This window comes from Peromyscus maniculatus, chromosome 7, assembly GCF_049852395.1.
Source record: "Peromyscus maniculatus bairdii isolate BWxNUB_F1_BW_parent chromosome 7, HU_Pman_BW_mat_3.1, whole genome shotgun sequence".
Taxonomy (NCBI): Eukaryota; Metazoa; Chordata; class Mammalia; order Rodentia; family Cricetidae; genus Peromyscus; species Peromyscus maniculatus.
The window spans coordinates 58,069,873-58,214,051 of record NC_134858.1 but is presented as its reverse complement, the minus strand read 5'-3'; the positions used below and the strand labels follow the sequence as shown (position 1 = coordinate 58,214,051).

The following is a 144,179-nucleotide window of genomic DNA, read 5'->3' as shown; positions in this document are numbered from 1 at the left end:
TGCTCAGCCTGCTTTCTTATAGAGTCCAGAGAGGCACCTAAGACCACTGGAAAACACAGATATTGGCATAACAATTCATAACAGTAGCAAAATTACAGTTATGAAGTAGTAATGAAAATAATTTTATGGCCGGGGATCACCACAACATGAGGAACTGTATTAAAGGGTCGCAGCATTAGGAGGTTGAGAACCCCTGTACCAGAAGCTGGAGCCGTTGCTCAATGGGTAGGACACTTGCCTAGTATTCATGAAGCCCTAAGTTCCGTCCCCAGGACCACATAAAAGGGGCAAGGTGCGCACACCTGTAAGCCCAGCACTTGAGAATAGGGGCAGGGGGATCAGGAGTTCAAAGCCACCCTTGACTATGTAGCCAGCTGAGATACATGGGACTCTATCTTTAAAATGAAACAATAACATAGAAAAGAAATGTAAGTTTCAGTGTTTTCTGAAAATCATTTTTTTAAATGTGCATAACTATCTCAAGTGCTGGATCATGGGTTGTCTGACCCCACAAGAACATACTTTAGACCATCCTATGCCGCCAACACGGATCCCATCCTAAGTATTAAGCATTAGCTTTTATTTGGTTCCCAGGGAACAACATGGCAGGAGTCAATCTCTAGCCAAAGATTCAAACATGCAACCAATTCTATTTGCAAATATAATTGCATTTATTTTCCTCAACTCAAAGGAATCCCAGGCCTCTCAGTTCTGGAATCTCCCATCGAATTCCCCTCTCTCCGATGTCCCAGGTCCCTCCATCTAGGTTCTTGCTGAAGTTCTGGCTTCCTGTTCTAACCAGGATTATTGGGTAGGAAGTAAATCCCAATGGGTAGGTATCCGCCTTGTTTGCCTGTTTCAGAAAGCAAGCTCGTGATCTCACATCCTCCCTCCGGTAAGTGTTTCAATTGGGTTTCTGTTGGTGTGGTAAACACCATGACCAGAAGCAACATGGGGAAGAAAGGGTTTCTTTCAGCTTGCACTTCCAGGTCAGTCCATCACCAAGCCAGGGCAGGAACCTGGAGCAGAAACCATGGAGGAATGTTGCTTACCACCATGCTCTCTGGATTGCTCTTATACAGCCCATGCCTACCTGCCTAGGGATGGTGCTGCCCATGGTGGACAGCACCCTGCCCCATCAATCATCAGTCAAGTCAATCTCACAGACACAGCAACAGAATAATGCAATCCAGGAGATTCCTCAGTTGAGGCTCCCTCCTTCCAGGAACCATAGATTGTATCAAGTTGACAATAAAACTAACCAGAACAGCAAGCGATTTTACAGTGGTCATCTTAGGACTCGCGTCTCTCTGAGGCTCTTTGGTATTCAAGAGAGGTTGGCTAGGCCCTACTCTGATAGCCCCATGGCTTTCTGTGACAATGGACTGGTACCAACCCGTCAGCATCATCCAAGCCTAGCAAATGAACCTTCCCAAAGTGTGTCACCCTACTGGGTGATACAGGCCTCTCATTTTTGTTGTGCCCAGATCGTGACCCCCAGAGAGACCACCAAAGACGAGCATGCCGGAATGCAAAAGCAAGGTTTAATTCTGGATATCCAAAAGCAATACAAGCCTAGGCAGGGACTTCGTCCAATACATCCAACGCAGTGGAGGCTGGAGGAAGCACCCACCTGTCTGCAAGCTCAGTTTTTAAAGGGAAAAGTCACAAGGTTACATCATTTAGGGGTGCTAGTACAGGTACAATTCTGATTGGCTCGCTTCTAGGGACTTCTAGAAATTACTTCTAAGGGAGTGGTTGCCCGCCACCATTTCTCATTGGCTGCCCTCAGGTGGAGGCATTTCTGTGATCAGTTACCCTGGGAACCAGGGAGAGGACATTCCATAGTCTGGCAGGCATTACCTTGTGACTATCTTGTGGCTCTGTACTTTTACACTTCCTGGTTTCTGGAATCTGAACTGACTGGTCTCAGTAACTTCTGGCCTGTTCCAGTAACTTATGGCCTGTAGCTAAAAGGAGCAGTCTTAGGCCTTTAGTTTTGGGGTGAGAGCATTTTGGTCTTATTTTGGTTCCACATTTCCCCCTTCTCATGTGCCTAATGGAACCCAATCATGGGTTTTGGACAGTTAGCTCCTAAGTATCCCTCTCTAATAATGGCCATGTATAGTTAGCCATCTTGTCTCTATGCCAGGGAGTTTTCTTTTGACCCAGCATTTCAGCCTTTTCTGAACAGGGAATATGGGTGATGTTCTCTTCTGGAACTGCTTCGAGCTGGCATTGGGGCGCCGATATCAGGGGGCCCCAAAAGGCTGAAAAGCTAGTCAAAGACTGGGCAAGGGGGCATTTGTCAGAAGCATGTAGCTGCCTGACCCCATAGGGACAGACAGGGAAGAACCATGTTAGCTGGGCTGGTCCACGTCAGCTTTTAGCAAGTTTGGAGCTCACAGTCATCTGGAGCAGTGGAGTCAGCAACTGAAACCTGGAGGTGACTGCCAGCCAAACGGAAATCTGTTGAGACAAATTTAAACTAGGAACAGAAGTTAAAATTTATGAACTTATTTGGAACCCTTAGGTCCATACCCTTAGTAATGGGAAAAGTAGTAGTTCCAAGACCAGGAAAGAGGAAAAATACCATCTTTAGGAATACTTATCTGGGGTCCTTTTGACCTCTGTGAAGTGGGTCTAGGTTTTTATGACTCTTTTGATCCTTTGAGGCCTACTTACAAAATGACATAAAAGTTTTAGATACATTAGTACTGAAATCCATATTGTAGACAAAGCAGATAATGGATATCTTATAAAACAGCAGAAGTGGACTCATGCCTTTGAGTCCCAACAAGAACTACAGATTTGGGTTAAAAGCTTGTGCATTTTCCTTCTGTCCAGAAAGCCAGGTATAAATTGGACAGAGATTTTTGGCCTGGTGAGAGGCACTTTTAGGTTTACATTTATACATATTTAGATGACATCTAAAACAAATCCAAAATATTGAGCTTGTGACTGAACAGTAAGTAGTCATTGCTCTACCAGCTCATCAGGACTCCTAAATGTTAAGCTCTGAACCATAGAACAGGAGAGTAATCTGAAACTTATCTCATTTTGGACTCATATCTGAACCTTTATGACTTACTTAAACTTTTATATCTTAGAACATTTTCCTAAAAGTGAGCTAACAAGAAAGCTATAGCCTTGCATGAGGATCTGGTTGATGCTGCCATGCTGACAAAGTTAGAGCTAGCCTGGCCATCAGTACTGTCAGAGATCTGAGAAGGATAAACTATATCTGAGTGCAGACCAAGAAGCTTCCAATCCTATAAATTACAGGGATCAATCCCTACCCAGGTCTCCATATGTTGGAGGCACCAGTCAGAACAGCATCAATCTTCTTCCGCCATCAGGTCCATAAGGCAGAGTATTTTTCCTGTGGAATTGGGACATGGAAGACTGACCTTGATCATGCAAAAGGGTGCAATCAATTCCAGTGTCCTACTGCTTGTCCACAGTCTGGGCTGGGTCCTGGCGGCAGGCGTTGCATTGGGGCATCTTGCCCTGTGGTCAGCGTTGTCATATTTCAGGCAGAGACGTTGTGGTGCCTCGTACGTAATCTTCTTTGGAGACCTTGGGTCACTGCTAGGATCTGGAAGCCTGTCTGATATAGTAAGCTTTTAGATCAACATTTAAATGCCATATTCTGCAGGTCTCTGAAGTATGAGGGCTGTCCAGGCATATCTGAATAGACAAACTTTGTTTCTAATTACTTGTTTCAAGCTCAACCCTAAAAATATATGCAAGAGACTGAGTAAATGAGTAAACTTACATCAGTACTTACTTACCCTGACTACAATAAAAAAACTTGATTACTTATGACTGACTATTTATGTTCTCTAACAGTCTACAAAAGTAGCCTAAAAACAATGCTTTTAAGTTGAAGCTCTTCTAGCATCAAATACAGGTTCAGTAAAGAAACCAAAACAAAATATCATTATACAACATTTTTAAGCCTGAACGTACCTTGGGTAAGAAGAAACATTTTTTAATCCATTGGTTTTTAACTATAAAAACTGTTCTTAAAAGACTGATATCTTTCAAATGTCTTCCACCACTGCAACTAGACTCTTTTTGGAACTCTAGTCCTGCCATACATTTGCAAACCTCAGCTGTTTCCTATGATTCCTTTATGTTGCAAAGTTTGGCTGCCAGAGCAAGGTATATTCCTGTGAATAAAAGCATTGATGTACAGCTTTAATATTAATCAAATACCTTATTTATTAAACATATGTTGTCATCTATTTAAATTCTCTAGAAACTTGCTGTTGAACACTTGATAAAGACATAAGTATTAGGTGTTAACCTGAGTAGATCTTTATAACCTTAGTAAAAGATGGCTACCAGCCACATGGCTGCCCATGAGGTCACCAGCCAAGATGGAGGGAGCCACGTGGTTGCTGTTTAAAGCTCGTTTTTCTAAACAATAATTACTTGCACACATACACACAGTTGGATCCAAGTTACACACATACATACATACAGTTAAAGCTTGCTTACATTTTCAAGTCACATGCCTGTATACATACACACATAAGCAGTTTGCAGAATCATTAGCCATTCTTAAGATGAAAACCAACCAGAATCAACTTTTAAATTCAGTATTTGCAGGTATAAGAAACCATAACAGTTTACATCACATCCTCTCTGACTTTCTACAACCTTCCATGTACCTTCAGTCCATAACTTTGATCCCTCAGACATTTACTCTAGACAAATTCCACCTTTTCTTTTCCTTCAAAACAGAAACTCTTACCAAAGTCTTTCTTGTGATTTCCCTCAGTACTCTAGAATATATTGTAAAGTTACAATATTTTAAACAAGAACAGAAATACATGCATACACCATAACAAGAAAACTCAATTTGCATCAGCACTGTACCACAGACAAACTGTTGGTGACATTCCATTCTTGGAGCCAGACCTTGATCAGGTTTTAGCCTCAGGGCAGATCTTGGGAGCCCCACCCAACAGCATGGAAGAGAACAGGGAAGGCATGCACCATGGAGACAAAAGATTGCTGTTAACCTCAGATTTTCAAGAACACGAGAATGACAGACTGAAAGTGACTCCACGCCCTGGCTAGGCCCACAGACCGGTCACAAAGCCATGCCTAGTTCCCATGCAGCCAAGCCTCTACTCCACAGCTTTTTGAGCGAGCTGGGGCCGGAACCCGCTGCATCTAGGCCCCATGATGCTCACAGGCGGCCTAGCCCTCTCAGCGGCGCCCTGGGTCCCCGAAGTAGCAGCTGTGCAGCCGCAAGCTTTGTGCTGCCTGCTGCCTGTGCTCTGGTCAGAGAGAGCAAGGAAGCAATGTTAGGTTAGTCTGTGCCAGTTCAACCACCGAAGAGGTCTCCATCTTTTCGGCTCGCAATCCGGCCCACAAGTCCCAATGCACACACAAGCTCAGGCATAAAACACTCACACATGTGGCCACAGTTCTCACACATTTAACAAATCACACTGACAAACAAGATAGGCAGACAAAAAGGAAGAACAAGGGCCCTACAGATGGTCCAGGCAGATGAGAGTCCGGAGAGGGAGCCTCGATAATGCCAAAGACCTACAGATGGGACAGGGACAATTCTCCCGATCCCCAGATGGATCCAAACAGACGGACCCCTCATGGGCATCTCCCGATCCCCAGACGGATCCAAACAGACGGACCCCTCACGGGCATCCTAACAGACGGACCCCTCTCGGGCGTCCTATGACGGGGGGACCTGTGGGGACCCCCGCGTCCTGATGAGGGGTTGGAACGTCTTCCAACTCCTCCAGCGTCACCTTACAGGCGCGTCCGCCAAGGTGAGCCTGTCAGATTCAACCGCCGGCTTCGGATAAGAGAATGAAAGTAACAGAAAAACAAAGACAAGAAAATGGAGCGCTCTTACCGATCGGTGCAGATGAACCTCCGGAGCTCTTAGGGGTCCCGGCGGGGGGTCTCTGGGGATCCCGGACGAGCCCCCAAATGTTGTGCCCTGATCGTGACCCCCAGAGAGACCACCAAAGACGAGCATGCCGGAATGCAAAAGCAAGGTTTAATTCTGGATATCCAAAAGCAATACAAGCCTAGGCAGGGACTTCGTCCAATACATCCAACGCAGTGGAGGCTGGAGGAAGCACCCACCTGTCTGCAAGCTCAGTTTTTAAAGGGAAAAGTCACAAGGTTACATCATTTAGGGGTGCTAGTACAGGTACAATTCTGATTGGCTCGCTTCTAGGGACTTCTAGAAATTACTTCTAAGGGAGTGGTTGCCCGCCACCATTTCTCATTGGCTGCCCTCAGGTGGAGGCATTTCTGTGATCAGTTACCCTGGGAACCAGGGAGAGGACATTCCATAGTCTGGCAGGCATTACCTTGTGACTATCTTGTGGCTCTGTACTTTTACACTTCCTGGTTTCTGGAATCTGAACTGACTGGTCTCAGTAACTTCTGGCCTGTTCCAGTAACTTATGGCCTGTAGCTAAAAGGAGCAGTCTTAGGCCTTTAGTTTTGGGGTGAGAGCATTTTGGTCTTATTTTGGTTCCACAATTTTGGCTTTGGTTTTCCCTTCCTATGATTTTTAGTAATGTGAACCATCTCTTTGTGTATGTCCTATCCACACTCCCAGTTCTGTGAACTGCCTGTTCATATATTTTGCTCATTTTTCTATTATTCATCATCTTTCTGTTATCAGTTTTCCAGAGTCCCTTATATATTCTGTATGTTACTTTATTGCTCTCATCTTAAATCTTTTGTTTCAAAGAATTCCAAGCAAGGTAAAAGTTATATGAGTACTATTGCATGATAAATTTGCCAATCATTTTTCCATGTGTTTCACTGTAGATCGATAAAAGACAGATGATAGCCCAGGCCTTAGTTGATTATAACCCTATGCACTGATTGGTCAGTTATTTTGGCTTTGTTTTCTTGTCTGGGTAAAAATAAAATATGTAACAAAATTTACCAGCTTCACCATATTTAAGTATGCCATTCAGTGGTGTTAAGTATATTTATATTGTTGTAAAAGTATACAAATACATGATGTCAACACATCCCAAAGCAAGATGCAGACTTTGTATTTCGTGTAATTCTCATAAGAACAAAGGCTTTTCCCCACACATACAACACTAATTTCTAATTTGAGTTCACAGTCAGCATCCCTCATTTATCTCAATATTTTTTGACATTTAAAAAAACATGTCTCAATCTGTTACCTCCTTAATTTCATCCTTGAAGACCTTCATGCAACAAAATCTTTAATTTTTGTCATCAAATGTGTTCATTTGTTTTTCTCCCTGGGGATAAAGGTTTTGAGAGCCATGAGTTGTTGGCCATTTCCAAATGGCAAAGGTATTTTTCAACAATTTCTCCTGTTCAGCTTTACAGTTTCACCTTTCAATTTTAGACCTTAAATCTAAATGGCTTCACCTTTGTGCAGGGTAAGAAGTGAGCCCTAGCTTATTCTTTATAGTGGATGCATTTCTGCCAATGCCATGTGTTTTCCCAAGTTACTTGTGTGGTTCTTTCTTAGACTTCAGGTTCCATGGGTGTGTCTGTTTTCCAACTCCTCCCTCCAGTGCTCCAACTGTCTTGAGACCAGTGCTCCACCTGCCTTGAGACCAGTGCTCCACCTGCCTTGAAACCAGTGCTCTACCTGCCTTGAAACCAGTGCTCCACCTGCCTCAAGACTGGTGCTCCACCTGGCCTGGGACTCATGACCTTCACTTCCACGGCTTTGTCTCCTGCCTGTGTACCCTCCTGTCCCATACATCAGCTTCCCTCTTTGGACTCTCCATTTTTTCAGACTTGATAGCTTTCTTGGGTGGGTTATGGGGGGCTTCTATTATTCTGGACAAAATTTAGGTAATGTTTCCTCAGTTCTTCAAACCGTGTCCATAGTCAGTCTCCACAGTAACCTTGAGCCACACTAGTCCAGCCGCCTCTGCTCTTTCTGCCTGACAGATTCCTGGTCACTAAGTTAAATATGAACATTCTGTTCTTGAGAATTAATGTCATGCCATATCACTAAAACTTGTTGAAATTTATTTTGAAAAGTTCATAGGTTGGAAGTGGTTGTGAGTCCCAATGTACAAGGTCAGATGTATGAAGAATGCTTCTAGCCTGCAATTGGGAGGTGGAGGCAGAAGAATCAGTTCAAGGCCAACACAGGTTGCATGAGACTCCCATCTCAAAACAACAACAACAACAACAACAACAAAATGCCTCCATTAACATCCCCAAATGCATTGAATTTCTTTAGGGTCCCCTCTCTAGCTGTGATGGCAGCATGAAGATTTGTTTTTTGGGGGTGGGGGTGGGGGGAATGAGCTTTCCACTTCCCTGGGATGATATCTGAAGAACACACAGAGAACCCTGGTTTCCAGGCAGAGGGAAGATCCACAGAGCCCCGAGTACCATAGAGACAGGTGATGTCACAGAGATACCCTGTCTCATATGCCCTTTGCCAACAATCCCCCAAGTCTTCTCTGATCCTTGCACCCCACCCCTCAGACTGATGCAGTTATCCTGTGCTTGTACAAAGTGACCTGAGAAAGGCAAGGAGACTCCACCCACATAGACACCTCACCAAACCATTCACTCTCTGGCTCTCGTGACTTAAAGCTTTGCCAGGAAAAACAGACACAGGTACCCCCAGACCTCATCCATATGTCTTCAGCAGGGTCATTCCTTCCTTGGGGACTGGGGACACAAAGGGAAAAAGTGGAAGTCGCTGGAACCCAGGACATTGAAGGATAGCCTCACAGAACTGGACCCTGACATCTCAGAGAGGACGTCAGCCTGCTGGTATGAGGAGATTAGGGATTCCGGGAAGGGGTGTTTTACAGACTCGGAATCCGGATATGAGGAGCTGGCAAGACTCAGTGCTGACTGCCAGCAGGAGCTGAGAGGGAGTCTCTCTGTGGTAGGGCTCTGGCCTGTTAGGAGGTTGCTAGTGATTGCTGCTGCTTGGGCCTCGGTGGGGTGTGGCGAGCCCATTGTGGGAACAGGGAGATAAGGGCTAAAGTGGCCCTCATCTTGCTCTTCCTTGTGTTTGCTGATGAGTAATTGATTTCTGTTGCAGTTACTTCCACTGCAGATCTCTTCCCCGTCTACGTGCCTGATTGCATGATTCTAGAGATAGCTCGGTGACTAACTGTGTTCTAGCCCATGGCTGTGCTAGGCTGAGTCAGGTGTGGAAACCGGGCTGATCCGGCTTGGAGGGCAGGGACGACAGTGGTGTGAGAGCACTCTTCTGCGTAAGTGGACTGGATCACACTGCAGCCCCGGGCTTTTGTCCTAGTCCTCAGCCTGTCGAGGGACACCTGGCGCATGTGAGGAGCCCTGGGTACGTCATCTCACTGACCCACTACAGGACTGCTCATAGTTTAAACCTGAAAGGATGTGTCTTGATGAAGTAATGACACTCATTCCAGGGCAGGACTGCATTTGCCTTTGGCATCTAAGCTGGCGTGGATGGGGGCTTCACTGCCGAGCCTCCTAAAGGTCTGAGGAGACCCTGGCTAAGACTTTGACTTTGGTGTGCACAAGTGTGGGGCATTCTGCTGCCTGCCTCAGATAATGTTGCTCTTCTCTCTGTCCCAATCCTCACTCTAACTTCCTCTGTGTGCCCTAGGTAAGTGAATACTGTTTGATTCACCCAAGTGATGTCTGCATGGGGGTTTTCCTTCACGCAAGCCCACTGTTGACATTTATACACACACTACAGCACTTGTCCAACACACGTAAACATGGGTGGTGTCGGGGATACTTCTCATTGTCTCTTTGCTGCCGTCTCCTTCCCAGAAGGAATCGGCAGGGAATGGCCTGGTTGCTTCTTCCAAAATAGAATGCAGAGTAAAAGTGCTCGGGAGATGGACCAGAGGGTAAAGCGCTTGCTGGGTAAGCATCAGGACCCAAGTTTAATTTCCCAGAATTCATGTGAAAAGCTGGGTGTGGCAGCAGATACCCTGATTCCAGAGCTGGAGACTCCCAGAGAGGCAGGACCTTTGAGTTCATTGGCCAACCAGCTACCCTAATCTGGTGAGCTTCTGAGTCAGTGAGGGGCCCTGCCTCAAAACATAAGGTGGAGAGAAATACAGGAGGACCCCGGGCATCTACCTCTGGCCTCCACACGTGCATGCGCAGTCCCACTCATCCCGACCCCTCTTTCTCTCCCTCAACAAGAAGATAAAGGCAGAGTGAGGAAAAGTTATGTTACACATGTGTGCTTTGGGTTTTGTTTGGTTTTAAAATGTGGCCTTGAAATATTACTTCATCCCCATGACCGTATAGTGGTTGGTACGCTGCATCGTGTAGTATTACATATACCCAATGCACAGAATAAAGACAGGCAGCTGCAGAGTGAATATCCTCGCAGCCACTGTGCAGGGCAGGAACTGTCAGAAACTACCAGAAATCTCCAGAGGGTCCGCAGTATTGGTAGCATCATATTTCCCCACGTGTTTATCCCCCCTGCCTCCTGAGGCTTTAGACTCAGTATCAACCTTCTAAGCTGTCCTTGGACTTCGAGAATCCCCAAATTACCTGGATAATAACTCTCTTACCCCATCCCTGTCTCTGTCTATTTTTTCCTTTAACAAAGACTATTGGGGTCCAGCCCCCTAAATAGCCTTTTCCCAGGGTTCCAGAAGAGATGCTACCAGCATCGAGGATTGATCTGTGGGATGTTGAGTGACTCTAAGTACACCTGTTCGAATTCCTAGCCACTCCCCCAGCTACATGACTGTGTGTGCGCTGGCAAGATGCTTGGTCACCCCAGGGCCTTACCTCCTAAGTAATCCGTGCTCTGCGTGATCACATAATCTATGCACATGTGCCGGCAGAACCTATAAAAAAGCAGGTCCCACTTATCCTTCCTCCCTTTTTCCTGCATGATCTTTCCCATAGGCCTCTGCACATCCTTTCTGTTCTCTTCCCTTAATGAAGTCTTACAGTGGATTTTGTCGTACCTGTGGCTTTTCTCGCATGGTAAACAGCACCACTTAATGAATAACATTGTACCGCTTAATAAATAACATCGAGCTCTTTAGTCCATTCACTTTATTCTTCTAAGTCAAAACTTCTCTACACAGCTTCAATTCCATTCTTCTACTTAGCTCCTCTCTGTCCCTTCCTCTCCTGTCTTCTCATTGTTCTATCAAGTTCCTTCCATTTTTTTAAATTTAACTTAATTTTATTTTATTTTTGGGTTTTTGAGACAGGCTTTCTCTGTGTAGTTTTGGTGCCTATTCTGGATCTCACTCTCTAGACTAGGATGGCCTTGAACTCAAGGAGATCCACCTGCTTCTGCCTCCCAAGTGCTGGGATTAAAGACAAGTGCTACCACTGCCCAGTTTTGAAAGCCCTTTTGTTCTGAGCTAATTGTTAAAGGGGAAGTCTAGAGATACCACCAGGTCTATGGAAGAAAGACGGGTGTAAGCTTAATTTGCACAAGAAACAAAGCTATGTACCTAATATCCTCCTGGCCTTGGTGGTTGTCTCTGTATAGATATTTACCTTAATTCAAGAGACTAGCAGGTGGTCTGAAATGTTTATCTGTCTGCCGTCTGTCCTTGGATGTTTGAGAAGAATCTCAGACAAAATGCTTTTGTCCGGAGATGACCCTGGCCCTGGATACTTGCTAAAGGAGATAATTACAGAAGGCGGATATCTGATTCTAATGCTAAAAATGGGGGGACAAAATCCTGGAAAAAAGAAGTCTTGCCTGTGTGACTGTTGTCGGCACAGTTGGGGAAAGTTACCCAAATACCTTAATTGTATAGGGAAAAACTGTGCCCAATGAATGATCAATCACACTGTTAGAAATTCTTATAATCAAGTGAGAAAGCTATAATAACACACATGAAATTCATAGCAGGAAACAGCCTAATATTCAAAAGCCAGTATCACCAAGACTCCTTAAGTCTTGGCTTTATCCTCTGGAAAGGCTCTTGGCTTCTTTCAGGTATAGCTTGTCACCATCAGATGAATTTATACTACATATTTCTGCAGCCTGCAGCATCCCTTTTTTGAGCAATCTTTGGAAAACAGAAGTGAAATAACTGGTATAAGTGAAATATATATTAGAGAGAGAGAGAGAGAGAGAGAGAGAGAGAGAGAGAGAGAGAGAGAGAGAGAGACTATTGTGTAGCTATTTCTCTGGAATGGAAATGGTCCCTCCCAAGCAGAAGAGGGTGGGAATGTCAGCAAATAAATAAAACTTACCAGTCTCAGGAAGCACCAGAAACTTACAAGATTTATAAGGCCTTTCCCTGAGGATTTGTAAGCAGTAAGACTCTCTGGCCAAGCATATTGGTGGCAAGTTGTCAAGAAAGTCTCAAGGATGAAGCTTTTCTTAGTCATCTCCCATGCTGGGATGGGCTTCCCCATGATGCAGCTGTCTTTGACCCACCCATGTTCCTTGGGGTTAGCCCTCACCCTGTTCCTATAAGCAACCTCAGTAAATGTGTTGGCTCATAGAACTAGATGTGGGTTGCATCATTTCTCTGGTCTGCTGTCAGTGCCCTGTCTCTGGTGAATAGATGTTTGTCCATGTCTCCCTTGGAAGTCACACAGCAGAAACTGGCACCTGAACCGGGACAGACAGAACCAAAGATGAAATGGGAGGAGAGGTTACTTGGTCCCTGTGACAAGACATGTTACTGAGGCCGATAATCTCCAAGGGTGGATTATCTGCAGGGATAATCCTGATATACTGTCCTGGTTGGTTTTTTGCCAAGTTGACACAAGATGGAGTTACCTGGGAAGAGGAACCTGAATTGAGAAAGCACCTCCCCTAAATTGCCTGTAAGCAAATCTTTCTGGCATTTTCTTCATTGATGATTGATGTGGGAGGATCCAGTCCAATGTGGATGGTGTTACCTCTGGTGTGTATAAGAAAAGCTGAACAATCCATGAGGAGGAACCCAGTAGACAACATTTCTCCATGGCCTCTGCTGGAATTTCTGCCTTGAATTCATGCCCTAACTTCCCTCGGTGATGGACTGTGACCTGGAAGTATATACTGAAATAAACCCTTACCTCCCCAAGCTGCTTTTGGTCATGATGTTTTAATCATGGCAGTAGAAAGGAAACGAAGACTACTACCTTTCCCCATGTGGTCTGGGGTGGAGTGCCTCCTACTGTGGTGATAGGTGGCATGTTCCCTGCAGTAGATGATACATGTAACCAAGGCCAAGCCATCTGATGGTGCATCCTTGGGGGGGAAATCCAGGATTTTATGTCTTCTCTAAATAGTATGGGGTGATGTGCCCCCATAATAAATGGAGTCCACCTCACAAGTATGGGTGTACCTGGAAGTGGCTGGTAGACATAGACTATATGGCCATTCCTAATAGTGAGTATTTGGGGCTGTATCATGAGGCTCTGGCAGCTGCTGCATACATACCCTTTGCTGTGGGCAATGAGACATGAGGTAGACACTGAGTTGACCACCCAGAAAGAGCTTCCCTGTGTTGGGGAGGGAGTCAATGCATGCAGTTACTATCTTCCGCATTAGCCTCTGATTTGACAGGTAATGTGGAAGATGGAGGATGGGTTGGCGGGGTTGGCTTGCTGCTTTATACAGATGGCTGGTTGCAAGGGAGAATTCAGATCAGTCCTTCCTGGGGTCTTGAAACTTGAATCCCCTGGGAAGAATGAGATGGTGAAGAAGGAGAGAGAGAGATAGAAGGCACAGAAGATGCCCTTTAGCCCCAGCCTTTGACACTGAGGAAGGGAAAAATCCATGATTCCTCAGTCAGGGGCCTTAATGATGGCCCAGTTCAGGAAACTATGATAATCAGAGCTCACTACGCATCCTAACTGCTTGAGCTAGGAAAACATGCAAACAAGCAGCCAAAGAGCCTCTCACAGCCTGGCTCAGGAGGCCATGTGGCATGGGTGTGGATGGGATCAGCCTGAGTGCCAGAGAGCAGAGAAACTGAGTAATATAGCTACCCATGCCTCCTCGAGACAAAGGCTGCATGATCCAAGACAACACCAGGGCAGCCAGTCCCCGACGTGGACAAGAGCTTCAGGAGGGAAGGTTTTATTTGGTTCACAGTTTAAAAAAAAGATACAGTCCATCTTGCGGTGGGGGGGGGGGGGGGGGAGTGTGGCGGCAGCAGCATGAGGCAGCTGATCACCTGCGCTCAGGAGCAGATAGGAAGTGATACCAAGGCGTAAAGCTTCAAGGCCCATCACTGGTCACCCACTTTTTCCAGCAGGGGCGCCACTTCCAAAAGGTCCCACACCCTTTCAAAAACAGTACTCCCAGCTGGGGACCAAGTGTTTAAATACACGAGCTTATAGGAGACATCTCAACACCTCTGTACCCAACATTGCTTTTTTCGATAAAACAGTCGATACGTCTGATAGGCTTGTTCCACGCTGTGCGGGCCTTGCTAATGTTTCTATTTTAGTATTCTCTTAGTCTCCCAAGGCTAACAGGTGCTTGGAATGAATGGCAGTGGCCTTTCAGGGATCCTGCTTACCCTTTGTAAAATGTTTTTATTATACAATGCTGACCCTTAGTTGTCTTACAGATATAGAAAACCATCTGGAAGGACAATAAAAACAGCAATTAAGGAATTTGGATGAGTCACCCTGAGTGAGGGGGAAAGGACCCTCCCAGGATCCATAAGGTAGTTGGGTAAAAATCCCAGTGCCAGGATGTCCCACTTCTCCCTGAGTTTTTGGCTAGGGTCATATGGACAAGTCTACTGCCAATGCTGTTGGCTGAAGCCAGAACTAGATGGTAAGACTCTGTGTCTCAAGACACTGCACACTTTGCCATAGGACATGGAGAAATCGGTCTGGGACTCAGCTGAAAGCTCCCTCCCATATGGTTGGCATGCATGGTTAGAAAGAGATATGTGTGCTGTTAGGGGAAAATTATCACTGATAGTTCAGCTCTGCTATGGACTCTGAGTGCTGCAGTACCAACATGCCAGGTAAGATGTGTCCTATGGTGAGACAGTGGTATGACTGTTACAGGTGTAACCAGCTACTCTCTGATTATATCTAAGGCTCATTCAATGGACAGTAACTCACGTCTAACATTAAGCTAGGACAGAAGCCCATGACTTTGAAGTCATAGGCCCCAGGAAAGAAGCAATGCTATTATTTTGTTAAATGGATGTGATATGCCTGTCAAATTGCCTTCTAAACATTTTCACTGATGTCTTTAGATTACTGTTGCTGTTGACTTTAGTCAGTCATGGAGGAAAACTTCTTTACTGTAGCATGGTGGGGGTTACTGCTGAGATGCATAAATGGTCAAGCCTGGGCTGTGGCATAGAACCCAATGCTTTGCCATAGATAGTAGAAAATAATCAGACATCTGGTATATTCCCATGCCAAAGCTCAGGGAAACAAACAACATCTATAACATCATAGAAAGGGGGCAGGATTTAAGAGCCAGAGGAAGGTGTGGAGCATTGTATAACTATTTCCTGTCAATTAAAATATTCTCACCTGGAGGAAAGAGGAAGGCTTTTAAGACTCATGAAGGAGACACAACTGAAAGATCCCAGGAGGCTCCTGAAGCATACAAGATTCACAAACCCAAGCCCCAAGACCACTGAAGTAGTAATAATGATAGGGAGAGGAGACTGGCTGGATACAGTTTTCATGAGTCATCATCCATGCTAGGGTGGGCTTTCCAGTGATACAGCTCACCCAGGCTGTGCTTCTGTAACTAAGTAAAGTAAACTCATTGTTTTGCCAGAGTAGACTTGGGTAGGATGGTTTCCTTGGTCTAACTTGGTGCCCTAACTGGGATTGATAAACACTCATTCATGTCTCCCCAGAGAAAGTCATATAACACAGATAGACCCTGGGTTGGAGGACTGGTCCTTGTCCTCCTATGTTTTACACTCAGTTCTTCCTTCTAATATGCTGCCTACTGGACCAACAGTGACCACAGCTCACAAGTGGACATTCGGCTACAGTCATTTGTGGTAGCTATGTAGAGGCATATCCTTCTACTGACTTCCTGCCTCCTGCATGATGGTTTGAATGAAAAAAAAAAATACCCCTGTAGTCTTAGGTATTTGAATGCCTGGTTGATGGTGCTGTTTGGACAGGCTTAGGAGGTGTGGCCTTGTTGGAGGAAGTATGTCACTTAGAGGCAGGTTCTCTCTCTGTGTTTGTGCTTATGGTTGAAGATGTAAGCCTCAGCTTCTGCCTGAGATCACCCCTGTCACCTGCTGCCTCTGCTCCATTATCATGGACTCTAACCTTCTGGAACCATAAGATCAAATAAGCTCTTTCTTCTATAAGTTGCTTTGGCCATGGCATTTCAACACAGCCACAGAGAAGTTACTAATAGACTCCCATGCATCTTTCCATGCTCCTATACAGCAGCTTCAGTGCGTGGGTACAAGTTCTCCCAGGAGGCTCTAAAGGGTCCGCTCCATCCTAACTGTCTTGCAGGATGTTTCTGCAAAGCTTTTCTCTATATTTTGAAATGTTTTCCCAAATTTATCCTTTTCCAGCCTCCCGCATGACTGCAGGTCTCAGTCCTCTACTTGGCCCTTCATCCATCAGGCTCCACCTCCCTGGTAGAACATGGATTTTCACGGCTACCACTCTCTTGCTTTCCCTACAGTGTTGTTATCAACCAGACACGCGTCCGTAAACACAGCAGTTTAGTTGTGTCTACTGCCTTTGAACCGAGTAAAATTGGTTTGTTTTATTTTATGTCTAGCTTTGTTTACTCAACATTATGTTTGCAAGCTTCATCCACATTGTTATGGGAAGCTGTGGCTTACTCATTTTCTCTGCTGAGAATGTCTTTGTATGACTAGCTCACACTTAATTTTTTTTTTTTTTTTTTACATTCTGTTGTTGATGAACATTTGGGCTGTCCATTGGGACCATTTGAATAATGCTGCTGCAAGCATTCTTGCGTCTGTTTCTTAGTGCACCTGCGTACTTTTGTTGAATGCATAGATAAGGAGAATGCTGAGTCATGGAATGTGGGTCTTCCAGCTTAGGAGACACAAATCAAAACTGGTGGTTTTACCATTTTACATTTCCGTCTTTGGAACTGGCATTATCAATCTTGGCATTTCAGGCATTCTGATGGATGGACAGGGAAGACTCATTTGTATTTAAAATTGCTTTCCCCTGACAATGAGCTTGGACATATCTGCAATTATTTATTAGTCTTCTTTTATGTGTATAGTCTGCTCATTTCTTCCATTAGGTGCTTATTTGGCTTATTTTTCCTTACTGACTTTAAGATATCATTATATATTTTAATACCATTGAATATATTTTGAATTTAAGAACCCACTTTCATCTGAAGTGTCTGGTTCAAAGGCTACCCTTTCTCTATTGAATTCTCTTGGTTGATTTAACAAAAGACCAATCACTCATCTATGTGTGGGTCTACTTCTGGATTCCCCATCTGGTCCTCGGCTCTAGGTATCCACGCACCTCACTGCCACTATCACCGTAACTCCGCAGTGTGCCTCAAGCCGAGAGTAGAGGGATCCTAATGGAGAAAATGCTCCCATAAGATTATTCTGCAGGCAAGTCTGTGGAGCATTTTCTTGATTAATATTTGATGTGGGAGGGCCCAGCCTACTGTGGATGGTGTCACTGCCTGGGCAGGTGGTCCTGGGTTCTATAAGAAATCAGGCTGATTTGACAAAATCCAACACCCCTTCATGATAAAGGTCTTAGAAAGATCAGGAATACAAGGAACATTTCTAAACATAATAAAAGCAATTTATAGCAAGCCAACAGCAAACATCAAATTAAATGGAGAGAAACTCAAAGCGATACCACTAAATTCAGGAACAAGACAAGGCTGTCCACTCTCCCCATATTTATTCAATATAGTACTAGAAGTTCTAGCTAGAGCAATAAGACAACAAAAGGAGATCAAAGGGATACAAATTGGCTAAAAAGAAGTCAAACTTTCACTATTTGCAGATGATATGATAGTATACATAAGTGACCCCAAAAACTCTACCAGGGAACTCCTACAGCTGATAAACTCCTTCAGTAAAGTGGCAGGATACAAGATCAACTCAAAAAAATCAGTAGCCCTCCTATACACAAATGATAAAAGGGCTGAGAAAGAAGTCAGAGAAACATCACCCTTTACAATAGCCACAAATAATATAAAATACCTTGGGATAACACTAACTAAACAAGTGAAGGACCTTTTTGATAAGAACTTTAAATCTCTAAAGAAAGAAATTGAAGAAGATATCAGAAAATGGAAGGATCTCCCATGCTCATGGATAGGTAGGATTAACATAGTAAAAATGGCAATCTTACCAAAAGCAATCTACAGATTCAATGCAATCCCCATCAAAATCCCAACACAATACTTCACAGACTTGGAAAGAAAAATACTCAACTTTATATGGAAAAACAAAAGACCCAGGATAGCTAAAAGAATCCTATATGATAAAGCAACCTTTGGAGGCATCACCATCCCTGACCTCAAACTCTACTATAGAACTATAATAATAAAAACAGCTTGGTACTGGTATAAAAACCGACATACGGACCAATGGAATCAAATTGAAGACCCTGACATTAATCCATGCACATATGAACACCTGGTTTTTGACAAAGGAGCCAAAACTATACAATGGAAAAAAGAAAGTATCTTCAACAAATGGTGCTGGCATAACTGAATGTCAATATGTAAAAGATTACAAATAGAGCCATATCTGTCACCATGCACAAAACTCAAGTCCAAGTGGATCAAAGACCTGAACATAAATCCAGTTACACTAAACTTAACAGAAAAGAAAGTAGGAAGCACTCTTGAACACATTGGCACCGGAGACCATTTCCTAAATAAAACACCAACAGCACAGGCCCTGAGCACAACAATTAATAAATGGGACCTCTTGAAACTGAGAAGCTTTTGCAGGGCAAAAGACACAGTCAATAAGACAAAAAGACAGCCTACAGAATGGGAAAAGATCTTCACCAACCCCACATCTGACAGAGGATTGATCTCCACAGTATATAAAGAACTCAAGAAACTAGACATCAAAATACTGAACAGTCCAATTAAAAAATGGGCTAAAGAGCTAAACAGAGAATTCACAAAACAAGAACTACAAATGGCTGAAAGACATTTAAAGAAATGCTCAACATCCTTAATCATCAGAGAAATGCAAATCAAAATGACTCTGAGATACCACCTTACACCTGTCAGAATGGCTAAGATCAAAAACACCAATGACAGCCAATGTTGGAGAGGATGTGGAGCAAAGGGAACACTCCTCCACTGTTGGTGGGAATGTAAACTTGTACCACTACTGTGGAAATCAGTATGGTGGTTTCTCAGAAAATTAGGAATTGAACTACCTCAAGACCCAGCCATCCCACTCTTGGGCATATACCCAAGGAATGATGATTCATACCATAAAGATACATGCTCAGCTATGTTCATAGCAGTACTATTTGTAATAGCCAGAACCTGGAAACAACCTAGACGCCCGTCAACGGAAGAATGGATGGAAAAAATGTGGTACATATACACAATGGAGTACTACTCAGCAGAGAAAAACAATGAAAGCATGAAATTTGCAGGCAAATGGATGGAACTAGAAAAAATCATCCTGAGTGAGGTAACCCAAACCCAGAAAGACAGTCATGGTATGTACTCACTCATAAGTGGATTCTAGATATAAAATAAGGAACAATCAGACCACACACACAAAAAAAAAAAGAAAGAAAGAAATCAGGCTGAGCAAGCCATGAGGAGCACGCCAGTGAGCAGTCTTCCTCCGTGCCCTCTGCTTCAGTTCCTGCCTCCAGGTTCCTGCCCTGAGTTCCTGCTCTGACTTCCCTCAGTGATGGATGGTGACATGAGGGCTATGAGCTGAAGTAAGCCCTTTCCTCCTGGAGACGCTTTTAGCCATAGTGTTTTCTCACAGCAACAGACCTCTACTCTTTTCCTTTTTCTCTTTTTTCCCCTCAACATTTTATTTGTTCTTTCTGATTCTTTTTTTGTAATTTCAATTTTTTACAAATCAGCTTGTAATTTCTAGTTTTTAAAAGTCTGCTAGGATTTGTATTGATTCATAGATTCATCCACCCTACTTGGAAAGAACTGCCATGTGACGTGATGTGCAAATATGATCTACATGTGTATGCATTTACCTTTAGCTTCTGTCAACAGTGTTCTGTGTCTGTCTTTTACTACATTTAGTCTAAGTTCCTGAGTTTTCTGACATTGTGTAAAATGAATCTTTTAATTTCATCTTCCAATTGTTTGGTTCTAATATGCAAGTTTACAATCAACTTATATACTGGTGTCCCAGATTGCCTGAGTGGTTTGTGTTAGGAACTCTTTAGATTCAGTGTTTTGGTTGACCCGAGTATCTGTTTCCTCTATCGTGTCTCCAACGCCTGAGATTCCCTCTTCCATCTCTTGCATTCTGTTGGTGAAACTTGCCTCTGCAGTTCCTGTTCACTTACCTAGATTTCTCTCAATTTCCTTTTTCTTCTATTTCCATTTTCAGGGATTGAACAGTTTTATTCGTTTTCTTCTATGGTTTTTTCCCTCTCTTTCTTGGCTTTCTTTAAGGGATGTATTCATTTCCTCCAATTTTTTGTTTCTCTTTTCCTCAATTCCTTTAAGGGACTTATTCATTCCCTCTTTAAGGACCTCTATCATCTTCATAAAGTTGGTTTTAAGGTCTTTTTCTTGTGCTTCAGCTGTTTTGGAATACTCAGGGCTTGCTGTAGTAGGACAGCTGGGCTCTGGTGGTGACATGTGGCCTTTGCTATTGTTGATTGCCTTCTTATGCTGGTGTCTAGGCATCTGGGTGTGGGGTGATTATAGGTCTAGGTGCCCATTTCTGAGTATGACTTGGTTGGATGGGTGTTTTCTTCCTTCGCTTCTGTTTCCTCTCTGGCTTCTGGCCACTGTGGCCTGTGGGTTGAGCAGGAGTCTCCACCCAAGTTAGGGGCTAAACTTCTGGCAGCCAAGGTGGTCTTTGGTTGAGAAGGTGGTCTTCACCCAAGTTGGGTGCTGGTACACAGCAATGAGGAAGGGTGGAGGAATTAGGAATAGTGGCGTGGGGAACACCCAGAGAGTTGGGGAGGTTCGCAGGTGGGCAGCCTACCTGGAGTTCTGGGCAGCAGGGTTGGCCTCTGGTTGAGCAAGGCTCTTCCCAGCTTCCACATTTTCTAAAGGATTTTGCATAAGATTGGTGCAATGGTTAATCTTCATTGTCAATTTGTCAACAAGAATTTAGAATCTCCTAGGAGACGTGCCACTGGACACGCCCTAAAGGATATTTCCAGAAAAGATCACTGAGCAGTGAGGGCCCATCCTAGACATGAGTTACACCATCAGTGGGCTTGAGTCCATCCTAGACATGAGTTACACCATCAGTGGGCTTGAGTCCATCCTAGACATGAGTTACACCATCAGTGGGCTTGAGTCCATCCTAGACATGAGTTACACCATCAGTGGGCTTGAGTCCATCCTAGACATGAGTTACACCATCAGTGGGCTTGAGTCCATCCTAGACATGAGTTACACCATCAGTAGGCTTGAGTCCAGGACTACAGAGACAGGACAGGAGAACATGAGCACTGGCTGCCACCACTCTCTGCTTCCTGACTGCAGACACAGTCGCCAGGTGCACCAAACTCCCACAGCCATGCCTTCCCTGCCATGACCACTGTGTCACCATAGCCACAAGCCAGAATAACACCCCCCCTCCCGCCGCTTTAAGGGGCTCTCTTATTTGGTCCCAATAATGAGAAGAGTAACAAGTATAGTCGGTGTCAGTTTATTTCATCCTTGGGATTTGCCAACAGACTTTACCAATAAAGCTATTTGATCTTGGCGTTTCCTCTGTGGAAATTTTCTCTGAATATAACAAACGAGGGTCTGGGGAGACGGCTCAGCTGGTAAAGCACTTGCTGTACAAGAGTGAGGATTTGAGTTTAGAGCCCCACGATTCACATGAAAGCCAGGCATGAACCCTGGCACTAGGGATGGGGCAGGGCAGAGCTAGGAAGATTCCAGAGCTCACTGGCCAGCCAGTCCAGACAATTGGCGAGCTCCACAGTGGAACAGACCCCTTCTTAATAAGAAAGAAAGAAAGGAAGGAAGAGAGAGAGGGAGGGAGGGAGGGAGGGAGGGAGGGAGGGAGGGAGGAAGGAAGGAAGGAAAAAGTGGCAGGTGTGCTGGCTAATCTTGATTGTCAACTTGACACACCTAGGAAGTAGGACTCCCAGCTGAAGAATTGCCTCCATCAGATTAGCCTGTGGGGCATTTTCTTAATTGTTAATATATGTAGGGAGGGCACAGACCACTGTCAGTAGTGCCACCCCTGGGCAGGAAGGCCTGGACTATATAAGGAAGCAGGCTGAACAAGCCACTAACCAGCACTCCTCCATGGTCTCTGCTTCAGTTCCTGCCTCCAGGTTCCTGCCTTGAGTCCTTTCTCTGGCTTCCCACATTGGATGGCTGTAAGTCATAGGTGAAATAAGTCCTTTCTCTTCAGCTGCTCTTGGTCACTGTTTTATCACAGCAACAGAAAGCAAAGTAGGGCAGAGGGATAGAGGAAGGCGCACTGACCTCTACCTCTGGTCTACACACACACACACACACACACACACACACACACACACACATACACACACAAGAACAGATGAAATGTATTTAATAGACGGGCTGTTCTGAGTTTGTGTTTCCTTGTTACCAGCTTGAATGTTCGATGCTTTCAATGGTTATGAGTTTGCTGTTATAAACTTATTAATTTTAACCCCCCCTTTATTCTATCTTTTTAAGGCCTGCAGTATCTACCGCAGTAGCCTTCATTTATTCCTGGTCCTGATCATTTGTCTGCTCTGTATTTTGAGGCTCAGTCTCACTAGGTAGGAGTTTATCAGCTTTGTCCATCCTTTCAAGGATGGCCTTATGTGTTCATCTTTATTTATCACATCTCTTCTAAGTGGGTTTTCACTTTCATCTTTGTTAGGTTTTTATACATAGTCTAGATTTGCCTCGCTCTTTCTCTTGGTGTTATTTTTAGACTTGAAAGGTGACTTTGGACCTCTCGTCATTTCTAGTAGATGAGTTTAAAGTATCTCTCTCTAAACACTGCTTTAGTCGAGTCTCTCACATTTAGATGGATTCCCAGGTTGCAGTTCGAAATAGTTTTTTATTTTCTTGGGATTTCTCCTTTGATGTGTAGGTTACAAAGAACTGTCTAAACCTGCACAAACGTTGGTTTTAGATGCTTTATTTTCATTTAATTAAATTTTTTGTCAGCGAACACGTCTTAAAAGTTCCCAATTATGGCCGGGCGGTGGTGGCGCACGCCTTTAATCCCAGCACTCGGGAGGCAGAGGCAGGCGGATCTCTATGAGTTCGAGGCCAGCCTGGGCTACCAAGTGAGTTCCAGGAAAGGCGCAAAGCTACACAGAGAAACCCTGTCTCGAAAAACCAAAAAAAAAAAAAAAAAAAAAAGTTCCCAATTATGAATTTGCCCATATTGCTTATTTTTCCTGTTGGTGTAATAAATCACCTCAAATAAATCCATTTAAGGGACAAATAGATTGTATAAGGGACCAATAGATTATTTTGGATCAGTTTGAGGGTACAGCCCATCCTGATGGGAAGTCCTGTGACAGGAGTGAGGCTGCTGGCAAAGGCAATCAGGAAACAGAGAGGGATGAAAGTACACTTACGCTCTTCCCTTTCTTTTTGTTCAGGACCCCATTCATGAAACCCAGGACCCCATTCATAAAACGGTGCTGCTCACATTTCGGGTATTTGTTCCTATTTCAATTGACCTGATCAAGACAGGCATGCGCAATAGCTAACCCATTCTAGCTAAATCTCTCACGGGCATGCCCAGATCCTCTTTTCCTAGGTGATTCTGCAACTTATCTGTTGACAATCAATAGGGACCATCATATTCCCCCTCTGGAATTCTGCTGTACCATGTCCCATCAGCCCACTATGATATGTATTTTGTCTGGTTTTTCTTATTGTTCCAAGGAGGGCAGTTAAGCCAAATCACCTAGTGCCACATTGCATTTGCTTTCATACTCACATAGCATTCAGCAAAGTCAATCTTTTAACATAAAAGCTATGTTATAAGTGACCTTGGTGATCTTTGCCAAATTCGATGAACTGACTCTGCTCCTGAGATATGAGGTAGTTTGGGCCCCAGGATTTTGTTGTTGTTGTTGTTGTTGTTGTTGTTGTTGTCTTTCCCTCTTCTGGCACAAAATTCAGAATCAAACATATTTTCATGAGAATTTCCAAGACGTGATCAAAAGTGGGGTCTTCCCTCCCAGCTGGCCTTCATTTTCTGTTTAGTTTACAAGACCGTCTTACTGAAGAAAAGCCCATTTCATTTCTTCCTCTCTTTCTTATATTATTTGGTCCCTGTTCTATCAATCTAAACATCTCATTTGGGACTATATTCCTCTTCGACAATTAAAAATATTTTCTGGAAAATTCTCTATACTTTATCTAGGTAGCCCTATAGCTTTCCTAAACCTTGATGTCATTAGCTCATTCCCCAGCCAGGCATGTCATTCTTTGAAGAGGAGACATCGTTCTTTGTAACACGTCCAGTCTCACTCAGATTGGTGAGTTAGAAAAACAAAGCTGGTCATATGCCGTTCTGTCTCTCCCTCAGAACATTCTGCCTTAAGGAAACATCTCTGTTAGGCTCCTCCAAGAGTTTCAGTTCTCAAACCCTTGTTCTAGGTCTGTGCGATCCACCGGCATCTGAGATTCGGGATAAGAAAGCCCAAACATCAGATGCATCGTTAGTAAGTAGCTATTCTCTCGTATGTGACAGATTTTTTTAAAATTTATCACTATATTCATAACTTAGGTGAGGTCAGAGAGTGCTACTTATTGTACTCCTGGAATCCAACAGCTAGACCACCTTCTTCCTGAAGTGAGCCATCTGCCCATTGTCTTCAAAGAAAATAGTCACATGCTCTCAAGCATGCCATAAAAAGATCACAGATCTACCGAAGAGGGTCTTTGGTTCAGGGGCACATAAATATAGTAATACATCCTCCATTAAATGTTCATTGAATAAAAACCTATAATTTTTCCACTTCATGAATCAGCTCATCATTTTATTTTATTTTATTTAGTCTCCACCGATTGCCTGGACCAGCAGCAACTTCACATGATTCTGGAATCCACAAATGAGTTTTAGTTACAGGAATCTTAATTACCATAAGAAAAGCCCCAAACAAGGAGTGGTAAAAAGATCAAAATTGGGATAAGTTGATTGGACATTTATAATGAAAAACAAAACCAAACAGAGGTCTCAGGGGTTCCATGTGAGGTGACAGGACAGAGCACAGCTTAAACTCCCACTCTGTGGTTTACAGCAGATATGTCTGGCTTCACAGAGGCCATGTTCCCTCCCCTGTGAAAACAGGGTCAAGTGAAGACCACCTAGAAGGGGCTGGTGAATGAGGAATGTACTGGAAGGCCTGTGACACAGTGAATATTCAAAGATGATATTTCTTTCTGTTTAAAAAAATCATAACCCCTGACCCCAAAGTCCTAGAGAAGTAGAGCAGGCTTTCTTAGACCATCAACCCCCAAATCCTGACACGGGACTTATTATTAGTTAGGAATGCTCAACCTTAGTTTAGACTTGTCCCACTAGCTCTTATACCTTATATTAACCTGTTTCTCTCCATCTACATTTTGCCTCAGGGATTTTTACCTTTCATTCTGTATGTCCCACTCTCCTTGCTTCCTCCATGTCTGTCTGTCTGGCAGCTGCCTGGCTGGCTAGCCCTGGATGTCTCCCTCTTTCTCCCTCCTAGATTCTTCCTCCTACTTATTCTCTCTGCCTGCCAGCCCTGCCTATCCCTCTCCTGCCTAGCTACTGGCTGTTCAGCTTTTTATTAGACCAATCAGGTGCCTTAGGCAGGCAAGGTGAAACAAATAGAACACATCTTTACATAGTTAAACAAATGCAACATAAACAAACGTAACACATCTTTACATCGTTAAAGAAATGAAACACATCTTTACATAGTTAAACAAATACAACATAAACAAATGTAACATCTTTACATCATTAAACAAATGCAGCATAAACAAATGTAACACATTTGTACATAGTTAAACAAATGCAATCCATCTTTACATAGTTAAAGTAATATTGCACAACAGAAAAGCCTCTCAATAATGCTGGAAACCAAGGAAACAGGGATATTGGCAAACAACATTGGCCAAAGAAAAGCATGAGCTTGGAGGAGTGGCAATTCGGTAACTAGCGCCCTGTGAGATCTTTGCTAAAGGGCTCCCCTAACTGTGCTTTGATTCCAGCTTTACAATCCTGCCGTGAAGCTGACGGGCCAGACACCACTGAGCCGATCTGAAACACAAGGGAACTAAGTTAGGCTCACATGTGCTATGTATGGCAAGCAACAGTTCTCCATCCGGTCCTGCTCACTCTCCCCATAGTGCCCTTGACATGATCTGGTCACTCTGAAAAAAATGGCCGTCGTGATCTGCCACACATACAAAGGGGCTTAACGGTATATAGACCTTCCATTTACTCTCTCATTTAGTTCCCACAACAAAAATGTCTCACCATTTCACAGATGAGAAGCCTCGGGGAGGCCAAAAGCCCAAACAAGACACACCTAACGCAGGGGCTGAACTCAGGGAGCTGACAATCCAAGGGCTTCTGTTCCCCCGGGTCATGATCACAGCACAGCAAAGGAGGGCGGGAGGGTACACTGTCCAGAGAGCACATTCTCCAGCCCTCGGGGAGCACCGTCTATGATTGGCTCTGGGCCTTGTGGTCATAGCGACTGGCACATCCAGTACTCTGCCCAGGTCATTTAGCATAATCCTCAGCAATGTGGTGATTTATTGATGGCTCTGAGTCCCCACTGGGCCGGCTGAGAATAATCAGATGAATAATGAGCCTGTGAAGATGGATGCACTCTGAGCCAGCTCCCACAGAAGGGAATTATGCGCTGGGATGCTGCCTGGAGCAGCGGCAGGCGATGGATGTTTCTGGGGAAGGATGGGCGCCATTTGCTCTTTTGGCTGCAAGTTGCTTCTCTCAACACAGGGAGCTTAAGAGATAACAGCACTGGCACCTCCCTGTTCCAAGAGAGGAGATGGGAAGAACGTCGATGGTCCCAGGGACAAGGGACAGAACCCCACTCAGTGGGTGTGGAAAAGAACTGCACAGAAGGACGGCATTCCCGGGGTTTGCCGATATGTGGGCAGCCTGCGAGGTCACAAGCCATTGGCCCCTTCATTGTGCAGCTCCGCTGTGTTAGTTATCGATGAATCCCAAACGCTCCAAAGACATTGGAGCTTCAAACAGCCATGCTGTATTAGCTACAACTCTACGGGTCATAATTCACAAGGCTAGGGAGATGAGTCCGTCCATAAAGTACTTGCTGGAGGGGCATAAGGACCCAAGGACTTCCAGACACAGTGGCACATGTCTGTAACCCTGAGCACAGTGGGGTGACAAGGGAGCAGGGAGAGACAGGTTCTCAGAGCTTGCTGATCGGCCAGATGAATTGGTGATAGAGGAGGTCCTTTCTCAAAAATACACAGTGGGAAGCAGCTGAGGGAGACGCCCAATGTCGAACCCCAGCATCCACACACATCCACACACAATAAATGAATAAATGAATGAATGAATAAATAAATAAATATTAGGGTGGCTCATTGGGAATAGCTGAGCAGACATCAAATGGTGCTGGCTATCGGCTGAGTGCCTCAGTTCCCCAACACAGGTTCTCTCCAAAGAGACAGTCTGAGGAGTTTGTTTACATCCCAGAGGGAGGGCATTCAGGGACCATAAGCTGAAAACCACTAAGACTAGGACTCAGAAGCCAGCATGATACACTGCCTTGGTCAAAGCAAGTCAAGAAGCCCGATTGGCTTACAGAGGCTCAGACAGACCCTCCAGCTGTGGCTTGGAAGGGCTGCAGTCACAGTAAAAAAGAAGGAACAACGGGGATGAGCATTACTGAAGCTGACCCTGCGCTAGAATTTAGTAGGCAGGATGCCTGTTCAAGAATACTGTTGGGAAGCCACCTGTGGAGCAAGCAGAGGAGACAGGAGACAAGGAGAGAGAGAGAGAGAGAGAGAGAGAGAGAGAGAGAGAGAGAGAGAGAGAGAGAGAGAGAGAGAGAGAAATGGTAGGTCAGAGGTCAATCTCAGGTATCATTCATCAGGACCCATACATCTTAATTTTGAGACAGGATCTCTCATTGACCTGGAGCTTACCCAGGAAGCTAGGCTGGTTGGACAGCAGGCCCCAGATGTCCCTTAGCTCACTGTGGGGATTACTGTGTACAGCATCCTATCTGGCTCACACGGGCTCTGGGATCAGACTCCGGTCCCCATGCTTCCATAGCAACCACCATATTGATCGCGTCATCTCTCCACCGCAGCCCTTCTCGTGCTCAGAGTCTTCTCTTGGGATCTATGTCTGCTGAGAGTCACACAACGGCATGTGTCATTTGCCTTGAAAGCAAATTCTAGAAACCCTGAGACACAGCAGTAGACCAGTGTACAGGAAGATACTCCAAGCCAAACTGCCATCTTTATGAGGTCATCTGTGCCCACTTGCAAAAGGTCATCCCAGCTGGGCCTGTCAATGGTTGACCTTCCCTCACAGGAGGAGGGCCAGAGAGGGGCTAGCCCTTCTAACGGGTTATACACAGTTCTGCCCTAACTGCACGTGACCTCAGGAAGGGGCTAGAAGCGTGCAGGCTGGGAAGGACTAGGGACAGGCTCCGTCTATGCCGCCTTGTGGGCGTTCTCATCCCTGTGGGTGCAGACTTCCCAGTGTGGCAGCTTTCAGGCCTCCCGTGCTGCCCATGACCCCTCACCCACTGATCTGCTAATAATGTTAGTAAACACACGGGTTCCTCAGAGTAAACTTTCGCTGAATTATACCTGTTTGTCATTAGGGCCTTTTGGAAAGGGGAAGTAGATGCGATGTGTTGCCTAGTCCCCTCCCACTCCCGACCCCCACAAGGAAATTCTCATAACACATAGCCATGCAATTCCCCCCAGGCTGGGGAGCCAGACAGTCTGTGTTTGAATCTGCCTCACTAGTACACAAATATTTAATGCTAACACGACTGCTATTTATAGACTCTAGAAAGAGGTTCAAGAGAAGCAGAGCTGGGAACTTTAGAAAAGGAAGAGAGTTCCAGAAGGATGGCTGACATCTTCCAATTATGAGAAGACAGAAATAAGTCATTTTTACAGAAGCAACTGCAGAAGTCCTGTGTTTTCCCATGATGCTTCAGGAGAGCCAGGGTTTTTTTTACAGGACAAAGGGCAAGAGACGCAGCCATAGGAGACAGAGAAGAAAGTTCCCCACCCTCAGCCTGTAAGATGAGTGATGCGGAGGGCGAAGCCCAGAATGTGCTGTGGCTTGCGATTCCCTGAGAACAATAGAGAGGGTTTTGCTAAAGTAGGTTCCACCAAAGCCAAGGAGGAGGAAAGGGCGAGCTGGGGCTGGGGCCGAGCGTGCCCCGCTGTAGGGTGGCAGAGCCCTGCCCCTCCCGCCTGTCTGACTCCTGTCCCCCTTGTCCGGTGAACGGCTGAGAGCACAAAAGGTGAGGACAGGCAGAGTTAGGACGAAATCAACACCCGCTTAGGGGCCCCACCGGCTTCCTGGCTGAGCAGGGTCACCAGGCAGGAACAGCGGCAGCCAGCAAGGCCTTGGGTTCCTAGGCTGACAAGCTCGCTCTTGAACAGTAACTAGGAGCCACTTCAGGGCTTTGTCCTTAATCCCCACAGGTTTCCTGAACAGCTGAATGAAGATCAGCACAGAACTCAGTACAGAAAAGGCCTGATGCCAGCGGGTGTCAACCTGGGACAATGTTAGGCCCTCCTTCCCTACTACTTTGGACAACGTCTGGAGACCACTTTGGGCTATCACAGCAGAAATGTAGGGGCACTGTTGGTGTCAGGGGCTAGAAACCAGGCATGCTACATTACTTCCCACCATGCTAAACGAAGACCCACCACCACCACAGAAAAGACTGACTTAGCCCAGCACACCAGTCATGACAAGACTTGAGAATCATGGGTCTAAACAAATGATTGTAGGATGAGAGAATGAATGAATGAATGAATGAATGAATGAATGAATGAATGAATGAATGGACTCAGCATTGTTGTAAGTCCTGGGAATGTGGAAGGGTAAGGTAGTCTCTCCTTCAAGAGCTCCTAATCCAGAGCAGAGGGGTGGAATTCTGGCCAGGAAATGAAGCAGAGATGGAGGGTAAATGGGGGCACAGTGTGTTCTTGGCAAGTTGGGAAGTTGCAACCCAGTATGCCTGGAGTGCAACCAGGAAGAGCGACTGAGACGGGCCTTGGGTGGCACTGGGCGCTTCAGGAAGACCCTAGGTGCTGTCTTCCAGTCACAAGGCTCAGGAAAGTTCCTGAGCGTGGTAACACGGTCAGACCTTGTTCACAGTAAATACTTAGTAGCTCTGGTTGAAAAATCCTTCCCTCCAGCCAAGAATTAATACACTAGTCTCATCCATAAATCTGCCCGTGATGACCTCATGCACCAAACAGTAGAACATGCTGGAACCCTGGAGAATGCACTGGAACACTCTGCCCATGCAGATGTGTCACATCCTTTTTAAGGACAATTCAGTAATTTTTAATAAATCTGCAGAATTGTGCAATGATCACTGTAATCCAGTTTTAGAATATTTCTGTCACCCCAAGGGGTCCCTCGTGTGCATTTGTACTCAATCACCATTCCTAACCCCCAGCCCCAGGCAGTCACCAATCTGCTGCCTGTCTCTTCATGGCTGCCATTTCAAGACTATTCAAACAAATGGAATTATCCAGTACCTGCTCTGGCACCCGCAGCTTCTCTCGCTTAGCTGGATCATGCTGGTAAGACCCAGTGTTGTTCTGGATACTTGTCTGTCTTTCAGGGTGTAGTGTTTACAAGACGCAGGAAAAAACAAAAACAAAAACATATGAAGACTGCCCATGCTTCTGCTCTGGGTTATAAGAGTCAGCTCTGGTCGGTTTCCTGTGGAATGCAGGGCTTCTTCACTCCAGGAGGAGGAGCTGTGCCTATCCAAACCCCAGAATCCTCCAGTACACAGGCACAGTCTGCTAGGCCCACTCTTCCAGGGACTGTCTCTATCAGACAAGGCCAACAGATGAGCCAGTCTCTGGCAGGCCTCCCCACGGGATGCTGAAATGAGAGGACTTCCTGTTTCCTTGTGCAAACTGTATTAGTTCATTCCGTGCTGCCGCAACAGAATGACTAGGTCTGGGATCCTTACAACGTAATGAAATTTTTGAAGCTTATGATTTGGGGGCAGAGATCTTCCATCAGCATGGTGTTGGCATCTTGCCGAGGGCTTCCGGGCTGTGTCACGCACAACATGGCAGAGAAGCAGAGAGCAGACTGGCGGTATGTAGAAGGGGTTACATGGAAAAGTAGGAAACCAGTAAGATTGGAGAGCTGGGCTGGTTCTTTCTTATATCGGTCCTGTGGTAGAACAAACCAGGGTCCCAGAAGAACTATGTTAATCTCCTCCAAAGGTGATGCCCTCCCACAACAGCCTAATTATCATTCACTAAGCTTTACCCCTGAAGGTGCAGCACCACCCCAAATTGCCTCACTGAAGACCCACCTCCTGGCATTTGAAGCGCAGCGCTGACCTTTGCTTTGTCGTCCTCCGGTGACACCTGCTGCCTGACCCTTCCTGTGTCCTGAGCAGATGTTTTATCCCAGTCTCTGATAACTGAGGTAGTAGGAAGAACAGAGCCCAGTGGGGAGTCCATCTTTGTGTCCATCTCCATTAGCAGGGTGCCAGACCGACCGTGCTCAGTGTGAGAGAAGTAACTCAGAGGCCACGGAATGCCCAGACCACAGGGATAATGGACACATTTCCATCAAGTCTGTCCAGATACCTGGGTATTAAGCAAGGACCTTAGCCTTCTGTTCATTGTGACCCAATCCAACCAAGTTGAACACCCGAGAACTATCTACTGTGTTTTCTAATTACACAATTAGCATGCGCTCTGGGGGCCAGATTTAGAAGACATAAGCATTGTTAACTTCTGATTATTTTCTTTTCCTCTCCATATAGAATGTATGGTCTGAATATTCATTCATTCATACATACATACACATAAACACACATATCCCACAGATTTTCTTACCGGATAATTGGGATCAGCAGTATAATTTTCAGCTTAAAATTAAAAATAACTCTTTGCCATTAAGAGCTGGCTCAGTTGGTACAATGTGCGCTGCACAGGCACAAGACTCAGCACCCAGACGCCAGGGGCAGTGGTTCAATCCCAGGGCTGGGGAGATGGCTACGGGAGGTTCACTGCAGCTCCCTGGCCAGCCAACTGAGTCAGCGAGCTCCGGGCTCAGTGAGAGACCCTGGCCCAAAAATAAAGGTGGGAAGCAACAGAGGAAGACACACATCATTGACCTCTTGATTCCACTGGCCTCCACATGCATGCATGCATGCGCACACACACAAATGCAATGGAGTCTTTGATGATGCCCTGTATGATCAGGGTATAATATCCCATCACCCCCAGGTTCCACGGCTGGTCTACCCATTAGCCTTTCACTACCCCTGTAGTGTCTCAGGACCCGGGTCTGGGTCTGGCTTTGGTGACAGCCAAGTCTGGGGCTGCATTGCTATGTGGGGCTCATGAGTCTTTCCCCAGATACCTCATGCAGCACCCCTTTCCCCACCGTCTCACGGCACCTGCACACTCCTTTCTGGTGGCCTTATTGGGGTGACTGCGCCCTCTCTTCTCTCCCTGCTGCTCACATCAAGGGTGAGATCGGCCCTGGCTCCCTGTTATCTCTACCACCTGGTTCCTGTGACTCCCGATCTTCACAGGCCTGCTGAGGCCACCATGGCTCTCTCCTGCCCCCTCCTGCTCACTTGCAGTATCTATGATACTGATATAACCCTTCCAAAGCTGGGGAGACGTGGGAGAAGACAGGCTTACATTGGCACGAAGACATTTAAGGGAGTGAGGAGGGAAGTTCCCCGTACAGTTTCTTTGCAGCAATCTGAACGTTTCACCATGACAGAGCTGCCTTCACCGTGCCAACACAGAGCTAGGGGCCTTTGTCTAGCAGAACTCAAGATGGAATGAGTCTGTCTGAATAAACAGGAGGAAAGGGAGAAAGGAGAGAGGGGGAGAGAGGAGGGGGAGAGGGAGGAGGGGAAGAAGGGAAGAGAGACTGGGAAATGGAAGGAGGGAGAGGAGAGGGAGAGAGCTGATAAAGACACTTTGTGTACTGTTGTCAGGCTCGGGACTCATCGGGACAAACGCCTCAGGAAGACAGGGCCCAGGTCAGAGTGAGGAAAGGGCTTTGTAAAAGGAGGTGTCCTCTGAGGAAACACCTGGCAGGAAGTCACCAGATATGGTGAGGTTCAAGAAGAGGCGGTAACACTGTGGCCGATGGAGGAGTATTCCCCACTCCTTAAGAGGGGATTGGAGAAATGGCACTCTGGGGGCCCTCTTACTGGGGCCACTTTAAGGTACAGAGGCCTTGAAGGCTGTAGAGAGATGTATGGTTGCTTCCGAAGGTGAGTCTTCGAACAGGGTCCGTGGCTGGTTTTCAACAGCTCTTTGTTCTTGATAGAGAGAAGCAGTGCTTGGAGTCCGGGACAGTCACAGTGTGCTCCGTGCTCTCTAAGCCCTGGGCAAGCCAAGGCCAAAGGCCTGAGCTCCCATGAGTCTTTGCCAGCACCCCTGTCTGCGCCCCTACACACCACGGCCACTGCCATAGACACTTGTGTGGAACTCATTCATTTCCTTCTTCTAGCTTAGTGCAGAGAATCATCAGCAGAGGAAGCATGTGAATACCTAAAGGGACAGCTTCATTTGTATTTGGGAGAGGTATGAAGAAAACAAATTCTTAAAGGGCCTAGGCAGGGGACGTGTGGAAAGGCATAAAGGCATGAGAAAGGAGGAGATTGGGACAGGAGTTGGAGGGGACAGCATTTAATGCAGCTGGTGGCCTTGTGTTGGTCCACAAGGGCTGAGCAAGGTAGGATGCAAACCCAAAGAAGCAGACAGTGTTCAGAATTTGTATTCTATACATTAAAGAACTCGGGTCTCAACACAAAGTCCTCAGGGGTAGGGAGACAATGGTGGGAACCTGGAGAAGAGAATGATGGTGGCAGATTCTTGGTTACAAAAGGCAATTTGGTAAGACTCATGGTGGAGTAGAGACAGACACTCATGGGTGAATCCCACCCAGCACCTTCACCATGGTGTGTGACTCAGGAGGAGGAGAGGTGTCCACCTAAAGATGGTCAGCATGGATACCTTCGTAACTAGGAGCTGGGTGGCTTCTGGTCAGGCCCGTGGTTTCAGACTCAGACAGTTTCACAGATGGGAGAGCCATCCTTCTAGAATAGCCCATTAGTCTTTACTAGTCCGCTTTCACAGGCTGATCCGAAAGAAGCCAAGCACACCGCTGACACGGCAATTCAATACAGGAAAGGACTTTAGGGGCTAATGTCCCTTCTCAATAAAGGCCAGGGTCATTTTTCCTGGTTAAAGAATCCAGTTGTGGATCTAGCTGAATGCAAAGCGAGTCCTGAGCGGTGTGGGCGAGAAAGGTTGTAAGTGCAGCCTTGAGCCTGCTTGCAAGCATTACAACTGGACTGATTGCCCATTATACTCATGAATATTAACTAATTTTCCTCATTGTTCCTGTCACTGTATCTCCCCCTTAGTGTCGCTGACTTTACAATCAAAGTCTCCAGACCAGAACATAGAATTCTGAGAAAGAATTTGACAGAACTGGAGAAGGGCTGGTCAGTCCCAGAGAACCAGCACAGACACTTGGACCTGGCCACAGCTTTTAGGAGACATTGGGTTGTCTCTCTTGAGGATAGAGCTAAATCTCTTTCTCGTCCTGTGAGGGGGACGTGGGTGGGGTTGTGGTTTTGCACGTTTTGAAGTGGAGATGTGGACAGCGGGGACACTGTTGGCTGAGGAAAATCTCCTAACAAGCACCACCTCTCCGTGGAAATTTGGATATGGCACAAGGAGTGACGACCATAACCCTCTCATGACCTTCTCGTGACCCTTAGTCCATGTTCTACAGCAAGGCCAGGGAGGCGGGGCGAGAATCAAGCAAAGAGGGAAATGGCCCGGTGACCCCGCATGAGAAAAGGGAGAGACAGGGAGCATGACCCACATTCCCGCTGTTCTCCCCAGAGCTGGACAAAGACATGGGGAACAGCCTAGTTGAACAGTTTTAGAATCACTGTACTGTCTCAGAGTCCTTCTCACTGAGCTACCTGGAACCATTCTCCTGACATTTAAACTGGGACCAACAGCTCCCTCAAACAGCAACACACAGCCCTCAGAACTTGGATACAACTAAATCCCGTGGTGGGGCTCTCAGGACCTGCATCAGCTTCCCAGGCGGCTCCAGTTAAGTCTATTCTCAGCAACACAGCCCACATTTCACAACTGTTTATACAGAAAAGGCTTTCCAAGATAAGTGGGTTTATTTCATTTTGGCTTTCCAGACTTGAGCTGATTTCTCTAATTGGCAGTTCCCATCTTATAGGACCCTGCTAATCATGTCCAGTACCCACTGTCCTGGACTCCTCTGTAACTAGTGTCTTAGCCACATAGCCCAGAGCCATCAGAACGGCAAGCCTTTCCTGATTCTGGCATCCAGTAGTAACTGTGGGCTGTGGACTGACCTACTCCTAAGGTTTGGCTGTAGGGATCTTAAAGCCAGTCCTGTGTCTTTCCAGGTATCCCATTCACTGTTTAATAATCATTTCCAACAAATACTTCTCTTCTTTCATAAATGTTCGTGGATCTGAAATTCATAGTCCACTACTAAATAGACTCTGAGGGGGAAGTAGGGCAGTGGGCAGAAGTGAGAAGAGCCACGTGGAGTGAATTAGGACCCTTTGCTCAGAAGCCTGCTTCTAGCGTGCATCTGCCCCCCTGTGCCTTCAGTCTCCCCTCTCACAGGGCACCTCTGCCCAGTACTGTCATGGAGGCAGCGTAGGGCTCTGACCCCCAGAGCTGCTGGACTCTGCTCTGTACCTCCCCCTCTGCGGACGCTCGAGGGTTCAAGATGCATGTGTGTGATCATTCGTACATCTCAGCCAGGCTCAGTGGCAGAAACAGCAGCTCCAAGGTTCGCAATTCAGAGAAAAGGATGAGAATATTATTAGTTCAATATTGTGGCGAATGGATAATCACAGCAAGATTAGAATCTCATAACATGAGTGTTCTAAGGCGTGTTTTTGTGATATTAAAGCATCTCTCTTTTTATTCAGGTCCAGACACTGGGTTAAGTTAGCTATTCAAGGTCATGCCAATAACCAGTCTACCTCAGGGACAGAACCAAATCTTGCTGACGCCTTGCCTTTCACAAAGCTTTATAAATTCCCATCATTAACTACGTCCTGGGGTGGGGGGAATTTGCTTCCTGGCTTTTGGGATAAGGTCAAGTCTACTGATATTATCTAATCCACACTCACACTCACAGGGTGTGCATGCTGTGGGAATTGAGCTAACAGACCTGGCATGTACTGAGCAGGGGTCTACCTCTGAGCTTCATTCAGAGCCCCATTATTTTTATCTTGAGACAGTATCTCACCAAGTTGTTCAGGCTGGCCTCGAACTCACTGTGTAGTGCAAGGAGGCATCAGCTTGCAATCCTCCTGCTGAAGCCTCTAATAGCTAGGATACACCACCAGGCCTGCCTATGAGGAAGGAACATGCTGTACAGAGCCCAGCGAGGCCCTGGGTTTCAATCCTCTGCCTCACAAAAAAAGGAGGGCCAACCCCAAATTTCAGGTGAGCCCACTGAACCAGAAAATACACCTCTCACTTGTTTCAAAGTGAATTCTTCCCCCACAATACATATAGGTCTTCTCTAATGCAGTGCTATTCTAGAAGGTTCTCAGCAAGATTTTCTCTTTGGAAATTCTTCTGCTTTTGTTCTTCCAGCCTGGGCCTTGGCTTCTCTAAGCAAAGGAAGATAGAGTCCGTGATACATCCGAATGGAGCGCAAGAGATTAAGGGTGGTCTGTGGGCACCAGTGCTCAGCATTCCCAATGAACCCATAGAAAAGCTCCTCTAGTCCCCACAGTTCTAAAGATGTTGTCTTCTGGATTAAAGGTTCCTCAAGGTGAGGACATAAAAAACTCTAACGATCTCGTGTTTCCCTGGGGTCCTTGGAAAGTTCAAGGCTGATCTCTCAAACCAAGATCAGTTACTGAGTGTGACCGTCAAGACAGAGACCGGAAGGACAGAGCCACAAGCCAAGGAATGCTGGAAGCTTCCAGAAACTGAGAGAAGTCAGTACTGGAAGCTACCCTAGGGCCACTGGAGGAAGCTGCTGCAACCTTGTGGACATTTTAGGTTTGACCTAGGATACTGGTTTCTAATTTTCGACTTCCAGACAGAACTGTGAGAGGATAAATTTCTGTTATTTCAGGTCACCAAATAACGTATTTCAGGGTAACGTATTAAGTCTGACCATAGGAAATTAATACACTCTGTAGTCATGAAGTTCAGACTAAAAGGGAAAATTCTCTCACCAGGGACCTCCTGGGAGGCTTCCAGAAGTACAGCCTGAGTTGTTCCTTCTAGGGAGTTAGAGTAGAAATGAGTGGGACAGCCAATACTCCAACTGGTGGGAATGAGATGGGCAAAGCAGGAAGCAGGAGAGCCCGGATGACGTGATGATGACTGGGGACAGTGGGGAGCCATGCTGCATCCACACCATGACTTAGTCCACACACCAGCTTCCGCAGGCTTCCCTCGAACACACCTAACCATGTCAGTGGTGGACATGTTACAGCTTGTTCTTCTGTGGCCTGCCAACAAGCCACAACGTTCTGATGTGTTGTAGAAAAGCCCTACTTAGTTAGTCCATTTGGCTCCTTTGCGAGGGTTTTAAGAGTGAGTGACTGACTGTTTGTCGTTCTCTTAATTACCCTGTGGGACAGTTCTGAATCACGCAGATCATCTATCTACTTGATATGGACATAGTGGCCGGCATGGCAATCAGGTGGGGTCAGCTTCTGTGAGGAGTATGTCTCTCTATAGTTCAGTGACAGCCAGTGTAGTGATGTCACTGGATGGTCCCAGCTAAGCTGATGGGTTCTCAGAGACAAGGCAAATCTCTTCAAGACCTTTGCTGATGCACCACAATCCAGAGATGGTCTGGACATGCTTTCTCCTCTCATGTTAAAACTAGTTTTAAAGGAAGACAGAGCTCTGCGGGGCGAGGCTTGCCTCCTGTGTGTGCATGTACTGAGGCCTGTGTTCTGTCCCCAGAGTCTCAGAGCAGGGTGTGGTGGTCACACCTTCAATCCTAGCACTCAGAGAATGGAAGCAGCAGGACCGGAAGTTCATAGTTATCCGTGGATACATAGTGAAGTACAGGCCAGCCTCGGCACATGAGACCTTAGCTCACAAACAAAAGGGCAATCCTCAACTCACAGGTTCCTCTAGATCCCTATCATTGGCTCAAGGTTGTCATTTACCATTTTCAGACACAATTGTGGAAATATTTGAGAGAAAACAACAGAAAGTAAAATACTCCTAGAAATGATGAAGGAAACAAATAAACAAACCAGCCCCAGACATCAGAGGTGATCCGCTCACTGCTCCAGGTGGTGTAAGTCAGCAAATCCAATGAAGATTATTGAGTCGAATTTCTTTTAAATGTCAGATTAGCCAAACTGTATAGCAATTTAGATACCAGACTATGAAACAAATTTCAAATAATGGTTTAAATACCAATAATAATTTATAAGCACTAGGTAAACTGTAGCTGGGGGGGGGCGCTGTGGAGACAGCTGGGGATAAACACTCTCTGTGCAAGTGCAGAGACTGGACTTCGGCTCTCCAGAACCCACGTGAAAGGCTGGACGGGTGGGGTAGACCCTGCATTCCCAGCACTTGGGAGGCAGAGACTGGGCTCCCTGGGGCAAGCTGGGTAGCTAAACCAGCCGACTGGGGAGTGCCCAGTTCAGGGAGAGACGCTGCCTCCCTCCGTGAATAAAGTGGAGCGCGTCATAGTTGGCTTCAGCTGTCAGCTTGACACACCTGAGAAGAGGGAACCTAACTGAGGGACTGCCTCCCACAGGCGCCCTGTGGACATGTCTGCGGGGCATTTTCTTGACTGATGGTTGACGTGGGAGGGTAAGCCAGTAAGCAGTGTTCCTCCTCGGTTCCTGCCTCTGCTACTGCTTGAGTTCCTGCCCTGACTTCCTTCAGAGATGGACAGTGATTGGAACATATAAGCCAAATAAACCCTTTTGGTCCGTGTTTTATCAACGCAACAGTGGGCAAACTAAGACAGAAATCAAGTAAGGCAGACACCCAGTGCCAACCTCTGGCCTTTACACACGTGCACACATGCGTACATGCACGCACACACCACACACAGATAAGATGTGGTACAAAGCCGGGTGGTAGTGGCACATGCCTTTTAATCCCAGCACTCGGGGAGGCAGAGCCAGTCGAGGCAGACCTCTGTGAGTTCAAGGCCAGCCTGGTCTACAGAGCGAGCTCCAGGACAGGCACCAAAACTACACAGAGAAACCCCCCTCTCAGAAAAAAAAAAAAAAAAAGATGTACAAATGTATGGAGTGTTGAAAATGTGGCACCAATGCCAGATACAATGAAAGACTCACAGATTTGACTGTAAACTATTTTTAAACCTCTGAGTGAAAGAAAAATCTAAAAGAAAAAAAAACAAAATGGGGAAAAGATTGCAACTATGTAACACAAAGTTGGCAGCCATTTGTAGATGGCTCTTAAATTAGATGCACAGGTCAAGGCAGTCTCCTTCATTTCTTTCTTCTTATCCACAATGACAAATTCAACTAGATGGAACAGCCCATGCTTTGAAGACAGGGAAATAAGCCAAGTTCTTGGGTAGCTGCAACAGAGCTGATTCTGGCTATCCCACCCAGGCGAGTGATCCAGGCTGATCCCAGAAGCGCAGAGAAGGAGAGGAAGCAAGCTTGGGCCAGAGCAACAGAGACCAGCTTCCGGATGATGCTGAACGTGTGTCTGGTGAGAACGCAACAGTTGTCTCATCGTACGTGAGATGCTCTTGGGGCCACATCCATCTCTGCACCAGAAGCTGGACTTGGGTATGACCCGCAACCATCCCTCCATCAGGAAAGTGGATTCTTGTCTCTGCAGCGGTGGCTGCTTTGCCTCTCTCTCTCTCTCTCTCTCTCTCTCTCTCTCTCTCTCTCTCTCTCTCTCTCTCTCTCTCTCTCTCTGTGTGTGTGTGTGTGTGTGTCTACGGTCTTCTACACATGCCCTGTGCAGTGCGCACCTCTACGCGTCTATTTTTTGTTCTTTGCATGCGTACAGCAGGCTAGCTGGCCTGTGAGCGCCCAAGGAGTCTCCTGTCCCTGCCTCCCCTCCCACCATAGGAACACTGCAGTTATAGATGCGACCCACTGCACCCAGGTCTATGTGGGTGCTAAGGGGTTGGACAAAGCACCTCACACTTGTGCACCCAGCTCTTCACCCGCAGAGCCATCTCCCCGGCCCCGCCTCTGCTTCTTCCTGTTCCTTACTCCTCCTTACTCCTCCTTACTCCTTACTCCTTACTCCTCCTTACTCCTCCTTACTCCTCCTTACTCCTCCTTACTCCTCCTTACTCCTCCTTACTCCTCCTTACTCCCACTGGTAATACTAAGGGAGTGGGTGACAGAATGCGATGGCCTGCCCCAGGAGCAACTAAGTCGAGGAAAAGCAACACTGGACGTTTTCAGTCTCTATAGTGGGCAGGCGGCTCTTTATCTTCTCCAGAATCACAAGGCAGAGAGTTTTCTAACCACCTATTACTGATGGCTAGACATGTTTAAAAATTTTTTTTGTTTGTTTACAATTGCTAACGTTAGTGATAATTTAGACCTGTGTGGATTAATTTGGACACACAGCATTTTAATCCCCGCCTCAGAAAGTGGTATGGATTTCTATCTCCGAATAGAGAGAAACTAGAGTACATGGCATTTAGGACCTTGGCATTGTGGCACAAAAAAACCAAAACAAAACAAAACAAAACAAAACAGGGAATTTAAGGTGGGCCTAAGAACAATAAAGAAAAAACTGTCAGTGATACTCACAAAAGCAAGGGAAGGTTCTGTGCAGAACCACTGGGTCTGGAAAGGATATGGGATTCAACCTGAATAGCCTGCACCAGTGGGAATTTACAGCGAAGAATCAGGGTAGCTGAGAAATACCAACAAGAGACATCCGGGTCAAGTGGGATTCCAGGCAACTAGGCTAAACCAGATTCTCCTGAATTATCAGACCTCACCTGGGAAATGAAGGAGCGGGATCTGAGCATATAGCTAAGGTGAGAGGTTCCTCCAGACTGACCTAGCAGCTTCGTTGGTTAAAATGGAAGTTATCAGGACATGTCCAGGGAGTGGCCTGGAGAAGCTTGTGGAGCCAGCTCAGTTTGGCTGAGCAAAAAATGTTTTTAAGCACAGATGAGTCTGGAAGAGGGGGGTGGTGTGTCTGGTCATGGAAAACACAGAAAGGAAGGTTAAAAAAATACCCACGACATTGGACTTTAGGAATTTCTTTGTTTGAAACATCTGTGGGCCAGCAGTAAAATGAGAAACAGAATAATGTTTCCTTGTGGGCCCAAGTAGACTCGGGGTGTAGACACCTACCTACTCCTTAACAAACCGCACACTCAAGCATGGGAGACCGCACGGGGTCCTGAGTTCAATCCTCAGAAGCCAGGAGTGTGCAACCGTGCACGCTGTTCCAAAGGCACTGTCCACCTGCTTCGTTTTTCTGTATTGATTTTTATTCATGGTTCCCTGTTTGTCATATGCGTGCAGGTGCCCAAAGAAGCCAGAAGAGGGCGCCAGACCCTGGCGCTACTTACATTCAGTTGTGAGCCACAAACAGGGGTACTGAGACCTGAATTAGCATCATTTGGAAGAGCAACAAGAGCTCTTCCCTGCTGGGCCAGTGGAAGAGCTTTGGCAAGCTGTGCCATCCATAGCATGTGCCCTCAGAAGTACGTACTCCAGCTTGAGAAGATGCCAACTGACATGCTGGACCCACTGGGCCAGAAGCTAGGAACAGGAGCAAGCAAGCGTTCCTAGTTCTTAATGGATGCTGCTTGTGATACGCGCACGCACGCACGCACGCACGCACGCACGCACGTGTTCTCATCCTCCTGTTTGGTACAAGGAAGTTCAAACTGAGGTCAGTTCCAGAAAAGCAAGCAAGGCAGGATGTGTTTAACCAAGTGTTTTCTGGGTTAAAGTCACTGCTTGCTTCCCGACCCTTTACAGTATGGACTATCCCCGCCTTTTCCTCTCTCATATTGAGAAAAAAAATTGCAAGCCACCTTAACCTAATAAAATAGGCACACTGGCATTTGTTTGGGGACCTAGAATACACACAAAAAGGCACTAGAGCTTTATTCTGGTTCGACATCAAATCACAATTAAACCTTCCTCAAAGTCTCTGTTGTCCTGGTAACTGCTCGCTACTGAGAACGTGGGAGGGTGCGAGTGCCCAAAGGGGCTGGAAGGAGCGCGCAGGAGAGCTTATTAAGGAATTCTTCCGGGTGCTCACAGCCGCCACAGCCCTGTCAGACAGAGGAGCAGGGCTGGAGGGAAGCCCTCCTCAGGTCCCCCCAACGCTGGGATGGATTTGGGGCTCTGCTGCTGCTGTGAAGTGGCTTCCGCATATTACAATAACAAGGCTGACGCCGGTACACCAAAAATATTGACAACAAATAGTATTTTGAATAAGCAGATGGTAAATCCCCTTAAACACATTCGGCTCTGACGGATATATTTAGACGCAGATGAATAGTCGCGGGGGATTTTTTTTTAAGTGTCAATTGGTGTGAATGAATAAAGATGGTTTTAAAGGAGCTGAACTGCTTAGGGATTAGGGCCAACTGGAACAATTTACTTAAAAAAAAAAAAAAAAAATAGCAGGGAGGCCGCCAAGCTAGAGAGTCTCGGTTTCTGAGTGAAGCAGGGGGGGGTTTAGCCCTGGAGGCTTTCACTGGGCCGGTTCAGAGCTCTCCATTTGCCCACCTTTTTAATTGTGCCCAAACGAGATCTCGCAGCTCCGAGGACCCAATGATCGTGGCAGTGACAGAGAGGGAGGTTTTTAAGTAGCAGTCCTTTTTATTGTGGTTTAACAGATTTTTAGCAAGAAGACTGAGAATATAAATTGGCTTCATTTTTAAATCCTGAGGAAAATGCCTAAACAGCCCATAAGGTCCCACTTCAGGCAATTAAAAAAAGCTCAGAATAGCAAGCAAGAGGGAGAGAAAGAAAAAAAAAAAGCACAAAATTTATTTGGACACTGATGAGACCAACTTCATTCCTACATCGTCTCAGGGTCCCTTCTGTGAACCTGGTGCCCACTGTGGGGAGGTGGGCATGGTGTAAGGAGTAAGAAGAGCATGTCAGATATAACTTCTGGTTTCATTCCAGCAATGGAAAACACGTTCTGAGCATGTATGTAATAAAAATGATAAGTTTAGACTTTCTCTTCACTGACGTGCAGTGCCTCTCGTGGGCCAAATTCTAGTCCCTCACTGACCCTGGAGGCGCCACGAGAAAAAGGTTCAGAAACACCGTTGGGGGAGATGGCTCCATTGGCAAAGTGCCTCTCGCAAGCACAAGGACATGAGTTCCAATCCCCAGCACCCACATCAAGAATCAGGCCTGGTGGCACATGCCTGCAAGATCTTCAGGGCTTGCTGGTCAGCCAGGCTAGGCAAAAAACAAACAAACAAACAAAAAAGGCAGTGAACTCCAGATTCAGCTGAGAGAACTTGACTCAAAAATAAGGTTGTGAACAGTGGAGGAAGAAACCCAGTCAAGCTCTGAGCCCCACACATGCACGCAGAGGTGAGTGCACCCACACGCTTGTGCATACATGTGCATATACCACACAGAGAGAGAACATTTACTAACCCCTCTCCTCTGATTTTAGGGTCCTTGAAGGACTTGTGGAGAGGTATTCTCACCGTGACCTTCAGCTTCCTCTCAGAACTCGGAAACAGGATTTTTCCAAGTCCTATCCCGATAGAGGAGACGCCCGCCGTCACTCAGCCTTCTTGCGGGTACCACTGGGAAATGGCCTTCACCCTACGCTCCTCATCTCCGAGAAAGCTACTTAATGATGCATAAAACGAATTATTATAAAATAAGACAGACTCCGCACGGCAGCTGCTCACCATGTGGAAAATCACAATTTTTCATGGCCTGTTTTCTTTGAAAATGTGTGCCCTTTCTCCATCCTTAATGCATTCTGTATATGTAAAATAAATACTCTTCACAGCAGGACCCTGGCTCCAAGGCCTTAAAACCTAATAAAAGAGTCCTGTAGTTTAATGGTCCTTAAATGCTCAACATCTTTTTCACTTAATGTAAAATCCATCTGATCTAATAGCCGTGACTGAATTATAGATATATAATTTTTTCTATTAAATGTTAATCTTCTGACTTGGCACAGCCATAGACGCTCTAAATTATTAAGAAGGCAATAACCTCTCTAAACTCTTTCCAGAATTCAGGATATTCCCAGGTCTGCTATCATAAAAAATAAATCTGCAAACCTGCATAAAATAAATAAGAATCGAGTCTATTAAATAAGACAATTCGATAGCAAATAACAATTATGGGGACATTGTTTTCCTGATGTCTCCTCCTCTATTTCATTGAATATAAATTCATATATACATATAAATATATATACATATAAATATGTATACACATATATGTGGCCAAATCATGTGTCTATATAGCTAGGGAAGCAGCCCTCAAAAAAGTCTCCCTCTTTGTCATTTACATATGACATTTTTGTTATCTTCTTTTGCTTGGATTCATTCATTGGTGATGTTTGTTCAAGCAGGCATAAATAATGAGAATGTCTTCTAATATATATGGGATGCCACATGCCCAACTATGCTAACCACAGCCTTTCCACTGCCTGCGGAGACCTGTGGGAGAATAGTCGCTGTCCTTGCTTAATCTTTTCATTTTTAAATCTATATACTAAGGCAAAGATGAGTACAGGATCAGAGAGATGGTTCTGTGGACACGATCTGATGCCTTAACATCCTCCTACAGACCCTGCTAAAGATCCCTCTACACCCACCCACGCCCATAGCACCACAGGCTGGTAAGCAACCTTTAACACATGGGTTTGGGGGGGACATTTAAGATCCAATTCGTAACGAAAACGACACTAACTTCACTTGGGGATTCTAGGACAATATAGGTATACCTAGTGGGTGGTCACTGCATGAATATTTAAATAGGTAAAACCGTGTCGGTTTGGGGTGTGTAGTGTAGGGCGCACACCCCATTCTTACAAGTGTACAGAGGTCAGAGGACAGCTTGAGGGGCTGACTCAGTTCTCCCTGTTTACCACGTGGGTTCCGGGGATCAAACTCAGGTTGTCAGGTTTGATGGTACGTGCCACCACCTGCTGACCTATCTCGCCAGCCCAAGATTTAAATTCTTATTTTTGTATAAGTATCTTTTTTTAAAAAAAAGCTTTATTTATTTGTTTGTTTATTTATTATGTATACAGTTCTGCCTACATGTATGCCTGCAGGCCAGAAGAGGGCACCAGATCCTTTCCAAATGAATGCATCTATGTGCTCTCCTGGAGCCTGCAGAGACCCAAAAAGGACACTGGATACCCTAGAACTGGAGTTACAAGCAGACGTGAGCTGCCTCACGTGGAGAATGTTCTGGAAACTAAACCAAGATCTTGTGTGGAACAGCAAGTGCTCTTAACCACGAAGCCATTTCTCCGGCCCCTCGCTATTGGTGAAATTATTAAGGCCACTCCACTTAGTTAAAAGGAAGATTTACTTAGTGGGCAACTTACAAAAAGGGAAAGGTAGGTCGCAGGGTCTGGGGAAGGTGTATCGCAGTCCAGCGGTGTTCTCTGGAGCTCTGCTCGGTCCACCTCCACTGTTCAGGGTCCCAGCACAGAGAGAGCGCTCGCCCATCCAGCTCCCGGGTTTCCAGGCGCCTCCCCTGGCCCCGCCTCTTAGGCGTGACAGTTGCCAGAGTCTCAATGGGGGTTGGAACTTCCAGATCCAAGCTGAAATGGCTACCCACTACACCTTGCTTGCCCAGTTTTAATAGATAATTCTTAATGCTGGGGGAGGTCAAGAAGAATGAGCCCGCCTGATGACACAGGGGTGGCAAAGAAAAGACCCTAGGGATGAAAGAATAAAGGGTCAGACCCCTGTAGAGTTCAGTGACGCTCCCAGAGAACGTGCAGGTCTCTAGATGACAACTGGCCACTTCAGGTCTCACAGTCTTTCTGAAGGTAAAACAGCAAAGACAAGCCTCTCTCGTGATCCATGCTCCACTCACTCATTAAAAGGCTTTAGTCAGCAATGCTTTATATGCAATCTCAGCCTGGCACCTCAATGGGCGAGTGGGTAACAGCAGGATTGGCTTAAGAGGGTTTCAGATAGCCAACCAAAATGACTATCATCTTCCATGTTTAGACTCTGACAGCCTTTACTCTAAATTCTCCAAAAATAGTAAAAGTCCTCTATAAGGATACCCAGAGCAATTCTAAAGAAAACAGTTTTCAGGTGAAGACAAAATAAAAATATGCAGGGGCTGGGGAGAAGCCTCAGGGATGGAGAACACAGACTGCTCTTGCAGGGTGCTCAAGTTGGTTCCCAGAACCCGTGTCAGGAGGCTTAGAACAATCTGTAACTCCAGCTCCAGGGGGGTCTGATGCCCTCTTCTGGCCTCTATTGGTACCTGCACTCAATGTGCACATACACACATAACTTTAAAACAAGAAAAGTTAAAACACAAAACAAAGTATGCATAAGGTTACTTCCCCAACTACTAAGGAAAACACAGCTCTGAACATAGGTATTCAGTTTAGAGCATCACTATGTTAGACTTCAGTAAGTGGCCCAAACTCTGAAAACAGAATTCATGACAAAAGACAATACTAAATATAACTAAGGAACCAGATGTCACTCATGTAAACTTTCTGTATCTACCTCAGAAATTCAAAATAAATCAGTTCTGACTTCCCATTGTTTACACACTGAAGAAATGTGGAAAATACTGACTTACATAAAGAATGAAGTCATGCCATTTGCAGGGAAATGCATACAACTCAAGATCACAATGTTAAGCTAATTAGGTCAGTCTCAGAAAGACAGATATCACACGTTTTCTCTCATTTGTGGTTCCTAAACTTTACAGAGACATAAAACCATATGGATACAGATTACATGAAAGCAGAACTCACACTATTTAGAGTAAAAGGGGGACTGATAAGTTGGGGTATCAGGGTATGGGGGGAGTATGCTTAAAATTCATTATGTGCTTGCATAGAAGTGCTCTTATGTAACCTTATGTTTTAAAAAATGCTTTTGCAAAAAGGAAATATGACGGCACATCCTTGGTGTGAGCGGCAATTTTTCTAACTGTATCCATTGAAGATAGGGTCTTAAACAATTTGGTTTATAATGTTCAAGGATTATTAAGGCACAATTTGCAATGGAAGGAAACTCAGGGGCCAGGGAGATGGCCATGAATACAGAACGTGCCATGTGTGTGTCAAGAGCAGAGTTTAGATCCCCAGAACTAACTAATAAAAGCCCGGCAGGTCTGGTGGCCACCGGCAGGTCTGGTGGCCACCTGTAATCCCAGCACCAGGGAACCAGGGACAGAGGGATACCCAGGGCAAGCTGGCTCACTAATGTAGCCTATCGCCAAGCTCTGGGTTCAACTGGGAGTCCCTGCTTCAGTAAGTAAGTGGTGAGCAGTGGGGGAAGACACCCGACATCAACTTAGGGCCTCTATGTATGCATATACCTGTGTACATACACACAGGCACCCATACACACATGAACATACATATATGCACTATGCACTACACACACCACACGCACACAAAAGCTCAGCTGAAATGATTCATTTGTGCAATTACTTGCTAAATGTCAAATTAGTGCTTTAGTGTGCACAGTAAACAAAATATTAATCAAAATAAAGACATATAAATTCTCCTTAGTAAGATATAGCTACTTAAATAGGTGGTTAGAAAATTTACCACAAATATGTCCAATTCCATCATCTTCTCGCTGCCTTTACTCTGGCAGCCTACTGCATTGTGGCAAACGACAATGTTTCCCCAAATCAATTCTCTAATGCTAATTTTGCAAAAAAAACTTGTGTTTCACATTATTAATCCCATCCGAATGACGTTCCTATAAATAAGTCTGAAACATTTGGAGGATGCACGCACGTATAATGAATGCTTGATTACAACAGTCACAAGTGTCAAAGCAACTGCAAAAAAGTCCAAGTTTTGACACTTGGAAAAATTTCGCGCATCATTTCGCTTTGTTCTCATTTGAAAGACCATGGTGAGAAAAGTCAACCACAAGTAATGAAAGACTAAAACTCTGCCGTGGAGACCAGCAGGCAACCTCCTTACAAATTCCTCAAATACCGCGTGCCTGCCTGTTCTTGGTCTACGTGTAACTTAGGACTGCAAAACACTTGTGAAAAGAAATCTACTTTAAAAGGTATTAGTGTAAGAAGAACAAAGCCAGCCGGGCGGTGGTGGCGCACGCCTTTAATCCAGCACTTGGGAGGCAGAGCCAGGCGGATCTCTGCGAGTTCGAGGCCAGCCTGGGCTACCAAGTGAGTCCCAGGAAAGGCGCAAAGCTACACAGAGAAACCCTGTCTCGAAAAACCAAAAAAAAAAAAAAAAGAAGAACAAAGCCAAAGACGCTCGTTATGCTGCTCAATAAAGATGCACCTTGGCTAGCTGCAAAATCCTCTCCTCCAGAGTGTGTAAGGCTTAGGGATCACGAGGAGAAAAATGATTTATGTTCGTAAGCACATGTGTGCAAATGTGTGCGCATGGGGGCCAGAGTCTGGCATCTAACATCTCCGTCAATCATTTCATCTCATGTTTTGAGGCAGGGTCTCTCTGGACCACAGCTGGCTGATTAGACTGGATGGGCTCAGAGGCTCTCTGCCTCCTCAGTGCTGGGATTACAGGTGCACACTGCTGTGTCTGGGGGTGGGAACGGGGCCCTGGGGATTGAACTCAGATCCTCAGGCTTGCCTGGCAAGCACTTACCGACTGAGCCATCTCCTCAACCCAGGAAGGTCTTTTGATCCTCTTAAAAGTAGCTAACAGCTAAATTAATTTCTCCAAATCAATCTTTGAGTGCTTATTTTAGCCTAACCCTCTTTTCATATGGACCCCTTCAAATGGCTCACATTCTATTAGGGACTCAACCATTTTTCAGATGTAATTTTTAAAAGTATAAATAGAAAAGATGTAGTTGAAGCAAGGCAAAGTGCATGCCGTTTGCCACTGTGTGAAATGAACGTATACAAAATCTAAGTTTTGAATTGACAGAAAAACTCAGTGACATGCCTATTTCATAAATAAAATAAAATAAAACTCAACAACAGAACAAAATATATTTTATTTTACTGATACTATCAGAGTAAGGCCCAGAAGAGCCATGGAGTTGCACCCAGAATGCAAAGCACCAGCAGGACAGGCCCCGGTCAGCTGACGCTAACACACAAGGCCTTGCCGCATCTGTATGATCTGCAGTAAGGCCGCCTGTACGTCTTCATCCATGTGACCCTGGAGAGAAGGAAGAGGGGAAGAAACAGCATGTGTCATCTCTGTTGAACTCTGAAGGGAAGCCTTTATCCTAGGGCACATCTGGCTTGTGTCTCACAGGTGGACCCTCACCATGGGAGGGGTAGCCCACAGGAACCCAACCGTGGAAAGAAAGGCATCAGGCCATGAGGAGTGAGCACACAGGAGGGCACTTAACACTTACGAGTAAACCAACGGACAGCAATGGTCTCTGCGGAGCAGGCTGTATACACTAGAGACAGAGTAACCTACAAGCGTGTGTATGCGTGCACACGTGCACCCTCAAACATTCTCCGCCTGCTATAGAGAGGCAGTCTGTCTTGAAACCAGAGCTTGCCACTTTCTGGTGAGTCTCCCTAGGCAGCTTGCGCCAGGGATCCATCTCTCCTTCCTGACAGCTGCGTTTGGAGGCTTCCTGACATACCCACTCTGCATTTCTGTGGGGCTGGAGATCTGAACGCTGGTCCTGGTCCTCAAGCTTGCATGAGAAGGGCTTTGTCCACTCAGCCACCTCCCTGCCCTGACACTTTAAGGAGAGTGATAATCCCCATACTTATGACTTTACAGAGCAAGGTGACACATCTCCGCAGCTTGCTTGCCTTTTCACCTGGTGTCCCAGCAGTCTTTGTCCAGAGCCAGTTAACTGTTCATTGTTTTATGTAGTATCCAGTATATAGACATTCCATTTCTTTGCCTCTTCCCTAATGTCAGACACTTAAGACACACACTCACTCTCTCTGTCTCTGTCTCTGTGTCTCTGTCTCTCTCTGTCTCTGTCTCTCTTTATATCACCAAACACTTGGAGAAGAAATAACTAGCTCAAAAGGCAGGTTTAGCACTGGGTATATCGTGAACAACTATAACGCCAGCACTCAGGAAGTGGGGCGGGGGGGGGGGGGGGGGGGGGGGAGCAGGAGGATCAGGAATTTAAGGGCAGCCTAGGCTATGAGACCTGACTCAAAAAACCAAACCACCACCACCACCACAACAACAACAAAACAGTTCAATATTTGATTTTTCAAAGTACTACAAACCTTTCCTTACTAGAAATAACAATTTACACTTTCCAGCCAGCAGAGTGTAAAAGACTCCATCTTCCAAACACCTGGCTGACACTGTAGCTAAAAGTACCTCTTATACATTGGCATCTCCCCTGCTGCAAAGTTGAGTGTGTTCGTCATGTATATTGTAAAGGAAACCATTTAAAAATTTTAAAGTAGGGGCTGGAGACATGGCTCAGTGTATAAGAATGGTGGCTGTGCAAATGGGAGGCTCTGGGTTTGAATCCCCAGCCCCCACATAAAAACCCTGGGCAAGGCTGTACGTGCCTGCAACCGCAACATTTTGAGATGGAGACGGGTGGATCACAAGAGCTCTCTGGTTGACCAGCCTCGCTCAAACAGTGAGCTCCAGGTTCAGTGAGAGGCAATAAGACAGAGCGCAGAGTAATAAAGACACTCCGTGTCCTATTCGGCCTCCACACGCGCCTGCACACTCACACGTGTGCAACCACACACACTTTTTAAAGTAGCAGGGCTAAACAGATGCAAGTCTGTGGTAGGCTTACACGCTTCTCCTTTCCTCTTTTTTTATTAATTTATTACTGGAACATCTCAACAGGTATTGGAAGGACGCGTCCATGAACACAAAAAGTTTTGCCTCCCAAATCTGTTTTTACAGCAGCAGTGTGTTTCAATTTCAGACGTGAGCCACAGTTGACTAAACTGGATCCATAGTTAACTGTACGATGCCAGACAGCAAGACAACTTCAGATGTCAGCTGCTGCTGCTGCTGTTGCTTCATTAGGACTCAGCAGAAAATCATTATAGGTTTCAGAGAAAGGTCTGTGAAGTTGTCATTTTTTTTTGCTCTGCTCCCATCCCGGATGCTTCTCATCCTTTCTAACATCAAGTTTCTGTGTGTGTGTGTGTGTGTGTGTGTGTGTGTGTGTGTGTGTGTGTGTATGTATGTGTGTGTGGGGGCACACATGTGCACGCACAGAGGACATTGGGTGTCTTGCTCTATCACTCCAACACTGCCTTATTCCCTTGAGACAGGGTCTCTCACTGAACCTAGAGTTAGGCTGGTGGCAGTCCCAGTGATCCCAGTCTCCACCTCCCTGGGAGTTGGGGTTATAGGCACTCAGACAGCCATGGTTGTCTCTTTACATGGGTTCTGGGATCCGAACCCAGTTCCCCATGCTTGACCAGCAAGTGCATTTACCCATTTACCATCTCTTCAGCCTGCTCTATGCTTCTCTAATTCCCCTCATAAATGTTCCACAATTATTGCCCACTGATGGCTCTAATAATTGAAATCATCTTTCAGCTCTCAGCAATGTCCTACCCACTCAAAAAAGTAGCAGGGAAGCATCCTTCAAATGTTATCCCTCTTTCTCAGTGCCCCCTCCATCCCTGCAGAAAGAGTAGACTATTGATTTTAAGAGTTTGATGTCAGAGGGTATGTTTACTATTTAATTAAGTTCTCTTTAAAAAAAAAATGTTTCCTTGAAATTTGCTCTCAGCACCCATCTTCCCCCCTTCCTCTTTTTATTTATTTATTTATTTATTTTTACAGAACAGTGTGGCCTAACACTTTTCCAATCCAAATCATTCCTATCATCCCTCACCCGTCATCCCACCATGTGTCTCTTGCAGCACATCTTCCTGAACCGTCTATTCTGAGAACTCGGGAGACGCTCTTCACATGGCTGCCACAGAGCAGTAACCACCCATCTTTTGCACCCTAACCATTTCCTTAGCGTGATTTTTTTAAAAGGCTTTCTCAGAACACCACTAAAGAACAGGATTTACAGTCTTTCGCTTCGCCAAGTTTAAAGCTCCATAAAGAAATATCAATTATCTCATATCGGACCAATTTTCCTTAATTATTACAATTCCATGCATGCACCCTTTGTTCCTTTCAGACTAAGTTTTTCCTACTTCAAAGAACCCCCCTACACCACCAGGAAACATATGCGGCCCCCCTGCTCTCCCTCTTCCCGATGACAGCCACGTGCGATGTCAAGGCGGCATTATCCCAGCTAGCGACACTGTTAACGTGAGCTGCCATCGTGTGTTGCCAAACTGTCTAGAAGATGAGTGACAGGCAGATGGAGACAACACTAAATTTAAGATGTTGTGTTGCTCTATAGCTTTGTAAATTGTTCTGGGAGATATGCAAGCCATGATTAAAAGAAACACAATTATTTTTAAATAAGCATATGGGCTAGAGCAACTTCAAATGTCAATTACATTCATGTAAGTTTATTCAAAAAATAAAAACAGCACTTTACTTTTCTCCGACACGAACAGTCTTTCCAAAGACACAGCAGTTCTTACCTGTGCAGCGCTGAGAAGGTGCGTCCGATAGATAGCAATGACTTCCTGGTGCTGTCTGTCAGCATCCTAGAACCGTGGGAAGGTGGACAGATGAGAACACCAGCACCCACATCTGCAAGCCCAGGAGGCTTGTGGCAATGCTGTCCCGAGACCTCCTGCTGCAGACTGGCAGATTATTAAAGGGCTCCTGCCACTCTCAGAACGAACCACAGATGCTGAATTACTTATGATGGAGCCAGCGTAAGATTTTCCCATAATGCATAGGAATACGACTAGGAAAGCAATACCACTTATCCCAAGTTACAGGGGATTGCTGCCTCAGTTTACCTCTACTGCTATGAACTTGCCAGCTTACGCTTCAGGCCATTCAAAAGCTTCCCATCTTGTTTCCTGTGTCCCCTTCGTCGTGAGCTAGCTCTTCCCTTTCATCAGCGGTGGCTCCAAGACCCCAGGGGTTGCCTCCTTATGAGAGAACCCAAACTCCTCAGCTTGGCCTTCCAAGTCCTCCACAACTCAGTCTCAAGTAGTAAAAGCCGAGTCTTTTTTAATATTTATTTTAAGTGGGGGCGGGGAGCAGAGCCCACAGAGGCCAGAGGCATCAGATCCCCTGGAGCTGGAGTTATACGCTGTTGTGAGCTGCTCCGCTCAATGCGGTACTGGGAAGTAAACTTGAGTCCTCTGCAAGAGCAGACAGAATATGCTTCTTTCTAACTGCTGAGCCATCTCTCAAGCTCAGGTCTTTAAAAAAAAAAAACTGTGTTGGTGTTATTGTTATTATTATTATTATTATTACTATTGCTTGAATGTGGGAGGAGGAGTGGAGAATAGGAAGGAGAACGTGGGCACACATGGAGATAGCGGACGACTCCAAGGAGCAGTTCTCTCCTCCACCTTGACTGCGCTCGTCAGGGCTGCCAGGCTTGTGCACCGAGTGTGGTTACTGCCGAGACACACACACACACACACACACACACACACACACACACACACACACACACACACCGATTGTCTGCTCTAGGACACCGCCAGGCCTGCCCTTTGTCACCCTCTGCTCACAGTGGCTAGACTCCACCTCAGTGGGTCTTTTCACACTACTGTCGTGGCCTGGAAGATCCTCTACCTTCCATTCACCCATCAACACGCTTTACAATTCAGGCCTAGTTCTTCCTTCCTCTTTGGAACCAGTTCCCAATTGGCTGCTGGCTGGGCTTTCCTGCCTCGGAAAGAGCTGTCTGAGTGTGCTCCAGACCTCACGTGTTAGAAACGGTTCCCAGTCATCAGTGCCCAGAGGGGAGAGGCAATTAGCTCTAATGTGGATAATGACATCAAGAATGGGGTCCTCAGGAGGGCTGAGTCCGGCCCCTCCCACCGCTCTTCTCCTGTGTGATAGGTGCGACACAGCCAGAAGGTCCACACCCGAAGCAGCCGCTCCAGAACCATGAGCCAAGGGCGTCTCCTTAAACTACCCTGCTTGGCAGAACGGTGGTAGAGGCACAGTTTAGAGAGAAAGTAACGGAATGCTTATTGTAGTGGCATACAGTAGGCATCAAATAAACAACACTATCATACCATAAGTAATAACATTAAACAAAGATTACACACTTGAATGTGAGGTCAGCTACACGGAAGCTTCACACACAGACACACCCACACCCACACTCACACTCACTCACTCAGCCGGCCCCGCCCCTCAGTGCCCTGGACACTCACAGCCAGCTGCTGCTGCAGATCCCTCACTCGGTGTTGCAGGGTGTCCACCAGCTGGCTCTGCCGCTTGCTGGGGCTGCCACTGGTGTAGGTGAGCTGGGAAAGGCCGTTGAGTGCCTGCTTTAGTCTTTCCACGTCATTCAGAAGTTCAGTTATCTTTGGAGAGATAGAGAGAGGTGGTAGGAAAACATGCCATCACTTCGGATGGACATCTTTGCCCAGTGAGCCCAGCGGCAGGTGTGATGCTGCCGAGGCTCTACCAACAGAGCACGCAGCACACTGTTCTTACAGTGCCCTTCGGTAAATTTGTTGCGAAAACAGCACCAAATTGAGAACAAACATCATGCACATCCAAGGATTGGATCATGAACTTAGTGTCGTATGAGGATGAAAGGGCCTCTGAGGCATGTGAACTATATCTTCCAGGAGGTGCTTTGAACACTGGAAAGGGGTTTTATTAGATGGAGCATGAAAAGTAAAAGAGCTTGGCTCAAGCATACACAGAATTAACTTTTTCTTCCCATCAAAGGTTGTATTATTTATTCAAACAGTTTTAAAAAGATCTCTGTGTGTGTGTGCACACCCGCGCAGTGCCCACAGAGACCAGCAGATGGCATCATTTCCCCTAGAGCTGGAATTTCAGGGGGTTGTAAGCTGCCCAGCATTGGTGCTAAGTCTTCTGGAAGAGCAGCCAGCAAGTGCTCTTAATTGCTTAGCCATCTCTGCAGTCCCAGGAGTTATACTGTTTACTAACTGGCAATGTGTGTACGGAGATGCAGGCATTAGCTATCACAATGATGTGCTACTGAATCCTAACGACTTCGCACATAAGCCGAGTGGATTGAAATGCTGGATCTTATGGGGAGACAGGCTGCTGTGGAGGGCTGGATATGAGCCTGCTTTTACTCATTCCATATTTCCCAGCGGGTAGAGGCCATTTCATAATTGCTTAGTGAATGCATTAAACTGTGATCAGTCTTCATATTTCATCTCCATGGTACAAACTAGACATCTACCAGTTTCAAAGATATTATTACGTAGCTAATTCTGTAAAATTGGACCATAAGGAAGAAAACCAAGAGGGAAGGATAAATTATAAATCTCGCTTCTAAAATGTTTTAATTTAATGAATGGCAAGGCTAAAATAAAGCCTGCAATTTTGGAGGAACTGTCGAGCATAGGTTAGACTGGGCCACTGTGGACTTCAGGGTAAAGATGGCATGTGACAGGACACAGCATGCCACAAAAAGGACAAAACACCCCAGGCCAGGTCTGTAGAAACCCATGGGCAGAACGCAAGGTGCCTTGGGCTCAGAGGACTGGTATGGGTGAGCAAGGAGAGTCTGGATGTTCCCAGTGACCTTGACTTCTCGAAGTCAGAAGCCACTAGATTCTGACTCGTCACCACAAGGAGGTGAGCCTTACTCTCTCCTTTTTCTTTAACTGTCGGCAGGCAGAGGGAACAGAAAGAAGAAGGCCTTTGATTTTTGTGCTTTTTCAGTTTAGAGTTTGACACAGAAATAGTCAATGGGAAGGGCCGTGCGTAACTAACGGTTTGGTGGGCCTGTCTGTGGGGTTCTACCACACAGCCCCACACTAGGGTTTCCTCCTCACAGCCACCCATCTGCGCCATGCCTACCTTATTATCCTTCGCTTCGATCTGCTGGGCAGACTCCTGGATCCTCTGCTGGAGCTCCATGATTGTCGTCAGGGACTTGTCACACCGCTCCTTCTGGTCCTTGATCTCCTGCTCAATGCTGAGATGAAGCAATTCCTTCGAGTCTTTGGCAGAGAACTTCTCCTCACACACTTGGTCGTACTTCCTGTTCAGGCTGGCCAGTTTGTCATTTAAGTTGGAAATCTGGGTCTCCAAATCGTTCTTTGTGGCTTTATACTTCGACATATCGACAACCTCTCTGGTCTCTAAATTCTTCAGGGCCTGCTTGGTATTCTGAACCTCTGTCTGGAGCTTGGAGACTTCCTTGGTTTTGTTCTGGCTTTCCTCTTCCTTCTCTCTCAGGCTGGCCTTCATGAGTCCGACCTCTTTCTCGAAGGCTTCCTTCACCTGCAGGTGATCTGCCAGGGGCACGGAGGAGTTCTTCTGATTCTCCAGCAGCTGCTGGAGCTTGCCCACTGTCTGCTGCTCTTTCTCCAGACACCTCTGTTTACCCCTCAGTTCTTCCCTCAAGTGCTCGATTGTGCTGTTGAGAGATGTTTTTAGAGCCTCCACCTGCTCCAACGGGACGGGCTGTTTTTGCAGGAGGTTCTGGGCTGCGAGCACCTCGGAGGCTTGCTGGGCCTTCTCTTCTGCCAGCTTCTCCTTCTCGCTCTTCACGTCCGCGTACTTTTGGGACAGGTCCTTCAGCTGTTTGTTGAGCTCTTCATTTTTCCCGCTGAGCACCCTTTCCGTCTCCCTGGCCTCCTCCACCAGAGCATTCTTACCCTTCAGCTCTTTCTGAAGGGCAGCAAGGTCCTGCCTCAGCCGCTCGCTCTCTTGCTTGCCCTTCTTGACCTCTTCATCCCTGACATGACACTTGTGCGCCTGCTCTGACAACTGCTCCCTCAGTCCTTTCTCCGCGGCCTTGAACTTGCGTTCACACTCTTCCAAGCGGCTGAGGGGAGCGTATTTCAGCTTGATGCATTCCTGGATGGTGTCGAGCTCCTTCTTCTGGGCCTTGATTTCAGCATGCAGTGTAAGGATCTCTTCCTGGCCGCGGCGGTAGTCGGCCAGGATGGCAGTGTTGGCGTCCTGCGCCTCCTTCAGGCTCTGGCTCACGGTGCTCATCTTTCTTGAGTGCTCCTCCAGGCTCACGTAGTCTGCCTTCATTTGGTTCCGAACGTTCTCCAGGTTCCTTCTCAATACTTCATTCTCATCTCGTAGTTTTGAAAATTCCTGGCTGGTGTCGTCACACCTTTTCTTCGCATCAAGCAAGGCTCTGTTGGTTTTCTCCAACGAGCTGCTCAGAGAGGCCTTGACCTCCTCGTGGGTTTTGGCGGGCACATACTGGCTACTCAGAGTCTTTTTCAAACTAGTGTTTTCAGACAGGAGTACACGCGTTTTCTCCTGGTCCTCAGCACATTTTTTATTAAGTTCAGACAGCTGCTTTTTGAGTTCCGCAATATTGGATTTCAGACCCATCAGCTCCTTTTCATGTTTTTCAGGAGCTACAAACGCAGCTTCCAGGCGGCTGACATTCTTAGTCAGCCGATCCCTCTCCACCAGCAGTCTCTCCGCTTCCAGCTTCTTCTCCGTGTACCTCTGTGTTACGTCGGAAAGCTTCTTATTCAGATCCCCCAGGCTGACGTCATGGGACTTCTTCATCTCCTCGCTGACCTTCAGAGGCACGAAGCACGTTTCCATCTCCACCGTGAGGCTGTGCACCTGCTGGCTGAGACGCCTGTTGTCCTCCTGGACTCTCTCCACTTCTTTCTGTAGCGTCTGGTTTTTGAGGGTCAGCTCTGTGACCTTCTTCCCCAGCTCTCCCGACTTCTGCTCCAACCTGCTCTTGAGCTGCTCGTGTTCCTCGGGCCTGACGTGCTGGGCGAGCTTGGCCCTGGCGCTCTCCAGCTCCCTCTTCAGCTGTCGGATTTCCCCCAGAGAGTTTTCGTAGTCGCGCCCCACCTCGGCCAGCCTTTTCACTTTCTCGTTGACGTCGCCGGACAACGAGCTCTTCATGCTTTCAAATCTCTCCTTGGGGATGGAGAGGGCCAGCTTCGCCGCCAGCTCCTTCAGCTGGCCCTCCAACTCCAGCACCCTCCTCCCCTTCTTCTCCCGCTCCAGCTCGCACGTGCTGCAGTCCTTCTGTAGCCTCTTGTTCTCCTCCGCCAGCCTGCCTCCGTCTCTCCTCAGCTCCTCCACCAGCATCTCGCTCTGTTTGACTTGGCTCCTCAGCTTCCCCACCTCCACCAAAGCGCTTTCGTACATGGCTTGTGCATCCTTCAGCTGCTCCTTCAGCTCCTCGGTGACGCGGTGGCTCCCCATGGCGGCTTCGCTGGTCAGGTGCTCCTTCAGGGCCAGGAAGTGCGCCTGCATTTGCTTGACCTTCCCTTCGGACTCGTACATCCTCTTCTGCACGTCCTTGAGGGCGTCTTCCAGCTGCTTTACCTGCTCGTCCGAGTCCTCCTTGACCCTCTCACACTCCAGAGTTAAGGCCTTGCACTCGGCCACCTTGTGGGCCAGGTCGTTTTGGAGCTTCAGTCGGTCCTGCTTCGCCGACTCGCAGAAAGTTCGCATGGCTTCTAACTCTTTCTTTAAAATCTCATTTTCAGAGTAGGAGGTCTGACTGGGTAAGGAGAGCTCCAGAGGTCTTAACATGGACCTGCTCTGCAGATGGGCGGGTACACCTGGGGATGTACACTGCAAATAAAAACAGACGTCAATCACGGGGCCTAAAGAAGACACTGGAGTGACTTCTATTTTAGAGAGGGCTCTAGACCATCTACAAGGCCAGTCAAAGGTCTTTCACACTAGTAAGATGGGAGAGATGGGTGTGGGGAAAAACATCAATTTTATAAGAAGAAAAACAGTTCTGGGTAGGATTTCCTCAAAACACTTAAAACATTGAGAATTTTTCAGTCAGTTGCTAAAGAAAATAGCTGTGGCCCCTGGGCTCAGTTTCCTTTCAGTTCAGCCTGTCTGCACTACATAAGCACACCACCAGTTCTAGAAAAACATACTTACTATTCCATTATGTTATCTGCCTAGACTTCCGGTTCTAAAACAAAGCATCAGAACCCCCAAGGAAGTACTGAATCTTAAATATGTAAATAAACTTCTGTCTGTTTGTTTGTTTACTTGTTTTGTGAGGCACACATACGTGGAGATCAGAGGACAAACTGTGAGAATCGCTTCTCTCCTTCCATGGTGTGGGTCCCAAGGTTCGAACCCAGGTCATCATCAGGCTTGCAGGCAGATGCCTTTATCAGCTAAGCCATCTGGCTGATGCATACACGTTATTAAATTTCTAATAAAATATATGTGACATCTGAGCACTTTCACTGTTAACTCCAGTAGAATGCTCTCTAAATTTTAAAAATTCCACCAAAATAAGCCCACCTTGTATGAGAATTGTCAGGGAAATGTCAATCAAGTAAAAAAAAAAAAAAAAAAAAAAAGGCATGTATTTTCCTTCTAGCAAGAAGATAAATAGAAATCTTAGCACATAATCTTAATATAAAATTTGATGGCTACCTTGTTCCCTTGATTAATTAATGTTGACCAAAAAAAATAAGTATAACTGAACTTCTAAGAGAGATAGTTCAACTATCAGGGCATATAATCATGAAAGACTCAATATAAGTATTTTTACTTTTCTAATGTAGCAACAATGATCTTTATATAAGTACCAATTCATCAATAAATGCCATGGGCCATGAGACATCCTATTATTTCAACGGGCAGAATGTTTTGTTTTAAGCTATTTGGGTACATTGAAACTCCTTCACTCTTTTTCAAGAGAAAGAAATTGCCAGCATAGAATACTTTACCAGCCTCGGCCTGCTTCTAGACTAGCTCTCAATTGCTCAATTATCTTTGGACTAACAGTAGTATAATTTGCCAAGAAATTATGTATACAGAGTCACAGCTTTCATGCTATTATAGATTATTACAATCAAATATTTCTCTAGTCTTCCCAAACACTGGGGACCCTACCTCCTCCCCTCACTGAAGACTCATGGGTGTCCATCACACACTCCTTCATTATTATTCTTTTCTTTTCTTGAGACAGAGTCTCAGTAGGGGAGGCTACCCTCAAAAAAACTCTGCATTTGACCTTTGACTTCTGCTCATCCTGCCTCCCCCTCCCGAGTGTGGAGCTCACAGACATGGGCCAGTGCACCAGGTTTCTGCAGTGCTGGGGATGGGACCCAGGGCTTCACACACGCCAGGCAAAAAGGTAAGAAGTGAGCCAATATTCTGCCTCTTGGAAATTCCATTTTGAAGTCAATCTTCAAAACAGAGGATAAATATTTAATTGTAAAGAACAAATACATTTCAATGCCCAACTGCTACTTTTGAGTGATTCACACCTGTGCCCTCCTACATGGCACATGGAAATGCCAACACTCCTGGTGGAGGCTGAAGATCAGAGCACAGAGCAGAGAGTCTGACCTCTTGGTTAAGAAACTGACACCACAAACTCTCTAGAGGACCCCAGAAACAGCAATAGGTATTTTTATTAAACCTGAAAAAGCAAGACCAACTTTGACCATGAAAACCTTACTCAGTGCTAACATACTTAGTAGATATACAGAGTTGTCTTCATTTTAGACAGACCCAAATGTTTTCTTTAAAAAAAAAAAAAAATTGTTGGTGGTGGTGGTGGGTTTTTTTGGTTTTGTTTTGGTTTTTGGTTTTGTTTGTTTGTTTTCTTTTTCTTTCTAGACAGGGTCTCACTATGTTCCAGGCTGGCTATTGACCAGGTTGGCCTTGAACTCCTAAAGATTCACCTGCAAGGCAAGCACCACTGGCCCCTTTAGTTAGGTTTTTAAGTTAAGTAACTAAAGTCTCACCTGAGCGTCGGAGGGGTACATCTGACCTTGTTTATGAGGCATGTCTTCTTTTCCTAAATGAAACCAATAAATGACATTTTAAATATTCGTGCCAAAGTTGGCTTAGTGTGGGCTAAAAATATGTATAATTTCTTGCCCTTTATTACGTAATAAAAACAAAAGCAGTACAATATAAAGCTATTCTTGTTCTTAAGCAGCCATCTTTCTTTCGTATGGTTTCTATTTGTAAAAGGAAAGTACCTACAGTGTGTGCACAGCGGTACTGAGGGTGGTTTTCTGAACGACACAAGACTTCCTGCCGAGATGGCTCAGTGGGCAGGAGCACTCGCTACTCTTCCAGAGGATGAGTTCAGTCCCCAACACCACATCAAGTGGCTCACAACCACCTCTAACTCCAGCTCCAGGGGATCTGATGCCCGTTTTTTTTTTGGCCTCTGTGGGCATACTTACCCACACAGAGACACATATTTTTAAAATAAAATAAATACTTTTAAAAAAGAAATTTGTAAGACTGTTAGGTTAAATAGGCTATAGGATTACTATAAAATGTATAATCAGTCAAATTTATAGGTTAACACTATTGTTAATCTTAGCTAGAGAAGCAAAAAGATAGGTTTTCTAGAGAAACTATCAAACTAGGGAACAAAAAGAGGAGATGAATTATGGGTAATCCCAAAATAGTAAATAAGTAATTGCTTATGAACATGTGAAATACTTATTTGCACTGAGATCAATTTCTCCCCATCGGAAAACTACATTTGTTTCTTTCCATTAAAATAATAATAATAAATCCCGAGTTGGAGAGATGGCTTAGTGATATAAAGAACTGGCTGCTTTTCCAGAGGATCCAGGTTCGATTCCCAGCACCCCATGGCTGCTCACAACTATCTGTAACTTCATCTGCAGGGACTCCAAGCTCCCTTCTGGTCTCCTGGGCACTGTATGCAGGGCCTCTGTGCCCACCACATTTCACTATAGAGGCCGAGTGCACATCCAAGCCAACCTCTCCATCTGCTGGGGTGTAACCTGGAGACAGGCTGCTGACACTGGGCAGTAGCAGCACCGTGTATGGGGGCGTACAGCCTACAGGCACAGCCATCCCTGTTTGCCCATGTGTTCATACTTACGGTTACTGGAGTAACTTCCGGGTACTGAGTGCTCACTCTGAAATGAGAAGTGTGAATTTCAATGTTTTAGGTGTACATGGTCCTGATTTGCCAAATGTTCTACTTTAGTTCTAAAGGATTCCATCCTTGAAAACACCTTTGGATTTGCCTTGCTCCTCTGGGGTGTTGCTCCACCTGAGTCTGGAAAGGACTGAGTGCTAGCCACAGTCAGGGTCAGCGGGAGCAAGCACTTTCACAAACAGAAGTGCAGTGCTTTGAACATAAGGAGAATGACACCTTGATGCCTCCCATTTGCTAGTGCTGCGCCTGGGAGGGAAGGAAGTGGTCACGGCCACAGCAAGGACTCACTTCCATTCCCACAGCTGGGACTGACTCCGGGGTACTGGAATCCCTTCTTTTCAGAGCTGTTGCGATGATGCAGACCACTGTTGTCGCCAAGTCACAAGGCTGCACCTGGCAGAATGCCATCGGTGAGGACAAGGCAGGGGGCTGCTTCAGGTACCCTGGGTTCAAACACACTTGGGTCGTCCCTTTTCCCAAGTGAGGATGTCTGGAGACTAGTGCGAGGGGAAACGTTATACTCCCAGGGTCGGGCAGTGTCAGCTCCAACAGTTCAAGGCCCACCTTGAGCTCAGGAGGCGGTAAACACAGCCCAGTATGGGACACCTAAGTGAGTGTCACCTCCAGCCCAGCATTTCACAATTACACTACCTCACCTCCATGTCGTACCCCAGATGCAGGGCGATGGACATGTGAGCGCAGGTAAGCTGTTCATGCTACACAGGATTTAGTACTGAAGCCTATAATCATCCACTACATGGACTTACGTGTGTATGGGGGAGGACACAATCCATACAGGAGTTTAAAAAACTTAACTTTGTTTTCTTTTTTTTTTTTTTTTTAAGATTTATTTATTTATTGTTTACAGTATTCTATTTGCATGTATCCCTGCATGCCAGAAGAGGGCACCAGATCTCATTACAGATGGTTGTGAGCCACCATGTGGTTGCTGGGAATTGAACTCAGGACCTCTGGAAGAACAGTCAGTGCTCTTAACCTCTAAGCCATATCTCCAGCCCTTAACTTGGTTTTCTTATCTCTTCTTAACTTCTAGGTTATGTATGATGTCCAGCAGTCGGTAAATGCCATGGAAATAGCTAGTGTATGGAATTGCATGTTATTTTTCCAGGTAAATGCCTCTGGAATACTAGTGTATGGAAAAATAACAAGATGAAACACACCTACACATGTTCAATAGAGAAATTTCCCCATTATTTTTTATTTACTGTCCTTTAATTTATGGATGCAGAGTTCAGGAACATGGATATGGAGAGTTACTGTAAACGATGAGTCCTGAATTAAATGACTAATTTCATAAGTACATGTACATAAGCCCTGAGATTTTCTTTTTGCTTAAAAAAAAAAATCTGCCTATATAAAAATTCATCACGATGAACATGCACTGACTGAGGAAAATGTCCCCACTGTCCTGATGGGAAAGTGACTAAACAGGACATATAGCATGGTTGCAGCCACTGAAGGAGGAAATAACACACAGATTATGAAAGGAAAGAGAAGACCGTGGCCAGGTGCTCCTTAACACTAAGAGTACACACCCACTTTTACCTTAACTACATTTTTTATTTAAAAATAATTGAATACAGCAGTTAGGAGCACTCATTGCTCTTCCAGAGGGTCCAGCTTTGGTTCCCAGCACCCACATGGCAGCTCACAACTGTGTGTGACTCCAGTCCCAGGAAATCCAACACTCTCTTCTGGCCTCTGTGGGCCCCTGGTATGTGGTGCACAGGCATGCAGGCAGGCAAAACACCCATACATAGAAAGTACAATTTTTATAAAAAGTACATACTGGTTTGAGATAAGAAAGTTAATTTCCTATAGTTTATCACAACCTTATTGAAAGTCGTAACTTGACAAATTTGTCTAAGGCTACAGAAAAAAACGTGATTTTCTAAGATATCCTGAATCTACCTCCTAGAACTGAAAAAATAAATGGCATCCAAACCTCAGGTGTCAGGCTCTGATGAACACACTAGCAGCCCTAGGTAGTGAGGGGCACAGCAGAGAAGCTGGAAGATGCCTGGTTCAAGGCCTGCTCTGTCATTTCCCATACATGAGCGAGCCCCTTACTGGGGAAATCTCTGTCCTATAACCCTCTAAGTACAGACAGAAATGAAGCCTCCCTGTGGGGATTACATGTGTGTCAATGCACACATGTTGCACAGAGCAGTGCCCATCTACAGCCAGGGCTTTGAAAACATACCTACTGCTTGATTTCACAGGCAACCTTACACTGTGAAGACAAACAGAAGGTGATATTGTCAGCTTAGTCTTAAGCTTATGAAGCTGTATTTCTAATAACTTTCCAAGGCGTTCACAAAATAAAACACTATTTTGTCCTAAATTTCAAAATTTACTGAAGTATCCCAGTATTACCTGTGCAGTTCAATGACCTTCCACATGTGCACATCTGTCTGATCACAACCCAGATCTAAATAGAGAAGATTGCAGCAGCCTGGGAGCATCTTCATGCTTGACTATACCGAGAGCACCCTACCCTTCCTGGGAGTGTGGGTGTCGCTGTTCACTTACACGGCACTTTCCTATTTTTATAGTCACACTGCTGTAAGTTCCCAGGTTAAAACAATACATAAGGTTTTGAAAAAGTACAAATAAACACTGAAGAAGGTTAGGGAAGAGAGTCTGCTAAAAGTCACCTCCACACTCTCCCCTAGCCTACAGAGTCCATGCACTTAGGGGAAGCTATCTCAGCTCTGCCAAGGTGGCCACAAACTCAGGGACATTAAGTAAAGAGTGGATTTATAATTCAAGTTCAATTCTGACACCAGGCCCCATTCCCACTACCCACTGTGGAAGAGGAGGAGGAAGAGGAGGAGGAGGAGGAGGAGGAGGAGGAGGAGGAGGAGGAGGAGGAGGAAGAGGAGGAGGAGAAAAGGAAATAATTTCATCTTTCTGTACCTCAAAGTATTTACACCTGTTCTTCAGAGCCTCGATGGTTCTTAAGCTTTCTTCATGTTGCTTTTCTTTAGCTGCCAAAAGGGACTTCAGTTTTTCTCTCTGAAATGGGAAGGAAAAATAGATTTATTGGCCCTACGTTTGAAACTGGGTAAACATTTACTTTGAAAATGTGAACTGGAATTATACTGGGGACTGGAAGGATTCTCCAATCTGGTAGATTTTAACTATTAGCAGAGCTTCTAATCTATAGAAATATACCAATAAAATATAGCTCTACAAGCAATGTTGTTAAAACATTTGAAATTTCATTGTTTTAAATCCATATATCCAGACATCTTCTTTATAATTAGAATTGATTGTTTCCTTAACAAGTTTCATGAAAACTACATTCAAAACAGTCTTCCAGCTGCACACAGCTTCTGTTTTCCCTTTAAAATTTTTACTTTGGTAATCAAGATGTTGCTGCAAAAGCATGCAGATGATGGAGCTGGAAAGATGGCTCAGCGGTTAAGAGCACTGGCTGCTCTTCCTAAGGTCCTGAGTTCAATTCCCAGCAACCATATGGTGGCTCACAACCATCTATAATGAGAATTGGTGCCCTCTTCTGGCCTGCATGCATATATGCAGACAGAATACCATACACATAATAAATAAATACATCTTAAAAAATGCAGATGAATTATGCTGTTCTATTAGCCAGACCCAAAGGCATATGTAAAGTCTATACTATATAAAGTCTATAAGTAAAATGTGCAAAGTCCTATGTATATAAAGTTCTATGTACATAAAGTCCATATTATGTAGAGGTCTATGTACAACATCTATATATAAAGTCTATACTATGTCAAGTTCTATACATTGTCTATACTATATAGAGCCCAGAAATAGAATGTTCGTGTCCACCCCGATCAGGACCTAAATCTTCACTTTAGTACCACCCTCCATTTACAAGGCATCTATAGGCTTTAAAATAAAACGTGGCACCCTACCTCACTTTCCAGATCATCAGCAACCATTACTTCCTACAGGTAAGAAGAAGAAATGCATCTTAGCTCTTGAAAGTTTTCCTTAAAGAGCATGAGCCTAGGAAATATCTTGAGAATGAGTGGTGTACATCTTTAAGATTGGGGACAATGATGATAGGTCTCTGGGCGCCATGTCTGCCCTGTGAGCTGTCGTTCATCCGACGCACTAATGGCAAGAACATTTTTGATTCTTGAGTCGAGGGTCTCCAGACTCACACGCTCTTCCTCCTCCACCAATCATCTCAGTCCTGTGGATTTCCGTCTCTCTTCTCTTTCTGGGACACCTATTAACTCAGAGGCTGCTGCTCCATCTGTTCTCCCGTCTCCAGCCTTCCACACTTGCCAAGTCCATACCTTCCCCGAGATTGTGGGACATTTCCAGTTTTACTTTTGGAATCAGAATGTTCCTTCTTTAAAACATCCTATTTTTAACTCATAGATAAAACACCCTCCTGTCTTATGGATAATACACACTAACAGTGGACAGTTTGGGGTTTCATTTTGGGATTTCCTTTCCCTGCACAATCCACTGCTTCCATGCTTCTTCAGTGTCTTCTTGGTACCCACATCCTGGGGCTGAGGCTCTTTTCGGATACCTGACACTGCTTTTCCCTCAAGTCAAGACTGAGTGGAGAACTGAGGAGCTGTATGCCTGAGTGTGACAGAGCGGCTCCAATGCAGGATGATGCAATCGGGCCTGCCAGCTAAGGGCGCCTCGGTTCAGTATCTAAAGTCCACTGCAAGAGCGGAGACCATTACCCCTGAAAGGACAACCACGGCCTACATCTTCCCCATGAACAGAAGCATCACTTGAGACTTCACCATGACAACTCATCCTGGAGAAGACATGCACTCAAAGAGAGACTCAGCTAAACCGGACTACAAGTATTTCCTCCTTCCTCCTAAAAGTAATGACTTACAGACATTTCTTGCATTTGAAATTTCTTACACATCCATTTGAAAAGGGATTTTATTTTTAATTATGTGCATTTTTGTGTGTTTGTGTGAGCACATGTGTACCTGAGTGCAGGTGCCTGTGGAGGTCAGAAGAGGATGTTAGATCCCCTGGAGCTAGAGTTACAGGTGGTTGTAGGCACTGGGTGTGGGTGCTGAGAACCGAACGCAGGCCCTCTGCCAGAGCAGCACATGCTCGACCTGCTAAGCCACCTCTCTGGTCTATACACCCCACTTTGTACACACCAGAGGATGCACCAACATGTCACTGCTTCTGTGATTCTGCTTGGAACAATGCCCCTGAACTACCTCCTCACCCCATCTGGCTTCCTTTCAAAACTCAATGAAGCGTGATCTCCCACAAGAAGGCCTCTCAGGGGCAGCAGCCCATGGTGCTCGGTCCTCTCATCCACATGCCCACTGTCAGCCTGCCAACTGTCCGATGCTACTTCATAGGTGTAACACTGAATGTCTGAAGTGGAGAGGTTGGCACCAATAAGATTGCGACTCCTAGCAAGGGCCACCACCCAATTTTCCCTCCTCAGGACCTTGACGTGAGAGACAGGCCACGGGCAAAGACTGACTGTGGGCGATGGTCACAGGTGCTAAAGGAGCTTTGGATTTCTTTTGTAATGCAGACTGTTTACCTCATTCAGCTGTAACTGTAAGCCATTGACTTTATCCAGGAGTATTCTTTGCTCTTGCTGAATTTTCCTCAACCTCTCTCTCAAATCTTCATTTTCAATCTCTAGGTCCTTTAATAATTAAAAAATAATAATAAATCAACATAACAGAGCATTGAAACAGGAAGACTTTGAAAGTACATTGCTATCAAATATGGATGTATAATGAGAAAACAGTTTTAAGTATAAATGATACAAATTTTTTTGTATGTGGGGGGCTGAAGAGATGGCTCAGCAGTTGAGTGTCTTCTGGTCATGGAGAGGACTTGAATTAGGTTTCCAGCATCCATGTTGAGTAGACACCATCTGCAACTCCAGATCCAGGGGACCTGAGATCTGGTCTCCATGGGCACCCACATTCACATGCACATGCACATGCATGCACACACTCACACACATACACACACACACACACACACACACACACACACACACATGCATACACATACAAAATAAATAAAATAAAAAACCAATCTTTCCTTTTTTCTAGTGTTCTGTGCATTTCGCTTCGTTGGCTGCTGGGTTGCAAGCCCAGGGCCCTGCACACGCCTGCCACGAGCCACATCCCTGGCTGCTCACCATATAACAGTTTTAACAACTTCCACATGACTGAGAAATCTAAAAACCAACACTAATATCACTGCTGTAATAGCTGGGGAGTACGAGGAAGCAAGAGCACACAACTGTCACTGTGGTAAATGAAAAACAGAAGCAACTCACGGAAGCCAAGCAGCAGCAGGAGGTGTACTGTCCAGCTTTCGCTGAAGAAGTCCCAACTTACAAGGACATCCCAGTTCTTTTCCTAAACTCATACTTCTATGGTGGCTCTAATAAAACATGATAATCTCCTCTATGAGGGCTCCATTCACATGTTTTAAGTTTTCAGTTTGTGTGTGTGTGTGTAAGGGCTTACATCCCCCCGCCAGAGTGCAGTCCCCCCAGAGGTCAGAAGAGGGCGCTGGATCCCCAAGAGCTCGAGGTACAGGAGGTTGTGAGCCACCTTTCATGGGTGCTGAGAACTGAACTCAGGTTACCTGTAAAAGCATTATGTGCTCTTAACCTCTAAGCTATCTCTTCACCCACTCCCAAAGCCCTTTTTTGGAGACAGGATCTCCCTCGGTAGCCCAGGCTGCCCTTGAACTCACGACAATCTTTGTGCCCCAGCTTCCCAAATGCTGGGAACACAGGCATACGTCACCATACCCAGCTACCGTCTACTTTCTCAATGCCACATGACAAAGTGAAGCCCGAACCAAATGGTCTCACTCTGTCATGCCGAAAGCAGCTGTTCAGTTTAGTTCAATCAAGGCAACTAATTAGGCTCTTTCTCCAACATAAGCCACGTACTAATTCCTCCTGATAACTCTATCCAACATGAAAGGTAGTTAGTTGAGTAGAACTGTTTTTCTTAACCAAAACAAATACTACTTTAAGTTCAGGCTTTATTTCCTGGACATTAGTGGCTCTCACTTTTATCACCATAATTTTCTAAAATGAACATAAATGTATGGTTTATATGACAATGGTATATTAAATCACACATGTTTGTTTTCAATGTTATAGGATTGAATTATATAACATTCATAAGAAAAGTCAACTCCTAAGGAAGGGCCGGTTGAGAAGCCGGCCACAGACCGCAGAGAACTTTCCTAATGCCCCCCCACCCACCTCACCCTTATCTTGTTTGTTCTCCTCTTCCCACCACAGGCAACATTCAAATCATTTTCCTTCTTGAATTACATGTATTTATCTTATTTGGGAAGAGAGAGAACACCACGGCACATGTGTGGGAGGTCACCTGCTGAAGGTGGGCTTTCTCCGTCCACTACTCAGGACCCAGGGATTGAACTCTGGCACCGCACTTGGCAGCAAGTTCCTGTGTGTGCTGAGTCCTCCGGTGCCCTGCGATGCTGTGTAAGGTAGGTAACCTATGCTTGCTCTTCCCTTCTTACCTGAAAGCTGGGATGCTCCCTCTGATTTGACTTCAGGTTTCCTTCATCTTGAGTGTGTGACAAATTCCGCTTTGGAAAAACATTAAGAAAACACAGGTTAGAATGTATGAAGTGACAGAAAAGTACACTTTCTCTTAAGGCAGCGATTCTCAACCTTCCTGATGCTACGAGCCTTTAATATAGTTAGTTCCTCATGTTGTGGTGACTCCAACCATAAAATTATTTTTGTTGATACTTCATAACAGTAAATTTGCTACTGTGTGAATTGTAAATATCTGATATGCAGTCCCTATGAAAGGGCTGTTCAACCCCCAGGTTAAGAACCATATCTTGACCGGTATTACACCTATTAGTAGCTTTCAGTTCTTCCAAAGTTACATTTCCCCATCCCCACCACAAGGTGGCAGTGTTTCCACTTAAAACTCACAAATGGAACATTTAGGCGATACAGACCCTAAGCAAATCAGAATTATAAACTTCTACTAAGGATGCATCTTAACTAAAGGCACAAACGTTTAAAATGGAAAATATGTAAGAGACACAGAACAAAAATGTCATTCTATAAATCTCCACCCACCACCCAAAGGAAGAAACCCATTTAAAAATGTCGGTGAAGAGAGGAAATCATGCTGACTGAGACAGTGTGGGCCTCTACTTTTCTGAGCATGGAACAAAACCTCCAGCAGCCAGTGAAGGGACAGGCAGACCACTGTGCAGCCGAGCTGCACAAAGAACTCCACACAACTACGCTGGGTGTGCGTCTGCTTTTGTGCACCTGCTGCTGCTGTGAAACTCTATTCCAGCCTAGAGATCTGCTCTAACAAAGACACAACGGAGAGGCTGACAAGGGGGCCAATGATCTCCCTTACTGTCCCCCACAGCCGTCTTTAAATAGGCACAATGGCTAAGCCAGGGAGCGACTTCTCTGTTCTTAGACTGTTGTCACTTTTTTTAAAGCTACTAGTTCAAGGTGTTTCTGCTTTGGTTTATTTTATACTACTGGTTTGAGTTTTGGTTAATCAGGTTTTAAACCATCATCTGACCATAGGTCTGGATGGAGAATGAGAAGGCAGGATTCCATTACAGAGGCACTGCAGCCATAATTTGGTCTGCACTGTTTTCCCAACTTCATTCATCAAATGCCACCTGACATCTCTCCATTCACTCCATTTGACCATCTCTTCCTCCTTCCCTTCTTACCTCACTCACATCGTCTACTCTCACCTTGCCAGGCTCACACACACTACTCAGGACCTTCCAGGCACCTCTGCCTCCCGGGGGTGGGGGTTGGGGATCTGCACACTGACTGGGGACTTCCATCCTGCCTTCTGCTGGACAGAAGTCCTCTGACAAGATACATCCAAAGTCCTGACCACACAAAAGCCGCCTTCATCTGGCTCCTGGCCTCTTCACACCTGTGCACACCGCCGCTGTCACACCGTCACCCTCCGCAGGGGCTTGGGACTTCCCCAAAGACCCTTCTCTCACAGCCCTGCCCTTTGCATCTTTATCCCTCCTGCAAGTTTTTCCTCACAGGTCTGCCCTGATGCTGTGTGTCCTCTCTGTTACTAACCAGAGCACTCCATGAGGGCAGGGACTCGGCACACCACACATTCCTCGGCACTCAGAAGGGCAACTGGCACCCTACATGCATTCAAGCGAGCCAGCCTGCCTTTGACCACTACATCTGGGCTCTCTGGCACTGGACACACGTCTCTCAGCAAGGAACAAATCCAATCCACAATTGATCTCTATAAATATATCCAATAAATCAAACATGGAGTTTGGAGCCATTTGTCTTATTGTTCCCAGCAAAATATTGACTCCTTGCATCCGCTTAGATGATTCCTCCATCACAGTTTCATTTCCATACTGATAATCAATAACACTTTATTTTAAATCGATGTGCATTTCAGAACTCCACTCTTTAGCTCATCTGGGGAGCAGGGAAGATGGAAAGCAGCTGCTCCAGACAGAAACATCTACAGACAAGACCCATGCATGAGTGCGCACTGAGAACGTTCTGATGGAGTGAACAGAAGCCCCGTGGCAGCTGCGGCATGGCCTTCAGATGGCGGGGAGGTAGAGGGATGATGTGATGAGCATGGAAGACACTAGCAAAGTACCTGGTTCCTTCCTCCTCGGGGTGTGGGAGTGGCCAGACTCCCCCAGGAGAGCAAAGTGGGGGGCCTGGAAGGGAGCAGCCAGCAGAAGAGGGGAACTGCCAGCACTAGCTTTGGAGCCAGGTGTCGTGAACCAAACCCCACTCTAACTTGGAGAGATGAGAAGACCAGGTTAAGGCTTTCACTCAAACTGGGACACCAAGAGGGGGTTGGGGTCACGGGAGATTTGTTAAAATTTGTTATCATGCTTTTTTTTTTTTTTTCAATTAGCCAAGCCCTCAATTGAATGCATACAGAAAAGACACTAAAAAGAAATAAAACCTTTAACTGGTATTGAAAGCACAGCATATACCCAGTTTTGAACAGTTTCAGCCGGGTAGGTTAGTACATGCCTGCTATCCCAGCCTTCAGGGGAGGCTGAAACAGGAAAACAGCATGACCAAGGACGGCCTGGGCTACACAGTAGGACACTTGTCTCCAAACACGAAAACAAGTCCACTCTTTCCTTCATTTCTTATTTCACTGGAAGAATCTTCTATAAAAGTATAATCGGCTCTGTTGTTAAGGCTAAAATCCCTTGAAAATTCTCAATAAGGATGTTCAAGGCCCCATTTAGGACACGACATCCTACTGGAAACCTTCACTGTGGTTAATGTCCCCTGTCTCAAGCTGAGTGACACAGTATTTACATAGGACCTCATGCTCTGAGACCTATTCCCCGGGCATTGACTACCTGAGGCAAACAACATGTGGTTAAACTCAAAACCATGGAACCACTACCCAGTTGTAAGAAAGACATTAGTTAAAGGGTACAATAAGATTGTTTTTAAAATAAAAATAAAGGCACACCTGTTGCAAAGATGGTCCTTTCCTCCAAAGTTCTCTCCCTAAGAATTTAAAGAGAAAATCCATGAGACAGTGCATAACTCAGGCAAAAGGCATTCCCCAACTATACCATTGAGACAACATCCAATTTTCCTTTACAGCTTGCTACTTTTTAGTTTTCTCCCAAAACGTATGTTTAAAACAATAGTGAATTAACAAAGATTTTTTAAATGACGATATTCAGATAAATAGAAAGGTAATTATCAACACATGCAAAATTTTCAATAAACATGCATATCCTATAATTCAATAATTCAAATTGTAGGGAATGACCTTTTTAGGATTTTTTATTTTATATATATATATGAGTGTGTGGGGTGGGGCACCTGCATACAGTACCCACAGTGGCCATCAGATCCCCTGGAACTAGAGTCACAGGCAGTTGTGAGCCACCCAACCTGGGTGCCAGTAACTGAACTCAGGTCATACAGAAGAACAGCAAGTGCTCTTAACCACTGAGCTAACCCTCCAGCCCTCCAGCAACTGATCTAGGTGATTATAAAATATGTAAAAATATTTACATACACATCAGTAAAAAACTAAATAACTTAAGCACCACCCATCAAAAGCTGCTTTGTTACGTTAAATTTAAATAAATGGAATTCTGTGCATCAATAAAAATTATACTACAAAAATATTTAAGCAGAAACAGTCTTCCAAATGCATTACATGAGAAAGCATGCCCAGAAAGGGTCCAGTTCAGAACTAAGGTGGCCTACATGTCACTTTACAGCTGGTAGCCCATAACTGCTGTAACTCCAGCTCCAGGGGATCTGACACCCTCCTCTGGCCTCCGTGGGCAACTGCACTAGTGTACGACCTCCTCCGCCTCCTATATATATATATATATATATATACACATAATTTTAAAGAAATTAAAACAAAACAACCCTAGAATCTCAATGGGGCCATCCTGGTCTACATAAGTTCCACAGTGGCCAAGACTGTATCTCAAAGAAAGAAATAAAAACCTTGGTAAGCATAAACATTGGTCACCCCACTCCTCCTTTTTAAAACATTAGCATGGGCAGTTTTCATGTGTCCATTACAATATAAATAGGATATTCCCGCTGCCGCTTCTTCCTCAGTTCATCCACAGTGATCGGGGGAAGCTGAGGAATCAGACAATAGTGTGGCTCCCAGCACCACACGGCAGCTCACAACTGCTCGGGCTCTGGGGATCTTACGCCCTCCTCTGGTCTCCACAGATACCTACACTCACATGCACAAACCAGTACCCAGACACACATAATTCAAAATAAAACTTGCAAACGTTTTAAAAATGAAGTCCCTTAAAAGAAACCTGCTGGCACCTTTGTTGGTGTTTTCTGACGCTGTCTTCAGCAGGTTCAGAATGTCCAGATTGTCACCAATTCTCGCATAGTAAGAACTGTCATGGCCAAGGGCATCCAGCAATGTCACATCAGCACCATTTTTAACCAGGACTTCTACAGCATCTCTGCAACCATATTCACAACCCAGCATGAGAGCCGTCCTGAAAGCAGATTGAAAAATCAAGACCTTGTGGAGATCCCATAGAATATTCCAGAAGTACCCTGCTAGGAAAAAGGGCAGTTCCAACCTCAAGAAGTTATATTTCATATGGATTCAGACATTACTTTCTAGTCTTGTATTTTTACTCATTACATTTCTAAAATAAACAAAAATCCTGTTGCTTTGTGTTTAGTAGCAGAGAGAAAAATCTCACCTCTTTCTGCTGCTGTAAGGTCAGCCTCGAACTCACTGTGCAGTGAAGAATGATCCTGAACTGAGCCTGCTGCCTCCACCCCAGGGCTGGGCTTACACGCATGTACACCACACCTGCCCTCCCATCATCTTATACGCTTTACATCAACCACTAAATTAACCTAGTTTAGTCCACTTCTTCAATGTCCTATAAGTAATCACTGCAAACATGTTCCCTAACTATAGTTGCCGCCCAATCTGCTCAAAACCCAACTGTTCAAACGCTTCTGGTGAACTGACCCATGTCACACGAACTTTCCCTACAAATCCCTCCCCTAGTGGAGGGAAGCAGATTCTGCTCTAATGCCCTGTTTAAGGGAGCCCAGCTGGACATAGCCCAGCATGCACAAAACCCCGAGTTTGATCCCCAGTACCAGTAGGCAGAGCTGTACATGCCATGCCTGTGATCCCAGCACCCAGGAGATAGGACCTGAGGATCAAAAGACCAAGGTCATCCTTAGTTTCATGGCAAGTGTGAGGCTAGCCTGGGATACATGAGACCCAGTCTTAAGCAAGTAAGAAAGCAAACAAAACAAAGGTGCTAGGAGAAAGACCCTCGCTACCTCACATGCAGGCCTTACAGAAGCACACCCTCACTAATCATGGACCTCTTTATCCTCAGTATCTACTATCACCACAAGAGCATCACAGACTGTGTCCACAAAGTATAGTCATGTGGCTAGGCGGTGGTGGTGCACACCTTTAATCCCAGCACTTGGGAAGCAGAGGCAGGCAGATCTCTGTGAGTTCAAGGCCAGCCTGGTCTACAGGACAGCCAAAGCCACACAGAGGAACCCTGTCTCAAAGAACCAAAAAAAACAGTCATATGGCAATACAACTAAGTTCTCAGGGAGAGTCAGCGGGCTCCTAAAAACCATCCTGTCAAATCTACGCTTACCACTGAGGAACAGACGTTTAATGAAGTTCTGACTGATCCTACACCTAATAAAATGACTCATCCTCTAGCTAATAAAATGACTTATCCTATATCTACTAAAGCAACTGATCCTACACCTCATGAAAGGACTAATCCTAGACCCCCTAAATGACTGGTCCTATATCCACTAACATGACTGACCCCATATCCAATCAAGTGACTTCTCTCTCCAGCAATGACTTACCCATCTCCACTGGCTAACCTGTCCTCTATCTGACTCCTGCTTCCACTGTGAGGATTGGGTATCCTTGTCTTGTTTCTCTACACATACCCTCTTCTGTAGCCATGCCCCTACATGGTTGCTGTCATAAATGTCTATACATAAGAGATAAATAGTTTTCTTAGACTAAAAAAAGGCTAGATTAAAAAAAAGCTAAAGATAAAACAAGAGGAAAGCTTAATAGTGTCAAAAACTGTATTTCTAAAACCATCCACTATCAAGCTTATACAAATACGCAGCACCTCACCTCACTTAGGGGTGGATTTCCAATAAAAGCAAAGTGCTTTGAGAGATATAAGATGGATAAAAATATCAAGCATTATAATGGGGTCAGTGTGGTTGCCCTTCTTAAATCCTAAATTTAACTTTAAAACCAAATCTCCTTAGTCATTCTTGGAATCAGAATGTAATATCTGCAGAAATGCTACTTTCTCAATCACACTGGTGACTTACTTAAGAATGGCCTTCTCTGAAATATGTGAAAATAAAGAGGACTAGCCGATGGGAGGGCAGGGAGCCATGGCAGAGTGTGATCAATATACAACATATGCTTGTATAAAGAGCCCTTGTGTAACACAGGAATTCCATGTGCAAGGAACATCTACCATGAGAATTTTAGGAAATACTTAAAAAAGAAATATCTAAATAATAAAAATTCAAGGTAAAAACTCTGACACCTAAATACTATTTAAGATGCATGTTTAGAATAAAATTAAGTAAAAGGGTGTTTGTTAGTAATTACAAAAGCTCAGAAATTTTGGTTATAAAATATTATAATAAATAAACTAATTGGAGGAATATTTTCCAGTTCTTTGTCCACAGAGACTTAGTGACCAAAATCATCATAATTCTAGTGTAAGCAAGCACTGTGACATAACAGATCAAGAAATGAGACAATTACGGATAGAGATTACTAGCCCATGTCAACTGTTAAATACAGAAGTATCAATGAAGGGACCTTGTCCTGGTCAGCTTTGATTGACAACTGAGCCAGCCTAGAGTAATTTGAGCAGAGAAGCCTCAGTTGAGGAATTACCTAGACCAGACTGGCCTCCTGGCATATCTGTGGGGGATTTTCTTGATTATTAATTAATGTAGGGAGGCCCAGTCCACTGCGGGCAGCACCATCCCTAGGCAGGTAGTTTGGCCTGAGTATAAAAACTAACTGAGCATATGCCTGAGAGTCAGCTAGCCAGCCCCGTCCCCCCATGGTCTCTGCTTCAAGTCCTGCTTGTGTTCCTGGCTTGGATTCCTCGGCGACCAATCTATAATCTATATAATCTGTCCTGTCAACTAAAATGAAGCCATTCCTCCCTCCCCGGAGCTGCTTTTTCGTCAGAGTGCTCCATCACAGCAACAGAAAGGAAGCCAGAACAAGTATTTAAAGGCACAAAGCGAACTCGGACCTGGGGGCAACACCGCTAAGCCTGCTCCAGAGAAACCCCGAGGAGACCCCACGGTGGCTGGTGTCAAATCCAGGGTACCCAAGAACTGCTTTATCTCAAGATAATCTCTCATGGAAAGAAACAGACTGCAGATATTGTTTTAAATCGTCTTTATTTGTACCTATCACCTGAAGACCTTTAGGAAGCTTTAAATAGCCAGGGTAGGATTCTGCTTTTCCTAGTTATCTGACCCAAACATGGGCCCTAGTTGCTGCTTTTCCTCAGCTTTCATCCGAGGACAGAAAGGGGGGTGAGAAGACCAGGTTACAGCAACAGTGTCACAGACGCCCAGCTGCTACAAGGGACCACCATAAAAGAATTACCTGTTTTGCTTGTCTCTGGAATTGATATCTGCCCCTCTGTCTATCAGCAACTGACAAATCGTCGGCCTACACATCTGAGTCGCCAGGACAAGAGGTGTCCGCCCATCCTGACAACAAGAAAAACAAATGACGTTAAAGAGACGAGTCTTCCAGAACACGAGCATTACAACTCATGGGTTGAAATGCGAACAAACCGAAGGACTTACTATATCTTTGGCATTCACGGAGGCTCCATGGTCGCAAAGCAGCTGGATGCTAGAAGGACAGTCTGCCATCGCTTTGAGAAACAAAGGGACAATGACAAACAGTGACCATCTGCTGAGACGCGGTGCTTTCCTGGGTCCGAGGGAGGCAACCTAAACCCTTCACTTTTCAAGCTACCGAGCTCCCCACCATTCACTCTCGGCTTAGCATGGCAGACATCCATTTTCTATCTTAGAATGGACCAAAGAAGATCTCCGTATAATTGTTAAACTGTTTATTCACTTTGTAAAATATATCATTCTGTATACAAATAAGGGAGAGGAAAAGGTGATGACTAAGAAATTAAAATGTCTGGCCGGGCGATGGTGGCGCACGCCTTTAATCCCAGCACTCGGGAGGCAGAGGCAGGTGGATCTTTGTGAGTTCGAGGCCAGCCTGGGCTACAGAGCGAGATCCAGGAAGGGCACAAAGCTGCACAGAGAAACCCTGTCTCAAAAAACCAAAAAAAAAAAAAAAAAAAAAAGAAAAAAAGAAAAAAAAAGAAATTAAAATGTCATAAGAGTACCAAAAATGGAAAAAGAAACTGAAATTAAGCTATTAAAAAAAAAAAAAAGGAAGGGAATAGAGAGCTGGTTCAGTGTTTAAGATCTCTTGCTGCTGTTCTTGGGGGGGATGACACCTCTTCTGGCCTCCATGGGCACCCACACACATGTGGCATTCACTTACACACACACACAAGCACACACATACATACAAATAAACACATAAATGTCCAATAAATCTTTTTTTAAAGCTGAAGGAAACTAAGAGTTTAATACAGATCTCCTTAACCTACACAAAAATTCCCTATACATGAGAAAGACAGAGGCAAGGTCTTCTCTCCTTGGCCTTCTTGGAGACTACAGCGTTTTAAAGCCTAGACAAGACAAGTCAGGTGATCTTGTGTTTTCAAAATGATTTAACTTACTCTAACTTTAATGTCACTAAAACAACAATGCACACACCTTAGACACTGAGCACAACTCTTAAAACATGAGGTTTCTAGTAAATACCTTTTCAAAATATAGTACATGACACAGATATGAAACCTAGTGCCAACACCCCCAAGTAAAAAACAGCTCCCCAATCAGTTCAGAGATCAATCGGCCAGATAGTCTATAACACTCTGCACAGGTGTGGGCTTCCCACTGCAAATAAGATGATGTACACAAAGAAAGGCCTTTCCCACTTCTCCTAAAATCAATCAGTGTCTCTCTCTCTCTCTCTCTCTCTCTCTCTCTCTCTCTCTCTCTCTCTCTCTCTCTCTCTCTCTCTCTCTCTCTCACAAACAGTGCTCAGCACTCCTGGCCAACAGGAATCTGTATTATTCCTTCTCACAACTTTCCTATCCACCAAAATGACCAACCTGTAAATACTGGCTGAATGAATACTTTTCTTCATGGTTTCTTTCTTTTTTTTTTTTTTACTTTACTTTTAATTGAATGTGCATATGTGTGGAGATGGGGGAATTAGTGCACAAGCATGCAGTCCCTTCAGAGGCCGGAAGAAGACATCAGATTCCCTGGAAACTGTTGTTACTGGTCAGCTGTGAGCCACCCACTGCTGTGGGATGGTCTATATGTCAAATTGCTCTGATTGGTCAATAAATAAAACACTGGTTGGCCAGTGGCCAGGCAGGAAGTAGGTGGGACAAGGAGAGAGGAGAATTCTGGGAGGCAGAAGGCTGAGGCAGGGAGACACTGCAGCCGCCGCCATGACCAGCAGCATGTGAAGATACCGGTAAGCCACCAGCCACGTGGCAAGGTATAGATTTATGGAAATGGTTAATTTAAGATAAAAGGACAGTTAGCAAGAAGCCTGCCACGGCCATACAGTTTGTAAGCAATATAAGTCTCTGTGTTTACTTGGTTGGGTCTGAGCGGCTGTGGGACTGGCGGGTGACAAAGATTTGTCCTGACTGTGGGCAAGGCAGGAAAACTCTAGCTACAAATGGTGCCCAACGTGGGGCAAGAGTTTCCACCTAAAACCTGAGTAAAAAGATTCTAAAACGGAGCTACAACAGTTCCTAGCTGTCTCTTTCAAGCTAGTGGTAGCTTGCGTGTTTGAGCTACTATGGTGGGTTCCTGGCGTACGCACTCGACCTGCCGTATGGCGGGAATGAGGCCTCTGCAAGTGGCACATTAAGCTGCATGGTGGATTTAGCCTTTGCTAGTACAAAAAAAGAGGTTTCTGGGCTACACGCTGCTTGGATAAAAGCATAGACCCACGATGGCTCCCAGAGCTGGCGGAAAACGTACCACCGCCATGTTGGGACGCTGAAGTGGGCGGAGCCAGCAGCCACAGCGCCGTTTCAGGCTTAAAAGGCTGCAGTTTAAAGCAATAGGCTCAAGGTAATATAAAAAATAAGCCACATACAGATGGCTACCACACAGAGAATCTGGATTATGTTCTTTTTGATATTCGTAACTGAAGAAAAACATTTGATTGCAAAAGCCCTTGAGTTATGCCAAAATGTATATTTTAAAGGTACCTTGACTTCAAAATTTGGATGTAAGGATATGTTACTTTGGAAAGGAGGCTCTGCTTTTGTTTCCACAGAAAGCCAGAGGCTATGGATTTGTTCCAGATTAAGATACATCAGGTTTGACCAGCCAAGACCACCTGAAAGGTCTCCGATGACACCATGGCCCAGATGATCCAACATCCAGAATTGTTTCAAGGCAACTGGCTCAGACGATACGGTCTCACAGACTACTCCATGATCCTAAAATTTTCTTTGTGTCCCCATAAGATACAGCGCCCCCCTCCAGCAGGAAGTAGTAAGAGAAGCTACGCCCAAATTCCCAAATATACCAAGCTGACTTTGGAGATGTGTAAAAGTTAAAACCTTCCTTTTAAAAAAAAGAAAGGGGAAGTGCTGTGGGATGGTCTATATGTCAAATTGCTCTGATTGGTCAATAAATAAAACACTGGTTGGCCAGTGGCCAGGCAGGAAGTAGGTGGGACAAGGAGAGAGGAGAATTCTGGGAGGCAGAAGGCTGAGGCAGGGAGACACTGCAGCCGCCGCCATGACCAGCAGCATGTGAAGACACCGGTAAGCCACCAGCCACGTGGCAAGGTATAGATTTATGGAAATGGTTAATTTAAGATAAAAGGACAGTTAGCAAGAAGCCTGCCACGGCCATACAGTTTGTAAGCAATATAAGTCTCTGTGTTTACTTGGTTGGGTCTGAGCGGCTGTGGGACTGGCGGGTGACAAAGATTTGTCCTGACTGTGGGCAAGGCAGGAAAACTCTAGCTACAACCCACCGTGGCTGTTGGGGTTGAACTCAGGTCCTCTGCATGAACAGCGGGCACTCTTAATTTCTGAGCCACCTCACCAGCCTCTGAGTGAGTCTTCTACAGCGACAATTTGTAAACTTCAGTTTGGTTTGGTTTGGTTTATCAAGACAGGGTTTCTCTGTGCAGCCCTGGCTGTCCTAGGACTCACTTTGTAGACAAGACTGGCCTCTAATTCTCAGAGATCCACCTGTCTCTGCCTCTGAATTGCTGGGATTAAAGGTGTGCGCCACCACTACCCAGCACATGAATTTCAATTTTAAGCATACAAATTCTCTAGTACTTTTTCTCCACAAATTATCCAAATGAATTAATGGTAAACTCTTTAAATTACTTTCAAGGATCCCAGGTTTTCAGAAACCTTGTGTCTGGGAGGGGTCTCTGCTCACCGGCATCGTGAAGGGCAGTTCTTCCCTGCAGGTCCACATGCTCAGTAGGACAGTTGTACTGTTGAAACAGAGTAACGTGATGATGGGGGAGGGCTTTGTTTGAAAATTCAAGATCCACACTTGAATGAACAGCTGTTATTTCATCTTAAAGTATTCTACTTATCAAAGAAAGTAAAGACGTTCAGACAATCTACTAAATATTTTGACATGCAACAAATAAAATAATACACATAACTGTGAACTGAACAGTGTTTCACTAAACAGGAAACATATGCCCATTACAATAGCATGGGGTATTGAAAAGATGGTATTGTTTGGGCTTTTTTCTTCCAGCAAGAGTTAACATGAACTACTGAATCAGGAGAACAAATCAGTTCTAATTGTCAACATGGGGCTGTACATTTTGGCCAAAACCTGCATTCAGCCAAGTGGCTATCACAATCCTGTGGTTGCCTGATAAAAACTCACAGCATCAGTATCATGTCATATAGTCATATAGTCTGTGTTTGGAGACACAGAAGCACACGAACTCCATGCTCCGCTCTATCTCAGGCCACACTCTAGACAACAGAAGACTCTGGTCTCCAGCTCACTATCAACAGGAAGGTCAAGTCTTTGTTGTTTATTTTTAATACACTGAGGTATGTGAGTCACTTCCCTCACATTCTTGCTCCTTATTGTCCACATTCCTTCATGAAGGATGGAAAAATTACCAGTTAAGTGAACAGTTAGCTGCCACTCTCTGATCTCAATCTAAAGACACCAAGCACAACACTCAGCTTTACAGTCTCACACTGAAGGAAGTATTTCCACCGTGTCTACCTGTAGAAGTTTCTGCAGGCACAGCGCATGTCCGTACTTAGCCGCCAGGTGAAGAGCATTCCTCCCTAAAAAGCAAATAGTTCAAGTCCATGTGAAGGATTATTTTCTTCCAACAGGAATTTTCACAGAAATATAACATTTTTCTGCCCAATTGGTTGACAGGATATTTAATTTGTAAGCAGGCTTTCAGTTCCTAAGATGATTGGCATTTTAGTAATGCATAATGTAGTACATGCATACAAAAACTCTGAAGGCAGGAAGAAAAATGAATCCCGCACATTCCCAAAGGGTAGGGAGTCCGTCCTCCAGCACTGAGGGCAGTGAACGAGACACAGCAGTACACAGTAGCACAGGAAAGGTGTGTGTGTGTGTGTACATAGATATATACATATATATGGAGAGAGAGACTGAAGATGTCTCAGTGGTTAAGAGCTTGGCTGCTCTTGCAGAGGACCTGGGTTCAGTTCACAGCACCCACGCGGTGACTCCAATCATCTATAACTCCAGTCCCAGGGGAATCTGATGCCCCTTTCTGGCCGCCACAGGTATTGCATGCACATGGTGCACAGTCACACATGCAGGCAAAACACCAATCCACATAAAATAAAAAACACAAATCCACATAAATAAATATTTTTAAAAGCAAGTAAGAGGTTATAGAAAGGAAAAGAAATGCTTAGACTTCACCTAACATTTCTGGCTGGCTAGTATGGACTTGGAAAATGGAGGATGTTAAGAAGCTGATTCCCTAAGATGGTTTGCTCTCATTTGTCAGCTTCAGCGAAACCTCGGTGCTGCTTATGAGACCATGTCTCTAAAGACCAGACCACTAGTTCAACTACAATGAGTTTAAATGTATATTAAAATGTTTGAAGATTAAAAATGGTATTACATATATTCATATTTGTATTTAGTTGAGGAGAGGAGTGCATATGCCATGTTGAGAGTGTGGAAGTAAGAAGACGACTCGGAGGAGTTGGTCGTCTCTTTCTGGGGGACTTGGGACTCTGAGTCAGGACAGTGGGCTTGGAACTAGTGCTTTACCATCTCACGGGCCCCAAAGTGTGCCTCGTAAAGGACATGCTCAAGAGGCTGGGGGAGGGGGGGGGTCGGCTTCAGTGTGAAAGACTGAGTTCCAAAGAGGATGACCCTGCAAAGAACATTGGGTTCTCCCCGCCCCCCCCCCTGCCTCATTCTATGTGGGTGGAGGTATCCATGGGTCACAGCAAGTGTGCTTCACCATGTGGGGCCAGGTGGGGATCAAACTCAGGCCATCAAGCTCAGTGGCAAGCACCTTCATCCACTGAGCCATCCTGTGGCCCCTCCTAACTGTATTCCCTTACACATATATCTCACTTAGATGGTGAAAGGCACAAGGTTCCTTAGGCTACGCCAATGTCCATTCTGTAATGCTCTTCAGATTCTTTTCCAATGTCACAAATATTTTAATGTGCAGTTTGCTTTTGCAAGCACATTTCTAGTTGGCTAGAAAAGAAATTACATTCTGACTATCCTGGACTGACAAATAACATAGGCTTTCAACCTGCACACAGTTTTCTGTGAGTTTAGGTAAGCCAGATGTTTCCCCAGGTCTGATCAGCGGGATTCTAAGACAAAGCACAGAGAGCTTTGGTCTGTAAGCAGGCCCTGACAGAGCAGAGCCAACTGCATCCACACATCCTTAGTCCGGCAGATGGGACGTTTTCACATTTCAGAACACAAGCTGCGGATGTCAGTGGGTAGAGGCCTTGCCACCCAGCCTGATGGCCTGAGTTCCATCCTCAGGATCCACACGGTAGAAGGAGAGAATCAACTCCTGCTTTTGACCTCTGACCTCTATATATGTGCTGGGGCATGTGAGTGCAAACTTACACACACTTGCCCACACAAACAATAAATAAAACTATAAAAGTGAGTCCTGGCAAACTAACAATGGATAGCCTAATTAATCAAAATCTAATGCTCTCACTGAAGGAACACCAACAGCTGTGTTCAAATACTTGCACGTTTACCTTGAATGTGCACACTCAGTAGTGAGATTCAAAGAAGAGGCGAGTGAAAAAACAGATCTCAACTGTCTATAAACCCCACTTGTGAGGCACCAGGCGAACCCAGGACAGGCTCCCTATGAACACTGTCTCTTGCAGGGCCAGGGGCAAGTGACTGACAGCTCAGTGACTCCCACCACTGCTGGCTGAGGTGAGGGCAAGATGAATTAACATGGGTGACAGTGTGTAAAGCACAGAGTGAATGCAGAGCACCCGCCCAGATGTTAGAGAAACATCAGCTGCCACTGTTACTATCTCCACTGGGGGTTGCTGCTGCTTTGAGGTTGCGGTTTATCCAGCACGGAAGACACCCGACCGAACAACAAACAACCTCACCACATCGAGGGCACGGCCCAGGATATGAGTATAAGTGGAGCAGCCCCGGAAAGTCTCTGAAATCGAGCATCTTAGGACCAGCACTACATGACAGGTCTACTGCCTTCCATCCTAAAGCCTCTGTTCTTGACCTCTCCCACGGCGACACTCACAAGTAAACGTTCCTCGGCTTAGAAACTCAGGGCTGGAGAGATGGCACCCATGGCGGAAAGCACTTGCTGCTCTTGCAGAGGACATGGGTTCAGTTCCCAGCACCCACATCAGGCAGCTCACAGCCAGCTCCAGGGGGAATCTTACACCCACTTCTGGCCTCTGCAGGCACCGCACTCACATGGTGCACATACACACAGCCAGGTACACAATACAATATACACATAAAATAAATCTAAAAAATAAATAGTAAGTAAAGAAATAAACTAAAACAGAACCTTCAGGATTTCATTTTATAAGTTATAGTTAGGTCTGGTCTAGAATGTGAGGAGTGGCTGGGGGTATAACTACTGGTAGAGTGCGTGGCCAGCACATGAAAGGCCCTGGGTTCAATCTTCAGCAAGAAAGAAAAGTACGAGAGAAGGACAGAGGGAGGGAGGGAGGGAGGAAGGGTGGAGGGAGGGGAGGGGTGGATAACAGACACTGCTCGCAGCCTCTCCATGGAGGAAGCGTACCTGCACCATCACTGGTTGCAACGTCAATTCCATGTGTAAGGATGGCGTTCAGACACTCCAGGTTCCCTTTGGATGCCACGACATGGAAGCTAAATGGGAGAGAACACCTGTTACGCCACGGAAACTAACAAAGGTAATGTAAAAGTCCACGGAGCTACAGATGGCTCAGTGGTTAAGGGCATGGTTGCTCTTCCAGAGGACCTAGGTTCAGTTCCTAGCATCCATACGGCAGCTCACAACTGTCTGTAACTACAGTCCCAGGGGATTCAACATCCTCTAATGGCCTTCTAGGGTACCAGGCATGCATGTGGTGCACAGACATACATGCAGGCAAAACACCCATGCACATTTAAAAACAAACATTCTATCAACATCATCCTTTAGTTAACAGATGCACATGCACAGTGTAACACAAAGGCTTTGCTTTGCTAGGTTGCTTTACAGATAGAGTGGTTTTTAGTTTCCAAATCTGAAATGCCTAAATTCATAAAATAAACCAAGGCATTCTAGAAATACCTCCTTAGCATGAAATATTTTAATAGTCTGCAGTTTTAATAAAATGTTATTGTTATAATATCATTAGCCCTGTAATTTATTAATTATTTCTATCAAAGCCCCTGGTGCTTAGAATTGAATAAAAGCACACTGGAATTTTTCCTTTGCCTTTTTTTGGCATGTGCGTATGACTGTGGTGTGTGTGTGTGTGTGTGTGTGTGTGTGTGTGTGTGTGTGTACATGGAAGCCCAAGACTGACTTTGGGAGCCTTCCTTGCTCAGGCTCTGCCTTACCCACGGAGGCAGGGTCTCTCATTTGAGCCCAGGATTTGCTGAGAAGGCTGGTCTGACCAGCCAGCCTGCCTAGGGACCACTTGTCTCTGCTTTCTGAGCCAGAGCCCAGGAAACGATAGGCAGGCCACCACATGCACCCAGGATTTCCACGAGTTCAGGGATGAGAACTCTGGTCTTTGTGTTTAGGTGGCAGCATTCATTCAGTAAGCTATTTTCCCAGCACCCATACTGAAACATTTTTATGAGGTTATTTTGTTTGATTTAAAATATATTGGAGCCAGGTGGTGGTGGTACACACCTTTACTTCCAGTACTCAAAAGGCAGAGCCAGGTGGATCTCTGTGAGTTCGAGGCCAGCCTGGTCTACAGAGTAAGATCCAGGACAGTCACCAAAACTACACAGAGAAATCCCTCCCCCCCAAAAAAAAAATAATAATAAAAATAAAATATATTGGAACTGCCCAAAAATAAAGTTACAGAAGAGGGTTAAGACCAAAGCAGATCAAAGAGTCTCTTCAGAATTCTCAGCTTAACCCATGCTCTCTCCCTGCAACAGTGACTAATGTAAACACTGAATTCTGCCCTGTGACTAAAGCTGCGCATGAGCAGGCCTCATTGACCAAACTCCCTAAGAAGGTAAGTCAGGCCTGTGAAGATGCTGGCTTTGGGGCTAGAGAGGGCTGGGCAGCTAAGCGCTTGCAAGCACCCTTCTTCTGGCCTCCAGGGCTCCATTTGCATGTGTGTATACATACACGCATACATATAAAATAAAACCTTTTGTTAAAAAGACAAGCTGATGCTAAGCATTTAAGTACTTAAGACTGCAGCTATCAAATACCCCATTCTTTCTTTTTTCATCTAGTATTTTACTAACTGACTAGAATTCATCCAAATCCACACTGGTGAGTAGACTGGGTATTGTAGGCAAAGGACATAGCCCAGCAGACACAGGAAGGAGGTCCTGAGGGAAGGACCTCCCCTGAAACTGTCAGGAGGGGGATGTGAAGGTGCATCCCCACAGGTGGGCTCCCTCTCCACAGGAGGCTCCTGCCCTGGCCAAGGCAGAGGAGTTAGTTCATGCTCCCCACTGCCAGAGGCAGCCTTAGCTCTCCTGGTGGCCCATCACGTCTTCACTATTCTCTGTAGAATTCGCTTTTTTATCCCATCTAAGTCCAATACTGATTCTCTCTGTGGCCTGCGCTTCTCTTCTCACTACATGATAAAAGCAAACTCAATAATAGCAGAGTAGATCCTGTTTTACTTTCTGACAAGTGTCAGAAGTTACACTCTCTCAAATGCCTGCTCAGTAAAACGCCCAGAGACAAAATCCAGAGTAGCTTGCAAATTCACTTCATGATATGGGGTCATCATCATGTGACTCTGGTCACATGACAGGTGAGATGCAAACTACAGACCGAGCCTTCCTAAGGACAGCAGGGCTACATTCAGCTTAAACTAGACAGGGAAGAAGAGGAGTTAAAGACAAATTCCTTCTCCATTTGAACAGGACAAACACAGCTGGGCCATGAGCGTCATTCCATCTCCCTGAGACATGGAAGCGGTCAACACTGTGGCCCTTTGGAGGTGGCAGCACCCCCTCCACACTAAGGTCCTTAACCTCCTAAGGTTAGGTCTTAGGAAACACCAGTTTGGGGTCGCTCGTTTTCACTCCTCAGCTCCCAAACTGTGGAAGACTGTGGTCTTCAAAACAGCCAACTCGACACAGACAGTGCAGGAGAGGGCAGGAATCCCTGCTAATCCCCAGGCGCTGCCTATGCCGCCAAGCTAGAAATAGCTGGCATGCTTCCGGAAGAAGACATGTCAATCACAGAGACACATGCACAGAGCTGTACATGAAGAGGAGAAAAAGCACTTCACAGAAATACTCCTTTGCAACTAGGAGAACCTCTTCTTTTTAAATACATGTAGTGTGTGTCCATGTGTATATATGTCTCTGTGTGTATATGTCTATGTGTGTATATCTGTGTGTATGTGTGTGTGCATGTCCATGTGCTTGAGGGTATCTAGAGGTCAGTCAGAAGAGGGTATTGGATCCCCTGGAGCTGGAGTTACAGGAGGTTGTGTGTTGCCTAACATGGATATTCTTTTTTGGTTTTTGGTTTTTTTATTTTCTTGTTTGTTTTTTGGAGACAGGGTTTCTCTGTGTAACAGCTCTGGTTGCCCTGGAACTTGCTCCATAGACTAGGATGGCCTCCAACTCACAGAGATCCACCTGCCTCTGCCTCCCAAGGGCTGGGATTAAAGGTATGCGCCACCACTGCCCAGTGACATGGATATTCCTACCCACTGAGCTTGGTTTCTACCACCGCCATCACCAATTCCTTTCTGGAACCACAGTGAATTCAAGTACTGTTGTTGTTTGGTTTTTGTTTTTGTTTTTGTTTTTTCATAGTAGAATTTCAAAACCTTGGGACTAGAGATATAGCTTTGTGGTTAAGAACACTGGATGCTCTTGTAGAAGACCCAGCTCTCTTCCTAGCACTCACATAGTGGCTCACAACCGTCTGTACCTCCGATTCCAGGGGATCCAATGCACTTTTCTACCTCTATGAGCTCCTGTATTCCTGTGGGGCACATGCATACACTTGGGGCATACACACACATATGCACACACACATATACACATAAAATAATTTATTTCCAAAAGTAAAAGTTTTAAAAAATATTTTCAAAATAAAATTGTCTTTTAAAATTTCAAAGTTGAAAATAAAAATTTCTAATTAAAATTGTCTTGCTACTAGAAATAATATATATCATACATCTGTAACACACACTAAATAAATACAAAATGCTTTCATTAAGAAAGAATATACAAGCCGGGCAGTGGTAGCATACACCTTTAATCCCAGCACTGGGGAGGCAGAGCCAGGCAGATCTCTGTGAGTTTGAGGCCAGCCTGGTCTACAGAGCGATATCCAGGACAGGCACCAAAAGTACACAGAAAAACCCTGTCTCCAAAAACAAAAACAAAAACAAAAAAAAAAAAAAAAGAATATACAGTTCATACATATTACTAAAAAGGGAAACATATTGCCCCGTGAGTACCAGGAAGAAAGCTCCTTCCTACAAAGACCTGGAAGACTAATAGGACTCAAGTGTTCACCAGCGACAGCGATTCCGTATGGCTTGGTCAGGACAGACAATCTCAGGACTGAGCTTCTGACCAAAGAGAGCCCGGGAGACACTAGCAAGCATCCTAAACACTGAAAGGAACATGGCCGCACTAAGGGCGTCACCGCTCAACATCTCAGCACTGGGGAAGGAAACGAGAAAGATACTCCCTTGTAGAGATTACATTTACCATCTGTACCCTGAGCCACATCAAATAGAATAAATTAAACAAAATAGAAAAAGAACTAAAAATAACAATTTATTTCCTGTAGTTAAAGAACATGGAACATGGTGGCGCATGCCTTTAGCCCCAGTGCTCAGGAAGCTGAGGCAGGCAAATTTCCCAGCGTTCAAGGCCAGCCTGGTCTACATCTTGGTGAAGTCAGCAAAGGCTACATGGAGTGACCCTGTCTCGGTGAAAACAAGCAAACAAAAAAACCAGAATGCTGTTGGATAAAACTGTCTGTCAAGCCAAAAGTTTCAAGCTTTATTGCTGTTAAAACCTTCTGAATCTGTAGTCATACTTTGCTCTACTGAAATATTATACATTCCAAAGCAATAATCTACATCAAACATTAATGGTTAACTTCCTAATATTCACTTCTATATTTAGCATTGGCTTCCAATTATAAGATTTTGAAAGGGAAAAAAAAAACCCTGCAAGCCTGAGACAGGGACTTCAGGAAATGGGACTTTTCACCTCTGCGGCTGGAAGGGCTCCCAGCTAAGGCTGCAGAGTGGCCGTAATTAGAGTCTTAACAGAACCAGGATCTACCCTTTAACCCAGCTGCTTCTATCCCTCAGCTAGAGGGAAATGGTGCAGGTCTGGGAAGGGTGGGGAAGAGGGATTTGGCTTAGAGGCACCCTAGCAAGCTGGGAGTCAGTTCACTCAAACAGAGAGGGTGGGCTCCCTAACCGGGTCTATCCAAGGCACACTAGGTATTCCATATATCCTTGCTGCTCTTCTCAGTCTTTTTGAAACCAATGATCTAAATTAAAACCTCAAATTGAGGCTTGGAGGAAAGGACAGCGAGCGTCCTTTACAGAATCTGTCAAAGGCAGAAAGCTGGGCACCCACTTCCCTGCTCAGGGACTCCTGAGGTCAGAACAAGCTACTGAAGTTCTGCAGACTTGGCCCTGCTTCTACTCAGCTGCTTCAGAGATCAACTATAAGGACTGAAGACAAGTCTGTCAATTAAAACACCCCAGATACCACAGGCTGAGCATTACCTAAGCAGCTGGACACTGGAGAGTTTTAAATGGGGACAATCAAAATGAGTTCATCGTAGACAGTTCTGATTCTGACTTTTAAATCACAACAGGGATAGCCACAATTCATAGGAGCATTTGGAGCCCAAGGCTCTACCCAGGCCTCGGTGACAGGGCAATACTCACGCCGATCTGCCTTCCACATCTAGCTTGCCTGGATGGACGCCCTTTTTGGCAAGAATGGAGGCCACTTTCTCCACATCCCCCCTTTCAGCAGCTTTCATCAACCGGTCATCATATTTATTCCACTCTGCTGAATGCTACAAAAAAAAAAAAAAAAAGATAAAGGAAACATGGCATACCACGTTAGTCAGCCCTCCCAAAGGAAGGGAAAGAAAAGGGGGGAAGGCCCCGCAGAGGATACCAGTCCGTTTCCAGCTGTACCCCAAATTTCTTTCTCTCTGCTGTGTTTCACCACAATAGCATATTGTTAACTTACTAACTAACTTATTGGAGACAGGGTTTCTCTATGTAGCCCAGGCTGGTCTTGAACTCACAGAGATCCACCTGCTTCTGCTTCCTGAGTGCTAGGATTAAAGGTATATAAAACCTTCTCAAATACATGACTCATAAGAAGTCTATTTACCTTAAACTTATGAGAAAAAGTATGTTTTATGTGTTCAATATCCTGTTAGCTGGCATGCACCATTGCCAGCAGGGTTTGTATTTTTGTAGAAATTCTGCACATATATACTTAAAAGGCAGATGAAGGTGATTTCAAACACAGGAGGAAGCAGCACACTATATATATTTCAATCACATCATGCTTATGTTAGCTTTGATCACAGAGCATACCAGAAAGCCAATAACTTGGATCTTTTCTCAATACAGAGATGTGCCAGAACATGGAATGAAAACATAAACATCCGGGGCTGGAGAGGTGGCTCAGTGGTTAAGAGCACTGGCTGCTCTTCCAGAGGACCGAGGTTCAATTCCCAGCACCCACATGATGGCTCTCAACTGTCCAGTTCCAAAGGATCCAACACTCTCATGCAGACAAACATGTAGGCAAAACACCACTGTACATAAAATAAAAATAAATTATTTTTAAAAAGAAACTATAAATATCTATGCCTACATATAAGTGTGGGTATGGTATAACATTTAGGAGACCAAGGAAGAGTTAATATTGGGTGATGAGATACATGTTTTTAAGCACATAAGACTTAACCTTTTAAAATATCACCTTGAGGCTGGAGAGATGGTTCAGAAACTAATGGTGCTTGCCAAGTCTGACAGCCTGAGTTTGATCCCCACATCCACAAGGTAGAGGGAGAAAACAAGTTGTCCTCGCCTTCCGCACACTCTCATGCATGCACACAGAAAGTTTTTAAAACTGTAATCAAATGTTACATTAATTCACTGCTAACTTCCATACTAAATCCATGATATTTCTGTACTCTACAAGATCTGAGCATTCTCACATAATCAGCAAAGTCAATCAGTCCTTTGCCCACAAAACCCTCAGAATGGTTAACAAGGAAAAAAAATCACCAACTTCCTAAATTTCTATAGTAAAGTCTACCAATTGACTCATGAAGTACTTGAAAGAGAAAATGAAAAGATTGAATATGAAGACAGATGTAAAAATTCAATTTCTAACTCACTCTGAGGTTTATTTTAACAGACCCTTGTAGGCACCTACAGACTTTAGAAATTATATATTGAGATTAAATTTAGTCATCAACCCATCTCCTCTAACTTCAAAAGTCCAAACTGCCAACATGTCAGTAAAGCCTACCTCCCCACTCAAAACCTACACTACAGCTTGGGCATCACCTCCCTCTCACTTCAGAGCCAAACAGCCTAGCCCCAGTCAGGCGAGCAGCAGTGGATTTAGACAGAAGAGACACTGGACTGTCAAATGCCTGAAGGATTAGGTCACACTTAGCACACAAATACCTGCCCTAAACTGATCAGTTTATCCCGAGATTTAAAACAGCCCTGCTCCCCACGGAAACTTGCTGGGTAGAAAAAAGCTATGCACAGCCCACAAACCACTACAAACTCCCAAGGAAGGCTTTCACGGAAAGAAGAAAGATAATTCAATGTGATTAAAGTTTCATGTTAATGAGGAATTTGAAGTCCGGCTTTATCAAGCACCATTTCCCGTTCCGGTCCAATGTCAGTTAACAGTCCTACCGCCCAGTTACTAACAGTCGATCTTGTGCTTTTACAGCCCAGAAAAACAAAAGCTTTTGTCAGCTGCTGTTAATACTGCTGAAAATCAGAAAGAAAATCATCAGCACAGAGACTGTCGTTAATAAAACAGGACACTATAAAAGCACACAGGAAGCCTGTGTGCGGATCTTTGTTCCACAAGATACCTACTGTGTGCTTAGGAGTGCAAGAGAGCCAACAGTTCATCATAGCCAGGCTTCTGATCCGTGTTGCAACCGTGACCGACCCTGCATTAAGTTACAAATCTCGTCTGCAAACTCCTCGTAAGGGACATGGCCCCTCACATGCTGGGTTGCACGTAGCTTGAATCTCCAGACTTCTTTGCTTCATCTTCCGGATCCTTCTCCACCTTCCTAACGCTGAAAACCTCTCCTCTTTGCTGCCAAGACTGGACGCAGAGCTGCTGGAGTCAGGTACCTAACTCCTCCTCTTTCTTCCTTTCTTGTGAACAGCTGACTTTTCACAGCCGTCCCCTTTCAGGGACCCCATTGGAAGACACCCCACATCCTGCTTCATCCACGCAGCAGCCCAGACACTGCTGTGCCCGAGACTGGCCACCTCTGAAGTGACCGGTAAACAGTGTGTCGCCTGGAACCATTAGCATAGTTCTATTTTAGATTCCATAGGGCCTGACAGCTGGGTGATAGAAAGGGACGGAGAACTTGTTGTCGATGCATGCCTTCCCTCTGAGTAACCAAACCCAGGCCTCCTGGGAAAATGACTCAAGCGCATTGTGAAACGTGCTGACCACGTCAGTACAGATCAGTGCAAGTGTGTGACGAGGTGACCAGGAGGTGCAACAGAAAAATCTGGTTATTCAACAAAACAGTATTGAAAGCTGGTTTCAATCTTAGGGTCATCTATCATGGAGTTTCACTAGCCTAGACAAACAGGATATACAATTCTATTTAAAGCAAATGTGTCATGTTTCATTTAAGGAAACATGTGCACACACACACACACACACACACACTCATAATCACACCCATTTTGAATGTTAGTGCCCCTGGCAGGCTTGCTCTGCATACAACCAGGTTTCAGCTTCCAACTGCTCCCAGTCTGTCTCCTCACGTGTCAAACAAGGGCCGGGCACTGCCAAGACAGCAAGCAGCCTGGCGAAGACTGCCACCCATTTTATTTTAAAATTTTAAATTTAACTCAGTAGTCCGCAGTTCCAAGCGAAGTGCCCTGCCTGTCAGAATGAGTACACACTGTATCAGTGCAAAGTCAAATGATCGGAAGATAAAAGCAAAACACAGTGAAATAAACTCATTAAAGCTGAAGGAAGGAGATCCATCCCAAAGCCGAGCCTCATTATAAACACAGCTATGTGGGGGAGAGAAAGGCAGCAACCCCTCTGTACTCGGACCCCATAATACCAAGATTCTCCACATCTTAGGCTATTCCCTCCTCCAGCCCGGGGTGGGGTGTGTGTGTGTGTGTGTGTGTGTGTGTGTGTGTGTGTGTGTGTGTGTCCTGTGTCTGTGTGTGCATGTGTTTACTGTGTTCTACATATCACAACAACATAAGAATAATTTATATAATCTCTAAAAAGACATATTCAGGAAAACGCTTGGGGGAAATGTGCCACATTCCAAGCACGGCTTAAAGGAAGGAGGTGACCGTCCGGCCATAGATCACACTGCCTATTGAAAATGCTGTAAGAACTCTAACAAAGAACCGGTTCCCTCTGGTTACAATGTAAACCATGAGGCCCAGATTCTAATTATAAAGCATATATGGTCACACACACCCTGATGAATTCTTTTGAAAACAATGAGGTGTTTTCCTCCCAGACCGCATGAGATACCAAGGCATCCATCACATGGCCCCAGAGATTCCACCCAGCCTAGTCACTCTTTCAGGGGGGATCTGGGCTAGAACCCAGATCCTGCCTGTGGGGTAACAAAAAAAGCACATTCTTTCTCGAAATAAATAGGTCAGCAAAGGCAGAAAAAAATAAAAGAAGAGGGAAGGCTGGAAGGACTCCCCAGAGTCACATAAGGGGCCCTCAGCTCGGGAGATGGGCTGTGTGCCCTCATGCAGATGGCTGGCCCAGACACCACCGTCCCAGCCCTGTTCACACCCTCTTCACAGTGGCTCCCTAAAAACCAGGGTAGAGCCCTGACTCTGCAGCTCCTGGATCTGCTAGGGTATTCCCTAGCTTCTACTCAGGTGACTCTCAACATGTCCTGACCCCAGAGACCTCACAGACCCCCGTATCTGAGTACGCTCCCATCACTCCACCCACCCCTCTAGCTGGTTCGTGGGACCCTTCTTCAAACTGCAGGCATCCCTGTCATGATACCCTACATCCACCTGTCCACCTCCCCCATGGCCTCTCCAATTCTACTACACAGCAGAAGTCTTTGTTCCCTGTCTTGAAGGCATGAAACTGACTTTTAAATAAGTAATCCGGGAGCCCCTGGGTTCCTATCCAGGGTGGGAAGAATTCCAGTCCAAGTCCTCTCTCTCCCACACTCCCCATTAACTAGGCAGGATCTGTACTGCCCTGAAGCAGCAGGAAGCTGTGGGTGGCTCAGCTGGTTGCCAGTGGGTCCTTCACTCAACAAGATTCTTCGGGTCCTCAGTTCCTGGGCCATACACCTTGTGTCTGCCTTTCTGGCTTGGCAGGCTCGCTGGGCCTCCCAGAAGCATTATCAGCAATAGTTTAAGAAGGAGCCTCAGGTTTAGAAAAACCTGAGCTCAGAGCCCGGCTTGCTACCCCCTGCTGTGTGCACCAGGGGAGCAGTTTACATCTGAGCCTCAGGTCCCTGACTACAAGCAAAGACTTCAGTAGAAAAGCCTGTACAAAACCAAAGGCTGGATGCACTGGAAAAGCTCGGCGCGAGACTGGAGGATGGTGACAGCCAAAGTGAAAGGGATTGGTCAGTTACACTAAACACAAGAAAAGTCTTTTCAAAATGAACAAAAAAGTCAAAAGAAAAAAATTCAAGAGTTTCTTCCTTCTTTCCTACGTCGTCATCACCCCAGGGCAGCCAACACATTGACAAAGCTGATCTGGTTTTGTTTGTTCTGTTCTTGGGAGAGAGGGTCTCACATAGCCCAGGCTAGCCTGGAACTCTATAGAGCATAGATGACTTAAAACCTCTGACCTTCCTGCCTCTACCTACCTAGTACTGGAGCTGTAAGTGTGTGCTGCCACACCTTGTGGGGTACTGAGAGTCTAACTCAGGGCTCCCTGCACACCAGGCAAACACTCTCCCAACTGAGCCCTTAAGATGATCTGTCTAAGAGTACTGTGGACAGAAAAGAAACTTTACTTCTCAATCTTTACTCGTCAATGTCTCTGGGCCAGGATCCTTAGTGATTAGCTGACATCACACAAAGGTGGACAAGCGTACCACCTTTGAGGTAGCTGAAGCAGAAATTTAAAAATAAAAAGCTATCCAAACCTTTGGAACTAATCTTTCACATGAAATACAAGGAGAAAGTGGACTATAATAAACCATAGATGTATCATGTGGTATACAGAAATAAAAATTAACAAAAAGAAAAAGAAAGGGGAAATCATGGCTTCTTAAAAAACAGCAATAAAGGGCTGGAGAGATGGTTCAGTAGTTGAAAGCACTCGTTGCTCTTACAGAGGACCTGTGTTCAATTCCCAGCACCCATGTGGCAGCTCACAACTGGAGCTCCAGTTCTAGGGGATCTGATACCCTCTTCTGGCCTCCATGGGCACTGTACACACATGGTACACATGTATATATACAAGCAAAACACTCATACACATAAAATAAAATCTAAAAAAAAAAAATACAGCAAGCAAGAAACATGGAAGTGGATAGATTAAAAGGGACATGGCGGAATCTTAATATCCAAACACACCAGCAGTGAACATTAGTCCTTGAGCAAATAAATTTTTTTAGCAGTGTGACTATTGACTGGATACTTAAGGTTGTAATAATGTTAGTGTATAATTTTCAAGCCCTATTTTTAAAAACTACATATTATATCATGTTCAGATATAATAAGATGTCTATTACATGCTTTGAACACAATCAAAATAATCAGTGTGAACCAAATTGGCATTTTTGAAAAATTAAGTACTATAATGAAATACTGACAGAATTCATCACTAAACTTCAAGAAGGGTTCATGACATGAAAATCAATCAGCATCACACACCAAGTGACCCGGACAGAGGACAGCATCTCAACTAATGTAGAAAAACTATTTGGTAAGCCTTGACAGCCTCCCACAATTAAAGAGACTATTGGGCTGACAAGAGGGCTCAGCAGAGAAGCCTCAGTTCCATCCCAGGACCCACGTGGGGGAAGAAAGAACAGATTCCTGCAAGTTGTCCTCTGACCTCCACATGCGCACTGTGGCATGCACCCACATGCAAAATAAAAAAAACATTGATCTTCTACATACTGCCCTTCACCAGGGAGATAATTAACAAGTATCCTGCCTTCTCACTGGGCTGACCGCTTCTTCAGCTGGGCTTTGGAAGTGTTTACATCGGAGGTGACTCTTTGGGATAGTTTGTCCACCATTGTGAAGGCTTCTCCTGTGTTTCTTCTGGTTCTACAGTAGTAAGGCCTGTGTCTAGGTCTGTAAGCATGTGAAGGCAGCTGGTTTTGTTTGGTTTTGTTTTTTTTTTTCAACTTTGTGTAATATAAGAGGCTAGCTTCATTCTTTTCTAGATAGATAACCAGTTTCCCCAACAGTGTTTGTTAAGACACGATCTTATGCTCATTAGAGTAACAACTATCAGAAGAAAGAAAAGACGATGTTAGAGAGCATGAGCCTGCTCTACTCCTGGGCATCCATTCAAAAGAATGCCCGTGCCCTCTGCAGCATCCCTCCCAACAGCCGGGAGCAGAAGCAACTCGGACGATCCTTGATGAATGAAACAATGGAATACTATGCAGTTCTCAATAATGAAGGCAATCATATCCCATGGGAACCCTGTGCTAAGTAAAATAAGTTGGTCTCCTCCTCCTCCTTCCTTTCTCTCAGTCTCTCTCTCCCCTTTGTTCCTGCCACCTCTCTCTCTCTCCTCTCCCTCTCCCTCTCCGTCTCTCCCTCTCACACACACACACACACTGTATAAGGCCACCTTCATAGGAATCTAAAGTAGTTAAATTCACAGAAACAAACAAACAAACAAAAATGAATGGGGGTTGTCAGGTGTCAGAGCCAGCAGCAGGGGAGGGAACTGACTGATGAAGATGGAGTTCCCACGTCAGTCCTGTATGCTGAGGAAGTTCTGCAGATCGGCTGCTGGACACTGTGAACACACCCAACACTGAACTGGACACTTAACAATGGCATGATTCTATGCTATGGTTTATAGTGGAATGACTTCATATTATGCTAGGATTTTCAGCCCAGCAATAATATCCAAACTAAATGTGATTAGATACCACTAAAATGATTAATACAAACATACGTTTTTAAAACACCAAGGTGGGTGTGGGTGGCCATCAGCTGATGGCAGCTGTTTAAGCTCAGCCCAGGTTGGGGGGGGTGGGAGTGGGGGTGGGGGATTCCTGCTGAGTCGGCCTGTCCACCTCTGACATTCCCGCACTGCTCACACATGGTTCCGCACACTTGATGGAGAAGATCTTAAGTGCATCACCAGTTCTCAGGGAGGTCCTCTACTGTGTCACCAGCAGCAGCAGCAGCAGCCCACCTTCCCCTGCAGTCCTTTAGGAAGTCCCTGCTATGAACACCTGAGTATCTCGGCAAGTGGCAGTCAGATACTCAAGGCAAGCCCTGCAGGAGCAAATGCAAGCCTTCTTGTGCTGACTAGTTTTAGGTCAACTTGACACCAAACAGAGTCGTTTTGGAGGAAGTAACATCAATTGAGAAAATGCTCCACTAGACTGGCCTGTAAGCAAGCCTGTGGTGTGTTTTCTCGGTTGAGGATTGACGTGGGAGGGCTCAGCTCACGGCCGGTGGTGCCACCTCTCTGCTCTCGGAGCCCTGGGTTCTGTAAGAAAGCAGGCTGAGCAAGCCATGAGGAGCAAGCCAGTAAGCAGCGCCCCTCCATGGCCTCTGCACCAGCTCCCGTCTCCAGGTTCTGCCCCCAGGTTCCTGCCCTGCTTGAGCTCCTGCCCTGCCTGCTTTTGATGATGAGCTGTTGTTATCTGGAGTGGTGAGTGAAACATGGACCCTTTCCTTCCCAAGTTGCTTTTGGTCATGGTGTTTCACCATAGCAACAGTCATCCTAATGAAGACACTTGGGTGCCAAGATGGCACCACTGTGCTGCAGGGGATTAGAAACCACTAGTCACAGGCTGTGTGGATTTAATGACAGGACACAAGACACAGAGATGGACTGTGATGTGAACTGTAAACTGATATAAACACTTTCCTCCCCAAGTTGCTTTTGGTTGTGGTCTTTATCACAATACAAACCCTAAGGCACTTCTGAAAGCAAGCAATCCAACTTTATTGAGAAGCATCAGCGTTAACCAAAAGGATAACAAATGCATTTCTTTTTTTAAATTTTAGGTGTATGTACATATGTGTTTGTGTGTGTGTCCGCATGTATGCAGGTCCATGTGTATACTTGTGTCTGGAAGCTAGAGGACAGCCTCCAGGTCATCCTCAGGAACACTATCTACCCCCTAGACTGGCTGGCCAGGGAATCTCAGGAACCTTCCTCTTGCCAACTCTCTAGTGTTGGGATTACAGGTCTATGCCACACCACTCAGAACTTTCTCATGGGCTCTGGAGTTAAACTCGGGTCCTTGGGCTTGTAAGGCAAGAGTGTTCCCAAATGAGCCATCTCCAGCAAAGACCGTTCCATGGTTAGTTACTACACTGGTCTGAAAAGGAGATAATCAACTCCAAATGCAGCTATCCAAAATACCTATGGTAAAGTCAAATTACAGCTGTTTCTAAAGAATAAATACAGCATCCGAACACAAAACAGCTATTTCACTAGGTGATGGATGGATGAGAAATGTCCCCCAGAGGCTCGGGCATTTGAACCCTTGGTCCCCAGCTGGCAGCGCTGTTTGGGGAGGTCATGGATCATTTAGAATGGGATCCTGCGATGGAGGAAGCAAGCCCCAGGGGGAAGGCTGCTAGAATGTATAGCCTCACCCCACTTCCACTTCACATTCTCAGCCCTCTCTGTGTGGATGGATGGGAGTGTGGTCCTCAGCTTCCTGCTCCAGCTGCCTCTGCCATGCTTCCCCTGCCCATATGGACTTTCCCTCTGGAGCTGGAAGCCCACTAACCCTTCCTCCACAAGTCACCTTAGGTCCTGGTGCTTTGTTACAGCAGCAGAGAGGTAACTAACACAAGTGCTAAGCCAACACAAAGTAAATGGCTCCCAGGTCTTAACATGGGCACCTCATTCTTACCAACTGCAAATTCGTAACTTTTTCAGAAATGATATGAAATTAAAAACTAAAATTAAGTAATGTATGTTTGGCCGGGTGTGGTAGTGCTTGCCTTTAAAGGCAGAGGCAGGCAGATAGATCTCTGTGGGTTCAAAACCAGCCTGGTGTATATAGTGAGTTCCAGGACAATCAGAGCTACACAGTGAGACCCTGTTTCAAAAAAAAAAAAAAAAAAAAGAAAGAAAGAAAGGAAGGAAGGAAGGAAGGAAGGAAGGAAGGAAGGAAAGAAGGAAGGAAGGAAGAAAGAAAGGCATGTTCAGTACAGAAAACCTAGATTATACTTATGTTTACAAATGAAAACATTGATTACTCATAATCTCCAACTACGGTTTGGTTCTGAAATGTCCCCAAAGGTTCATGTGTTGAAGCCGCAGCACAGTAGTCCTTGAAGTGGGGCCTTTGAGAGGTGACTGGATCCCAAGGGCTCTTGGTCTCATGATTTAAAATGATTTGTCCATTAATGGATATATCCTGGGCTTTCTGGAGGTAGTGGACACGTCAGGCAGGTAAATGGAGGAAATGGGTCCCTGAGGGCGGCCTCTGTGAAGGCTCTGATAGTCCCCATCCTCTTCCTCCTCCCCCACACCCCTCTCATTCCCGGGTGCACTAAGATGAGTGTCACTCACTGCTGCTGATACAATACCTGCCTGTCACCAAGCTGAAAGTGACGGGGGCCAGCCACGATGAGCACAAAACTCCAAACCTGAGCCCAGATGCCTAAGTCCATTGTCTCAGCCTCGGGATCTGGTACTGTCTCTAGGTAAAGAGTGTTGAATAAGTCAAATTACAGGACACATGATTGATAGGTTGACAGCCTCAGGTATTTGTCACAAAGAAAGGGAGCCAACTAGCATGTCCATCATCAGAAATGGCCATTATTAAACACTTTGTTTTTGCTTTAAGGGCTAATCAAGTTGTTGTTGTTTTTCAATCAGTGCCAATTCCACATTGGGTATGAATTCACTCAGTATTTAGGATAGAAAGTCCTAAGAAAAAAGTTATAGATGTAAAGAAACAGGAAGTCTTAAAATACAGACAAATGGGGGCCAATGAGAGGGCTGGGCTAGTGAAGGGACAGCCTGCCGAGGCTGACAATCCGGGTTGGCTCCCCAGTGACTCCTCTAAGCTGTCCTCTCTCTGCCCCGCCCCCCACGCATGCCCCGGCACCCTCATGCACACTCACAGGTGGTAATTTCGGTGAAAGGATCCCTTTTACCAATCAGACTAAAACAAGGGGCCCTCCCTCTCTTTAAAGCCACATTCTGTGAGACTGCTAAGCTAACCTCCACGGCTCTCAACCCCACAGAACACCTCTATGACCAGATGCATGCCGAGTTTCCCACAGGCCAAGCAGATGACACCGGGTGTCCCATAGCTGACCTCTAACTTGGCGGTAGTTCCCGCCCTTCCAGGTTGGGAGCCCAGCGGCCCCCACATCTCAGACACTGTGATTTAAACAGGCTTAACTGTTCACGCTGAATTTGGTCGTCAGTGTGGCTGGTGATTTCTTGCTGACAGGGACTAAGCTTTTCTTGAAGGACTGGGTTAGTTACCAGTAGAGCAAGGTGTAGAGAGGTGAGGATGCAGGGCCCGTACGATTGCCCTTCTTCCGGGTTAGGATGCCCTCCCCAGAGGTGACAGATCCTGACCCCATGTTCTTGAACTCCCCAGCCTCTAGAACCGAGGCAAAAGAAATTTCTCTTCTTTAGTAAATCATCGTGTCTCAGGTATTCTGCTATAGCCACGGAAAAACAGGCTAAGACATGCCAATTGCCATCCCCAGGTTACGGCCTGTGTTCCTGACAGGCTGACTACCAACCAAGTTCCCATAATCCTCTCCTCTACTTGGTCAATCTGCCAGAGCAGCCCAGAGCGCTCACCCTCTGGATACACCAACTCATTTACTATAGAACTGCCATATATATCCATACTATAAAGTATGGATAAATAACCAGAATAAGGAGGTGCAAGGGCAGGCTCATCTCCTGGGTGTACCCTCCAGGAAGCTCTCCTAACTCTGTCCTTTCCAGTTTCTATGGAGACTGTCGACCATCCTTCAGTCCCTCTGTCCTCCCCAGAGGATCCCATCTGCTCTAAGGCTACAGAACACTTAGAAACCTTTAGGACTTCTTGGCCTGTATTCTTTCTACTAGCTAAGCTGTTTCCATTTCTCTGAGCAAATGAAAAAAAAAAAAAATCCTGATGTAGAAATACAAATATCCCTTATAAATTTCAGCCTTGTGTGGGCACATGCCTTTGATAAGCCCAGCACTTTGGTGAGCTTGAGGCCAAGCTGGTCTACATAGTGAGTTTCAGGCTAGCCAGGCAACACAATGAGAACCTGTCTCAAAAATAATAATAATACGTACTGTTTGAAATATGTTCATAAGGGATGGCCCTGGGAATGCTAAGCCCAAATCTCCCTCCAATTAGAACGAGATGCTCTAATGGAGAAGGACAAAGGGTGAGCCAGGGCAATGAGGCGTTGTCAAGGAAGCTGGGGAAGATGGGGTGAGTGAGCTGGGAGGAGTCAAGGCTGGCAATCAGGAAGGGTGGCTCTGAGGCCTGCAGGAGAGCAGAGAGCGACCTCTGAGTGATGGGAACCAGACAAGGGACCACTTCGGAAAGGAGCCTGCTATATTCCAAAGAAAGCTGATGGGATTCCAGGGGAGACAGACGCCCCCAGATAAAAAAATGTGGGTTCCTAACTCTAGCACAGACACTTTTCCAAAGGAACTTGCTCAGAGACTGGGGTGACTGCCTTCAGGAGACTCTTGTGGACATGCTGGAATCACCTTTAAAGGCGTTTCATCCTCTTGCTGAGGAGGGAGCTTAGCAGGTAATATTGAGGGCATAAGGACATGAATTTGAATCCCCAGCACCACATAAAAGATAGGCATGGCCTCATATGCCCATAACTTTAACACTGTGGGGCTGAAGACAGGTGAGCTGCAGGTTGCTAGACTAGCTCCAGGTTCAGTGCATACATCACACACACACACACACACACACACACACACACACACACACACACCACATGCACATATGTCACACACACACATATACACACACGTGCATATACTCATATACCCATATGCACATGCACTACTCACACATAATCACACCAAAGTTCTTTACACGTTCAAGGTTTTATATTGACTAACCACTCGAAATGTTTATAAGCCCAGGTAATTACTAGAAACCACCAGATATCATAATCTACGTCACTCACTTAAACCTAAAAATACAAACAAAATTTTCAACTATACTTAAAAAAAAAAAAAAAAGAAAAAGAAAAACCCAGCAGTTTGGGCCAGTGAGATGGTTCAACAGGTGGAGATCGCCAAGCCCGACAACTCAAGTTGTCTCCCCAGGACCCAATGGTGGAAAAGGAGAAACAGCTCCTGCAAGCTGTCCTTGTCCTCCACAGGCACCATGGGACATCAGCCCCCCTCCCCCACCATGCAAACAAACAAACGTGACAGCCAGGCGCACACCTTTAATTCCAGCACTCAGGAGGCAGAAGCAGGCAAATCTCTGAGTTCTGGGCCCCCTCGAACTACACAGTAAGACCCTGTCTATAAACAAATAAATATTTTTAATTAAAACCAGCAGCTCACAGTCTCAAGATAAAAGCCTTTGATGGGGGAGGGACTATAGCAATAACTAAATAAAATCTTCTCCAGTGGAAAAATACATGAGCACGCTAAACAATGGTGAGTTTAGGAAATTCCAAGTGTCTAACTGAAACGCCGCAGCACCACAGGCTTCAACCGTACCCTGTTATTACAGCACGTCTCGTTAATAAAACCCGAGGCAGGTTCCACCCCTCCTCAGAACCAAGCAGCCAGAGAGCAAAGCTCACAGGCTCGGACATTCCTCACGGATTAGGCTGCACATCAAGACCTGCTCTACAGCTCGCTGGGCTGGCGGTGGTTAGAGACATTTCCTGGGTTCCACTGAGTCCAGAGGTCATTTAGTCCCCTTGTTACATAACAGCCACCATACAGCTACCATCACAGAGAGGAAGAGAAAGGAACGAGCTAAGAAAACAAACGCTGTACAGCCAGCTTCTGTGCCTCAGCCCGACTCCTCTCCAGGATTACTTCCGTGTCCTACTCACCTACCTGATGCCCATACCTCTTGCTATCCCGCCCACCACTGCATGCCCAGGAAGCATGCCATTAGGTCTCACTGGAGCAAACAGAGGGAAGGGCGAGCATAATCTGTCTTCTTTCTGATGGAGGCCCTGGGAGATTTCAACCCACTTTACTGACTACCGTCAAGGACAGGCTGGGACATGGCTCAGCGGGGAAAGGGCGTGTGTGCAATCGTGAGGATCTTCCTTCAGATCCCAGCACCCAGGTCAAACCCCGGGGAAGGCAGCACACCTGTCACCCGGGGTCCCAGCACCCAGGTCAAACCCCGGGGAAGGCAGCAAAGCCCACTCAGCCCAATTATCGGGCTCCAGCTTCAGCAAGAGACCCTGCCTCCAAGAATGAGGTGGACAGCATCTTAGTTGGGATTTCTATTGCTGTGACCAAAAGCAACTTGAGAAAGGGTTTGTTTTAGCTTAGAGTTTCACATCATAGTCCATCACTGAGGAAAGTTAATATAGGAATTCAAACAGGGGAGGAACTCATTGCAGAGACCAGGTAGGGGTGCTGCTTACTGGCTTGTTCCTTGTGGCTTGCTCAGCCTGCTTTCTAACAGTATCTAGGACCACTTGCCCAGGGATGGCACCACCCACTGTGGGACAGGCCCTCCCACATCAATAATCAATCAAGACAATACCCCACAGATTGGCCTACCAGCCAATAATATTATGGAGACATTTTCTCAATGGTGGGTCCCTCTTCTCTGATAAGTTGACATAAAACTGGCCTGCACAGAGGGCAACTGTGGAAGACATTCAACATCAATCTCTGGCCTCCACACACACAAGAATAAATGTGCATGCATGTGTGCACACACATGTGCATGTGCATGTGCATCTACCCACATTTGCACATGTACATAGAATTACAGACAAAACTGTCAAAGATAAAAATGATTTATATAACAAGTTTGACTTTTTGGGGGATCTCAAGTGGCCATGAAATCTGCAAGAAAACTTTTGTGAGGAACTAGAACCGGAGGGAACAAAGCTCCGCCAAGAGTTCCTGGCCTCCCAGCTCCAGTCTATTCTAGGCTACCGCTTAAATACCAGACTGTCCAGCCCTCCCTCAGGCAGGCATGTGCTCCTTTATTAGCACTGTCTGGGCCTCCGAAAAAGTTCATTAAAAATATAGAGCAGCCAGACTGGTGCACAGGTCTGTAACCATAGCTCCTTGGAGGCTGTGCCAGGAAGACCACAAGTTCAAGGCCAGCGTAGGCTACCCAGGGCCACTTAGACTATCCTCCAAAACAAAAGGAGAAAGAGGGCTGGAGACATAGCTTAGTGGTAGAGCACTTAATTAGGTGTGTGAGGCCCTGGGGTCAAAACAAAGGGATGGGAGGGGGAGCAATGGAGACTGGAAGGTGCCTGTTTTAGGTAGGGTTCCTGCTGCTGTGAGAAAACACCATGACCAAAACAACTTGGGGAGAAGAGGTTTATTTGGCTTCTGCTTCCACACCACTATTCATCACTGAAGGAAGGCAGGACAGGAACTCAAACAGGGCAGGAACCGATGCAGAGGCCATGGAGGAGTGCTGCTTACTGGTTGGCTCCCATGGCTTGCTCAGCCTGCTTGCTTGTAGAACCCAGGGCCACCAGCCCAGAGGAGGTACCACCCACTATGGGCGGGGCCCTCCCAAATCAATCACCAATCAAGAAAATGCCCTACAGATTTGCCTACAGCTGAGACGTCTGGAGGCATTTTCTCAGTTGACACTCCCCGTTTTCTGATGACCCCAGCTTGTGTGAAGCTGACATAAAATTAGCCAGCACAGCACCGCTCCAGGTCAAATAAGTGTCTGTCTGTTTCCTCATTTCACCTCTCCAAAAGAAAACGCACCCAATCCCAGGCAAACAGGCTCACGCATCTTAAACAGAAGAGACTGTGGTGCACAGCCAGAGCTTTGGGCTGGTCAGACTTTACTCAGTCCCTTTTAAATGTTCAGCAATTGATAACTAAAAGAGAAAACTTATGGATATTTTTAGAAAATGCATTCAAACTAGAGTTTCTGAAACACCTAAATACTATGAGTAACTTTTTTAAATATAGAGGTAAAAACCAGGAGGGGCTTTGAACCCCTCTGCCCTGACAGACACATGCCAGACAACAACGATACCTGGATCGTTTTAACACACGTTTGCCAGTGTCCAATACTGCCCAGTTTTAGGAAACACCATGTCTAAGCCTTTCACATGCTATTTTTTGGTACAGTTTGCAAAGAAAGAGCAATGAAATACAAATACAGTTCCAAGAACTCAAACCACTAAAATAAAATAAGGAGGAGAAGTAACTGAAGGCAGCACCTTGATGTCCACCTCATTTGCACATGCAGGTGGACACACATGTACACACATGGTTATACATGCACATATATACACATTCACAAAAATACATAAGAAAATTAAAGTACATGGCCTGTTGCCATATTTATACATATCTTAAAAGTACAGTGTCTACAAGAGCTCTCTTCTTCAAAGTTGTCGGAGAAATACTTCTGAGTGCACACACAACCACTAAACTTGGAAACAAGTCCCTTGGTTTGGGTTCTATTACTTTTCTTTTCCCCTAGGAAATGAGATGTTTACAGTGGTGGATCATGACACACAACTGCTTCCTCCCACTCGAGTAAGCTAATCCCGTTGAATGACTTCCCCACTCCTTCCCAGGGTCAGGCACACACTTCCTCATCCACTGAGTGTGAGCTGGCCTGGGAACTTGTTTTACTTGACCAACAGACTGCAGCAGAAGTAACCTGTGGGACTTTGAGGTCAGGCCTCAGAGACCTGCGGCTGCCACTGCAGCCATCTTAGACTACCACCAGACTACCTTCACTGGACAGGAGGGCCCCTTGAGGATGAGAGACCATGAAAGAAAAGGAGCCCAGCCACATGGCCACCCAGCCATGTGGCCACCCAGCCAAGTGGCCACCCAGCCAAGCAAGCACTTCCAAGTGTCAGAAACATCAGTGCTGCCATGCTAGGTCATCTAGTCCTCCTGGTCCCTCTCCACTACTGTAGCCGCAAGAGAGATCTGGACAGCCCACCACAGCAACCAGGTAACAGAATCCCAACGAAACAATGACCTCCAGACGCAGTAGCAAACAAAGCAGCTGTTGAAGATTCCTGCGGAGGCTAGAAGAGGGCATCAGGTCTCCTGGGGATGGGGTTACAGGCGACTATGGGCACCACAACATGGATGCTGGGCACCAAGCTCAGGTCCTCGGTGACAGCAGCACCTGCTCCTGACCACCAAGCCATCTCTGCAGCCCACACCCAACCCTTTTCACTATCTTAAAAGAAGAAAAACAGACACATTTCAACAGTTCTTTGCAATAATATATTACGCTGATAAAACTGTAGAAAAAAAAATACTTCTCCCTCTTTCCCAAGGGTACACAGGTAATTCTTACCTGCTCTGTGTCAGACCTTCACAGACGGGCAAACTTTCTTGGTGAAAGGCTGGGTAATGTTTTACGATTGACAACACATTCTCTGCTGCAGCTTCTCTACCCTGTCACTGTAGAGTGAAAACAGCCACAGACAGATGTGCAGCCATTGACTGTCCCCCGTAGTCTAGGGTCCCCCAGTTACGGCCCTGTTTGGGAGGTGTAGGTGGTGCAGCCTTGCTGGAGGAGTACCACGCTGGAGGTGGGCTTGGAGATGAAACCCTCGGGCCATTTCCAGTTCCCTCCTTCTGCTTTGGACTTGCAGCTTCATCATGGGAGCTCTCAGCTTCCTGCTCCTGCCACCGTGCCTGCTGCTTGTAGCTACACCTCTGCTCTGCCACAGTGGACTCTCAGCCCTCTGGAACCACAAGCCCAAACAGGCTTTTCTCCTCTACGTTGCCTTGGCCATGGTGCTTTCTCACAGTAACTAACACAGTACATTACTTCCTGTGCTCCACTAACAGGTTGGATATTAAGTAGGCAGTAGATCACAGTTTGCTTCCCTGTTTTAGGTACCCAATGCATTGTCTTCAGCATTTAGATTATTAGCTTGGATCGAATGCATCCATGTGCCACCACTTCGAGGGGATCTATTACCCACCTCCACAGGAAAGCCAGGTAACACAAACTCGAGGCTGAGACCAAATCAGACCCACAGAGCACACGAAGATCTCTGAATCGACGCTGCTCCGATATACCCTTTCAGTGGAACAAAGCGGCTCAGAGAAGGACTTGTGCAGGTAGGAGAATCTAAGAATGTCCGATATCTCAGTGCCTTGAGCAGGCTCGGCAGGTGGAGCCCATTTGCCACTGTACCTGAGGACCTGAGTTCAATCCCTGGGATCTGCATGGCAGGAGAGAACTAACTCCTGCAGGTTGTCCTTTGACCACACATCAATCAATCAATCAATCAATAAACAACCAAATAAATGTAATAAAACAAATATTTAAAGAGAAAACTTTAAAAAGAAAGAAAGAAAAATGAAGGCTGGAGGGATGGCTCAGTGGTTAGGAGCACTCTTCCAAAGGAGCTCTTCCAGAGGACCCGGGTTCAATTCCCAGCACCCACATGGCAGCTCACAACTGTCTATAACTCCAGTTCCAGGGGATCTGACACCCTCACACAGACATACATGCAGGCAAAACACCAATGCATATAAAATAAAAATAAATAAATAAATAAAAAAGTTAGAAAGAAAAATGTCTGCTCTGATACTGGAAGGGGTAGCTTCTGGCACATAGATATGGCTGCAACCAGCTAAGTAAAAGACAACAGGTAGCCCCTAAACAACGCTAGCTGGAGGGGTACAGGGTGCTACTCTTCCAGGGGTCTCTGACTTCCCCAGTAGGAGGCAGCCTGAGAAAGCTGCCCAAACCTTACTTCACTGCCCAGCCAGGAAGGACAGACCCCCGATCCTCTGGTGTGGACAAGGACGACAGCCCTAAACAAAACACTCACGAAGCCATCCTGGGACAATCAAGGGGTACTGCCGGTGCAGGATAAAGAGCACTGTGGCCTACGCCCGCCATGACTCCAGAACCACAGGGGACTGGGCTGCCAAGTGCTGCCCATCTGCCCTTTCTTTTTCCCTTTTCTTTCTTTCTTTTCTTTCTCTTTTTTGTTTGTTTTCTTTTTCAAGACAGGGTTTCTCCGTGTAGCAAGGATGTAGGACATCCTTGGATGTCCTGGAAATCGCTGTGTAGACCAGGCTGGCCTCGAACTCACAGAGATCAGTCTGCCTCTGCCTCCCAAGTGCTGGGAATTAAAGGTATGTGCCACCACCGCCTGGCTTCCATCAGGGCATGTTGGAAGAGACTGGGAGCAGTCTGTACCAGGTCTTTCAGTCCCCTGTTTTCTGGCTCCAGAAAATCTAAATCTATCCACAACATATCTTGTGAAGAGTTTTTAATTTGTGCATCTGTGTGTTATGTCTATGCCTAGGAGTGGGTATGGGCATGTGTTGGTGCAATACCCTTAGAGGCCAGAAGAGGGTGTCTGACACTGAGGATTCGGAGTTGGGGTGTTTGTGAGTCATTGGACACAGGTGGCAGAAACTGAACTCTAGCCCTCTGAAAGAGCAGCGTGCTTCATCTCTCCAGCGCCAGTATATAAAAATGTTAGTGAGGTTTAGATGTCAAGATTCATGACAGAAAGCCATGAAGGGTTTTCCTGTAGGAAGGAATAGATGTATTTTGAATGCAGAGAGGAAGAATGCTAATATCTGTGATCCAGAGAGAGAATAGTAACTACAGTCCACTACTGACCCCATCACTGGAAGAGGCTTACACAGCCTGCTGTTGATTAGGAGAGCCTTACACACTCCCACTGCTGATGTCTAACCTCAAAGCTCCCTGCTTCTTGGGGGTGGGCTTTCTCCACACCCACCAGGAGGGATGCCAAGTTTCACCCAGCCCAGAGTTCTGCTCAAACCATGCAAATGGCGGGTCGTCATAGTGGCTGCTTCTTCAGTTGGGGTCTGTCGTATTCAACGTTCTATTGCTGTGAGGAGACACCATGACCACAGCAACTCTCATAAAAGAAAACATTTAATTGGAGGTCGCTTGCAGTTTCAGAGGTTTAGTCCATTATCATCATGGCAGGACATGGCAGCACAAATGTAGACAAGGTGCTGGAGATATTGAGATTCCACATCCAGATCCACAGGGAGCAAGAAGAGGGAGACCCTGGGCCTGGCTTGTGCCCTTTACACCTTCAAAGCTCATCCCCAGTGACACAATTCCTCCAACAAGGCCACACCTCCTAGTCCTTTCAAATAATGCCACTCCCTAAGCATTATGGTGGCCATTCTTATGCAAACCACCACAGGGTCTTAGCCATTCCACACAGCAGCCAAAGCCTACATGAGCCAGAATATGGTGATAACTCCCCAGGATTTGGGGTTACTGGTTTCTGCAGCAAAGTCAATTAGCACCGAAATAGATGAAGGGAAAAGGGGAGACTTGGTAAATGTAGATTCTTTAAATGGTAAATCAGTCTGACTGGCTGCTGGAAGTGAGGCCCTCATCAAAATTAGCCCATGATTGCCTGGATGGTTAGTGTCAGTCATCAAGGTTGGGAGACTGGCCTCTGGGCATGCCTGTTGGGGAACATCTTGATTATGTTAATTGAGGTGAGAAGACTTGCCCACTGTGGGTGGCACCATTCCCCTGGGCAGGGGATCCTAGACTGTGTAAGGATGGAGAAAGTGGGCTGAGCACTAGCATGCAAGCATTCTTCACTCTCTTCTGACTACGGACGTAACATGACCAGGTACTTCCAGCTCCTGATGCCTTCCGTGACTTTCCCACCACGAAGGGCAGCATCCTTGAACTGTGAGTAAAAATAAACCTCTTCTCCTGCAAGTTGCTTTAGTCAGTATTTTATCACAGAGGCAGGAAAGGAAACTAAGACCATCAGTGTTTACCGAGGCAGCATCCACATAGTTCTCAACTCTAACCAAGACAGTTTTATTAGCAGCTTCATTCCACACATTAAAGACGGTCACAGGAGCTCAGTAAGGGTCAGCCCTGCACAGTTACCAAGTGACAGCCAGTAAAAACTCCAACCCAGGGCTATCCCTGAAGCTCCTTTTTCCTATGTCATACTGTCAAAAAAAAGGGTAAAGATTTACTAATGGGTCCATAAAAGTGGGGGCTAGAGAGATGGCTCAGTGGATAAAGCGCTTGCCACACAAGCGTGAGGACCCAGTCAGGTGGGTCAGTGGCCCGCCCAGAGACTACAGATCCAGGGCAAACCGGCTAGCCAGGCTAGCTGATGGGAAAGTGCTGGTATAAGACCTTGCCTCAGTAAATGAAGAGGAACTGGGGAAGACACCCAAGTCAACCTTTAGCCTCTCCATGCACACACGTGCCCCCACACCCAGGCATACACACATGCATACCATGGACACACACACAAAGTTGTTACTTGTATTTATGGCCATTATCACGTGTAATAATGATAGATACAGGAGAATGTTTATACCTAAAACTCAACTCTAAGGCTGAATTCTGTTGAATAAACGTATTATTCATCACAGATTTTTTTTTTAAAGGTAGATTTATTTTATGTATGAGCGCTCTATCTGTATCACCCCTTTATTACAGAAGAGAGCATCAGATCCCACTGTAGATGGTTGTGAGCCACCACGTGGTTGCTGGGAGTTGAACTCAGGACCTCTGGAAGAGCAGCCAGTGCTCTTAACCTGGAGTCATCTCTGCAGCGCCATCACAGATTTCTTTAAATACTCTGATTGTTCTTACAGATGCAACAGCCAAGAATCTAAAACAATGTATCTTTGTCCTCTACTCAATAAATCTGAAGTTTATGACACAGTAATTCAGGCTTTCACATAAGTGAGATTCACATAAGTGTCATCCTCAGTATAACTTCCCAAAATGAAAAAAAATTTTTTGAGGTAAATTAATAGAAATCAAAATAATGGCCGGGCGGTGGTGGCGCACGCCTTTAATCCCAGCACTCGGGAGGCAGAGGCAGGCGGATCTTTGTGAGTTCGAGGCCAGCCTGGTCTACCAAGTGAGTTCCAGGAAAGGCGCAAAGCTACACAGAGAAACCCTGTCTCGAAAAAAAAACCAAAAAAAAAAAAAAAAAAAAAAAAAAGAAATCAAAATAATGGGTGATGCATTTCAGGCATTTTAAATACACCATAACTTATTTGGAAGCCTTCAAACTCCCTTCCTAAACTACACATAAGGGTTATTTTGTTATACAGGAGTATGTTCACAGTGGGGGACAAAAGCAAGTACTAATCTATATTCCAAATCAGATGGTGAAGGGCAAGAAAAGGGAGAGGGGACATTGTCAGGAAATGCACACTATCAGGGGCTGGAGAGATGTCTCAGCGATTAAGAATGTGTAAGCTATTACAGAGGTCCCAAGTTCAGGTCCCAGCACCCACATCAGGCAACTCACAACTGCCTGAAGTTCTAGCCCCAGAGGGGCCTGATGCCTCTGACTTCTTGGAGCACCACGCTTACATGCACATAGACACATACACATAATTAAAAGTAAATATTTTTAAAGGTCATATTAATGTTATATTTTTGTTACCAATCTTTCCAGACTTTTCAATATCTAGATACACATTAAACCTTTAACTCAAAATGGGACCTATTTCACTTAAGTAATTATTCTTAATATGACTTCAACAGAATTGCTGATAGATAAATATTCCCTACTTGGAAAAATTCAAAGCTTTTATTAAAATAGCAATCTCTCTATCTCCCTCTGGTGGCCACTAAGAGAAACTTTTCTCCTTTAGTGGGAAATCAAAATGACCCAACCAAGAAAAGACTAGTTACTGTTACTAAAGGACATCTGCATGAATTACCCAGGTGCATAACTTAGCCAGGCCACGTGAAATAGATACTTTTTGAGTGAATATTCTTATTTTCCAACACAAATTTGGCAGTATGAATACCTGGACCAAGTTCCCAGCTCAGCCACTGTTACCGACCTTGGTCAAATCACTGAATCCTCAGGGTGCCAGTGTCCTCCTCTGTAAAATGAAGCTAACCCCAGACACCTCATTAGTTAGAACTGGAGTGAATATATCTGTACTTCAGCTGCTCCCACGTGACATGGGGAAAATGCAAACTGGATGGAATAGGGGATCATTACCAGCACCCCGAGAAACTCATTAGGCCCGGACCCCATGTCCAAGTAGACGGAGTTCTTGAGTATAGATTCGCAGGCCTCACACAGCTATCAAGCCCAAAACTCTTCCCAAGACCTTGGTGCAGCTTTATGGTTTGGCCCAGTTGACCTCTGAAGTATGAGCTTAAAGCTGGGTATCCTCCAACCCTGCAATCTCCCTCCCCACCTCAAATATCTGTGTGTGTGTGGTGGGGAGATGTGTGTGTGTGTGTGTGTGTGTGTGTGTGTGTGTGTGTTTATGCAGTACTTTCAGAGACCAGAAAAGGCATCAGATCCCCTGGAACTCTAGGTACAGACAGTTGTGATCCACCATGTGGGTGCTGGGAACCAAACTCAGGTCCTCTGCAAGAGCAGCCAGTGTTCCTAACCACTGAGCCAGCCCTGTAGCCCATGGTCTCTTTCACAGTGAGATTTCCAAAGCGCTGTTCCCCCCCCCCCCCCAAATCCCTGAGCACAGAGCTCCCTTCTGTCTGTGGTGCATCTCTAGCTCACTGCAGACCTCCCCTCATCCTCTCAGGCACATTTCTGTGGCTTTACAGACTGAGGCCTGGCCTCCCTGTTACATAGTGTGGAGCATCTCTCAGAGAGGCTTGTCCCACAGAGCTGAAGCCTCATATTCACATGCCCTGTGTGGGATTCCATCTTCCCCACTGTCCGTCTACAAAGCAACACGTTCTGCTCACCACCCTCGAGAGGCCCCAGAACCTAGCACTTGTCAACCTATATTAGGAATTGAAATATTCGTTGAATTGCTGAATAAACTGAAATCTACAAGTGCTGAACTTAGAGAATTCTTTCTAAACCTGATTCCCTCAGAGAAATGTTCTGCTCTTCCAAATGTTATGCTTTGCATTTCTTCTCAGGCTAGCCAGCATCCATGAAGGCTGGGAGAAAATAGCACTCAGGCTGAAGTACAGTTGGCCCATACACTCACGAGAAAAAGTTACATCCTGCAGAGAAGAGTCTTTAAGAGCAGAGAAATCTAAACACACACCCTTTAACAGCACTAGATTTTCTTTCTGAGAGGTGCACGTAGTGTGCTTCTTATGATAAATATCCAGCCAAGAACAGTGGATTATCTTTCTGAGAGGTGCACGTAGTGTGCTTCTTATGATAACTATCCGGCTGAGAACAGTGCTTTGTAGCAGTCTGAAGCGCTCCCTCAGGTTCACTGCTCTGCAGGGAGTCAGTGCTAAAGGCTTCTCTGAATTGAATGCTCTGCCTCAGAGCATCATGGAAGATACTAGGCCCGCACTAAACGGAGGCCACAGGGCTGCCAAGTGTGATTCCTGTATGTTTAACATTTTCTCTATACAGTAAACATTCCCAAGCAGATAATTGAGTGTGGCTCCAAATAATAACTTTTCTTCTGCTTGTTTAAACCATGACTTCTGAGGCAGGGAGATGGCTCAGCGGATAAAAGCCCTTGCTATGAGGACCAGAGTTCGAATCCTCAGAACCCAAGTGAAAAACCCAAGAGGCACGGCTTCTACCTGTAATCCCAGCACTCAGGAGGCAGAAAGGGCTTTGCCTCCCGCAGAAGCTGACTAGCACTGGTAACTTCCAGGTTCATGGAGAGACCCTGACTCAGTAAATAGAGTGGGAGTTGTAGCATGAATCTTAAAAGTTCTTATTAATAAAATCAAACCTGAGGCTAGTTATTGGAGTGAACACTGGAAGATTAGAGAGACAGAACAAGCCACAGCTAACCTCACCTGGCCAACTTCTCAGCTGATCTTGTTTCCTCAGACTGGAAGCCTCTGTGTCCTCATATCTGAGTGGCTCTCAGCTGAACTGTGCTGCTCAAAACCTAAAAGCTTAACCAGCCAAATGCTTCTAGCTTCTGGTCCTCACGCCTTATATATCTTTCCTTTCTACCATTACTCCCTGGGATTAAAGGCTCGTGGTTTTTTTTGTTTTTTTTTTTTTCTGGGATTAAAGGCGTGAGTCACCATGCTTGGCTGTATCCTTGAACACATGGATTTCTGCCTCTGGAATGCTAGGATTAAAGGCGTGTGCTACCGTTGCCTAACTTCTATGTTTCATATTGTGGCTGTTGTGTCTCTGACCCCAGATAAGTTTATTAGCATGCACAATATTTTGGGGAACACAATACCACCACAGGGAGTGATCAAAGAAGATACCCATGTGAACTTGGTCCTCCACATGCATACACAGGCATGTGTACCCCACACATGCACATGTACGCAGACACATGCATTCATACCATACACACATGCACATGCAAAAAAAAAATGTGTTTGAGAAAGGAGACCTAAAATCCTCAATTTAAAAAATCTACAAGATTCCTCACACGTCTCTTACATTAAAGTGTTGCTAGGATAACATACTTTTATCTGATGGATTTTTTAGCAAATTTAATGACTTCAAAACAGTAATTATGTTTCCTGCACAGTGATGTGTAGAATATCTAAGGAATTTCCCTTGTTATATGAAAGGACATTAGATTTTTCAATATAGCTCATATTCATTATTGATAGAATTGGGCTGCCCTAGGGAATCATCTTATCCAGCCATAAGAACTGGCCTGTGGTAAATGTGCAGGCCCCTCCCATGGAAAAACAGATAATTTAATCTTAGCACTGATTCCTCTAACTAGACCTCCCTGGATCCTGAAGACAGGGCAGGAGTCAGTAATATAAGAATGCAGAGTCCTTTAAATCATCATCTCAGGGGAGCACACGCTGCTGAGGCTGTGAGCAGGCGGCCAGCCACTTCACAGGAGGAAATCCATCACCTTTCACACTGTCCTCCAACCTGAACAAGGACCTCTGTGACAGAGCTAAGTCAGCGGCCTCCATGTAGATGGATGGACTCTGACCTGACAGTGGACTTCCTGAATTATCATTTAACCAGGAAATGAAGACCAAAAGCAGGCACACAGTGAATCACCTGGTTGAGAAGAGAGAGACATTCAGGACAATTTTCAGGGACTCTGGTACCAGCCATGTAGAGAGAGAGAGAAAGGACGATGGAGGAGAGACCACACTCCCCACCCAGGGTCATATTTTACAGACTTGACCTTCACTTACTGCCATGGTTCTGATTCTCACTGCCTCTAGACGGAAGTACCACCCACCGGCCAGGTATTCAGTTCTCATTAGATTGTAATAGGATGAAGTTTAATGCATCGGCAAAACCCAGCCAGGATTGGGTCTCCGATTAAACAAAACTAAGGTGAATTTATTAGGGTGGCAAAAGGCCTTCTCCGGGCGATCGCTGGGTGTCACCTAATAAAACATGATTAAAACCTTTTCACTGTATGAGAAGCAGAGAAAACTGAAAACTACAAGCAGAACTGGTTTTTTCAACAGCTTAGAAGCAGATTCTCTGCTGTTCTTTTATCATACAAGCAAATCGCTCTAAAATTCAGATCTTAAAACTATAGATTCGCTAAGTAGTTTCTCCAATATTTTCCTTGCAGCTTCCTCTTCATCTGGACTAGGAACAAGATCACAGAGCACACTGGAAGGGCAGTTAGGGCCTCAGTTTTAACATATAAACACTCCATAAAATAATGCAACATCCAGGTCACAGCTTCAGGTGTGGGACAAGAGGTCCGTTTTCCTTAGATTCGCTGGGTTTTCCACTTTCTACAGTGAGCACTGCTCTGCCCAGGCTTCTTAACTAGGAAGGAATAAGTAACTATTCAGTTCATCTTAGACACAAAGAGCCACCCAGGAAATCTTGCAGAAAGCAAATGGCAGGAGTCACCGTGGCGCTGAGCTAGAGGGTGGCCAGAGAGCTGAGGCTGGGCGGCTGGGAAGAGGCCCCATAGGACTGTCACCAGCCTGTCACGCTCCCGGCTCAACTTGAGGCCACGTGTGTCCACTCTTACATGAACACCCTCACCCTGTCTATCCAAACCACAAACTTTCCGAGTTTAGCTCGGCACAGGCATGACGACGGCACACACCTGTGACAGCATCACTTGGGAGACTGAGGCACAACCGTCACTAGCGCAAGGCCAGCCCAGGCTAGATGGCCAGGCCCAGGAGTGCTGGGTGACAGGAAGAGACCGTGAGTCTAGCGGACAGGAAGATGGGTGCTGGGTAACGCACTGTCCCCCTCAGGCAGCTCGGAGCTAGCAGCACACACTTCCTCATACTTGTCAGAGATGAGCAAGAGAACACAGTCCACCGGGTCACACTGAAATCTCCCTTTTCCTGCTTGAGGACACAGTGGTGGAGAGTGACTAACATCCTGACTGGGAATCCGCAGCTCAGACTGAAGAGCTTGAGTTCGGTATAAAGTAAAAAGGGGTTCAGTATCCTGGCCAGCTTCTTGCTCCTACCAAACTCTTCTATATTTTACTAGATAATTAGATAAAATAATTTGTACAAAGAGGAGCAGAGAATGCCAAGGACGTCAACCTACTTTCAAATTATTTTCTGCACCTGAAAAGTTATGAAGCCTAAAGCTCAATATCCTTGTTATTTTAGTATGAGATTGCGGTTACCTATACTGATATGAATATCACGATTCCAGTACGTAAGTGCTGACGTTTGTAACCTCTTGTCTGATGACGACAGTGTCATGATCTCGGCTGACTGTGGGGCACTGGATGCTCTGTGTAACGAGAGTTTTAGCTCAACGGCTCTCATGTTGACTAATAACACGCCAAGAGGTATGGATGGCTTCCATATCCACCAAGTTAGTTTTTTTCTACTCAGTGTTTTATAATATATATGCATATACATACACACAAGGCTGGGTCTCACTAATGTAGCCATGGCTGGCCTGGAACTCGCAACATAAACCAGGCTGTCCTCCAACTCAGAAAGATCTTCCTGCCTCTGCCTCTGGGTGATTATAGGTGTGAGCTACCATGCCTAGACTTTTTTTCTTTACTTCAAGTTTAAGGAAAGCATTTAATAATAAACAAATCTGAATTCTAGACAGTTGTGTATTTTATATTGTTACCACTGTGAACCAGTAGATCCATAGCTAGAAAGCCACTAGGGCTCAGCGTCCTGGCAGACTCGGGAAGCAGTGTTACGTGTATTCATATTAGCATATAATGTCCTTAAACTGGAGAGTTGCTTGCTGCTCCTTATACTTCACACCAATGATGGGAGTTACGAGTTTTTAAATAAACTTGTGTATATTATTTTTAATCACCATCTCAACTATCTTCATAACTTCAAGTGAAAAATATATGGAAATATGCAAATGAACATTTTAAAAATAGCCTAGAATAAAACCACCATATTATCAACTGGCAGTGAGGATGGCAACAGCTCGTATTGTCTTCCGGTTTCTGCGCCCCGGACTCTATTAATGGCTAACCGATTTCCCTGGCCCCGCTTCTCCCTTGACTCCGCAGTTAATTCTGCACACTGTCGAATGTTGTCTTTTCTTTTTATAAATGTTTAGATGTATTTATTTTTTGCCTGCACATATGTGCATCACGTGTGTGCCTGGCACAGATGGAGCACCTGCTGGAACTAGGGTTATGGATAGCCTGCGAGCCACATGTGGGTGCTGGGAATGGAACCCAGGTCCTCTGCGAGAGCAATGAGAGCTCCACACAGCTGAGCCGTCTCTCCAGCCTTGTAAAATGTTTTCTTAAACTGTTGGGGATCTCCCCTGGAGGAGCTGCCCTCTCCAGACCCAGATAGGGTTCCCCTCTTCAGAGGACAACAGCATCCCTTCCCTAAACATGGTCCTCTTAAGGAGCATCCTCAATTCTCAACAATCAGAAGCAACCACAAGAAAGTGTATCTCCGGGTTAGAGGCAATGGAACCAAACAAAACTACAGGACAGCCTTGGTACTTAAATGAGACAATGAATGTTCTTGGGTGTACACACTACCACACCCTAAGTGTCTGTAATAGGTCCTAAGTGCAGTTCCTTCCTCTTCCTGACTCAGCCTCACCCATAATGTGCAGAGGTTCCCACAGCTAGAATGCAATCAATGCAGAGCAATCGGGAAACCTCCCATTCCACATCATCCGCTGCACACAAGGAAAATGTCATAATCAATAGAGCTGACCTTAAGCTATAGTGACAACAGGTATAGATCCTTTAATCCCACCATGACATGGCCAACTTGAAATGAGCCTTTCCGGCTGCCACTTACACCCCTACACAGACCCTCCTTTTAAAATAGGTGTAGGCCTGTGCATCCCCCTTACCAACACTGGACAGTAAAAGCCATCTCACCAGGGGCTGGAGAGATGGCTCAGCGGATGAAGGCGCTTGCAGCCAAGCCTGAGGACCCGAGTTCAATCTCCAGGACCCACATGGTGGAAGAGAGAACCAACTTGCCGTCTGACGTGTGTCGCATGGACCAACATGTATGCGGGCACATACATATACATGCATATACATAAAATAAAAAATTTAATGTACTAAAATGTGTTTAAAGCTATCTCACTGGTAGACTAATGAACTGGCCCATGTTCTAGAATGCAAGGTTTTAATTATCTACAGATTTTGACACCAATCATTTTATTGACAATTAAACAAAATTAAGTCATCCATAGTGTCTTCATATACACCCCCAGCAAGTGTTCCATGCCTATGAATGTGTATTTTCCTAGTAATAAATCTCCAAATAAAATTTCTAGCATTATATAAATGTTTATTACACTAACAGAAATCTATTTTAATTATAAATGCATTATAACGGAGAAATAGAAAATCTTTACATTTTTCTAGCCCTGCCACACCCTCTCTGATCATCTGTGGATGTGTGCAGACCCTGGCCCACGTGAAATATTTTCCTGACTCTTAGTTACGACTGTACCTTCTACCCCGGTTTTCTCAAAAGATTCCTATTTCTTTTCAGATCTCTCTATATACTTGCATAAAAGCTCCCCACATTAATTTCCATGCTGTATAACAAATCACTACAGATATGTAAGTTCCACAGTCCGGTAGGTCAGAAGTCTAGGTGGGACTGACTACACGCTCTGCCTCAGGTCTGGTCTCCCTAAGGCTAAAAAGGTGTAGTGAGGAAGAGCTCCTATCTAGAAGAATCCACCAGGGCTCACTTGGTTGCTGGCAGGAGTCCCCGAAGCTATAGAACTGAGGTCTTTGCTTCTTTACTATCTGTGATCCAGGAAACTCTCTCAGCCACTGAAGGCCACCCACATTCCCTGTTACATGGTCCCAGCCATTCTCAAGCTAGTAAGAACAGGGCAACTCCTTCCTGCCTTCCGTCTCTCTCCAGCTTGCTGGTCTATTTTGAGGTAGGGAAGAAGACTAGACTGCCTTTTACATGGAAAAAAAAAAAAGTACCCACTTATTTGTTTGTTTGTGTGTGTGTGTGTGTGTGTGTGTGTGTGTGTATGTGTGTGCATGAGTTTATGTGCACCACATGTGTGCAGGTGCCTGAGTTCAGGAGAGGGAGCCAGATCTCCTAGAACTAGAATTACTGGGGGTTGTGAGCCACCCATGTGGGTGCTGGGATCAAACCAGGGTCCTCTACAAGAACAGTAAGCACTCCTGAATGCTGAGCCATCTCTACAGCCCTCTTTATTTTATTATGTGTACATGTGTATGTCTGTGTACAAATAGGCACATGTGCCAAGTGCCCACGCTGGCCGAAAGAGGGATACCCTGGAGCTGGAGTTATAGACTGTTGTGATTCACCTGACATGGATGCTGGAAACCAAAGCCAGGTCCTCTGGAAGAGCAGCAAGTGCTTTTAACCACTGAGCTATCTCTCCAGCCCCTGGATCGCTTTGGAAAGGGCTAGTGTAGTTAGAAGGGACCCACCTGGCTAATATCCTTTAGGCTACATTAAAGTTGCTGTGATGGACCAGAGGGATTCAACTGGGGTGTGGGCTGGGGTGAGGCAAGAGGTGGGTCCTGGGGAATGTTAGTTTTGTGTTGGGCTCTCATTAAGTTTTTATTGTAAGTTTCCTACAATGGACTTTTTTCTCCTCCATGTTTTGCTTTCTAAGAGTGAGCAAAATTGCCAAGCATGAGTCAACCAGGCTTTTAGATAGCATCAGACCCACTCTTCCCTCACACCTGTCAGCCAGAACCCCTTGGGGCAGCCTGGCTCATCAGACACTCTGCTGTCATCTGAGAGCATTCCTGCTGCAAGGACCAAAGCAAATGAAGCTGTGACTCCTCCTCCAGGAGACCCACCCAAGTCACAACCATTCAGACCACCCCCAAGCCTGGGAAAGGCAATGATAGGCAAAGCCGGCCTTGGTGAACTCCAGATAACCCTGAAACAATTCCCCATCACACGGAGGGAAGAGCACTTCCTGGCTCACTCAGCAAGAGGCCCGCGATTAGCACTTCATCTGCATGCCCCACCCACGCTGTGCCTCCCATTTCACAGGGGTGTTTTGGGTTTGGTGGTTTCTTTTTTTTTTTTTTTTTTTTTTTTTTTTGAGTCAGCAGGGAGACACCCTCCAGTGATGTCCTAGATATTACAACATTCCACCCCAAAAAAGGTTTTTGTGGAATGATTTCTTCTTGCCTGCTTGTGATTGTTATCCTAAATAATGCAGGCCTAGCCAGTAACACCATGCAGATGAGCAGCAGAGCCGGGTTGGGCAAAGATGGCAGATACCATAAAGGACAGTAGTATACAAAGCAGGCCAGTGCCCCGAGTCAAGGCTGCCAAAGGCAGAGGTGATGAGCGACTACCAGCCACAGCCACTGGAAGGCTCCAAGAAGCTACAACATATTGAAAGCCAAAGATCCTGCATTGGAGGTGGGGAGGGGGGGAAAAGGGGAGGAAGCGTGTTCCTAAGGGTTCCAACATCCAACGCTAAGAGCTGAAATGCTAGCTAGCACTGACTGCTGCTGTTGATAGCTACTGCATACAGAGATTTCAGTAGTTCGAAAGTGCCAGCCGCTGGCATTTGTCTCATGGAGCAGTGAGCCTCAAACCCAGCACCCAGAGGGGTAAGTGAAAGTCTGTAGTTACAAGGCTTGAAATTACCAGCCTCTGAGTCTGTCAGCCCAGTCCATACATGTTCATCTTAAGACCCCAGCCTCTCGCTGGGAATGAAACGACTGGGAACCTTCACTATGTCTGCAGAAGTGACGTCCTATGTCACTGCATAGCCAGGAACACATTTCCGTGGTACATTCCAGGTCCTGGGTGTTAGGGAAGAAGTCTGGAATTCTGCCCACCACCTCTGGATCACACCCTGGAGGCTACAGTCAAGAAGCACAAAGGTCAGCCGGGCGGTGGTGGCGCACGCCTTTAATCCCAGCACTCGGGAGGCAGAGCCAGGTGGATCTCTGTGAGTTCGAGGCCAGCCTGGACTACCAAGTGAGTCCCAGGAAAGGCGCAAAGCTACACAGAGAAACCCTGTCTCGAAAAACCAAAAAAAAAAAAAAAAAAAAAAAGAAGCACAAAGGTCATCTAGCCGCGGCACCAGAAAAGTGTAAGGTCCCTTTAAATCTGAAGATTGTAAACATTTAACAAATACATTAAATAAAAAATGTAAGGTTGTTTTAAAAACTGAAAAGGATAGATTGATCTGAATTTAAAAGGATGCTGGGGCAAATAGGAACACACATACATACATACATTTACTTTTTTGTTCATTTCTTTCTTTAAGGCCGGGTCTCATGTAACCCAGGCCAGCCTCAAATCCACTAAGGATGATTTAGAATTTCTGATGCTGTGGTTCCAGGTGTACACCCAGCACTGGGATTACATACGGTGCTGGAAAAGGAGCCAAGAACTCTGGCCCTAGATCGGCAGGCAGCAGGAAGACAGACAGACACTGGGCCTGGCCTGAGCATCTGAAACCCCAAAGTCCACCCCCAGTGGCACACTTTCTCCAACAAGGCCACGCCTACTAATCCCTGTCACATGGCCCCACTCCCTAATAATCAAAGATTCAAATATATGCGCCTACAGGGGACATTCCTATTCAAAGCACCACAAACACCTGGCATACAGTGGGTGGTAAATACATGCTGCATGAAGACAGTATACAGTAGACCATGAATACCATCACAGTCGTCAGGAGTTTCGATGAGGGACAGAGCTAGCTGCCAGTGAGCAAAAGAAGAAAAACAAACAAACAACTCTCCCAATACCAGGCTGAGCTGGCTCTAGATCCAGACAGAGACAGTCTGCAAGGGGGCTGAGTAACAAGAGTCCCCAGGGCCGGGCGGTGGTGGCGCACGCCTTTAATCCCAGCACTCGGGAGGCAGAGCCAGGCGGATCTCTGTGAGTTCGAGGCCAGCCTGGGCTACCAAGTGAGCTCCAGGAAAGGCGCAAAGCTACGCAGAGAAACCCTGTCTCGAAAAACCAAAAAAAAAAAAAAAAAAAAAAAAAAAAAAAAAAGAGTCCCCAGGAACAGGAGAACACTGGGGTAGACAATAAGGAGCCCAGATTTTAAAAGAAACAGAAAGCTACAAGAACTAATGGGACTGAATTTTGCTGAACGTTTTACGTGGGTTGGTGTGTGGTATGGATGCTGGGTATGTGGTTAGTGTGGGCATGTGCACATGTGGGTGCCTATGCATACGTGCACATGTGGGTGGAGACTACAGCAACATTGGGGGTCTCTCCTGCACAGCCCTCTACCTCTATTTCTTCAGATGGAGTCCCTCTCTGAACCTGAGGCTCACTGATTTACCTAAGCTGGCTGGCCAGTGAGCCTCAGGGACCCCGCCATCTCTACCTCGGTTACAAGCACACTGCTCAGCTTTTTCCATCTGGGTGCTGGGGACCCAACCCAGGTCCTCAGGCTTGGCACAAAGCCCTCCCCACTGAGCGACCTTTGCTGGAATTACCATCCTCAAAGTAACACTAGCTTGAACACTGGCAAGTCCACAAGTCGTTCCAGCGACTCATTCTCAATAAAATGAGCCTGGATTGTGCCCAGTAGTTTCAACCAGTGAAAGAGCACATTGACAACTCTGCATGACACCATGGAATGTGACACTCAGACGGTCCTCAGTAAAAAGCCCTCCATCAAACACAGTGCTCCATTCTGTGCTAAAAGTGAGCGGAGGGAAAAATGTGCCCTCTGTCACCTTTATGAAGATTGTTCCACATCAAGTGTGCTTTTGTTCAAATAACCACTCAAACCTACTCTGCAGAAAACAAAAATTATACTATTCTCAGCTTATGGAACCAACATGAGAAATGATCTGAATTAAATTTTTTGAGACCTTTTCCTTGTGGGTTCACGCTTTACCTTGGAGCGTGAGCACCGTTTTCTTCTTCTAGAACTGAGCCAATCACGGCCTCGGACATACCTGACGAAAAGCAACAGTTGACAGATTAGCCACCATTGCTTAAATCTCTCAACATATTGTTGCACAGCTTCCAAAAGGTTTTATTTTGTAGACCTTAAAATTTCTGGTCAGGTACAAGATAAACGTGTGACACTCACCAAGCGCTTTGTCCCAGATCCGCGCGTTTTAGGCACAGCGCTGAGACCCGAAGCAAAAATCTCCTGTCATCTGGGTGTCTGTGGTCTTTTCTGCTACAGACTGTTGCTGCTCAAGAGGGCTGAGGCTGACAGGAAAGACGTTGCTTTGGCCATTTCTACAATTTTTGTTTTATTTAAACAAACAAACAAAGCAAAGCAGAGAAGGGACTTGGGAGATGGCTCAGCAGTAAGGAGCACTTACTTTTGGTCTTGCAGAGAACCTGGTTCGATTCCCAGCACCCACATGGCAGCTCACCACCACCCACCTCCCAGGCACTCATGGGTTACACATTCATACACATAAAGCAAATCTTTAAAAGAGCAGAATAATAGAATAATTTATATCAAAGAAAATTTTATTTTTATAAAAGTCCTACTTAAACCAATAGAAAATGAGCTACTGTTGGCTAAAATTATAAGCCAGAAAATGCATTTTAATGGTCAAAATATGAGACACAATAATTTAATTTCCAGAATCATGTGAGCTATTCTATTTCAATAGTTTATGTAGCTATTTAAAAATAACATTATATCCTTAAATGTGAGCCTGACTGATTAATTTTAAAGAAAAAGACTAAAAAAAAGCTTTAGACATGTAGAGACATATACACTGAAGTTTTTTTTATTTACATTCCATAGGCAACACATGCACATGAATAACGGTAAATAAATCTTGAAAACAAAAGAAGCCAGGTAGGCCATGTGCATGTCTAAGCCCAGGGCTGGAGGAGGGCAGGCAGTTTGCTGACCAGGCTCCTGCATCAGTGAGTTCCAAGTTCAGTGAGAGACACTGAACCAAACACAGGTAGCTAAGCTCACGGGAAGACATGCAACATCAATGTTGGTGCACAGCGCACATATGTGAGAATATATCCGTGCACCACACAGAGACACACACAACACACAGCGGAAAGCATTTACGTATGTGGAGTGAAGGGACAGAGCCTCTGAGTGTGGCGTTTGTGTGGCTCTCAGGCAACAGCCTTCTGGAGAGTCCCTCTGAAGCTTCAGATCCTTCAGTGTGAGCAGGAATGGGGTCTGGAGCATGAGGTTGGGGGAGGGGGGGACCGATAAGGCCCAACAAGAACCAGCTCTAAGGTCACACATGGCCTGAGGCCACATGATTGATCCCAACCCCCTCCTCTCACTAGTCCGAGTAGTAAACATGACTGCTCCCTACGGACACTCTGATGGTGATACATAGTCCCCTGTCTAAATGGGCATCCTGGTATTTATATTGCTTAAGGGAATCAACATAAAAACATATTACTCATTAGCATGAGTGTTTCACAGGAATGACAGAAATCATCCACATCATGCCTTAACATGGCCAGACTGGTGCTGGGTGGCGGTGGTGGTGGCACTCAGGAGGCAGAGGCAGGCAGATTTCTGCGAGTTCGAGGCCAGCCTGGTCTACAAAGCAAGTTCCAGGACAGCCAGAGCTGTTACACAGAGAAACCTAGTCCAAAAAGCAAAAACAAAAAACAAAAACATGGCTAGACTGAGAAAAATTCACTATGTCTTTGCATTCATATTTATATCACCCTTATATTTCCTTATCTTTGAGTTGTAGTTTCACACAGTGCATTACACTGGAGATATTTAAGATGTCCTGTTCTATTTTTTTTTTTAAGATTTTTGTTTTATGTATATGGTGTTTGGTCTGCATGTATGTCTACACACGGCATGTATGCAATGCTCACAAAGGACAGAAGAAGGCATCAGATTCTTGGAGACTGAAGTTTCAGGCATTCTGAACAGCCATTGAGTGCTGGGAATTGAACCCAGGTCGCCTGGAAGCCCAGCCAGTGCTCTGATGAGCCATTTCCCTGACTAAAGCTGTCTACTCTTGAGTGGCATGTGCTGTCGTATTTAACTGAAAAATAACCTACAACTTACCTTCAAATGGTTCAGTGAAAATCATCAGTATATAAACTCTATTATCATTTGTATACATATTCAAATGTAGAGAAAATATAGCCAGGGCTTTGAGATGGCTCAGCATTCGGTGCCAAGTCTGATGACCTGAGTTTAAACCCGTTGAACACATGTGGAAGGAGAGAACTACCTCCTTCAATTTCATACACACACACACACACACACACACACACACACACACACACACACGAATGCAAAAAAAAATTTTTAAGAGAAAATATGGTCAGTCATCAGCTTCTGAATCTAACGGGCAGACGCACCCTAGTCCACTGTGATAGTTTCTTGAATTATGTTTCAGTTTTCTATCATAAAAATGAGAGAAATCAATCCCATGTCTGCTAAAATTCTATGCTTACAGTGAATGTTAGACTAGTGAGTTCAGCTGCCAGGGGTATTTTCCAGTCTTCAACAGCACACTGAACCATTCATCCCAACTGACTACAGATAAGAATATTTAAACAACCACCCGGGCTGCTAATGCCTGGAGATACTCAAGCAGAGGTCTCTACCCCTGCTGAGCATAATTACCAGGTAGTCACAGACTAGCTTCAAACAGGGGACTGGTGGGGCTCTCTCAGGCTAGGAGTGGGTGGGATTCTGACAAGGTGTCTGTTGACTGGACAACTTTGGCAGGTCACTTGTGTGGGTCTTGGGTGCCCGTCTCTCCAGCCTGCCCAGCACTGCATGCTCTGGGCCCTTGCCAGCTCCAGCCTGCACCACTGCAGCAGCTAGGAATTGCTTCAAGCTTGACTTTCTCAAATCTGTTCCCACCAGAGCATCCACAGAAACCACAGTTGAACATCCACCTCTGCATTCACAGTGCAAGCCCAACTCTCTATTTTTAAATAGCTATAAATGTGTGTATGCATACATATATTTGTATAAATAGATGAGCGGATAGATATAGATGGAGAGATGATAGATATACAATATATAGATATATATTTATGTGCATGGGTATTTTTGCCTGCATATGTGCCTGTGCACCACAAATATGCCAGAGCCCATGGATCCAGAAGAGGCTGTCAGATCTCCTGGGTTTAGTTATAGATGTTCGTGAGCTGTCACATGAGTGATGGGAACTGATCCATCTCTCCAGCCCCAAGTGTGACACTCTTAAGGATGGCATTTTTAAAACGCTGTGACTTCCTCTTTGTGCCCACTTCCCACCCATCCTCCTGGCTATTATTCTAGGCTCCAGCAATGCTGAGCTAAGCACCAGCTTCCTCACGGCGCTCTACTTCTCCACCCTATGCCTCTGCCTCGCTCGCTCGCTCGCTCGCTCGGAATGGCTTTTGCCCTTTCCTGGATGGCTTCCACCCACCTCCTTTAAGTTTCAGATTAAGCAGCTCACTCAGCAGATTAGTGGTTGCTGGGGCACAGAGGAAGAGAAAGTGGGAAGAGACTGCTTAATGGGTGTGTGGTTTCCTTCTGGGGAGAGGGACATAACTAAGTAGATAAGGGTGGCATTTGATAGCATTGTAAGTGCACTGAGAATCAGTGAAGGGTTCACTACAAAACAGACAACTGACTCCGCACTCCCCATGCCGCAGCCCCACCCTGGGTCAGTAGCTTGCACAGTATCACACACTCCCTCCTGGGTCAGTAGCTTGTACTGTATCACACACTCCCTCCTGGGTCAGTAGCTTGTACTGTATCACACACTCCTCCTGGGTCAGTAGCTTACACCGTATCACACACTCCTCCTGGGTCAGTAGCTTACACCATATCACACACTCCTCCTGGGTCAGCAGCTTGCACTGTATCACACACTCCTCCTGGGTCAGTAGCTTGCACTGTATCACACACTCCTCCTGGGTCAGTAGCTTACACTGTATCACACACTCCTCCTGGGTCAGTAGCCTGCACTGTATCACACACTCCTCCTGGGTCAGTAGCTTACACCGTATCACACACCCTCCTGGGTCAGTAGCTTGTACTGTATCACACACTCCTCCTGGGTCAGTAGCTTGTACTGTATCACACACCTGCTACTTTATATTGATAAAGCTCCTCCACAAAGTGGAGAACCTCTCATCTCCCAGTGCTTAACCTAGGAGACTGAATGTTCAAGAAATATTACTTTCCTGTCCTTGATAAATAATGTCTTTTAACTCGGGGCAGCTACCAGAGGTGATGTGGGTGGATTTTAGAAATCTAGCCTAAATAAGAGCTTATACATGTTTGTATTCCTTAGGAATGAAAAGACTGAAAAGACTTTAGTGTACGCACAAAAGGGAAGGCAACAGAGTCAAGTTGTTGCAGTTGATGACTTAGGGAGGCAGCCACAGGACAGAAGCCACGCATATCGTCAAGCATTAATTTTACCTTATCTCACTTCATCATCCCAACTACTTGGCAAAACACAGTTATTCACTTCCATCTTCCAAATTCAGAAACAAATATATTTAAGTAGTTTGTCAAAGGTCATGAAACCAACTACCAGGAGTAGAAAGACTCAGCTCAAGTCACCCAGGCTTCAGCACCTGCTCCTAGAGCATCCGTGTGTATGTTACCACTTCCTACCATCCAGGGCTTTCAGAAGCTGTGGACAGACATTCTTTGGCCCACAATAGGCCTTTGCTAAGACTGAAAAGTGCCTGTTTCCCTCCTTACCTACTTGTCCATTACCATGATTGCTGTTTATATTCTACAGTGGGATGGTTGGTTGTTTGGTTGGCTGGTTGGTTAGTTAGCTGGCTGGCTGGCTGGCTGGCTGGTTGGTTGGTTGTTTGGTTGGCTGGTTGGTTGGTTAGCTGGTTGGTTAGTTGGCTGGTTGGTTAGTTTTTAAAAAGTGGTTAAAGGCACTTCCTGCTCTTGCAAAGGACCAAGTTCAGTACCCAGCACCCACAATGGTGGCTCACAATAACTCTATCTCCAAGGCATGCAATGCTTCTGTTCTCCTCAGTCACCTAAGCTCACATGCACATACCCATGGACACACATAGTTAGAATTAATAAAAATTACAATCTTTTTCAAAAAAAAAAATCTGTCAAAGGGCCGGGCGGTGGTGACACATGCCTTTAATCCCAGCATGCAGGAGGCAGAGCCAGGAGGATCTCTGTGAGTTTGAAGCCAGCCTGGGCTACAGAGCAAGATCCATGACAGGTACCAAAACTACACTGAGAAACCCTGTCTCGAAAAAACAAAAACAAACAAACAAAAACCTGTCAAAATGAGAGAAATGGATCATAAAAGCTATCACAGTTATGAGATCTCTTGCTGGGAGTGGTGATCCCTGCCTGTAATTCCGGCGCTTGGGAGGGGACAGAAAGGAGTTCAGAGCCAGCTTCCACTGCATAGTTTGGACCGGGTTAGCTCGGTAAGACTCAGTCAAAACCCTCCATAAAGCAGCAGCAAGTGTTTCTTTAAGGTGCCTCTTAAACTCGGCAGTGTGTCTGCTTTACTAGAACCACCCTCAGAGGCTCCGCCACTGAAGAGTCACTTTCAAAACACCCCACCCTCTGCTGAGTAGCCTCCCCTACAAATGAGAAAACCAAGAAACAACCAAATAAAGAAGGAAGAATTATATACTCTTACTAGTTTAGAAAGCGTTCTTGTAGGGGCCAACTGTAGCTCAGTGGCTAGAGCATCTGCCTGGCATGTGTGGAGAAGGAGGGGGTGGGGGAAGGGAGGAGGAGGAGGAGGCCTCCACCAGGAAGCCCAGCCTCTTAGTTGGCTTTCTAAACTCCATGACTGTAAGCAGCTCCGGGAAGAAAGGGGTTCATTTGCCGTATACTTCCAGCTTCCAGCCCATCACTGGAGGCAGTCAGGGCAGTAACTCAGGCCTGGAGACAGGAGCTGAAGCAGCAGGGACCACAGAGGACTGAGAACTACTGGCCTGCCCCCATGGCTTGCTCTTGCTTTCTTATACAGCCCAGGACCACCTGCCCAGGGGTGGCGCTGCTCACAGTAGGCTAGGTGCTCCTGCATCAATTATTAATCAAGAAAATGCCCCACATACTTGCTCACAGGCCACTCTGAGGGAGGTGTTTCTCAGTAGAGGCTCCCTCAGCTCAGATCACTTTAGCTCACGTCAATTAACAGAAACTAAGCCACGCACACAGAGAAGAGGATTCTACTGGTTCCCCCCTTTATTCTGTCCAGACCCCAGCCACAGGATGTGCCATCTCCACTCACCTGGGTCTTCCTCCCTGAGTCCTCTCTAAAATGCCTTCACAAGACACCAGAGGCATGTCTCACCAATCTCCAGGTGATTCTAACCCAGTCACATAGATATGATGATTATCCACTACATGTATATGAAAAGGTAAGCCTGACTGGAAAGAAATGTCAATCTTAACAATTGATCAATACAATCAAAATATGTCATCTCCAAAACAGCAACAAAAAAGTATGCTTTTTTCTTGCACACACACACACACAAAAAAAAACATATATATATATATATATATATATATATATATATATATATATATATATATCCTTCCAGACAACAATCCAGGTAATTTTGGTTTTTGATTAGGTCCTCATGACTTAGACTTTCCTAGATATCAATTGTTGGAACTGAGGTTGATGGGACAGTACGCCAGATGAACACACAAACACACACAGACACAAAACACAAGGGCAGATGGAGCAGAGTGAAACATCAGTGTGGAATTGGAGATGGCAGCTATAATGGGACACACTACAGACTGGTACACCACGAGTTACACACTACAGACTGCTGTGGGATGTTCTGTATGGCAAATGTGTTACTCTGATTGGTCAATAAATAAAATACTTATTGGCCAGTGGCTAGGCAGGAAGTATAGGCGGGACTAACAGACAGGAGAATTGAGAGAACAGGAAGACAGAAGGAGTCACTGCCAGCCACCGCGAGGACAAGCAGAATGTGAAGATGCCGGTAAGCCACGAGCCATGTGGCAAGATACTGATTTATAGAAATGGATTAATTTAAGCTATAAGAACAGTTAGCAAGAAGTCTGCCACGGCCATACAGTTTGTAACCAATATAAGTCTCTGTGTTTACTTGGTTGGGTCTGAGAGGCTGTGGGACTGGCGGGTGACAGAGATTTGTCCTGACTGTGGGCAAGGCAGGAAAACTGTAGCTACAACAGACTGGTATCCCACAAGTTACACACTAGAGACTGGTATACCACGAGTTACACTCTCTGTGAAGATTAAACAGCCAAGTCTTAATGTAACAACTGTCACAAAATTAAATCCCTAAGACAAAAATGCTAAGACACAGGGGGGAAGGAGACAGGCCCAGCTGCAGTGAGAGCCCTGACTGGAGCCCTTCTCGAGGCGGCGACTGGCCAAGCAGCAAAAACAAAGGTAGAACCCTCTTACCAAGGAGGCAAAAGAGACCTCAGAGTAAGAAGCCGAAGAGTTCAAACAAATGAGCATTAGACATCAACGAGCCACAAACAAAAGACCATGCCCGCGTGTCCCATCAGTGAAAACCAACTAAAACAATATTTCCCCTACCGAGCTGGCAGAGATTCTTCCCTTCTCTGTCAGCAGAAGGGTCCTGGCTCTTAAACAGCTCCTCCTCTCCCCATTTCCACACAGTTCAAGGCGCAGCTCCTCAGCTTTCAAGTTTCGTTCTTGCTTTTTTGAGATAGAGTCTCTCTATGTAGCCCTGGCTGTCCTAGAAGTCACTCTGTAGACCAGGCTGGCCTGAAACTTGTAGAGATCCACCTGCCTCTGCCTTCCGAGTGCTGGGATTAAAGGTGTGCACCACCACACCCAGCACTAAATTTTAAATTATGTCCATTCACAATGGTAAGTAAGGGCCTGAGTTTTTGAGCCAGGTTACAAGCTTGCTATTAGCTATGAGCTATAAACCATGAGCAGGTCAATTATTTAACATCATCTAAAATAAAGGCAACAGGACCATTTCTCAGGATTGCTGTGAGCACTGAGTGAACACACATCACTTAAAATACAGGCTGGGTAACATACTCAACAAGTATCAGTTATGGGTATTGTTGCTAAGTCCCTTACTCATAAGCAAAATCTGTGCAAACAGTTCATGAGCATGGATCACAGTGCTCTTAATATCTGCTCAGATCCTTTCAAGTTACTAACAGCTTTTAAAAAATATATCTGTTTGCTTTGTGTGTGTGCACATGTGTTCATGTGTGCACACTACAGCTCATGTGTGAAGGTCAGAGGACAATCTGGAGACCCAGTTCTCTCCTACTGTGTGGGTGTGGGGGGTGGAACTCAGGTTCAGGTTGTCAAGCTTAGGAGCAAGAACTCTTGTTTCCTTAGCCAACCTGCCAACCCCATGGACAGCTTCCAAGTACAAAGTTTATTTGAATAACGTCAGATTCAGAAGTCATTACTGTGGGATCCAGGAGATGCTATGTTAACTGGGTAACCAAGAGGTGGTTCAGCATCTTTCAAATCAATAATGGAACCACCATTAATGGTGCTGTGAATGGACTCCTATTCGGCTATTTATCCTCAACTGGACTTTGTTTCCTACAACAAACACTCATGATTTTGTGGGGAGGAAACTCTGCTTTCCAGGCAGAAGGTTCCCAGTGCTAGAGAGAGAACCTAGGACCTCGCACAGGCGCAGTGATGCTATGCCAGAGGGCCGCATCCCCAGGCCTGAAAGGTTTAAGACAGTCTTCTACCCTAACAGGTATAGTCCAAGGTTTGCTTTCTCTGAAGGGTCTGTGCCATGCCAGACTGGATTACACAATCACTTCTAGTCGCAGCCCTCTCCGCCAGGGTCTTTGGTCACTCTAACACTTCAGCTCCTCTTCTGTGCACTGTACTGGAGATATCACTGTTTGAAGATGTCCACAATGTCAGAATTTGTAAGTATCAACAAAACGCTTTGTGATTACAAACCATTTGATTTATTTGTGGTGGTTGGTTTTGGGTTTCACTGGGTTTTTATTTGGGTTCATTTTGTTGGTTGGTTAACTATTTTACTGTATTCTTAGCTCTAAAAGAGATACATACATTGTTTAACTATGGTACTGCTACAAAGAACTTCCACTGTGTTACCATTGGGAGGGGGGTAAGGCAAGCAGTCAACCATCCCACCCCCCTGCTCATAGTTTCAGAGAATCATTTCAGCCATCTGTCCTGAGGAATCACTTGGGCCTGTCTCTGCCTGTGGGAACTCTAGCATCCCTAGGAGGCAGGGCAAATACTTGCCTAACCCTGATAGGGAGAAGTAAAGGTTTCCAGTCATGGGGAGAGGCAGAGACAGTCACACAGGTGCTGTCATGTGTTAATCTAGTCTTCCTAGTGCTCTTTCCCAGGACCCACTGTCAGGTCAGCATGGCTGGGAAGAACTCAATTCTGCTCACCCGTAGGTCTGTCGAGGAAGGAAGAGAGAAAGAGATGAAGTTGTTAAGTCTCTACTGCAATAATTCTGAGGACAACAGTTTCATGGTCCTGACATTTCTCCAAACAACGGTTAAAATTGTCAAGTAATTCAAATTTCAAGGTTTTTTGTTTTGTTTTGTTTTTTAAGGAAGAAAAACTACTCCTCTAATCCCCAAGCTGCAGCCTCCTGCCGCCTCACTGCCTCCCAGATTCTAAGTGCTGACAGTCTGTTTCATCTACACTATAAGACCAGTTTGTTTCCAAACCTGCTGCCCGCTCAGTGGGCTGCTTAATTACACAAGCATACATGCATACACATACACACACGCACACGCACACGCACACGGAACGTGCTGTTGTTCTGCCTTGAAGGCCATTCTAGTTGTTAAACTTCCAATCTTTCCTCTGACCCCACCCTACACATCTGTGCTCCTACAACAATCTATACAGACCTCTTGTACGTGTGAGAGTGTGTGTGCAGGTGTGTGTGTGTGTGTGTGTGTGTGTGTGTGTAAAGCAGATGACAACCTCAGTTGACCTTCCTGGGGGTCTTCCACCTAGCGGCTTGAAACAGAGGCTCTCAGAGGTCTTGGACTCACCAAGCAGGCTGTGCTGGCGGCTCAGCTAGCCCCAGAGCCCCCGTTGGCTCCACCTCCCTAGCACTGCCATGACAAGCATGTACCATGACAGCCGGGTTTGGAGATCAAGCTCAAGGCTTCACAATTGCAGGGCACCTTACTGGTGAGCTGTCTCCTCGGCCCCTGGTTTAAACAGACCTCTATCAGGGTTCTCACACTATTTCTTGTTAGGGTTTTATGTCTCGCTCCCTTCAAACTTTTGGAGACTGGGACTAGATCTTTATTATAGAAACTTTAGTGAAGGAAAAATGAGGACATGACCACTCCAAGGCATGGTTGAGATGTTTTTTGTAGATATGAGGAAGAATTTAGCCAAAGGCATCTGGAAGGGTCCAGACTGAACTAGGTCATGGGGGTGGGTGAAGGGGGGGATGGAGATGGAGCCTAGAGAGATGGGGGCAAACCCACTGAGAGGCCAAAAGTGCATAGCCAAAGGGCCGGTTACATGGGAAAGAGAAGCTGGGAGGAAGGGAAGGAAGCCCAGGCCCTGGGAGGGAGAGGTTTAGGGTAGGGTGAGGAGAGCTGGAAGGAGCCACAGGTACTGAGTGAGTCTTGTCCCAGGTTTCTTTGAGACCTAAAATTTAGGACACTGGCTAAATCCAATAAGACCACTAAAGCAAATACATTGTGAGCGCCAAGCTACAGTTAGGAACTCATGGCCAATCCTATTTCAACTATATCGCCTCTCACCACCCCCAGGATATTCTGAAGCAAATCCCAGACTTCCTATCATTTCATCTGCCCGTGCTCTTCTAAACAGTCCGCTGAGAGATTCTTCATAAACATTGTCCCATCACCACCACCATCACACTGAAATCTGTTGAATAAGCTCATGTCGAGTTTATAACTGTGGGTTCCGTTTCCACAATTGTCTCAGAAGCTTGTATACTTTACAGCTATTTATCCAGGGACTCAAGAGTCCACCACTGCGACTGTTTCAAGGCTTCTCAACCCTTAGCTCTCTTAGGTCCCCTCTCCATCTTCCCCCCCTTAGAAAGAAACTGGTTCACCTTAGAGTTTCCCACAACCAGAATTTTGGTGGCTACTTCCCACGTTCCTCTTCTGTATTTCTAGAAGCACTGGTTATGAATGTGAAGGGCTTCTGTGTTTGGGTGTGGCTCTTCTAATGTGGCAACAACCACATTAGAATAAAGTTGAATAAAGACAGAATAAAGTACGTCTGTCTTTCTTTATTGAGACATTGGTAGCCGCTAATGGTCACTCAGTCCAGACTCTAAATCCATTAACTCATTCAAGACTGTAAAACCCTGGGATATGAACTCATCATCCTTTCCTCATTCATTAGCTAGAACGGGACATGTGATGTACTAGTTCAGCCCTTCTTCTACTGGAAGAGCTTCCCAGTGAGTCTGTTTTTCACACAGGGAGAGAAGTCTTGATTTTCCCGAGCTTAAAAGAACGAGCCCTTGCATCTTCCCAAGGTGACCAGTGGTTTCTATTTTCAATCATTATTAGAGTGCAGTCCATTGACATTATCTTCACTGATGCTTAAAAGGTCCCATCCCTGCTGGGGAGGAAGGCCTCTTCACTGCGGTTTCAAAGTCCAATCTTTGATAGCATTCTTCCATCTAGCCCTGCCTTGGAATTGTCTAGTTCTACAACGAGAGTATAATTATTAACCCATAGTTGAAACTATGTTTTCCATATTTTCAAAACTAGATAAGATGTCTGTGAGGCTGGAGAGATGGCTGCATGGTTGGGTGCTTGTGTTGCAAGCCTAGGGAGCTAAATTTGAGCTCCCCAATCGCTACAGAAAGGCACAATAGCATGTGCTTGTAATCCCAGCCCTGGGAAAGTGGAGGCAGGAGGATTGCTGGGATTTGCTGGCTAGCATCAGCCAATACGAATCCCTGTCTCAAAGGTGTGCCCCTGAAGATGACAATCATGCATGTTGTCCTCTGTCCTCCACATACATAAGCACACATACTCATACATGCACCCTCACATATGTGAACACACATGCATGCATAAATTTAAAAAATAAGATAAATAAGGTGACTATTCCAGTTTCTAATCTAATGTGGGGTAATTTTTTTAGTAATGAATAATAAGGTAATGAAAATCCTAAACTATCACTCAAGTCTGTAGACTACATGGGGAAAAAGACATAAAGTGGGGAGGGAGACATATTGAGGAGGAAGGGAGATGTTGGGAAGATGTGGGCAGAGTTGCTGGGATGAGTGGGAGTGGATGTGACTCGGATACATTGTATACATGTATGGAATTTTCAAAGAATACTTATATAGACATACAAACAGAGGGAGAGAGAGGGAGGGGGAGGGGGAGAGAGAGAGAGAGAGAGAGAGAGAGAGAGAGAGAGAGAGAGAGAGAGAGAGAGAGAGACTGAGACTGGAAAGCATAGTTAAGAGCACTTGCTAGTCTTCCAGAGGATGTAAGTTCAGTTCCCAACATTCATGTAAGGTGACTCACAACTCCCTGTAACTCCATTAGGTTACATGCCCTCCATTAGGTCTGATGCCCTCTTCTGGCTTCTGAGAGCATCTGCACTCATATGTCCAACACACACACACTTAAAAGTAAATCTTAAAAATAAACTTTTTCTAAAAAGCTTGAACACTGTAGGGAAAAGACACTAAGAGTTTGCAGTTCAGATGTGCATCCATTTCCAAGTGAACCTGATGCAGCATTAGGCTGAAGTACAAAAAGATAATTCTCTTGGTGCGTGTATGCACATGCGTGCACCTAGAACACGTGTGAAACCTGGAATGTCATTCCTCAGGAACTACAGTCCCCCTTGTTCTGAGACAGATTCTCTCACTGGCCTAGAGTTTCTAAGTACTACTGCCCAGGGATCTCCCCACCTCTGCCTCCCTGCACATGGCACCACACCAGCATTTCCCACCTGGGTTCTGGGACTCTGGGTCCTCATGCCTGCCTGTAAAGCAAGCATTTTCCTAACTGAGCCATCTCCATAACCTCAAGAAAGAAGTCTCTTCATGTGTAACCTCCCTCCCGGGGCCACAAGGGAGTAACAATAAGAAGCTATCTAAACAAAACACTAATTAGGTAAACATATTTAATTAAAGGTTGGGCTCCTCGATGACAATGAGTAAACCGTGCTTAGTAACTTACCCCAAGTTAGAGGAATAACAATTTTCACACTTAATTATTCACATGATCCCCAAGTCACCGCAGTAATAACATTAACATTGTATCAAACACACTCGAACCCTGGGGTCTGAAACTTGAAGCCTTCATTCGCAGAACCACAACTAAAACAAACTCATGTTTAAACCTTTATGCTTTCCAATACGTAGGATCTAATATCCCTGGTGGGAACAAAAAGTGGGTTTGGGGTTTTATGGTTTTCTTCCCCCAAGTTGCTCTATTTGTAACTTTAATCCTTTAGAAACATCAATGTTTGTGTCAGTTGCAGAGACTTAGCAAGATGCTTCAGAAGCGGTTTTGTTAACTTATAAAATCCACTGTTCTGTGTAACAAGTAGCCTGGAGAAAGAGCAGCAGAATGATGATCACCATCAAGAACTTAGAAACCAGGCTTCAGCCCAGCAAGAGCACCTGATGCTTTTGCAGGGGATCCGAGTTCAGATTCCCCCACCTACATCAGATGTTCGTAACTCTAGCTCCAAGGGATCTGACGCCCTCTTCTGGCCTCTGCAGGCAATACACACACACACACACACACACACACACACACACACGAGCAATTTTTTTAAAAAAGAGCTTAATAAATCACAACAACAAGGATAGGTGCAATTTAAAGGGGAGAGCCCTTACAACATTTGTCTGTGGTACCTCTACTCCATCTTGAAATACCGTCCCTTAATTTTCTTGCTCAAATGTCCTAACCTGAACTCCATGAACACGAGCAAGCCTACTATTACTGTACATCATATAACTTATAACTGACAGGGCTCTCATGTAGTACTTCTAGTCATTTAATGATACCATCGGGAATCTGAAACTCCAATTTAGCAATTAAGAATAAATGTGTGTCAGGTGTGGCAGCTCACGCCTGTTAATTCAACATTTAGGAGACTGAGTCAGGGGACCTCCATGAATTTGAGGCAAGCCTGGACTATATAGCAAGTTCCTAGCCAGCCTGGGATATCAAATGAGACCTCATCTCAAAACAAACAAACATAACACAAAGATTTCCAAGTTTGTAGTTAATAGATGCAGCTATCTCCAAATTTGAACAGTAGATCAACCTTCAAATATATACTACCAATCAGGTGTGGTAGTTCATGCCTTTAATGCCAGCACTAGGGAGGCAGAGGCAGGAGGATCTCTGAGTTTGAGGCCAGCCTGGTCTACAGAGTGAGTTCCATGCCAGCCAGGGATATGCAGAGAAACTCTGTCTTGAAAAACAAAAAGCAAGCAAACAAACAAAAAACAAATATATACTACCAATATTTACCACTGTGAAGTACACTTACTTATATACATATAAACACATCCTCATTCACCGAACTCTAAACCCCTTGGCATTGATTTAATTAACACTGCTGCTGTTGAGAATATTTAAACTTACTTCTACATATAACCATAGCTTGGCAGGGGACCAGGCTGTATACTGCACACACCATTATAAAATACTCACACATCTACATCTCTCAGTCTGTGGCTCAGCTGGTTAAGCTGAGATATAAGCAAAGAGAGCTATGGTATAAACATATCAAAGTTGTGCAGAGTAAATTATGATGATTTCCACGAAAATTAAATGAACATTTTAACACTCACATTAGGAGATTTGAAACTTGGAAAGGGAGAGAGAAAAAGGAAACCAAGCTGTACACCCTCTTACATTACAGGGAATAAATGTTTAAAAATGAAACTGAGCCAGGCGGGGTAGCCCATGACACTAATCCCAGCACTCGGGAAGACGGAGGCGGGTGGGTCTGTGAGGATAGCCTGGTCAACATAGTGAGTTTCAGGGCAGCCAGGGCTACATAGTGAGACCCTGCCTAAAGAAATAAATGTAACAAAACTAAGAAGTAAAAATGCACACTAAAAGAATTTTGGGAGGGTTCTGTTGTCCAATATTGCCACTTGAGAAGACCAACATATAATATAAAGTCATAAAATCAAAGGTTAAATTGTATACAAACAACCACTTTCTGCATAGGGTATGCTACAGCCATCAAGAATCATAACAAACAGCTAAGGTTATGGGTTCCCTGAACATGAAGTACATACAAAAATCAACACCACACAGAAAGGTAGATGGACAAACTCCTAGCAATGATGCAGGGAGCTCAGAAGGACATGAAAAAGAGGATCAAGTTCACTCACCAGAAAAATACAGGTCTAAAGTATTCTGAGGGTCTGTAAGCCCCTCAGTGGGTAAGGGGCTTGTCACCAAGCTTGACCTGAGTTCGATCCCCAGGACCCACATAGAAGGAGAACTGACTCCTGATAGTTGGCCTTTGACCTCTACATACACACTGTGGCACACATGTGCCACATGAGCAAACACACACACAAACAAATAACATGCAATCAAAAAAATTGAAAGTACCCTGAGACACTATACCTTACCTACCAGACATCACACTGCTATTTCTATAAAGTGTGTGTGTGTGTGTGTGTGTGTGTGTGTGTGTGTGTGTGTGTGTGTTCATATCTGCTGGGATGCGCTTCCGCTGGAGGGGCATGAAGGCAAATAAGAACCTCCGGTGGTTTCTGAGGAAGGTGGGGCTGAAGGACAAAGACAAGAGACTGACAATCTGTGGAAAATATTTTTCTTCCTGGTAGACGTTAAATCATGTGCTGATGGATCGATTCAAAAAGGTTTATGGGCAAAAGGGGAGATGAAGAGAGGGACCCGGTCAGAAACAACCACCACCACAACCAACACAACCACAACCAACACACACATACACACAGTGTGACCAAACCAGATTCTGGGTTGTACAGACTGAAAAGCTACAGGGTCTATCCTTCCTGTTCACCCACATTATCCTACCGATGCTTGGCTGGCTTCTACTAGGCACACATCCAGATACTTTCATTTTAAAGCTCCTACAAAATATATTCTGTGCCTTCACAAACTGAGAGATGTGTGTTGCTTCAGAGAGAACAGTTTTTGCACCATGCATTTAACTCTTATGATGTTAAGAAATGGCAGGATGCTCAGTTTAGTGCATGCTCAAGACAAACCCAGGAGAGACTCAGGCTCCCCGTGTTTTTAGTCATCGTGCATACTGAGAACACCAGCAGCAGCTACGATGTTCCGAGTGTTTTTAGCCATCGTGAATATTGAGAACACCAGCAGCAGTTACAACCTCTAGGTTCTCAAAAGCGGGAGTGAGAAGAAGGGACATAAACCTCCAAGTGGGAACATAAATCTTGGGTGGGAACCAGTCTGGGAGATACAGCTGCAAGGCCGGGGAAAGGCAGATCTTCTGCTGGTGCAGGGAAGGAGCTGACCTGTAACCATGGCTACCTCCAATACACTACGTTTTTCTGCCAAATATTTTTTTAAGTCAAGAAAAAAAAAATTTCCCCAGTGAAATTAGAAAACATATTCAGGTGTGATCAAACATCAAAGACCATGCGAGCGTCTGAATCTATTATTTCTTTCTCTCCACCTCGCCCACCCACCTTGTTTGTTTGTTTGTTTTTGAGTCAGGTTCTCATAGAATCCAGGCTGGACTCCAACCCCCTCTATAGCCCAGGCTGGCCTTTAACTCGTGATCCTCCTGCTTCTGCCTCCCAAGTGCTGGGATTACAGACGGGCATCACCACACCCAGACTGAATCATTTTCCTTTTTTATTTTTTTTTAAAGTCTGGTTTCTCCCGTTTCCTTTAAGACCAAATAAACTACTACTAAAGGTAATCCTTCAGAAAGGCACTGATCTGAATTAATCCAAAACCAATTAATTTGTATTATCATAAAAAGCATACAATTCCTCGGCGAAATCTGTATAAAATTAAAAGGGTCCGTTTTAATTACGACCACCAGGTAAACCGGCAGTTTGCCCATTCCATCTCCTCTGTGTTCGACTCCGTAAGACTTTTTAAATAGAACGTCCTTAGTAACAGAATTTTGATGATACGGCCATTCTAACCTGCCAAATTATCCAAGTTCCAACATCTGCAGTCAGGATGTTTCCCAAGATTTCTGTTCTCTCTGCCAACTCCCAGAGAAGCCGGACAAGCTCCACTTCTCTCCGCCCGCACACTTGAGGCCAGGCTTCAGCTCGGCACCCATGTCCCGCACCCACCTGCCCCACAGGTGGGACTTACTCTGCCAACAGGACAGTCACCTTCCCGACTTCGCCATCTCCAGGGTTAAACACAAGCAGGGCTTTGTCTGCATTTGAGATCCCTATTCTCGCCCAGCCTGGCTGAGAACCAGACTTCCCTGTGACAGCCTCAGCGGAGGACACACAACGTCTCTCCCAACTCTGGCACGGCTGGAAGCCGCGGAGCCAGGCGGGTCCGGAGTCCGCGCGGGACGGCACCAGGTGGAAGACCGGGGTTACCTGGACCCCGGCATCGCGAGCACCGAGCACGATGGGGACACGCGAAGAACAGAGTGGCACCACGGGGGAGCAGAGAGGGGGTCCCCCCCGCGGAAAGAGATAGGAATGGGGTACCCCGCAAAGGCCAAAGCGAGGAGGGACCGGGGGCTCCTCCGAGAAACCCAGATCCTCGATGAAGGGCGCAGCAGGAAGGGTCCCCAGGGTCCCCGCCGCAAGCGCTGCTCACCGTGCTGGCCACCGCGGTGGGCGAGGAGGGCGACGTGGGGCCGGGAGCGTCCTGCCTCCACAGCCGGGACTTGAGGCTCTTCATGGCCACGGCTCTCAAGGGTCCCGGTCCCCCACGGGACTGCAGGCTGCGAGCGCGAGGGCCGGAGCAGCGGACGCCCTAGAGCGCGCCGGGCCCGCCCCACCTGCCACCTGGGGCCCCCGGGGGCTTCGCTCAACAGGGTCCCTCCGGCAGCCAATCGGACCCGCTGCCTGGCTAGGGTGGGGTCAGCCCCGGCCAATTGGAAACCGGGAAGGGGGCGGGACTTCCCTTTTAAACTTCAGAACACCCTTCCTCTCCCCTCTGGAGGAAAAGTTAGGGAACTTCAGCTCTGCAGCGCGTGGAGTGAGCGGAGGCGCAGCGCCGGCTCCTGGCCTGTGGTGCCTGCACACTTGGGTGGTCTGAGGTTAGAGTGATCCAGCCTAGACCGGTTCTTATCTCCCCAGACTCCCTCCTCTTCCCATTGCGAGCCCTGTATAGGGTAAAATTTTTCTTCTCCCATCGGGTCCCAGCTCACCTACACACTGACGAGCTTTCAAACAACTTCCCATTCAGGATCTTCAATGAGGGCACGAACCCCAGGACCACACATCTCACAGCCACACCCATGGGAAACTCGGGGACAAACAAGCTTGTAAGAAAAAGGAGCTGGTTAGGCAAATGAACACTTAACAGACTTGGGCGCAGTGGATGCAGTGTGGCTGGAGAGCCGGCTTAGCCGAGCGCTGGCTGCTCTTGTGGAGCAGCTGGGTCCGATTCTCAGGACCTAACAAACTTCTCTAGCCCCAGTCCCAAGGGAGCTGATACCCTCTTCCAGCCGCTGTGGGCACTGCACACGGGTGATGCACACTTAGACTTAATAGTATAATTCGAGGCCCGCGTTAAGTGTTCATGTACTGCTGTGGAGGGAAAGACAGAAAGAGGTGCCATCGATAGAGCTTCACGGGTAGCCAAAGTGATGAAGGAAATTGTCCAAGAGGTTAAAGAAGGAAGTTAGGGGTCAATGTAACTGAAATATATTGTATGTTAAAATCTCAAAGAATAAATGTAAATGTATGGCCGGGCGGTGGTGGCGCACGCCTTTAATCCCAGCACTTGGGAGGCAGAGCCAGGCGGATCTCTGTGAGTTCGAGGCCAGCCTGGGCTACCAAGTGAGTTCCAGGAAAGGCACAAAGCTACACAGAGAAACCCTGTCTCCAAAAAAAACAAAAAACAAAACAAAACAAAAAAAAAACCAAAAAAAAAAAATGTAAATATATTGTAAGGGTGCCGTGTCCTTTTTGCAGAGACACAGACATGAGTATACAAGGCATTAGCTCATCCGTCTCAGAAGTCTGAATTAATGAAAACCATTTAAGGGTGGAATGAAGACACTCTCTGGTGACCAGCACCCAATAATGTCCTATTAATAGGATGGCTTCAAGAATTTTCCTTGGAGTGAGATCTCCCCAGCAGAATATTTATTCCCACATACATTCACATGGAAGACAAACAGACTCCGAGTCTCACAAAAGCTCTTTTTGTCTCCAAGGACAGTTTCTTTCTTCAGCTTTCCCTCGGAATGGCTCTAGGTTTTGTTCCAAAAGTGTGAGAAAATCTTCA

The 144,179-nt window shown here is 45.7% G+C and overlaps 1 protein-coding gene and 1 long non-coding RNA gene across 5 annotated transcripts; one reads left to right on the top strand and one right to left on the bottom strand.

The window, feature by feature from the left end:
* Positions 1–8,485: 8,485 nt before the first annotated feature.
* Positions 8,486–13,029, top strand: LOC143274135 (uncharacterized). Its single transcript, XR_013052566.1, has 3 exons — positions 8,486–8,793; positions 9,071–9,888; positions 12,729–13,029. It is a non-coding gene; the product is annotated as an uncharacterized LOC143274135 (long non-coding RNA).
* Positions 13,030–49,504: 36,475 nt separating this feature from the next.
* Positions 49,505–142,773, bottom strand: Uaca (uveal autoantigen with coiled-coil domains and ankyrin repeats). Of its 4 annotated transcripts, none has more exons than XM_006971460.4 (19): positions 142,539–142,773; positions 90,807–90,940; positions 85,493–85,581; positions 82,444–82,508; positions 81,622–81,679; positions 77,896–77,966; positions 77,690–77,796; positions 74,332–74,513; positions 72,983–73,020; positions 70,011–70,079; positions 68,023–68,130; positions 66,386–66,418; positions 65,397–65,495; positions 62,397–62,433; positions 61,270–61,322; positions 56,396–59,113; positions 54,760–54,912; positions 53,050–53,115; positions 49,505–49,690 (listed from the first exon to the last, which is right to left on the bottom strand). In XM_006971460.4, the coding sequence occupies exons 1-19, from the start codon at positions 142,620–142,622 to the stop codon at positions 49,619–49,621; spliced, it is 4,236 nt and encodes a 1,411-aa protein (XP_006971522.1). In that variant the 5' UTR covers positions 142,623–142,773; the 3' UTR covers positions 49,505–49,618. The 4 variants fall into 4 exon arrangements, with proteins under 4 accessions (XP_006971522.1, XP_006971523.1, XP_015859120.1 ...); XM_006971461.4 differs by lacking the exon at positions 142,539–142,773 and adding an exon at positions 93,012–93,569; XM_016003634.3 differs by lacking the exon at positions 66,386–66,418 and having other exon boundaries at positions 142,539–142,739.
* Between the last annotated feature and the right edge of the window lie 1,406 nt (positions 142,774–144,179).

Excerpts from the sequence above, each read along its gene's own strand:
- Uaca (XM_006971460.4), bottom strand. The coding sequence starts at position 142,622 with ATGAAGAGCCTCAAGTCCCGGCTGTGGAGGCAGGACGCTCCCGGCCCC. Across the intron at positions 90,941-142,538 it reads CCACCGCGGTGGCCAGCACG|CATTCAGCAGAGTGGAATAA; the intron begins GTGAGCAGCGCT and ends TTTTTTTTGTAG. Across the intron at positions 73,021-74,331 it reads GTCAGAAAACACCAACAAAG|GGAGAGAACTTTGGAGGAAA; the intron begins GTGCCAGCAGGT and ends TTAAATTCTTAG.